At 38.8% G+C, this 144,179-nt stretch overlaps 1 protein-coding gene across 2 annotated transcripts; it reads left to right on the forward strand.

Annotated features, from left to right (window-relative positions):
• Positions 1-4,428: 4,428 nt before the first annotated feature.
• Positions 4,429-60,142, forward strand: LOC149171366 (H/ACA ribonucleoprotein complex subunit 2-like protein). Of its 2 annotated transcripts, none has more exons than XM_089424052.1 (4): positions 4,429-4,813; positions 4,909-4,972; positions 59,436-59,541; positions 59,629-60,142. In XM_089424052.1, the coding sequence occupies exons 1-4, from the start codon at positions 4,681-4,683 to the stop codon at positions 59,788-59,790; spliced, it is 465 nt and encodes a 154-aa protein (XP_089280178.1). In that variant the 5' UTR covers positions 4,429-4,680; the 3' UTR covers positions 59,791-60,142. The 2 variants fall into 2 exon arrangements, with proteins under 2 accessions (XP_089280178.1, XP_089280177.1); XM_089424051.1 differs by having other exon boundaries at positions 4,437-4,813; positions 4,903-4,972.
• The last annotated feature ends 84,037 nt before the right edge of the window (positions 60,143-144,179 follow it).

Consider the following 144,179-nt stretch of genomic DNA (forward strand, 5'->3'; position numbering starts at 1 on the left):
ACATAATACAAAAGCAATGAAAGCAATCTTGAATGGGCTACTTGATTCTATGAAGGCCAATTTTGGAAAATGTTCATCAACAAAAGGCATATGGGATAAACTTCATGATCTTCACTCAAAAGGAGTGTTGAAAATGGTCTCTACACAAGAAAATGATGGAAAAAAAGAAGGAAATCCAGAGCCCATTAAGGAAGCTGAAGATAAGCGTGATGACATCAAGGCTAAAGAAGACCTAGAAGACGAAGAGAATGAAAAATATTTTGAAGAAGATCTCCTCACTAGACTTATGGCTGCCATGGAAGAGACTATCAATTTGAAAAAGGAAAACGAGGAAATTAAGAAGAAAGCACTAGTTGGTGACCAAGACCAAATAGGGAAGGAAGTTGACCTTGTCAAGCTTCAAGTACAAGAAAGATATGAAGAGCTCGCCAAGATTTAGGAGGAATTTCATCAAAACAAAAGAAAGCATCATGAAGAAGTCATATCCATGACAAATCAATTAGATAAGGCAAAGAAACAGGAAGATACCTTGTCAAGTCACCTTGAACAAAGGCACAAGAGCTTGAACAAACTTGAAGAAGAGATTGGTCAGTACAAGGTAGAGGTCTCATCTCTCAAATATCAACTAGAAGAAGCAAGAAAGTTAGCACAAGGAGATGAGAAGACAATGGAAGCATTGATAATCATAGGACAGGTTGATGAAGCAAAAAATGAATAAAACACCATGATATGACAACTAAAAGAAAAGGATGAAGAGATTTTCCTCCTAAAAATCAAATGTCATCTCTCTAAAAATCGAAACACATGAAGTAACAAGGATGATGGAAGAAATGAACTAATTATGAAAGATGAAGATTGTGAAAAGTAGAAAGAAGAAATTGTCTTTCTTAAAAAGGAAGTTGACTTGCTAAATAAGAGCTTGAAAAGTTCTCAAACCCTAGATGACATTCTAAGTCATCAGAGGTATCCCCTTGATAAATCAGGTCTTAGCTATGACGGTGAATCCTCAAGCAAGAATGATGCAAATCCTAATGCTTCAAACAACAAGGATGTGAGGAAGCCAGAAAGAAATGTTGATGCTTCCAGTTCCAACAAAGGCAAGAGTCAAGTTGACATTGGAAGAAATCCTACTCCAAGAAGAAATGCAGATGGTGCCAATGATGCAAGAAGCAATAGTTATCATCAAAGGATCCCAAGGAAAAATGACTTCAGAAGTACATCAAAGAAACCTTCTTCTCCCAGGTACCAAAGTATTTTTTTGGTTACGGCTATTTTTGTACAAACTTTGGGCACAACAATGTAAACTTTGAAACGAGAACTGATACTGTTACCCGTTTTGTAGGGATAGCAAAAGAGTGACCTGATTTTGAAAAGGGGGGATGCAAAACACACATATTTTTTTTAGAGCATAGTTTTTGGCACTTTAATTTTTTTTATGTACATTACATTTTAGAATGTTAGTAATATGCACGCTGATTTAAAAAAGTGGTGATTTTGCATCAAACCCTTTTTTTAAAAGACCTATTTTTTTACTTTAAATTTTATAATGTATGAAATGTAAATAATTATTTTCTAAATTTAATAAATTTTGACACTTTAAATTTTTTATGTCAATTTTTTTATTAAAAAAAAACAAATATAAAAATATTAAAAAAAAAGACAAAAAAAACATAAAATGTATATGTGTGTGTGTGTAAACCATAAAAAAAGTTGAAAAAAAAATATAAAATTAAGTAATTAAAAATAGGAAAATTTTAAAAAACATTAAAAAAAAAATTAAAAATAAAAAAACAAACTAGATTAATGAAAAGAAAAAAAGAAAAAGAAAATGCCAATAAAAATCTGAAAAACTATTAAAATCAAGATTAAAAACATTAAAAAAAACAAAAAAAAAAAAAAAAACAAAATATACTTAAAAAAAAAACCAAAAAAACAACTAGAATTTAATATATATATTTAAAAAAAACCAAAAACATTTTAAATTTATGAGACTTAAAAAAAACCATTTAAAAATTAAAAAAAAACATATATTTTCAATTTTTAAAAAATAAAAAACATTTAAAACTTTAAAAAACATATATTTACGATTAAAACTTTAAAAAATATATCTGCACGCAGCTCTGCGATCCAGAGCCACGCCCCCATGGGCGATTGGGCGGTGGCTATCTGATTCCAAGAATCAGATAGCCACCCCCATGGGCGGTCAGGCGGTGGCTATCCGATTCTCGGAATCGGATAACCACCGCCCGACTGCCCGTGGGGGTGGCTATCTAATTCTCGAAATCGGATAGCGACTGCCCAGCCACCCCCACGGGCTGCCTAGCGGTGGCCATATGATTTTGAGAATCAGAAAGCCACCGCCCAACCACCCCCACGGGTGTCTGGCTGGTGGCTATCCGATTCCGAGAATCGGATAGCCACCCTATTCGATTCCGAGAATTGGATAGCCACCCCCACGGGCATCCGGGCGATGGCTATTCGATTGCCACCCCCATGGGTAGTCGGGTGATGGATATTCGATTCTGAGAATTAGATAACCACCCCCACTGACGGTCAGGCGGTGGATATCTGATTCTCAGAATCGGACAACCACCCCCTGACTGCCCTTGAGGTGGATATTCGATTCTTAGAATCGGATGGCCACTGCTCAACCACTCCCAGGGGTGGCTGAGCGGTGCTTATCCGATTCTAAGAATTAGATAACCACCACCTGGCTACCCCCATAGGTGGTTGAGTGGTGGCTATCCGATTCCGAGAATCAAATAGCCACTGCCCAACTGCCCATGGAGGTGGTCAAGAAGTGGTTATTCGATTCTCGGATTCAAATAGCCACTGACCGGCCACTCGTGGGGCCGGTGGCCGATAAAATTGTTTTTTTAAAATAATAAAATATATATATATATATATATATATATATATATATATATATATTCTAAAAAATACAATAAGCATAAAAAATACAATAAGCATATTTAACAAAATTTATTTTTTATTAAAAAAAAAAACAATTTTATCGGCCACCGCCCCCACGAGCGGCCGGGCGGTGGCTATTTGATTTCGAGAATCGAATAGCCACTTCCCGGCCACCCCCACGGGCGGTTGGGCGGTGGTTATCTGATTCTCGGAATCGGATAGCCACCACTCAGCCGTCTGTGGGGGTGGGCGGGTGGTGGTTATCTGATCCTCAGAATTGGATAGCCACCGCTTAGCCACCTCACGGGTGGCTATCTGATTCTCAGAATCAGATAACCACCATCTGCTCACCCCCACAAACGACTGAGTGGTGGCTATCCGATTCTCGGAATCGTAGCCACCGCCCAACCGCCCATGGGGGTGGCCGGGAAGTGACTATTCGATTCTCGGAATCAGAACGGCCGGGCGGTGGCCGATAAAATTGTTTTCTTTTTTAAATAAAATATATATATATATATATATTTTTAATATAATAAACATATTTAACAAAATTTATTTTTTATTAAAAAAAAACAATTTTATCGGCCACTGCCCCCACGAGCGGCAGGGCGGTGGCTATTTGATTCCGAGAATCGAATAGCTACTTCCCGGCCACCCTCACAGGCGGTTGGGCGGTGGCCAGGTGGTGGTTATCTGATTCTCAGAATCGGATAGCCACCACTTGGCCACCCCGCTATCCGATTCTGATAATCAGATAAAAGCCACCCGGCCACCCCCACAGGCGACTGAGTGGTGGCTATCCGATTCCGAGAATTGGATAGCCACTGCTCAACCGCCTGTAGGGGTGGCCGGGAAGTGGCTATTAGATTCTCGGAATCAAATAGCTACCACCCGGCCGCTCGTAAGGGTGGTGGCTGATAAAATTGTTTTTTTTTGTTAAATAAAAAATAAATTTTGTTAAATATGTTTATTATGTATATATATATATTTTAAATATTATTCTAAAAATATCAAATATATATTTAGTTTTTTTTAGTTTTTTAAATAAAATATATTGTTTTTTTTTTTAGTTTTTTAAATAAAATATATTGTTTTTTTATTTGAAAATATATATATTTTTTTAATTGTTTTTCGAGTTTTATTTTATTTTTAATTTCAACATGTTTAAACATACATACACTATCCCATGTAAATTTAAACTAATCATTTAAGAAAACACACATACTCTTAATTATTTATATAATATAAATATATTAATTACAATTAAGAAAATAAATATTAATATATATCTAATCTTTTACATCATTAAAATTAAATTTTGAAAAGCTTTACACAAAATTTTCAAATTTACAAATGAAATTTTAAAATAATACAAATTTTATTTTCCTCAAAATCCATTAACTCAAAATTGAATCCCTTCCTTATTTCTCAAACCTAAAAATAAAAATTTCAAATTAATCCAAATATTTTTTTAACATATATTCGCAAAGTCCAATATGGCCAACTGATTCCCTTCCCGGTATTGTCCATAGCAAAGCTGATTCCCAAACTGTGAAGTCATCGCTTTTAGTTCCCGGGTTTTATCGAATTGTAAAGTTCTCGCTTTAATTTTAGTTCTAGGGTTTTAGCAGGGGAGTGAGCGGCGCCGGCGGATTAAGAAAGCGAAGCAGTGGCCGAATAAACTCCAGTCACACCAAATAGCCACTGTGAGATCTGAAAGTGTCGTTGGGCGCGTTTATTGATTTATCTGACAATAGAAAAATAAAAATGGGGAGCGATGCAGAGATGGAGAAGGAGAAGGCGTCGAAGGAGAAGCGGAAGATGCTGATGTTGTCGCCCATCGCTCGCCCTCTCGCAGGGAAGAAGCTCTGCAAGAGAACCCTCAAGCTCGTTCGACGAGGTTAAATGCCTTCCTCTCTATCATTTCGTTTCGTTTCATTTTAAGTACAAGCCATTTGTATTTATGTTCATGGGGTTCATTGTTTTCAGCTTCAGAGGCTAAGTGTTTGAAGCGCGGAGTCAAAGAAGTGGTGAAGTCCATCAGGCGGGGAAAGAAAGGGTATTTGTCTTCTACACACACTTTCTTGTTCACCCCTCCCTATATTTCCACTTCACTCCTGCTTATATTTCTTTTATTCAGTTGTTCTCCATACCATGTGTGTTCTTCTTTTTAATTATAATTGAAATATAAATTTATATTCATTTAAAGATATGCCTGCACCTAGGCTAGCATGGATTTCATTCTACAGAGTTCGTAGAACTTACAAGACTAAACACATTTAGAGTAATAGCTAGGCTATCATGGATTACGTACTACAGAATGCATAGGACTTACAAGACTAAACACATTTATAGAGTAATAGCTAACAAAAAAACTTTTTCCAATCAGGAACTTTAAGTATTTCTACTAGTGACCTGTCTGACATATTGAGACAAAATATAGATAACTCGAAAAAACATTCAAACTCACACTGCCTTGTTCTTCTTGCCCTTTGTTAGAATGAGGGAAGCTCGGACCCTATCTCTTTAGGATCTCGAATATGATGGATGGTATCATCTTCCAATATCTCTGCTTGAAGCGAGTTCTCAGCGCCATGATCACTGCAGGCAAAGGAAAGAGATTCCATACTCCGAGAGAGAACCAGGGAGCGAAGTCTGTTGCACTTTGTCTCTAGTGAATCAATTCACTGTTTTTGACGTAGAAGAAAGCTCATAATAATAGCATTATTTGTGGCACTGGCCTGTTCAAGCCCAGTGATTTTGTAGGAGATTATCATTTGTGCATTGCCGTTGGCCTGGTTGATGTCTTCATGCCTGCGAAGAACCTGCCTAACCTTCTTTATATCATCATTATCCATAGCTGGCCTGACCACACCTACACAGTCAAAAAATGAACTATATGGGCATAACAAGGCCACTGGCCAAGAAATCAGAGTCATAGTTTCTGAACTGAAATGACAAATATCAGGCCACGAAAAGAAAAAAAACTCCACGATTAATCCATCTTGCCACTGTAGAATGCAATTTTATGAGCATGACTTAGAGAGAAACTCAAAGATAAAAGCCGAGGGACTAGGGCTTGCCTGGCTAGAGTGCAAAGATGAGAGGAAATTACCAACATTGGAAGCCAATCATGACCAGGAACCATAGTCTTCAGACAGCTCTGAACTGGGTTCTGCTCACCAAAAGATTGCTGGATCACTCCAGAAATCACAAATACCTGCCGTTAGAATAATGAAAGCTACTAGGTTCTAGATCCATCAAAACCCAAGCTGGATTGCCAAAGATACACCCCAATGTGGAGTACAAAATTAACATTGTCCCATACTTTGTTAGGAAATTCTTCTCTGTGCTTTGAATTACCATGAATGAGGCCTGCCAAGCCACCCGAGACTGTGGAGCAAGCCACTTAGTGTTGTCTTTCCTCAATTGTGTCCACATGTTGATCAATGATGCTTGCATGTTGGTTGTAGTGCCAATCAATGTCCACTAACAATTAGATCTATGGGATTAAGCAATAGCTTAAATACCAATTTTTATTTAGAATTTCTAAGCTTAAGGAAGAGGAAATCTTTTTTTTGCCTAATGATTTGCCTCCCCATTCAATTCCATCTTGATGTGCTAAAATGAGACCTGGTTGAATTGAGATAGGACTCGATTGAATTGAGAGAAAATATAATTTAATTTGTTCCCCTAGATTGGCTAGAGTAGTTGTTGCTTTCATAATTAATATTGAGTCCCCAAAAACTGACAAAGATACGAAACCTTCATCCTTGGCGATGGAGAGACCATACAAAAATGAATGAGCCTCAAGTAAGTTATTTGAGGCATTCCCAAGCCCCTAGGTTTGTTTACTTTGGGATTGTTAAGACTCCCCCTTACACTTATAACCCTACAGTATGTGTCTAAAGCTTTATTCCATGGTTGATTTTGTTCTTTGACCAAGATGCCATAGAAGTATTTAAATTATAGAGGAGAAACTCAGAGCAATGTATTTTTTTTAATGGAAATTGCCTCAAGAAGCATACCTCAAGGTAGTTATGTTGGGGTTGCACCACATAAGAACAATTATTTTGAAGCTTAGGTGCTGGTATGACTCAAGGTAGTCGGGGCTACACGATATAATACTTTTGTCATTTGTTGAGAAATCTAGGGGCCACTAGATTAGATGTGATTTCTCTTACTTTGAATACTGCTTGTGATATCTTTTTACTTATCTTAATTAGATTCTTCTTCAACTTGATTATTATTGTGTTCTTATTATCAAACAACTACCAAACCATAAAGAAGAATGAGACACAAGATATAGGCGATCAACCAGGGACAAAACCTCTCCAATTGAGAGGAAAACCCAACATAACCTCTTCAGTGATTGAAGTTCAGCAAAATTGTTTGATCTTGGGCCAAGGCCCACCGAAGTTTTCAAAAGTTTTTGGTTGTTGACATGCATGACAAGACCCGAGCCATATTTGTCCTGTGGATCAGATGCACCATCAAGGAAAGCCCATGGAATGTCAGCCCTGATCTGTTCTTCTCTAATGTTCCTAGTTATCTTGACTGGATTTGGTCGGGGGAATTAGAGCATATATAGAGGCAGATTCGACAACAATTGAGGAATGTAAAGGGGACACGTCTTGGAAAATGCTCCGATTTCGCCAACTAAATGCCCCATTAGATGATCAAAGGGAGGTTTCTCATGTTTTCATCTGGGGCAACATTCCACCATCTTTGCCAAACATCCCTTAAATTTGCCCCATTCCATATTTGAGATTTCCCCAAAAGTCTCAAAGTTTCTTCCCAAGTCTTAATGCTGAATGAGCAACTTAAGAAGAGGTGTTGGACTGTTTCTTCCTTGCTTTTGCATAGATTACACCATCCGGGATCCTATTTGTTTCTTTTCTTGCGGTTATCCCATGTAGGAATTTTGTTTCTTAGGATACACCAAAAAAAGAGTCTCGATTTTGCTAGGCTTTTTAATTTCCATAGCGGTTTACACCACCATTCCTGAACACTCCAAGCCCTTCGTACCACAAGGTAGCTGTAACCGAACTTTGGAGAGTATTTGCTTGTAGGAGCATGTACCCATCTAAGCACATCAGGTCGGTCCCTTAATCGGACATTTGTTCGTTGAAGTTATCTAATATAACTCTGCCATTCCTCTTCCCATTGGGGCTCAAGCTGTAGATCCTCTGCTGATTTCCATCTCTGATGCTGTTATGTAAAAAAATTAGTTAATTTTAGGGTTATTATTTAATTTTAATTTTAATTAGACGAAAGGGCACGATCATAAGATCATGCCCTTTCCCAAAGGGTGCCCATGGCGTATATAAGCCAGGCAACCCATTGTAAACAATCATCATGTGTCAGTTAATCAATAATACATATTTATATATATACATTTCTCTGCGTATCAGAAGTTTTTTGTTTCATTTGGTATCATAGTGGTTCGGTTCTTAGGCAGTGCGCTGCATCTCGCTGTGCACAACAATTGACTGAATAGACATGCGTTCCCTAGCGGCAGTGGAAAATATATATATTGACAAAATCGGATTCGTAGCAGTCCTTTTTTCTGGACGTAGGCAGCCTGTGCGTGGGGGCATCGGGTCACCAAGGATCCGCTGTCTGCTTCCGTCTGCGTGAGTGAATTAGCATACAAAACAACAAAGACGTCCGCGAGTTAACAACTGCCACCGTGGAAAACACTGCAATCGTTGTTTGCTGGTAAACAAGAATCTCGTGGCCACAATCGGACAGGAAGGGCCACGGTATTTCTGTGCAGATACGGGTCACGATAGGAGCATCGGACGTGACCTTCGGGTGTACGTGACTCTCCGTATATATATATATATATATATATATATATATATATATATATATATATATAACTTATAACTAAATTAAGTTATATAACTTATATATATAAGTTATATATATATATATTATATATATATATATATATATATATATATATATATATATAAGTTAATTTAATTAATTAAAAAGTTATATATATAAAAGAGTCCAACAATTTTTTTTTGGAAATCCGCCATTGTCATTGTCGACATTGAGCATAAGATAAATAGAAACCATGATGAGGTCAGTAAAAGATTAAATGAATTCCAGATCAAGCTTGGGGAACAAGCTGACGAAATCAAAAATCTTCGTGATACGACAAATCGAATAGAAATAAAGATGGAAAATCAACATGTACAAACAGAAGTAAACATCAGAGAGATCTTAACAATGCTGAAAATTTTGTGTAAAAAGGCGAATTGTACGCCCGAACAACTACTAAAAGAAAATGAAGAGAATCAAGAACACATCTCATCAGATTCAACAAAGTCAATAGACTCTCATGACAAAGTTGAATCCCCAAAAAAACAACGACACCCCACCAAGAAGCGAGTAACACAACCTTTACAAACAAGCAACTCTGGGATAACTTTACCAATCAACACCCTTTTTCGCTCAACCATTAGCAACATACCAGCGAAGGGCAAAAGTCGAGATGCCTAAATTTGATGGAAACGAAAAAAACAATGTTGCATGGATAAATAAAGCATAAGAATACTTTGAGATATATGACATCAATGACGATGACGAAAAGCTCAGGCATGCATCCATGAAAATGGAGGGAGAAGCATATAACTGGTATATGTGGTGGAAAAAGACAACACACGTCATTAGCTGGAGGAAATTTAAAGATTCATTCTTTAAAAGATTCCAAGGTCTAAAGGAAGAAGAGTTCCTTTCAAAACTCATCAAATTACGACAAAAAGGAAGTGTGGACGAATACACTCAAGAATGGGAGACCTTAGTAACACGAGTACCTGGGTTATCAGAATCTCGTCTAATTCAGTCATACATCTCGAGACTCAATACCCATTTACAAGCAGAACTTGAGATGCATGACATTACATCTATAGAAGTAGCAAGACGAAAAGTGAAAACAGCCGAAAAGAAATCCGAACCAATATTTTGGTCAAAAGCGGAAAAAACTTATGCAAGACGAAGGATACCCCAGTATGTGGACTCAAATAATACAAGATATGTTCCACCACATCGTCGTGAAGATGAAAAATCTAATGTGGAAATGCAAAGGATAAAAGAGGGTAAATGTAAACGCTGTGGTGAGAAATGGGACCCCAAACATAGATGTGCTAAAGGAAAAGAACCAAAGAACCTATATAATTGTGAAGCAACCAATGATTCAAACAGTGAAGATTATGACACAGAAGACACAGAATACGCCCCAGAATTCTCACCAGAATTAGATGACAGAAGTATTCCGCAAGTGTCAGTATCAGCTATGACAAGTATATCACAACCTCAGACTTTAAAGTTAAAAGGACACATAAAGAAGAACAATGTAGTGGTTCTCATCGACTCGGGTAGCACACACAATTTTTTAGATGCAACTGTGGCAAGGAGACTCAATATTTTTTCATTTCCCTTACCAAACATGAAAGTGATGGTAGCTAATGGTAAGAAGATTGAAAAGGTAGGGAAATGCCATAAGGTCAATTTGCAGATTCAAGACTTTAATCTAGAGTCTCCATTCTTCACGGTACCGTTAGGAGTAGATGTAGTCTTAGGTATCCAATGGCTACGAACCTTAGGTACTTATGCCGCCAACCATCAAGTACAATTTATTAAATTCAAATGGGGAGGTCAGAAGTACAAACTACACGGATTCCAGGCACTAGAAAATCAAGTTGTATCATCATCTCAGATGATGAAGTTGAGTCGAAAAGGAGCACCTGCTTATGTAGTACAATGTCGCCAATTAGAAGTGTTATCTGCAAATATGACCAGAGAAGAGTCACCAGAGATACAAGATATGATTCGGAAGCATGAAAAAGTATTTCAAGACCTACCTATGAAGATGCCGCCTAATAGGGAAATTGAGCATACAATAGAAGTCAAGGCAGGGTCAGACCCCATCAACATCAAGCCATACCGATATCCACATCTCCAAAAAACGGAAATTGAGAGATTAATCCAAGACCTTTTAAAGTGTGGGACCTTGATCATCTTGGAATATTTGGTCAGCTGGAAGGACTTCCCAAAGAAGATGTTTCTTGGGAGAATGAATCATTCTTCAACAACATTCGTCGTTACTTATGCTTTGAGGACAAAGCATTCTTTCGAGAGGAAGGCAATGTTATGTAAAAAATTAGTTAATTTTAGGGTTATTATTTAATTTTAATTTTAATTAGACGAAAGGGCACGATCATAAGATCATGCCCTTTCCCAAAGGGTGCCCATAGCAGTATATAAGCCAGGCAACTCGTTGTAAACAATCATCATCTGTCAGTTAATCAATAATACATATTTATATATATACATTTCTCTGTGGATCAATAATACATATTTATATATATACATTTCTCTGTTTCAGATGCCATATAGTAGATAAATCTTCCCTTGCAATTTGATTCAGAGAGTGGAACCCTTGGGAATGTAAACAAGCCAAAACCTCCCTTGAGAGAGAAAACCCTTCATTGCATCCCACCCACGGGTCGATTCCTATTTTGAGGTTCTCCCCATTTCCAATGTGCTAGGCCAATCCATCTTCTATTATATTGAAAGAGTCCAAGGTCGCCTTCCATATTGCTGAAACACGGGGAGTCTTTTTGTCAGGTCTTCGCAGCCATTCATCAATGGGAATTGGGTTTATGTATTTCCTAGTGTTCCACGGGGACTCGCCCCCCCCGTTAGGGGTCTAGTTTCCTCGCCCCCCCGCGCTCCGGGGACTTGGGGACGAGTAGGGGTCGTTTCCCCACGCTCCCAAAAATGAGGAAACTCGGGGGGACGTGCCAGGGGGTTGTTTCCCTTTCCTGAGGGGGCGTTTCCGAAAAGGGGGACGAGGGGGGTCGTTTCCCGTCTACATCTTCCACTGCTAACTTTTTGGAGGTTAATAATATGACAGGGTGTAAGATTCCAACATCAAGTCGTATCCTGATCTCACATATGTAGAGCACGTTTTGTTGCAGGATGAAGAAACGGCGCAACCCTGTCACTAATATAATTGTTAATATTTCTAGATACCAGAGTCTCCAAGGTATAAGTACACACACCACCCTTATATTCTTTAAATAACGTTACTCGCATTCCTATATCGCTGGAAAACACCGTATTTTGATCACTCCAAAGATATATACATAAACTCCAGGATGTGTGTATTCATTTGACGAAATGGTGTACGGAATTTTCATATAGAATGTATATACACGTTGGAAGAAAGTGGTTGACTGAAGACGCTCCCTTCTCAACATTATATTTGTATTTTTGATGACTTTATAGATACAACAATTTCTGTCGCTGACTTAATATGTGTCTGGTTTAGCAGAATTGTCGAGATCTCTGGAGATTTTGAAATGAATATAATTATGCTATTAAGTAGCAGTTGTTCTTGAAAGTTTGAAGCAACGCCCGCTCAGACTGCATGGCCTTTAATCCCGTAAGAAGCTAAGGATTTCGAGGGAAGATTGCCGTGGCTTGTGAGAAAAATTGTATTGCTAAGCGGCTCATCCTTAATTTCACACCGTGCTTTATAAAGTTGTTCTTGCAGGTCTAAAAGAAAACATTAGATTTGATTGTTATCGGTAAAATTGGGATTGAATTTTGTAATAGATTGTTTAGTTTATGATGTATGATTATAAATTAGAATTTTAAATTTATATGATATTAGAAATTTAGATAATGATATTCATATCAATGATCATGCTTTGCAGCTTTTCAATTCAAACCCAATTGTCATAGTGGACTCAATTAATAAATTATATTTTATATTTATAAGTTTTTAAGACCCTGACGCTCCCCCACGTTTCCTAAAAAATGGTGGGGAGCTTTTGCATAGGCCGCTCCCGCGCGCCGTGCCCCCTTGTCCCGGAACCTTGGTGGAACATTAGTATTTCCTTTTGACAACTGCCATTCACAAATTCTCCATTGATATTAACCTCCACCTCGATTTTGCTGCTAGTGAGGATGCAAAAAATGAGAGATCTTTTATGCCCCATCCTCCCCATTCCTTTGGTCTAGCAACTTTGTCCCAGGCTACCCATGGCAACACAGAGTCCTCCTTTGTTCCAGCCCAAAGAAAATAGCTACACACTTTCCTGATTCGTGACAGTATGCCTTTTGGGACCCATGTTAGCGCAATCCAGTATACAAGAATGGCTAGAAGGACCGATTTTATCAAAACCAGTCTCCCAGCTCTCGATAGCCATTTATAGCTCCAGTGTTTTATGCGATTTTCAATTTTAGCCAGAAGCCAGTGCCAATCTTGTTTCTTGTAAGTGTTCGGTTTAAGGTGAAAACCCAAATACTTGAAACTATCCTTCATCGCCTTTGCTTCAAATGGGAGAACTGAGGTGATCCTGGTAATTTCGGTCCCTAAGAAACCTTCATGAATCATTGATGATTTATGAGAATTTATACTCATCCCGTTGTTACTAAAAATGGATCAAGGGAGGCTTTTAAGTGTTGAATGTCACTTCTACTTCCATCATTGAATAACAAGATATCATCTACAAATAACAAGTGAGTGATATACAAATTTATAGCTACTTCAATACCTTTAAGCTCGCCTATTCTCTTCGTAGCCAAAATCAACTGACTAAGGCCTTCTGCCGCTAGTAAGAAAAGGAGAGGGGACAGTGGATAACCCTGTCGAAGACCTCTTTGGCTGTGAAAGAAAGGGGAAGCTGCCCCATTGATTAGGACAACAAAACTTACATTTGTTATACATCCCATTATCCAATTTATAAAACCAATACTGAATCCCAGGTGCGTCAACAACATATGGATATAGAGCCAGTTGATTCTGTCATATGCTTTAGATAGATCAATTTTAACTATCACCCCTTTTTTCCTGCTCCGTTTGATACTATGCAATGTCTCCTAAGCAACTCTGATTGCTTCATGAATCTGCCTACCATCGAGGAACCCAAATTGTTCCTTTGAAATATTGCTTGAAAGAATTGGTTTCAGACGAATTGCAATAACTTTAGCTATAATTTTATAGATGCAATTACATAGAGAAATAGGCCTAAACTCCTCAAAAGATGAAGGGTCATCTGTTTAGGAATTAAGGCCAGGAAAGTAGTGTTGAAGGGTTCATAAACAAAGCCTTTATCCCGAGATTCCTCCACCACCCCAGTAAGTTCATCCCCAATAAGTTCAAAAAAGTGTTGAAAGAATTCCACTGTCTAGCCATTAGGCCCTGGACTCTTATCTCTTTGCATAGCTTTTAAGACCCCTTCTACCTCCCCTTTTGACACTGGAGCCATAAGCAAATCATTTTCCTCCTCAATATATCGGGGAAAGAGCTGGGCCACCCGTATCACCTCTGCAATTGAAACCGCTTCAGGAGCTTTGAATAAGTTTTTAAAGTGGTTCCTTCCCATAGTGGCTAGGTCAGTAAAGGAGCTTGCTATGCCCCCTTATGCCCTTTTTAATCCCCATATCGTGTTTGAATTTTTCCTTCCTTTAGCATAATTTTGAAAGAATTTCGAATTTTCATCCCTTGCTGCAAGCCAGATTTCTCTACTTTTGAGTCTCCATTGTTCTTCCATATCATTTAGTATTTTCCTTCTTTCTATCTCCAGTTGTTTGATCTTTTCCCTCTTCTCTTCAGTCTTGTATCCATCCATTTTCGGGCTCTCCATTAAGTCCAGTTCCTCCCCTATCCTGCTTAATTCAGATTCATCCCTAATCTTTTTGGCTTTTGCCCACTCTATCATTTCCTTCTTCATTCTTTTTAGCTTCTCCATAAAAGATTGGGCTAGAGAGGACCCTTGATCACTAGCCAAAGGCCTCCAGGTAGCTTTTACAAGGTTGTTGAAAGAGATCTCTTTGAGCCAAGCAGGGTTGAATTTGAAGGGAGACCCTGGGTTTTGGTTAGTCACTTTCATTTCTAGTAGGATAGGCAGGTGATCCGAGTCTCCTCTTGCTCCAACCCAATAATGGCAGAAGTGTGCTCAGACACGTAATTTTATTAATCAGAAAAAAACAATTACATAATTGATTTTGCAAGAGTTTACACCTGAACAACACAAACACTCTTGCAATGAGCTATTTATAAGCTCCATGTCCTAACTACCTCTAATTATGGATCACTTATTAAATAACAAGTGTCCATTTACAATAAACGCTATAAAAACCAACTAGCTAACAAATCTGCTAAAATAGAACCTAAGATACGACACATTTGGAGAGTCATATCTAGTTACAACAATATGCTAATTCTAAAAGTCCCCATTTAATAATTAAACATTCTAGAATAATAATTATTAATTTAATATCTTAAATTAATAATTTTTTATTCTAATTTTATAACCTATGATAAAATTGTATTTTTGGATCATCTAACATTCCCCCCTATGATCCAAAGATACATTACAACAGATACCAAGTTCATCCTTGAACTTAGTAAATTTTATTCTGCCAAGCGGTTTCGTGAAAATGTCGGAGATCTGATCTTCGGAAGGATAATAAACTGGCTTGAGGACATCTTTGGCAATGAGAGATCTGATATGATGATACTTGGTGTCCACCAGTGTTTTTAAAACCGGAACCGGTGACCGAACCGGTCCACCTAGCTAACCGGTTTACCGACCGGAACCGGTCTAACCGGGACTGGTTTGGTCTAAACGAACCGGTTTTTAAAAAATACATTAAATAATTAATTTTTAATGAAACAAAACTATTTTTAAGATGTAAAACCATGATTCCAAGCCAATAGAGACAAAATATGCAAAGTTTGCTCATTTATATACCATGCAAAGGTGAATATATCAAAATGGCACCGAGTGCAATACATATCATCGACAAAATAGCAAAATACATAAGAAATGAGGCTCTAAATGGCCTATAAAGTCCAAAAACAATGCTGCAAGCTATGAGGCCATTGGCCTACTACAAGTCTACAGTGTACACATGATCAATCATCAAGTCCATCACCACTACTAGACACAGGATCATCATCAGGAGCTACATAGACATCATCTGGTTCAGAGTCTGAGGATGCCTCAGCACAAGTCAGAGTAAGGTCTGAGTTACCTATGTGTTTGAGACTGAGTCGTGAAAGAAGTTCAAAGCCAGATCTCTGTAATATTGTTGTGTAATCTGAACTCTCCTAAAAGGGCCTAATCTAGGCCTTGTTGCAGATATTTTCTAGCAGAACTTGATCAAGATATTTAAAACATATTGATGACACCTTGTTGATGGACTGACGCCAGCAACCTGTGGAATAAAAGGTTCAATCACAAAGCGAAGATGCATGACAAGAATTTATTATACAGGAAAGAAGTAATGAATTAGTCATGAGAATGCAGACCTACAAAAAGATCATTGAAACAAAGCCAGAAATCAAAGTCCAAAACATATTAAAGAAGGCCCGTCGTGAAGTTTACAAACAGATTTTGAATTGCACTGTCAAGTACCTCATTTCTCTTTGAGATTTATTTTGTGCTTTTTTGAAATACAAATCATTTCATAGTTTGAAGGACTCTAAGATCTCCATGCAAAAGACATTACAATGATGGGTAGCTCAGCATCTCATAACTCACAGCCATAAATGAGTCTAACAAAATTATAAGTCTGCAAATGAAAGGTATGCATCATGGCTTGATTTACCCACAGTGACCTTAATCAATATTAAAGATTTTGCTTTGGCATCATTCTTAAAAAATTTCAAGGCTTGGAATAAAAGACATGTATCAAGAGGTTGATTTCACAAGAATATGATCAGTCAGATCATAGAACTGTCAATCTTGTTGAAGATTGGCAGCTTCGGTCAGAATTTCGTTAGCAAATTAATGGAGAAACTTAATATTTATGACTTTGGCCAAGTCAGCCTCGTAGAAGACAAGTTGGCCCCACATTTCTGACCAGCATTGACTATCTTGATTGACTTGTCCATAAACCGGCCGGTTTAGGACAAAACCGGCCGGTTAGCAATAAACCGGCCGGTTTTGACCTAAACCGGCCGGTTTTTACCGGTTAGGTCTATTTTCTGGGCAAATGAGGCTTCTAACCGGGTTTTTTCACCGGTTCTGACCGGTGAGCCTCCCAACCGGCCGGTTAGGCCGGTAACCGGTCAGACCGGAACGGTTTTTAAAACTATGGTGTCCACATGCTTTGTCTTTGAATGAAAAACTGGGTTCTTGGCAAGTTTGATGGCTGACTGGCTGTCAATGAATAATGATGTAGCTTTTGCCTGAGAAATGCCCAAGTCCTGCAAAATTCGGCGCAACCAAACAATTTCACATGCTGCTTCCCATGCTGAAATGTACTCTGCTTCTGCTGAAGAAGTGGCCATTGTAGCTTGTTTCTTACAACTCCAAGATACTGCTGCTGACCCCATGTTCATTAAATAACCTGATGTTGATGCTCGATCATCAATACTCCCAGCAAAGTCGGCATCAGAATATCCACCAAGTACAAAATTTTTAGTCTTTGTGTAAAGAAGACCAAAATCTTTTGTTCCTTGGATATATTGAGGAACTCTTTTGGCTGCATTCCAGTGGCTGTCTCGTGGTTCCTACATAAAACGTGAAAGAATACTGACTGCATAAGATAGATCAGGACGAGTATTTGTCAAATAAATCAAGCTGCCAATCAACTGTCTGTAAGTTGTACTGTCCACCTTTCCCCCCCTTCAAATTTTGAAAGTTTCAAGTTTTGCTCCATGGGGGTAAGAAAGAGCTTGCAATCCTGCATGCCAAATCGCTGAAGAACCTCTGCCGCATACTTACTCTGAGAAATGAAAATATGATGTGGACGTTGGAAGACTTCAACTCCAAGATAGTAGTGAAGTAATCCCAAATCTGTCATCTTAAAACCTGCATGTAACACCTTTTTCACCTGTGCAATATGATCATCATGGTTGCCAGTAATGATCAAATCATCTACATACATAACAAGAATTACCAGATATTTTCCCTGTTGTCGCACATACAAAGTATCATCAGATTCACTTCGTTGAAAACCAACTTTCTTAAGGTAGTCATCCATCTTTGCATACCAAGCTCGGGGAGCTTGTTTTAATCCATATAAAGCCTTAATCAATTTGCAGACTTTATGTTCTTGTCCTTCAATTTCAAAACCTGGCGGTTGGGTCATATACACTTCCTCCTGTAAATCTCCGTTGAGAAAAGCACTTTTCACATCCATTTGATGAACTTTCCATCCTTTCTGAGCGGCCAATGCAAGTGTTAATCTGATGGTGTTCCATTTAGCTGTAGGAGCAAAAGTTTCCTCATAATTAATGCCTTCCTGCTGCGCAAAACCTTTTGCGACAAGTCGAGCTTTATGCTTTTCAAGTTCTCCCTTTTGATTATACTTAATTCTGTAAACCCATTTGCATCCTATGGGTTTAACATTTGCTGGACAATCAACAAGTTTCCAAGTGTTGTTATCAATTACTGCTTGATATTCTTCAACCATAGCCTGTTGCCATTCTTTATGTTTTACTGCTTCTTTGTATGTGGAAGGTTCAGTACAATCATTTGCTATCAAGGCAAAATTGCCTTCACTTCTATGTGCCCTTCTGGTGCCTGTTTTATTCTGTTCATCAGGCTTTACATCTTTCAAAAGTTGAACTGCCCATTTCGGAAGTTGGTGCTCACTTGTTTGCGCTTCTGTAAAGTCCCCATCATTGTAAAGAGGATTAATATAAACTGGTGTTCATCGTTCAGGTGAAGAATGTGGAGAATCACTGTCAGAAGAACTGCTGCTGCTTGGAGATGCGGATGAACTGCTAGAAGACCCAGATGATGTTGTTGATGCAGATGGACTGGATGACTCATCTTCAGAGGAAGGAAAATCAAGTTCATACCAATTTGGTGAAGTTGGTTGACTTTGCATTTTTCCATTTCTTTTACTTCATTTAGTTTCTAACTTGTGAAGAAGATTTTCAATTTCTTCAGCACTCTTACTCTCTGTTTCATCAAAAATGACATCCCTGCTCACTATGAATTTTCCATTGGTCAAAAGACGATACCCTTTCTTCTCATCAGAATAGCCAATCATTGTGCATTTTAAACTTCTTGAGTCAATCTTAGTTCGTTTTTCTTTCGGAACTAAGGCATAACACACTGACCCAAAAACTCTAAGATGTTTAACTCGAGGTTTGAAACCAAACCAAGCTTCATAAGGTGTGATTCCGTCTAAAGAAGCAGTTGGAGATTTGTTTCTTAAGTAGACAACTATATGTATTGCTTTTGCCCAATATGTTGGACTTAACCTCTTGAAAGTTAACATGGATCTCGCCATTCCTAACAAGGTGCAATTCATTCTTTCGACTGCTCCATTTCGCTGTGGAGTGTAAACATTTGTAAGATGTCGTCTTATGCCATTTTCACTACAATAAGTTTTGAATTCATTTGAAGTGAATTCTCCCCCATTATCCGTCCTGAGTGTACCTATCTTTTCTTTGACTTCATTTTCAACAAGTTGGCGAAAAATTTTAAACTTATCAAATGCTTCTGACTTGTTCTTCAAAAAGTAAACCCAAGTCATTCTGCTGAAATCATCAATGAATAGTAAGAAATATTTGCATCCACCAAAGGATGTTTGTAGTGGTCCACAAACATCACTGTGAACTAGTTGTAGCCGCCTGTTTGCACGCCATGAACTTGTTGGAAAACTTTCTCGATTTTGTTTGCCATAAATGCAAGCTTCACATTTTTCATTTTCCCTTTTGAAAGTGGGAAGTCCTTTAACCATTCCTTGTTTCTGCAATTGAGAAAGACTCTCAAAATTCAAATGTCCATATCTTACATGCCATAGTCTTATAGGTGAAATACCTGTAGTCACTGCCCCTGCAAAATCAGAATGCCTTGGAATAACTGTCCCTTTCATCCGTAACAGTTTTCCATCTTCATAACCTGTCATGACTGTTTTCAAGTTCTGTTTGACTGAATTAATCTTGACTAAACCATCTTCCATAATCACCTGATGTCCTGCTTGTCGAATCGTGACTAAAGAGAGCAAATTTTTCTTAAAACTGGGTACATACCATACATTGGAAATCATTTTTTCTCCAATGCCAGGGAGAAAAACTTTTACTACTCCTTTTCCATAAGGAGTATGTTTTGTATCATCAGCAAGAAAAATGGAATTAAGTTGGCAATCTTGAAAATTCCAGAAAAAATCACGTCGACAAGTCATGTGCTGAGTTGCCCCGGAATCCAAGATCCAGGCATCTTCATAGTCACTTCTAAGATGGGATGAAAGTTGTGATGTTGGTGAGGAAGTAAAAACATATTCTGAGTTATCATCATCTTGATCATTTGCAAATTGCGCTGAATGCTGCTGAAACTTGGGAATTTTATTAAGTGAAGTTCGACAATCTTCAACATAATGGCCAACTTTGTTACATCTTCGACACACAATTTGACTTAAGTCTCTTCCTCTTCCTGAAGATTGTCCTCTGCCTCTGCTTTGACTTCTATTTTGAGATTGTCCTCTACCTTGATTATTATATCCTTGTCCTTGAAAATTGCCTCTTCCTTGGTTGTTTCCTCTACCTTGAAAATTATTTCTTCCTCCTCTGTTAAAATTGTTTCCTCTGCTTTGGCTTCGACCTCGATTATGTGCTGCTTGATTCTGATTCCATCTGCCTTTGCCTCGAGAACTGTCTGCTGATGACTTACTAGTGCTGGCCTCTGTGAGAAAAACATCTTCACCAACTTTCTTCTTCTTCCCAAAAGTTTTGTCATGTTGAGTTAACATTTCACAGAGTTCATCAAACTTTAGTTTCTCTAATTTCCCAGTTACTTGTAGAGTCTCCAAAAAATGCGTGTAGGAAGAAGGAAGTCCAACAATTACAATTGTGACCATAAAGCTATCATCAATTGCGGGAAAACCAACATTAATAATTTCTTGCCTAATATTCTTAAGTCTTGAGATATATTCAAGAACATCACCGCCTTCAGTTAATTTTTGTTGTAACAATTTTAGTTGTAGATCGACTTTCTTTGATTCAGGCTGAGTATCAAAGAGGTCTTTAAAAGTTTTCAAAGCAGACCATGCATCTGTAGCATTTTCTATATGGACATACATTTCATCATTCACAGAAGATTTAATAAGAGCTAAGGCTTTAGCATTCTTGATTTCCCATTTTGTTAGTGCAGTTGCATCTGTGGGTTTATTTGGCTTAACATCTCCATCACATATTCCCTGCCATAATTCATTGTAAATGAGTGTGCTTTCGATGAGACGATGCCATGTTTTATAAGATTTGGTGCCTTCAAGTTTGTTGGAATCAGAAAACAAATTAATCAACTTAGACATTGTAGTGTTAAGACTTCACACCACGAATCAAGCTCCAAAAAACTCAAGATGCGCAACACAATAGCAACACACGACGCAAAAAACAAACTATCGGGGCTTGGCCTTGACCCTCGAATAGTCGTCAAAACAGGAGAAAATTGACTGAGCTTTGCACTTGGCTCTAGTCAATTTCTCAAATTTTTACAAGGCAACTTTCAAAATTTGATTTTTACAATGGTGCTTTTGCACAATCTGGTAAAAAAATTACCCCCCCTCAAAGTAAAATTACTTTGAGTTACAATGTGATGATCCCAATTAAAAAATAACTTCTTGAAAACAAATTACCCAACACACCTTATCTCTCCAATTTACAAATTACAAATAAAAATCTCCTTATTACTTCAACAAAAATACAAACCACCTTATTGCTCCAAATATTTACAAAATCCTTATTACTCCAATTACATAAAATTATATAGCGTATCTCACCAAATTACAAATTACAAAAACCTTATCTCTCCAAATTACAAATTATTAAAAAACTTTATAATTCACCTTATTTCCCCTTTACAAAAAACTTTCTTATCCAACTTATCATTACTCTCTTTTCTTTTTTAAAAACCCCCAAAAAAAATAATTTGAATGTTACGTGAACTTTAAAAAGTGAATAAATCTACTTTTAAAGCATATATCAAGCCTTTTTAAAAAAAGCACATCCTAACTCACGCTGGCTTTTAAAAATCCAGGCAGGCTGGCAACGCTGGCTGACAGGCTGGCTTGTTGCTGGTTTCAGCTGGCTTTTAAAAATCCACAAAGGCTGGCAACGCTGGCTGGCAGGCTGGCTTGTTGCTGGTTTCAGCTGGTTTTTAAAAATCCACAAAGGCTGGCAACGCTGGCTGGCAGGCTGGCTTGTTGCTGGTTTCAGCTAGTTTTTAAAAACAATACTGCAAAACAAATCGATTCGCAGAGCCTACACACTGAATTTCAGATCTGTGGAGAGTTTTGTTTGCGCTTCAAAATGGATGGAACAGCACCAAACAAAACGTTATTCTTGATGTTTGTATTGGTGGGTTTGTTAAATGCTTGTATGTCAGCTGAAAGCAGGGATTAGACAGCGACGCTTTCCAGGTACCCACAGGTTACAATGCTCCTCAACAGGTTCATAACACTGAAGACTATGAACTGCAACACATTAAAATTCAAAGAAGCCGTCCAAAATCTCTGCGGCAGAGGAAATGTCGAAGACGGTGCTCAGCATACCACTCACCCTCTTCATAATTCTCTACAACTCTGGCACTGCGATTTGTTTTTGCAAGTCTGACATCTGAATTGTTGATCAAGTTTCGGCCAAGTTGAAACACGCAAATACTACTTTTCGCTTCTGGGTTGTTTCCTCTGTTCTTTCACAACGCTGTTATAGATTTCTTTCTTGAACTGCTCCAGCCAATTACAAAGTCAAAGCTTTACCAGAGCAATGACGCGTTGGGTGAAACCAGAGGTATATCCATTGATGGTAGGAATGAGACTGGACTTAAGGGAAATGATTTTTGGGAGCCTGCAAACTTTTCAGGTAGACTGCTTATGTACTCAACAAAAAATAAACACATGTTGCAAACGGTGTTCCCGTAAATAAATGCCACTGTTGAATAATAAAAATAAAACATGAGTGGGGTATGCCAATTTTGCGGGGCATGGATTCGCTTCTATAAACATAAATCTTCGTATTTCCTACCGCATCTCAAGAATTTACCGAAACAATTCAAACGAATTGAAACATCAGATCCAAGAACCCACGCAAGATTTTAAATTGTCCGTCACCAGGCCAGAAATCGCAGTACAAAACTCTTATTTCTTCCGAATGGGCTGTTCAATCATTAATAAAATTTTGTTCCTATTAATCAAAGGAAAAAAATTGGACAAATGCCATACCAATCATTTGCTGATCAATTCAATGGAGTTGAGTTTTCCACGATCTGATAGAGCTGGAATCTCCTCCTCAAATCAACTGCAACATTACTGGAGCTCTGATACCACAATAATGGCAAAAGTGTCCTCAGACACGTAATTTTATTAATCAGAAAAAAAGCAATTACATAATTGATTTTGCAAGAGTTTACACCCGAACAACACAAACACTCTTGCAATGAGCTATTTATAAGCTCCATGTCCTAACTACCTCTAATTATGGATCACTTATTAAATAACAAGTGTCCATTTACAATAAATGCTATAAAAACCAACTAGCTAACAAATATGCTAAAATAGAGCCTAAGATACGACACATTTGGAGAGTCATATCTAGTTACAACAATATGCTAATTCTAAAAGTCTCCATTAAATAATTAAACATTCTAGAATAATAATTATTAATTTAATATCTTAAATTAATAATTATTTTATTCTAATTTTATAACCTATGATAAAATTGTATTTTTGGATCATCTAACACCCAATGTCTAAAGGAGCCATTTCCTCTTTTAGGAGAAAATGGTTCAATCTCTTTTTTGCTACCTTGGCATCCCCCACACGTCTATTCCTCCAAGTAGGTTTGGATTTCAACAGATTTACGTATATGAGCTTGCCAGAGAGAATTTTGTTCATAAAGAAGTCACCAAGGGATCGGTTTGGCCTATAGGAGCCCAGGTTTCTGACAACCCCAATGAGAAATTCAAATACCCCCCCCCCCCTACAACCAAATTTGGATTTTTCATAAAGGATTTGGAGAAGAGGTTATTCTAGAAAATAACCCTATCCTGACACGACCCATAGATATTTAAGAGTAACAATTCTGAGCAGAGTTCTTGTGAATAGACCTCAGCCCCCAACACCAGTTCCGATCCCTAAGAATTTAATAGCTTCACACTACAATCTTTGACTCCCAGAGCTAGACCCCCAGATCTTCCTTTGGCATCAACAATCATAAAAGACCATCCCGGAAGCATTTTATTAAGAGCCATTTTTACATCATCACTAGCTCCCAGAGTTTCTTGGAGCATAATAACATCAGGACAGTAGTTAAGAAACAAAGTTTTTAGTGCTAGTTTTTTAGTGGCACTAGCAAAACCACGACAATTGAAGGACAACACAATCATTTAGACACTCTGGTCGGGGTCTGCGCTGCTCTAAGCACCCCTTGTAAAGATAATTGTTTCCCATCAACAATGTCGATTTTAGCTCTTTGCTGAGCCTTTGAAAGGTTAGACTTTCTTCCTCGAGTCTTTCGGTGCACAAAGGGAGTTTGAGAGTCTCCCAACCTGCCAACAACCCCCAAAGGGATATCCTTCTTTTCTTAAGGGCGAAGGTTATAAAAGGATTTCTCAACAGTGTTCACATGGGAGGAAAAATTCAAAAGGCCTTCAGACTGGGGAGAGTCCAGATTAATAGCCGGAATTGATGTTATAATACGATCCAGGGCATCAGACTCAGATCCAATAGGCAAGTTATCCATAGGGTTAGGCCTGGAAGGACCAGGCCTCGGGATCGAATTGAGCAAAGATTGAAAGGATTCATGTATAGAGGGAAGGGGAAGAGAGACAATACCTGCCGAGCGAGGCTTAGGGTCGATTACTCCCATCTCCTCCCATTCTTCCTGAATTATCTCCTGAGGCTGATCCTGCTCCTACACGAACACATTCTCCATCTGCATTCTCTGGTCTTCCTGAATTTCCATCTGCACTTGTTCACCCTCCTACTGATTCCCCAATTCCTCAGCTTGTGCCATTTCCTCCTCTTCGGCTTGAGGCTGTTCTATAGTTCTTGGGTCTCCTTTGTGTCTTCTTCTCCTTCTGATTCCTAGAGGGTAGTCCCACGCTAAATGACCATATTTATGGCACTTGTGATAGTGGAAGGGAAGCTGCTCATAATCGATGATCTGGGTGTAAGAATATTCTTGATATTGTAGGTGAATTTCCTCAACCAAACCCTCCCTTGGATCCAGCCTTACCAAAATACGAGCCAGGCTCCTGTCCCTTGTTTCCATGAACGACATGTCTGCCTCCAGAAAGGATCCCAAAGTATTTCCTATAGCTCTAAACACCTCCTTCATCCAAAGGTGTGGGGGGAGTCCCGGAAGACGAACCCAAACCAGAATCTCAACCACCTTTTCTATCTGAGCATCGAAGAGAGGATTCCACCTTTTAAACAATATTGGCGCTCTCTCGAAGCACCAATTTCGCCTCATTACCCATTCTAAAGTTTCTCCTTTGCTAAATTTGATCATAAACCATCCCTAGCCAATGTGGTCACTTCGACTTGTTGATCCAGAGCCTCCCTTCATGCTTTAGATATCCACTATGAGATGTAGTTTGTCGAGTTTCTTTTCCCTTTCCCTCTTCCTACCAGAGTTATTTCTGCGACTTCCATGATCTTATCAATCTGAATGTCGACCCCCAGAACCAGATTCAGACATATCGTCTTCCTCTTTATTAACTTCCCTTTCTTCCTTTTCGCCCCTATATTCTGATCCCTCCCTTCTTCCCCTGCCAACGGCTGCTCCTCCCTCTCATCGATTCCTTCTTCAGAGAGTGGCTCTGATCGCGTCTCTGCAACACGCTTCGAGCTGGAAATATCCCGTGATGCTAAGAGTTGCCTCGCCTCTCCTGAATTATGGGTATGCTCACCCACTTCCTGGAACACTAAACCTTGGATCCCTTCTTCTTCGAGAACCAACGGTCCAGGCATGGGACTACTCACCCTGTTTTACCCTTTGAATTCCACCGACACTTCAACTATCTCTTCATAGTGTGCCTGGTAACCTTTTAGCGAGACTTCTCTGTCAACTCCTCTGAATTGGAATTGTCATAGATGTTAAACGACTCACTGGTCTTCTAATTCAAAGGGCTCTTGTATGCAAGGGTTCTGTCTAATCTTTTCCACCTCCCAGCTTTAGATTGCCCTAGATCCGAGACCAGACATGATTTTAATCCCTCATTCCCCCTGATCTTATTGCTGATGACAATATCTTTCAAGCCACCTGAGAAAAGACTAGATACATGGAAATGACTAGGGTTTTTTGTACTTACCAGCTCTTCGCCGACTCATCTGTAGTGTGACCCGTCAAAAACGCCATTGTCCCCTGACTCTCTTGGGATACCTTGTCAGGCTCCCAAACCCCTGCCTTTAAAGCACAAGGTAAACCAACTTCCAGAAACCCTAATCCGCCATCCAGGCTCCAGTCAATCGTCGTGCCTCTCTGCTTCCCTGCTGGAGATCTACCTAGATGAATGACCTTTGCTAAGTTCTGCTGAGTAAGCTCCAAAGTCCAAACCGAAAGAATATCCTCTTGTTTAGGCTCAAGGTCGATGCAATCCCGAGAGTTGACCATTCCTACTGTCACTGTCTGAAGGGTAAAAACCACCACCGATAAAACCTTGCTGTTAACCTCCTTCGATGGGCGCGTGCAACTAAGGGAGATCACAAGAGAAAACAACAACAAAGTTTGAAAACCCCTCCATTGAAACAACCCTTCCCTATAACTCTGTTGCCATGCTACCATTCCCTAGGTCGCTTCCATTTATGCCAGGTATGACCCATACGCTGGTTGGTCTCTGCTACCTACTGCTAGGCGTACAACCCTCCCTGCATGCCATCACCATTCTTAATGATGCCCTCCTGACCTGGATTGTTCGCCATCGCACCAATGTCACATATCAATATCTGAATCCTCACATGTTATAGAGATTTTATGGAGTAGTTCCCCAAAGCAGTGGGTTTAGGACCTAAAGAAATGAATTATTTATTCTAAAGGGTTGAGAGGTTAAAACCCTAAGATCTATAGGTTTCCTAAATGTGCCAAGGGAAAAGGATAAATAGAGGAGAGGCAAAGTAAAGGCTCAATGTGCAAGATATATGTGACTTCTCTTGTGCAAGGTGTGCCCTAGGAGGGCCTAGTTTTTCTCATGGAGGTCGAGATATCCTTGGGAGAAGATTGTGGCTCTTGTTCTATGAGGCCGAGTCAAAGATCGACTGAGGATTGAGGTTTTGGAGGGCTGAGATTAGGCCGAGTTAGCTTAGGGCCTGATCAAGGCCAAGATCTGTCCATGTTGTTGAACCTTGAAGGAGGCTGAATGCCTCAACCTCTATGAATAAAAGATCTATGGAGGGCCGAGGGCAAAGGGTTTCTATGAGTGTGAACAAAAAATAATTAGAAAACCATTCTTGTGCGAGAACAAGCCAAGAAGAAGAGTCTACAAATCTAAAGGAGGACGAATTTTGTCTTGTGAAGGAGGCCGACTATCCTCCAAGTCTTGTTTGCTGACTGTATGGGTCTATGCTAGAAGGAGAAATCGTGGACCAGTTGTTTGTTGTCTAGGCCGAGTTCTATCTTTGTGTTGGAGAGGGTTGAAACCTTAGTTTCTGTTACAAGGAGGGCCGAAGGGCATGTGTAATGGCTGGAAAGGGTCGAAAGGCCTCAGGACCAAACACAAGAGGGCCATAGACCATTTGTGGAGGGCCATAGACCAACTTCAGAGGCCATAGGTAGTAGCTTGAGCGCTGAGAAGCCTAAGAAATCTTTTGGCACAACTCTGAGTAGCCTTATGGCTAAGTGAAAGCCAACAAAGCAAGAAAGGGGCCTTGTTCTTTAGTGTAGATGGTTGCTGATTGTAATATTTGAAGTCTGTCCAGAAAAGGAGCTTTACACAACAATGTATGAGGGTAGATTAAATAGTGGCATTGAAGGACAAAGGTCACTATGTGTTGTCGATATTTTGGAGTTGATTGTACAGTGAATTGAAGGGTCTAATTCAATGTGAGAAGTTGAGTTGATTTGGGTGGATAAATGCAGCGTATTTGACGGATCAAATGCATTGTGAGCAACTGATGGTACAAAGATTAGAAAGGACCCTAATCACTGTGTGACAGAGGCAAAAGATTGCCAGAGGAACAATGGACAAGAGGACCTGGATTGCCTTCAATAAGTAAGTCATGCATTGTCTTTGTATTTTGTGGGCATATTGTTGATCTGAAGAAGCAGATCTCAAGCCCTAATTTTGTATAGTATGTATACTTGCTATACTAGTGATCTGTGTTAGAAAATCAGAAAGGCAGAAATATTTCTCTTATGTTGATAATTACTCGTGATATTCTTGTAGTATTATTATCTTCTCTTTATGCTCTTTTATCTTTGTTTCATCAAGCAATCATCAAAACAAAATGTGAAGATCAACAACACCAGATGTAGGCACTTAGCCAGGGCTAAAACCCCTCTATAGGGGGAAACCCAATCAAACTCTTCAACTAGTAAATCAAATTGAGATAGACCAAGACCTTAGACCCAAAAGACCTTCCTCCACCAAGTCAGCCTTCCAGGATGATTTAGAAAACTCTAGTAGTCTCTTCTTGTCCAACAACTTTAGCTCAACAACAATTCAAAATTTCGACCCCCAACAATCGAAATTTCGGCCCTATTGTAGATCTAGAATTTCAGACTCCCTAGTAACTTCAAAATTTCGCACTTGTGAGAGTCGAGAGAGAAAATTTGACTTCCTTTTGCTTGACAAAACCTTCCTTCTCCTTCACTAAGGTTTTCTTCCTCTTCCTTGAACTTTGCACCCTTTTTCTATCTCCAACTATTGCAAATCGAACTTGTTGTGGATGTGCTCCAAATGAATTGAGTTGCTGCCCTTTTATAGTTGTTTCTACCTCTCTAATTAGGTTGACTTGGTGGAGGAGGCCTAAATGACCTATTTTACATAATTTTTTTTCCTTGATTGACAAAGTCCAAGAAGGGTCTTTTACATTATGACATGTACAAGGACACTTGACATAAACCCTAGAAGCCTACAATTCAGGCTTTGACCTAAGAACCATTAACCCAAGCATGAAACCCATGCCTTAATAAGTCAATTTCTTTTACAATAATTTTTTTCTTTCTTTCTTTTGACAAATACATTACATCATGACTCAAATACAATTACGAAGACCAACACTAGTTACATTTTTCAACACTCCCTCTTAACTAGGGAGGTATTCATAATTACATATATAGAGAGGTACATGGAAGATCTCAAAGTCATATATGCTATGAAGAGTCACAACACACGCAGTGCTATAGATTAGATACCCGACCAATGTACTCTAATCGGGTGGGACTAAGGTGTACTCAGCTTTAGCCACTTTAGGTACCATCAAGCTTTTAAGCTCTAACACCAACCTAGGGATCTAGGTGCGTATCCAAGGTCAAAGCTCCATGATGAACGCCACCCTCCCTACTTCGGGATCTAGACATCAACACATAGGCCAACCAAATGTCTTCCCAAGCATCTTGTTGCCACAAGATGCTTCATCTCTCCTTATCAACTAAATCAGATATATATCCACCACTCCAAGCATGATTCAAATGTTCAATCTTTTTACGGAGAGATCCTTCACAATCACAACCCCCATTAGCAATAAACCTTCAAGTATATATAGAAGTAAACACAAACCTTCAGGGTCATCAATCATCCTGATGCTACTTATATCATCATCAAGCTATCCAAATACTTGTCGGAAGCTTTCTGCTTTTACTTCTTCAGTATCACCAAGTACAACCTTAGTACTTTTCAAGTCTTTTGTTTGCAAATCCAATTGTAGTACTTTCATGCATTCTTCGGTTTCATTCTTTTTTCAAGGTATTCACTATGAATGGCATAATATGCCATCCCTCTAAATTGGGGAGATATGCCTTTTCTTCTATCCAAGCTCCCTCTCAACTTAGGGAGATCAACAACTACCTTCTTTTATTCAACCTTTCAAGGCTTCATGGCATCAAGCTCATTTTGATCATCATCATTCTTATAGCTTCCTTCATCATGCTCATCATTATTGTCATCTTCAATTATGAACATCCTCAACATCTTGAAGACTATGTACCTGCAAAACTTTAATAGCAAGTACAACGAAATACAAATATACAGAAGCATGAAGTCAACTATATCAAAATCATGTCATTATAATGGAAGCATCAAATCATTGAAGCTTTAGACATCAAATACCTAATCCTAGATAGGTTATCAAAGTCATTTTGATCATCATCATTCTTATAGCTTCCTTCATCATGCCCATCATTATTGTCATCTTCAATTATGAACATCCTCAACATCTTGAAGACTATGTACCTGCAAAACTTTAATAGCAAGCACAACGAAATACAAATATACAGAAGCATGAAGTCAACTATATCAAAATCATCTCATTATAATGGAAGCATCAAAACTTTCAAGCTTTAGACGTCAAATACCTAATCCTAGATAGGTTCATAATTAGCAAGGGTCACATCTTTTTACATACTAGACTTCAACTTCTTGCTAGGGTTTTCTCATAAACCCTAGACTCCATCTTTGAGACACAAAGCCTTAGATTCAATCAAATAACAATCCAATCATAGTACTATACATCTAAGATTTCAACAATATGCTTTTAGAATTACATGTTAGAGTCTAATAGGGTTTGTTGCAAACCCTAGATTTTATCATCAAAGATAAATCATATAAATAATTGAAAACAATATCATCATGTCCTAAAATATCAATCTCTACTAGGGTTTTGTTACAAACCTAAGATTTGACAAACTAAAACATGAGTATTGGCGTGCTCGCATATACGTATCTAAGATGCACTTACATTTCATATCAATATCTACTAGGTAAACCCAAGATCAATACATCAAACAATTTTTGACCAGGTTAGGGTTTCGATCAAACAGATGAATATACACTTAGGGTTTCATTCCTAGGATATTACTATAACTATTACAAGGGTTTTGTTTATAAACCCTGATTCACCAAACCCTAAAAATCTAGGGTTTTGTTATATAACTTAGACATTAACAACAAACTCTAAAGGACTAGGGTTTTTATCATGACATTATCAAAACCCTAAACTTCAAAACAATAAGGTTTCATCATATGTTCTAGACTTTATCAACAAACCCTAAGAAATCTAGGGTTTCATAATCAACATTGACATACCCTTAGCATTAAGAGGCTAGGGTTTTACAGTGAACCCTAAAAGTAAGGGTTTCATAAACAAATGACAACATTAATAAGAGATAATATAACAATGATAGATTTAATCTAATGATTAATCACCATAACAAGAATCTTTATGATTCAAAAACCTAGAAATAAAGATGTCAGCTATATAAAACAAATTTCAAATTTCAAATGATCATACCTTTTCTATGAAGAGAACCTTGTAACAAAACTTGTAGTCTAAGACATACCTTGAGTTGTTCTTTAACAAACCTTGTAGGACATCAATTCTTGAAGGGCTTCCTTTGCAACAGAACTTCTTCCATGCTTCAAGTCTATCCTTTGAAGTTTCCTCCATAACTTTTGTGTATTCTACAAGCTCTCCTACCAAGGAAAATATAAAGAAAAGATTATGAGTATGTAATACAAACAAATCTCGATGCGAGGAGGAAACCAAACATAAAAGATGAAACAAATAACAATATAATTATCTTTTGGTAGAGTGGTGAAGGCTCCCTCTTAAATCTATGAGTCCTAAAAATCAAAACATAAAAGAAAACATTGCAAAACTTAAAGTAGATGGATATGCAAGGGATAGTATCCCTAAGAGTCTCTAGCAAATAAGTCTTTGACTTTAGATTCTTCTATCTTGTTCTTCTTTGGTGGAGCTTCATTGTTAATTTTTAACAATGGTATGTTCTATGCTTAACACAATTAATTCAATGTTCCTTTAGCAGCTCAATGCCAATTTCAATTTAGTTTTCCAATGGTAATCACATTAACCATAAATCACATTGACAATAACTGTAGATAGTACATAAAATAAAATGAAAAAGACAAGCCAAGACAAGAGGACACCAGATTTGGCGGGATGCTAGGGAAAAACCCCAATGTAGGGAAAACCCTTTGATCAATTCTTCTTATTATTATATCAAATTTTCAACAAAGAGAGAGAGTACAAAACGTCAAAGTTGATTTGCCAAATCCAAGTCAAAACAACCCTATCAAAACTGCAGTCAAATTCAATCATAATCAGAAAGTCAAAGATGGTCAACACAACAACAAATCTTCCTCTTTGGAGCTCGGTCATACCTAGTCAAACTCGGCCTGATAAGGTGGTCAGAGTTAGCCCAAAACAATCTTGAAAACTGCGGTCAAACTTGGTCAGGTTTGCGGTCAACCTTGCAGTCAGGGCTTCGGTCAAAGTGCCCAGAAATTCTTGGTTCATGTGCCAAACTCTATGATCTGCAAAAAACAAAAATTTCCCACAAAAATTGTAGTCAAAGGATGAGTCAAAGTGCTTGGTCAACGCTGGTTAAACTCTTGCAACTTGCCCTGAACTTCGGCCTTGCAATTTGCCCAGAAAATTCGTTCTTCTGCCACACGTGTGAGAGAGAGAAGATTTGCCCAATAACTGTACGAACCAATGAGAGAAGGAGAGAGAAGAAATGTGTTTGATGATGATGCCAAATGAGGTGAGAGGGAACTTGTATTTATACAAGTCTTTGAGGGTGAAGAGTCACGCCCATTGGGTTTCATGAGCCTACATGATGATGTGGCCGACCTGAATAATTTGCACATTTGTGGGCATTAATTCAAAAACACACTTTTGCTTGTCCAAATTGGATGATCTTTATATCAATTTTGGTCCTCTTGAAAAGAGGAATTTAATGCAATCATCATTTCCATCAAATGAGCTGTCCCAAGGTGGAATTTAGCCCCAGTTGCCAATTTTAACACTCCCTCTCAATTAGGGAGAATTCCACTTGCCAATCCATCCATCATCATCAATCATCATGCCACCTTGTTGTCATGTACCATCTCTAAATCTTATCCCATCTCTGCTTTGCTGAACACTGATATGAATAATGAAGAAGAATCAATTGAGTGTCACAAGAGCTTACCACTCTCCACTGACAAAAGTCAGTCCAGAGGTACAACCTCAATTAGACTTGATCCCAGTTCAAGTTGTTGAACACTATGCATCCTAGACATAGGAAGTGCGGTAATACATGATGCGTCCATCAGTAGTGCATGGTCCCTATCCACTTTTCCCAACTCATTGGCCAGATGAGAGGTACTTCCCATGAGTCCTAGACTACATGGGTAGGATGTATGCTAGGGCATGAGCAGGAGAAGGTGAACCACTCACCCTGCGCATATGCCATAGGAGAAGGTGAACCACTCATCTTCTGCATATGTCAATCATAGGGGAAGATGAACCACTCACCCTACACACATGTCAACCATCATGGGGTACATAGGGGAAGGTGAACCACACACCCTATGGTCGCTCATAGCTCCAAGAAGTACCCCAAGCCCTGGGAGCTCTCAGAGTTCAATGTCCAACTCAAGCAGGACCCTCATGGGAGGTTCTTTCCATGACTCCAAGTTTCTCTTGGAAGGCTAAGAATTTGACCTTCCGTAAGGGCTTTGTGAGGATGCCTACGACTTGCTCATCAGTCTTGATGTGTTGGAGCCTTATTGCACCCCGTTGTACCATATCTTGGATAAAGCGGTACCTGATGTCAATGTGTTTGGAGCGGTCGTGGAACATGTGATTCTCAGAAAGGTGAATCCCACTATGGTTGTCAGAGTATATCACAGTGGTATCCAACACATCCTCAAATATCTCACTAAAGAGCTTCCTCAACCAAACAACTTCACAACAGGCCATACTAGCAACAATGTATTTGGCCTCGACAGTGCTTAAGCAACCGATTTTTGCTTCCCTCTCATCCAAGAAATTGAAATTTGACGCAGACCCTAATGAGAAGCAACATCTAGACGTGCTTTTACGATCCACCACACTGCCAGCCCAGTCAACATCAATATATCCATGTTGCCTCAAATTCTTCGTAGTGTACCTCAGTCCATAGTTGATTGTGCCACAAAGATATCTCAATAGATTCTTAGCAACAATCCAATGTATGTGATGAGGCCAGACCGTAAATTGACTCAACATATTTACATCAAAGCATATGTTCGGACGAGAGTTTACCAAGAACATTAGGGCCCCCACAATTTGTCGATACTCGGAAGGGTTTGCCAATTTAGGCCCAACATCACTTCCATATAGCTTCTTAAAGTTGAGTTCCATTGGAGTATACACAGACTTGCAATCCACCGTCCCACATCTCTCGAGCAACTTCACAATGTATTTTCCTTGAGAAAGGAAAATCTCACCTGGATTTTGCCAGACCTCCAGGCCTAGGAAGTAATGCATCAGATCTAGGTCCTTCATTTTTAATTCAGAAGCCAACTCCCTCTTGCATTGATAAATGCGAGGGTCTGTACCTGTTAGAAAGAGATCATCTACATAAAGGACCAAATTGAGAGGCATGTCCTTTTCAACCTTGAAGTATAGGTTAAGATCAACATCGCTCCTTGTAAATCCCAACTTCATAAGATAGTTATCAATCCTCTCATACCAAGCCCTAGGGGATGGCTTCAACCCATAAAGGGCTTTCTTCAACCTGCATACGTGTGTCCTTCAAACCCCTGAGGTTGTTCCAAGTATATTTCCTGCTTAAGCTAGCCATGCAAGAAAGCAATCTTAACATCCATTTGATGTTGGCTCCATCCTTGAGAGGTAGCGAGAGCAATAACCGATAGGATAGTGGTATATCGGGCAACTAGTGCAAATATCACGTCATAGTCTACTCCTTCCTTTTGAGAGAAGCCTCGAGCAACGAACCTGGCCTTATATTTTTCAGCACTCCCATCCGCTCCATGTTTAATTTTGTATAGCCATTTTGAGGTGACTACTGACTTGTCTTTCAGTCTAGGCACCACATCCCAAACATCATTTTTCACGATAGATTCATATTACTCATTCATCGCATCCTTCCAAACTTGGAATTTTACAGCTTTTTTGAATGTACATGGCTCAGATTGAACGGTAGTACTCATAGCAACTAAGTACCCTTGATACTTGTTCGACTTCTTACTCTTATGAAATGTCCCTCTTGGAGCAATATTTCTTTCAGCATCTTCAAGAGTATCTTTGAGCCACAAAGGTCTTTTTCTCGAGGTAGAGGGATCACCAGGAGGTGGATCAATGGGATCCATGAGGCCTTCAACATCGGGCATAGGCTCATCTGTCGGAGATGCATTGTGCTTTTTTGTAGCATCCTCATTATTCTTCCTTGGAATGGGGAGATCTCTAGCCTTCCCAAGGGCACTGTCTTCATCGAAGGTGACATCATGGCTAACTTCCACATCTCTTTGTCTAGGCACATAGATTCTATATGCCTTTGAATTTTCACTGTAGCCCAGAAATATACCTTTCTTCCCAAACGCTTCTAACTTTTTTCTTTTCTCTTTAGGCACTTGAAAATACACGGGACAACCAAATATTCTAAAATGAGAAACATCAAGTTTCTTACCAGTGAAAACTCTTCAGGTGTCTTGAAATCCAGTGCTTGATGCGGGCTCCAATTTTGAACATACACGACAGTGTTGGCAAATTCTCCCCATAAGAACTTTGGTAGACCTTGATCATGGAGCATGGCACAGGTGACTTCCATGATTGTTTAATTCTTTCTTCAACAACTCCATTTTGCTCAGGAGTGTATGGAACAATTGTCTCTCTGTTAATGCTAGTGTCTCTGCAAAAGTCATTGAATTCATTGGATTCATATTCGATTCCATTGTCGGTCCTCAATATTTTGTTCTTCTTCCCTGTTTGATTTTCCAACAAGGCTTTGAAAGAACGAAACCATTGGAACACTTCATCCTTCTTCTTCAAGAAATATATCCACGTTTTGCCAGAGAAGTCATCCACAAAAATTGCATAGTATAAGTACCCTCCTAATGATGTTACAGGGAACATTCTAGATAGGTTAGAATGGATCAATTGAAGAATATCAGTAGTTTGGCTTTCACTTGAAGGGAATGGTCCCTTTGTAAGTTTCCCAGCTACACAATCTTGACAAACTCCTTCATGATTCATGTTGAACTCGGGCATACTTGTGACCATCTTCCTTACCCCAGGTAAGGACTTCTTCTAACTTGATAAAGACCTTCAACCCTAAATCCAAGTGTAAATGCATCTTTAGGGTTTCTTTGCCAAATACATACCTTTCCATTAATGAATGCTACCTTGAAGCCTTTATCTTCCATCACAGAAATAGACATCAGGTTCTTCTTCAAATCAGGTACATAAAATACTTCTTGTAGCTGAATGGTTTGACCTTGATTTAAGTGAAGAGTGACATCACCTATCCCTTTCACGGGGTAGGTGGCATTGTCTCCAAGTATGATCTCCAAATTAGTTTGCTTTTCAACCAAATTTGAGAGGGCCTCCTTGTACCCATTGAAGTGCCTTGGGCTCCACTATTTATCAACTAATGATCCAAAGTATCCGGAGGAGAGGCAGTAGATAGAGCGGAAATAAGATAAAATTCCTTTTGTTTTTCTACAACATTACTTTCCTCATACCTGGAATTTCTTGTCCTTTTGGGAGGTCGACCATTTCCATATCAAGCAGCGGGAGCATTCCTCTTTTCTTTATTGTTGAACCTTTTGTTCCTAAGATTGCGATTGCCTTTGAAATTGTTGTGGTTGTTGTCATCATCCCTTAGAGAATTCTTCTTGTGAGGACACCCTCTAGCATAGTGGCCGAACTTGTTACAATTGTAGCACCTTCCTTTTCTTCCTTCTTTGAATCCTTGCTTGAACCTTTGACCTTGTCTCCTTGGACCAACATTATTCTTCCTCTTAGCATGAGCAGAGAAAGAAGTAGGTTCATTTCCATTTTAAGGTTTGTCTCTCTCCATCGTCTTCGTCTCTTCTTGATAGCCAATAAATCATCGAAACTAGGAATCCTGTCATTGTTGAGAATGGTTTTGTTAAACACATCCCATGCTCTTGAAAGACAAGTGCAATGAGAGTGAGCTCCTAGTCAATAATAACTTCTCCAGTAGATAGAAGGTCATCCTGAATTTGTGTGATCCTCACGGAGTAGGATTGGATAGACTCCCCTTTATTCATTTTGATGTCCTTCAACTTGTTCTTGAGAAAGAGGATTTGATTTGCATAGTTTACTTTGAACATCCTAATCAGTTTATCATACATCTCCTTAGATGTTCCCTAATCAGAAATACAGGCAATCAAATGCTTTTGAATGGAGTCTATGATAATCCTTTTAGCTTTGACCTCACCTTTCTTGTACTTCGTCTTTGCAGCAGCAGGTGCATTTGAAGGAGGCTCCACCACTCTTCCCTGTGCATAGTCCATGGCATCATGCTTTTCTAAAGTTACATCCCAATTCATCTTCCATGCATGATAGTCAGATTTGCTCTTGAGCTTATCCTCATATTTGAAGTAAGATGTAGTAGCCATTGAAGCTAGTCCAATAGTCTTGTATAACAACTCTCCCTTAGTGATTGCTTTTCTCTCTCTTGCTTGGGCTTTGTCTTCACTTGAGCTCTGATACCATGTTAATTTCAATTAACAATGGTATGTTCTATGCTTAGCACAATTACTTCACTGTTCCTTTAGCAACCCTATGACAATTTCAATTTAGTTTTCCAATAACAATCACATTAACCATAAATCACATTGACAGTAATTGTAGATAGAACATAAAATAAAATGCAAAAGACAAGCCAAGACAAGAGGACACTAGATTTGGCAGATGCCAAGGAAAAACTCCAATGTGGGGAAAACCCTTTGATCAATTCTTCTTATTATTATATCAAAATGTTCAACAGAGAGAGAGAGTACAAAAGGTCAAAGTTGACTTGCCAAATCCAAGTCAAAACAACCCTGTCAAATTTGCATTCAACTGCAGTCAAATTCAGCCCTAACTAGAAAGTCAAAGATGGTCAATGCAACAACAAATCTTCCTCTTTGTAGCTCGGTCATGCCTAGTTAAACTCAAGCTGATAAGGTGGCCAAAGTCAACCCAAAATAATCTTGGAAATTGCGGTCAAACTTGGTCAAGTTTGCAATCAACCCTGTAGTCAATCTTGCGGTCAAAGTACCTAGAAATTCTTGGTTCTTGTGCCAAACTATATGGCCTTTCTAAAACGAAATTTTCCCACAGAAATCACAGTCAATGAGTCAAAGTGCTCGGTCAACGCTTGCCAAACTCTTGCAACAGTCCTGAAATTCGGCCTTGCAATTTGCCTAGAAAATTCGTCCTTCTACGACACGTGTGAGAGAGAGAGAGAAGATCTGCCTCATAGTTGCATGAACCATTGAGAGAAGGAGAGAGAAGAAATGTGTGTGGTGATGATGCCAACTCGGGTGAGAGGGCACTTGTATTTATACAAGTTGTTGAAGGTGAAGAGTCACGTCCATTGGGCTTCATGAGCCTACATGATGATGTGGCCGACCTAAACAATTTGCACATGTGTGGGCATAAATTCAAAAACACACTTTTGCTTGTCCAAATTGGATGATCTTTATATCAATTTTGGCCCTCTCGAAAAGAGGAATTTGATGCAATCATCATCTCCATTAAATGAATTGTCCCAAGGTTGAATTTGGCCTTAGTTGCCAATTTTAACATTCATTAACAACATTCACATGTTCTCTTTCTCTCTTCTTGTTCCTTGGATTTTCAAGACAATGACTTTTGCAATGGCCCATCTTATGACAATTGTAGCATTCAATCTTGGATAGGTCAACTTTCTTCCTAGGTCTTTTAAGCTTCTTGAATACACCCTTCTTCTTATGTTGAGCAGTGTAGGCATTTGAAATGTTGTCTTTTTCATCCTCTTTGTTATTTACTAATGAGATGTGAGCTTCTTCTTGATTGCATGCATTCCACATTTGTTTAAAGGTTGGAGTATCTTTCCAAGTATTGATCCCTGATGCAAAAGAGCTCCAAGATTTTGGTAGACCTAGTAGTGCAACAATCATGAGTTCTTTCTTTGGTACAACTTGATCTATAGCTTGGAGTTCATCTCTTATCCTAGAGATCCTTACAAAATATGATGAAACAGTATCATCTTTCGTCATCTTAATTGTTCTTAGTTCATTCTTGAGAATAGCTATCTGTCCAATATTCTTGAAGGTTAACAACTCGGAGAGGGCTTCATATATTTATTGAGCGAAATCTATATTGGATATGTATGGGATTAGATTGTCCTTCACTCCATCTACTATCAGATTCATGGCCAAGATGTCGGTTTCCTTGAATTTCTCCTTTCCTGCATCATCTGTAGGTTTCTTAACTTTTCCTTGAACAAGATCCAAAACTTTATGCTTAGCAAGAATAAGATCTATCCTCTTCTTCCATGCCCTGTAGTTGGAGGCTCCTTCTAGCTTGTTTTTTGTCTTCATTGAGGTTGTCATAGTCTCTATAGATAGTAGGCTTCTCTTCTTATATGATCCTTTCCTTAATGACCTTTTTTTGTTCTTTCCTCCTTAACTCTTCTTTCAGTTGACTTGCAAGCAGCCTTTTCCTGCCTTTTTCTTCCTTCTTCACCTTAGCTCTCATATGATGTTAGAAAATCAGAAAGACAGAAAGATTTTCCTTATGCTGATAATTACTTGTGATATTCTTGTAGTTTTATAATCTTCTCTTTATGTTTTTCTTTTATCTTTGTTTCATCAAGAAATCATCAAAACAAAACATGAAGATCAATGACACCAGATGTAGGCATTTAGCCAGGGTTAAAACCCCTCTACAGGGGAAAACCCAATCAAACTCTTCCACTAGTAAATCAAATTGAGATAGACCAAGACCTTATACCCAAAAGACCTTCCTCCACCAAGTTAGCCTTCCAAGATGATTCAACAAACTCCAGTAGTCTCTTCTTGTCCAACAACTTTAGCCCAACAACAATTCAGAATTTCGACCCCCAACAACCAAAATTTTGGCCCTATTGCAGATCTAGAATTTCAGCCTCCCCAACAACTTCAGAATTTTGCACGTGTGAGAGTAGAGAGAGAAAATTCGACTTCCTTTTGCTTGACAAAGCCTTCCTTCTCCTCTCTAGGGTTTTCTTCCTCTTCCTTGAACTTCGCACCCTTTTTCTGTCTCCAACTATTGCAGATCAAACTTGTTGTGGATGTACTCCAAATGAGTCGAGTTGCTGCCCTTTTATAGTGGTTTCTGCCTCTCTAATTAGGCCGACTTGTCCAGGTTGAGGCCGACTTGGTGGAGGAGGCCTAAATGACCTATTTTACATAAAAATAAATTTATTTCTTGATTGACAAAGCCCAAGAAGGGTCTTTTACATTATGACATGGACAAGGACACTTGACATAAACCCTAGAAGCCTACAATGGAGGCTTTGACCTAAGAACCATTGACCCAAGCATGAAACCCATGCTTTAATAAGTCAATTTCTTTTATAATAAAATTTCTTTTTCTTTCTTTTGACAAATACATTACATCATGACTCAAATACAATTATGAAGACCGACACTAGTTACATTTTTCAACAATCTGAAGGGCCATGATCCTTTGTACGGGAGCCTCGTGATTATTTTATTGATGGACTAATAAAAAATTTGAGCTTTGGGCTCAATATCTTTGTGTACTTTATTGACCTTATTGAAGTAGATTTCCGCTGTGCAAAGTGATCATAAGTTGGGGGTTCCTAGTGTGTTTGTGTGCTTGGTTCGCCTCAAACTAGATCTAGGGCATAAGGAAAATTCAACAAAAACTTCCTTCAGTGGAATAAACTTTCGATCATCACCATTCCCTGTAGTTGCACAAGGGGATTAGAAACATGCATGTGCTATATTATTGTTTGGTGATATATATATATATATACACACCATTGGTTTTTGGAGTATTGCGATTGAGAAGCATTGAAGGTCTCATCGATGTTGGCAATCATTTTGTGCTGATTCATATAACTTAAGTCACCTGAATTTCCCCTCGTGTCACGAATTCTTTGCGTCAGACACGATACCATGATGACGCGGGTTTGACTCGTGTTCGAGGTGAGAGGCACGAGTTTGACTTGTGTTGGGCATGTGCCAAAACTGTGTCCCAATTTTGTGACACGTGTCTGCCGAAAATCAAACCCACGTGATTTGGTTTTGGGCCAATTTCCCTCATGTGTGTTTGCTGTTTTGGAGCTGTAGGAGTGTGTGGATGATCAACAGAGGAAGATGAGTTTTAGAGGAGATTCAAGGTGCAGGAATTTTTTTTAGTTTTTTTATAGCAGTCTGCCAGTCCGTATTTGTTTACATGCATAGCCTTACAACGGTCCATTTTTTTTATATTCACAACAATCATGGTTCAATCAAGGGCAACATGAAAGATGCAAAAGAAAGGGAGGAATGAACCCCCTCTTTCAATTTCGTCAGGGTTTGCTAGTATTCCATTTGTTGGAAGTGGGGCTGCAACAACAATGCCAAATGTTAAGAGAAACATCCTTCTAGCAAGACAACAGGCTCAAGAATATTTTGATTTTGATGACTTAATGAGAAAGTTGCAGTTTATGGTTAATTTCTTGTATTTGTCAATTTATCATCATTGATCTAGTAGTAAGTACTAGACTACTAGTTGTATCATTGATGAATCATGATTGTATGTATAATGTATAATTGAATTTGTATCATCATCATGTACATGTTTTAGTTTCTAAATTGAATGAGAATCTTTGTAATATCTATTAATTTTTTAATACTTGTCTCGCTGCGTTACACACACATATAATGTGTCCTCCGTGTCATGTTCCATGTTCAGGGGGGTCGCTGTGTCATGTGTTAGATGCTCGTATTTTTGTTTCCTTCATGTGTTGTGTTCTTGTGTCATGTGATTGAACATATAACATTGTTGGGTGACAGAATGCTGCCATTAAGTGTCCTTCCATCCAAGATACAAATTTGTGAGATAACTAACTTCGAATATTGATATTCAATGAATGCCTCAATTTAGAGCACATGAATATTCTTACCTCATGCATTGTTCGCAACTCAAAATTTGTTTGAGCCATTGCATTGTTCCCAATAGGCTTGAATATATACAGGGAATCTAGTGGCATGACCACGTTGCAGATTTGTTACAAGTGGACATCACATATAGGGTTTGCTTGCCAAAGTGTTAATTTTAGGTATGTTCTATGCTAGAGCAATTTATTTCAATTTTAGGTATAGAAGATTATTTGGCATCCCAAAGTGTTAATTTTAGGTATGTTCTATGCTAGAGCAATTTATTTCAATTTTCACAGTTAGCTCAATACCTTTTCCAGATTAGCAATCACATCAACATTAAAGTAAATTGCAGATAGAACATAAATATAAATCGCAGAAGACAAGCCAAGACAAGAGGACACACGATGTGGCACTAGCCAAGGACAAACCCCAATGTGCGGAAACCCTTGATCAATTCTTCTTATATGTTCTTCAATAGTTCAGCAGAGAGAGAGAGAGAGAGTACGTTTATAACAAAAGTCAACACTTTGACTTATCTAGATAAGAGCATAGATCATCTTTAAGAAGATGATACATGAGATCAGTTGAAGACATGTTGCTTCAATTGATTCTCCAAGGTGACTCCTTCACCTATCATTGCGTTGCATTTCGTCATCATGCTGCACCTCACCGCGTTGCACCATGCTGCATCCATCATCACTATGCTACATCTCTTCACACTTCATTAATCATGACTGTACCCATCAGTGTACTGCATTATGTGCCATTGCTGCACCATGTTGCCATCTTGACCTATGTGTTGGCTGCACCTTGCTTGCTTGTTGTCCCTAGCATGCTTGTTGTCCTTAGCATGCTTGTTGTTGCATGCTAGTTGTCCCTTCCATGCTAGCTGTAACATTGCATGCTTGGTGTATTTGCTGCTAAGTACCATACAACTGTCCCAATGTTAGTTAGCTTTCCCTTGTATGCTGCTCTCTTTCAGAGACAGATGTTCCGACAGTTCTTGGCAGTTTCGGCTGTTCCCTGCAGTTTTGGCAGTTTCGGTTGTTCCCGACAGTTTCGACTGTTTCGGCTGTTCCCGACAGTTCCAATAGTGTCGGCGTTTTCGGCTTTTCCGGAAGTTCCGGCAATTCTCGCTTTTCTAGCTTTTCTGACAATTCCGGCTTTTCCGACAATTTCGGCTTTTTCGGCCTTTTCGACAATTCTGGCAGTTATGGCTTTTTCGGCAGTTCTGGCAATTCCAGCGTTTTCGACAGTTCCGGCTTTTTTGGCAGTTTCAACTTTTCCGGCTTTTTCGGCAGTTGCGGCTTTTCCGGCTTTTCTGACAGTTCTGGCAGTTACGACTTTTTCTGCAGTTCTGGTAGTTCCGGTTTTTTCGGCAGTTCTGGTAGTTCCGGTTTTTTCGGCAGTTCTGGCTTTTCCAGCGGTTTCGGCAGTTTCGGCTTTTTCGGCTTTTCCGGCTTTTGCAGCAGTTCCAACTTTTTCGGATTTTTCGGCAGTTCCGGCTTTTCCGGATTTTCCGGCAGTTTTGGCTTTTTCGGCAGTTTCGGGAGTTCCGGCTTTTCCGGCAGTTCCGACTTTTCCGGTAGTTCCGACTTTCTGCTCTCTGGATCAGAGCAGCGTTATCCCTTAGGATCTCTCCTCCTACTAAAACCCAAAGACAAGTAGAGAGAGGAAGAGATCCCAAGTGTGTTGAAATGACTTGAAGACCACCTCTATTTATACTAAAATGTTGAGCACATGTGGGGTTTATTTGGTTGCTCGCCGACTTTGACGAATTGTTTTATAACACAAATAAATTCATAACTCCATGAGTAATTATCGGAATCGGATGATCTTTAGATCAATCCTACACCTCTTGATGAGAGGGATCCAAGAAAAATATCAGCTGCCATAAATAAGATGACTCACATGGAGTTTGGCCCTAGTTGCCAATTTTAACACTCCCTCTCAACTAGGGAGAACTCCATCCGCTGATTCATATGTCCAACGGCACTATCTCTGCCATCGGTGCCCTACACTGCTCTGCTCTGTTCTGCTGAAGCATGACGAAGAAGAATTGATTGAGAATGTCTCATATCACTCTCTACTGACCCGAAGTCAGTTTCATCTGAAGAGAGTGTGTCACATCACTGTTACTGACCCGAAGTCAGTTTCATTTGAAGAGAGTGTGTCACATCTCTATTACTGACTCGAAGTCAGTTTCATTGATCCCGGATCAATGGAGGTCATCCTAGCATAGGGAGTACGGTAGATACAACGATCCATCGATAGAACAACTATGGTCCCTATCCTCATTTCCTTGCTCATTGATCAGATGAGTTGTACTTCCCATGAGTCCCAGACTACATGGGTAGGATGCCTCGACAGGAGAACGAATCATCATGTCGACAGGAGAACGAATCATCCTGTCCCACAGGAGAACAAATCATTCTATTCCACAGTCGCCACGGAGAACGAATCATCCTGACCCACGGAGAACGAATCATCCTGTTCCACAGTCGCCACGGAGAACGAATCATCTTGGCCCATAGGAGAACGAATCATCCTGTTCCACAGTCGCCACGGAGAACGAATCATCCTGGCCCACAGGAGAACGAATCATCCTGTTCCACAATTGAGAACGAATCATCTTGGCCCACAGGAGAACGAATCATCTTGTTCAATAGTCGCCACGGAGAACGAATCCTCCTGGCCCACAGGAGAACGAATCATCCTGTTCCATAGTCGCCACGAAGAACAAATCATCTTGGCGCACAGGAGAACGAACCATTCTGTTCCACAGTCGCCACGGAGAACGAATCATCCTGGCCCATAGGAGAATGAATCATCCTGTTCATAGCGCACCATCATGGGAGGGTGAGTCGCCGTGTGGTCGTATGTTGCTCCAGTAAGTACCCCAAGCTCCCCAGAGCTCCCACAACTCAATGCATGCAACATGCAGGACCCTTATAAGCAGGTCTCTCAATGACTCCAAGTTGTTCGGGAAAGTCACAGATTTGACCTTTCCTCGGGGCTTTGACAAAATGTCAGCGACCTGTACATCAGTGTCAATGCGATGGAGCCTCCTTGCTCATCGACTTACCATATCCCAGATAAGGCAATATCTGATGTATATCTGCTGGAGCAATTATTGAATACGGGATTCCTTAATAATCGAATCCCACCTCTGGTTGTCACAGAGAATCACACTGGTATTCATCATGTGTACAAACAACTTACTTAAGAGCTTCTGCAACATGCAGCTTCACACGAGATCATACTCGTAGCTATGTATTCAGTCTCGACGGTGCTTATAGCAACTGACTTTTGCTTCTTGCTTATCTGTGATATCGAAGCAGAATCCAAAGAGAACCGGCACTGAGAAGTGCTCTAGTGATCCTCCACACTACCTGCCCACTCAGCATTCGAATAATCACGCAGTTTCATATTTCCGGCAGTGTATCTCAATCCATGAGAGATTGTGCCCTGAAGATATCTCAAAAGATTCTTGGCACCAATCCAGTGAGGCTCAACCAAATATGAGCTCACCATGCTAACTGCACAACATATGTCTGGACGGAAGTTCACCAAGAGCATCAACGCAAATGAGTTTATGAATCTTAGAGGCATTTCCCATATCTGGTCCGACATCACTACCATATAACTTCTGAAAGTTAAGATCCTCGAGGTAGTCACAGGCTTGCATTTTATCATTCCGCATTCGGAATCCAACTCCCTCTTACTTCTGCAAATGAGAGGGTCTGCACCCGTCATAAATAGGTCGTCGTCATAAGGTGCCGGTATGAGAGGTCTATCATCCACAACCTTCGGGTAATGGTTTGGATCGGTTTCACTCCTAGTGAATCTCAACTTCATCTGATAGTTATCAATCCTCTCATACTATGCCCGGGGAGTTTTGCTTCAAGCCATAGAGGGCTTTCTTCCACCTGCATACGTGAGATTCCTAATCATCAATCTCAAACCCCTCGGGTTGTTCCAAACCTATGGACCTGCTACATGAGGGGAATGGTCCCCTTGTAATATTTTCCTTCGGTACATCTCAGACATTTACTTTCATGCTCTTTTTGAATTTAGGCATCCCTGTCACCATCTAACTCACAGACCTTCGGTGCTATGTGTCAATGGACATGGTCCCCAGTGGATTTCCTGCAACTTGATACAACCCTGAACTCAAAAACATCTTTTAAAATTCTATTTTCAAACACGTACCTTTCCATCGATGAGTGCCACCCTGAAACCTTTGACTTCCATTGCTAAAATGGACACCAAGTTCTTCTTGCGATCAGGTACATTAAAGATATTCTGTAAATGAATTGAGTTACCCTCATTGAATTGAGGGATAACATTCCCTACACCCTTTCCAGGATAGGTGGCATTGGCTCCAAGTATAATCCCACGATTGTTTGCATTTCTACCAAATTAGAGAGTGCACCCATCTATTCGATGAAGTGCCTTGAAGCACTACAATCAATAAGCCAGACTCCCAAAGAATTTGAAGGAGAGGGCCAATACAAGATAACACTTCTTTATCTTATCAGAAACAACATTTGATTCCTCATACCTGAGGTTCCTTGCTTTTTTTGAAAAAGTCGACCATTTCCTTGATGACCCGCATTACCTGTCATTCCTTTGATCATTGAAGATGTCCTTGGAATGTTTGTTATCTTCCTCAAGAGATGTGTCTCTGCCATTGACACTCCTTCGCATAACGATCGAACTTATTGCAACCAAGGCATTTGCTTTTCCTTCCACCCTTAGATCCGAACTTGCCAATGAAGTGATCTTTAGGTAGGCCATCAGAAACTTCTGCTGCGCCATTCTGATAATATTCTCTGCTTCGACTTCACCCTCGGTGAATTTTGAAGAGGGATGAGGAATCCATTGATCCTTTTGTCCTTTCCAAATTGTCTTCGGTGATTGCTCTTTCACTCTTGCTTGGGCATTGTCTTCACCTCAGCTCTGATACCATGTTAATTTTAGGTATGTTCTATGCTAGAGCAATTTATTTCAATTTTCACAGTTAGCTCAATACCTTTTCCAGATTAGCAATCACATCAACAATAAAGTAAACTGCAGATAGAACATAAATATAAATCGCAAAAGACAATCCAAGACAAGAGGACACAGGATGTGGCGCTAGCCAGGGACAAACCCCAATGTGGGGAAACCCTTGTTCGATTCTTCTTATATGTTCTTCAATAGTTCAATAGAGAGAGAGAGTACGTTTACAACAGAAGTCAACACTTTGACTTATCTAGATAAGAGCATAGATCATCTCTAAGAAGATGATACATGAGATCAGTTGAAGACATGTTGCTTCAACTGATTCGCCAAGGTGACTCCTTCACCTATCATTTTGTTGCATTTCGTCATCATGTTGCACCTCACCGCACTGCACCATGCTACACCCATCATCACTATGCTGCATCTCGTCACGCTTCATTAATCATGACTGTACCCATCACTGTACTGCATTATGTGCCATTGCTGCACCATGTTGCCATCTTGACCTATGTGTTGGCTGCGCCTTGCTTGCTTGTTGTCCCTAGCATGCTTGTTGTCCTTAGCATGCTTGTTGTTGCATGCTAGTTGTAACATTGCATGCTTGGTGTATTTGCTGCTAAGTACCATACAACTGTCCCAATGTTAGTTAGTTGTCCCTTGCATGCTGCTCTCTTTCGGAGACAGATGCTCCGACTGTTTCGGCAGTTTTGGTTGTTTCGGGTAGTTCTGGGAGTTTTGGCTATTCTTGGTAGTTCCGTCTGTTCCCGATAGTTCCAGAAGCTTCGACTTTTCTAGCAGTTTCGGCTTTTTCGTCAGTTCCGGCTTTTCCGGCTTTTTCGGCAGTTCCGGATTTTCTGGCAGTTCTGGTAGTTCTGACTTTTCCGGCAGTTCTGGTAGTTCCGGCTTTTCTGGCAGTGTCGGCTTTTCCAGTAGTTCTGGCAATTTTGGCTTTTTTATGCTTTTTCGGCAGTTCTGGCTTTTCCGGTAGTTCCAGCTTTTCTGGCAGTTCCGGCTTTTTTGGCAGTTATGGCTTTTTTGACAGTTCTGGCAGTGTCGGCTTTTCCGGCAGTTCCGGCTTTTCCGGCAGTTCCGACTTTTCCGACAGTTTCGGCTTTTCCTGCAGTTCTGGCTTTTCCGGCTTTTCCGAAAGTTCCAGCTTTCTGCCCTCTGGATCAGGGCAATGTTATCCCTTAGGATCTCTCCTCCTACCAAAACCCAAAGACAAGTAGAGAGAGGAAGAGATCCCAAGTGTGTGTTGAAATGACTTGAAGACCACCTCTATTTATACTTAAAACATTGACACGTGGGGTTTATTTGGTTGCTGGCCAACCTTGACGAATTATTTTATAACACAAATATATTCATAACTCCATGAATACTTGTCGGAATCGGATGATATTTAGATCAATCCTACACCTCTCGATGAGAGGGATTCAAGAAAAATATCAGCTGTCATAAATAAGATGACCCACATGGAGTTTGGCCCTAGTTGCCAATTTTAACACAAAGCCTATAGAGTGAACCACTAGAAACAGAACTGTATATGGCCAAAACCATATTAATGAGTGGGCTGCTCCATTGTTGAGAATTAGTCTTGGTTTTCCATAACACTCAAATCAGCTAAATATTGAAAACCTTATGCAAACAGAGGACTTTGATAGCCATTGAGTTTTAGAACAATAATAGCTTCCTCTTATATTACTATTAGCTCTTGAAATAGAGCATTTTATATATGAATGAACAAAAGTCTTGAAGCCCATAACTTCAACTCAAAGACTTGATTGGGCATAGTGGATAGCAAGCTCTATAGAGTTAGAGTTAGAGAACTAATTGTCATTGTGTTGTTAGCTAGTGGTTGTGTACATGTTACACTAAAGAATAGCGGGCCATTGATTGGCATATTGTAAGCCTTACAACCATAAGAAGAATAGAGAGATAGAGTCCAAAAGTTAACTTTCGCATAGTATTCGTGTTGGTGAAGCAAGTGGGCTACAAGTCCTTTGTTTAAGGATCACAAGATATCAGAGCAGTTGAATCCTTGACCGTGACATAATTTCCAGAACATTGCAGACCTCAACATGGGTAAAGGAAGCAAAGAGAGGTTGGAATACTTAAGGGCCATCAATGCTTAGCTTCAAGAAGAGAACCAGCACTTGAAGAAACGTGTCCAGCTGTTCAACCAGAGGATGGTAGAGGTGGAGAAGAATTTTGAGACCTCTGCGAAATTGTTGCTATTGCTAAAGAAGAGATTTGATGAATGCTAAGAATCCCTGATTGTAGTTATGGCAAGGGTGGAGTCTGACTTGTACACTTTGGAGAGAGAGTTATCTAGATGGATAACATGTAGGAGGAGAGGCACACTCAGATGAAGACTCAACTGCAAAGAGATTTGGCAAAGGAGGCGACCTTGGCAAAGCTCCAAGCAACTATCCAAGAGCACTAAGAAGCAAGATCAGCTTCCATTGCCACTGCTGAAGCCAACACTATGATTGAGAGTTGGTAAGCTCACCTTGACAGTTTTGAGGAGCACTTGGGTGATTTTGAAAAGCATACCAAAGTATTGGTTCCAAACTGTTAAGGAATATGGGGTACGAAAGATAAAGGCTAGGAAAGAGAAGACAAGGCATCCTAAGCCCCATTGTAGCTGCATAGAGGGTCAAGCATGAAGGCCTAGGTTTCAATGGCAGAGGGGAAAAGTCTATGACCATCAATACCACTTTTGTGAAGGCAAAGGACATGACAAAGTTGGCCTGTTCATCAAAAGAAAGAGTAGCAGTAGATAAGTTGGCAACCTCAATCTTCTTGCGACGGATTTCAAAAGGGCAAACAATGAAGAAAGTGCAAAGATGTAGCCTGTTTTAGCACGAACAAGCCAATTAGCTGGGACAAGAAGGAGAAGATGATTGAGAGGCCTGCATCAAACAAGACATTCCTTGTTTTCTATTGCTGCAAAAGGAAAGGCCATAATGTTGCTAGTTGTTGTTACTCAGAGGCTTGCTCTTTCTATGGAAAGAAAGGCCATTGTGAGGTATCTTGTTGGGAGAAGCAAGCTACATGCCGTAACCTGGATTACTTTTAGAGGAGGAATAGCAATAAGACTTCCCCGTACTAACAGTGAATTCAGAGGAACACTGGGAGGAGTATGTCAGGCAACCCCTTGTAGAAGCACCAAGAACTTTTTCTACCATTGCAAATTGAGTGAACATTGGGAAGCCAAGTGTTGGTGATGTCATCTACAGCTTCACCCTATAAATGCATATCCAAGAGAAGAGTGTGGAAAGTGAGGCCTAATAGAGTTAAGTACTTTGCTATATCTCAAACTAAGGAGAAGCAATCTGGAAAGTGATAGCACACAAGAAGTTTGTATCACCATTAAAGAGGATAGCTGGTTGGCGCTAACAACTAAGAATGCACCATTCCAATTGCTACCCACAATCTCCAAACTAAGTTTTCCTTCTTGAAGATGTGCCAAAGACTGGGGCATGAAGGTCAATGACCTTGGGGGTGGGTCCCTGAGAACTCCATAATGTGCTTGTAAATAGGTGTAGGCACCAAAGAGTTGTTTCCATGCCAGGAAGCAATTAACCCTAGCAGGAGAACACAATCCACACTTCCCTTGTGGATTTTTAATGTGATGGGATATCATGTTGGGGTCACATGGAACATAGACCATCATTCGACTTGGCTTCATTCACGACCAAGTTGGACCATCTCTAAGTCAGAGAGAGACGGGAATGAATGCTAATTATAGAGTTCAAATCTGTAGATTGTTTAGAGCTAAGAGTCAGTTAGCAGAGACATCTACCTTTTGGGAACAAGCGAACCAACTACTAGAGCCATAGTGATAGCTAGAACCAAGGCCTGTAGCTAGAGCCAGAGCCAAAGTTAGAGCTGTAGCCATAGCCAGATTAAAAGCTATGTTCCAAATAAGGAGATGGAAGGTACATTGGTCCATATTAGTTTCCTTTGAGCTTTTGGAGGTAAAAATAACTTCTCAATGGGGAGGTGTGATCATAAATGGATCCGAACTCTCAAATTGTTGTAAGACGGTCCCTGCAAGCCAATTCGACAATTTATGAATGTCAGACAAACTATGGAAAACAATGCAATGGAAAAGGTGATTAAGAAAAAAAGAGAATAAAATGAAAATAAAAAATAAAATAAGAGAGAATAGGCTGAGGAATGTTGTAAGACTTGTTCCCTGCAAGCCAATTCGACAATTTATGAATGTTAGACAAACTATGGAAAACAATGCAATGGAAAAGGTGATTAAGAAAAGAAGAGAATAAAATGAAAATATAAAATAAAATAAGAGAGAATAGGCTGACGAATGGAAAATGAAAGGTTAGCCTGTTTTGGGCTCGGATAAAAGTATAAAGATAGGTCAAGATAGAGAAGTTCATACACACTAACAACTGAGCTATTGAGTGAGAGAGAGAATGAGAGAGGCAAATCTGGGTAGCAATCAGCAGTCCATATAAGTGCTATACAGTTCTAAAAAAGTGCATATGACAGGTCCAAACAGTCATATGATCAGGTCGTACAGGATGACCAGCAGACCGTACAACAATTTTCTGCCATTTCTGGTTTTTCCAGTAGGCTGCTCTACCTATCAAGCAGCTTGTACAAGCTCAATTTGGTGTGATTTCAGTCACTATGTAGCTGCTGGGTTTAAGCAGCTTGTGGAGGTTTACTTGTAACTTTTTCAAAGGAATGAAACGCTGAGTTTGAAGAAGTACTTACCTGTGTATGTGTGGGATTCATTTTATGCTTCTCCTATTTGATTTCCAGCTATCCTGTGATTGATGCTATGATTTGAATTTAATTTCAGCATTAACTAAATTCAACAATTACTTGCGTATTTGAGATCACAAGGACTTTAGTTACCGAGGCTTGAATTTTTGACATATATAACTAACATTACATTTCCCTTGAGTTTTCTTAGAGTGATTTCAAGGGCTGCAATATGGTCAATGGTTGAGTACTTAGGCTGAAAACCTGCTCGAAGAGCCCTGATCCTGTTTTCTTCTGCTCACTCATCTTTTTCTCTAGAATGGTGCTGAATAGCTTGGTAATGAGGCCACTCACCATAGAGGTTCTATAATTTATTGCAATGTATATGTTGCCCCCTATGTGAATATGTATGATCTTGCTAATTATTGAAAAATGTGTAATTAGGTTCGTTCTTCATAAATACGAAATGTACTTTTGATTCTTGTATTTTGTAAAATGAAAGAAAAATTATTATTGTTATTTTTGGAGCATGGGTTTCATGCTCAAGGTCTTTTATTTTAGAGGTCAAGCACCCATTGAGTGTTTCTAGGGTTTGTCCTAGGTCAAGAACTCAAAAGAGTCGTTGTCATAAGTTGAAGACACCATTGGGCACATTGTAACTTGTAAAGAAAATTATTTTTGTAATTAAAAGTGTCAAAATACCCTTCAAGACCAAGTCAACCTATTTTGAGGATCTTTGTCTACCTAAGGTGGGAACTCGACCTCCTAGAGACAATTCATTCTCTCATCAAGCAAGCGAAGGAGAAGAAGAAAGAGGCTAGCAAAGAAGGAGAAGGAGAAGGATAAAGTGTTTGGGCTATTTTCTCTTCACACCTGCGAAGAAAGGAAGCTAGGGTTTTTTCCACTGGGTTAAGGTTTTGCTGCTGCAGGATTGAACTTGGAAAGGAAGCAAAAAGAAGGTCGAATTAGGTTGTCCTCAAGCCCTAGAAGAAGGAAAAAGTCAAGCGAAGGTCTGAAGAAGCCTTGAAAGCCCTATAAGCTCACACGTGTGGAACTTATTTTGCTAGGAGGGTCGAAAATTCAGACTTGTAGTAGAGGCCAAAATTTTGTTTCTGGGGTCGAAGTTGTGTTGTTCTAAGAGATTTGACTGGGTTTGACTTGGACAAAAGGAAGCACATCATCAAGGACGCTGGACTTGGTCTTGGAAGGATATTGGTCTTGGTCTAGAGGTCTTGGAATTCGTCAATTGAAGAATCTATAAGAATCGAAGAGATTTATGGGTTTTCCTCTTAGGTGGAGAGGTTTTGGCCCTGGCTTGTAGCCTATATCTTGTGTTCTTGTGAACTATTGTTCTTCTTGTTTTGGTAGCTGCTTGATGATAGGAACAAACATAATAATAAGAGAAGAAGTTAATAAGAAAAGGTAAAAAGATATCACAAGCAGTTATCAAGTAAAGAGAAATTATCCTAACTATTGCCCTATAGATTTCTCAACATGGAATCACAACTAAGGTTGGCTAAGGGCATAATGAAGATCTCTACTACACTGAAGAAGTTCCTAAAGAAATTTACAAAGGTGGCAAGTCAACTTCAAGAAGGGCATCAAAGAAGTATGGGATCTCCTATTTTCTTCTAAGAGCGAAGTGACCAAGACATCTACAAAGGATGAAGGACTATTCTCAGCACTCACTTGTACATTTCAAGATGAGAATATTTGGGTGATTGACAGTGGAGCATCAAGACATATGATTGGTCAACACAAGCAATTAAAGACATTATCAAAAGGAAATTCCTCTTACTCCATAGAGCTTGGTGACAATAAAAGCTACCCTGTGAGAGGAATTGGATCAACTTCACTTAAGTTGGAGAATGGAGGAAACATTCATCTCAACAATATCTTATTCGTTCCAGGTTTGCACAAGAATTTACTTTCCATTTGATGTCTAGAAGACAAGGGTGATAAAGTTGCTTTCATTGATGGAATGGTTGTAGTATGGGGTAAAAACTCAAACATAGAAGATGCAAGAATGTTTGGGTTCCGTGAAGGAAGACTTTACAGATCCCCTCGCTCAAGCTTTTGGTTCACATTGAAGTTAGCCCATGTGAACTTTGGCATAGAAGATTTGGTCATCTTCACTACAAAATCTTACCAACCCTAAATTCAATAGTGAATGGCATCCCCGAACTAAAAGAAGATCATGAAGGAGTATGCAAGGGATGTGCATTGGGTAAGAACACCAAGAGACCATTTGGAAGCAATGCTTCAAGGTCAAAAGAAATCTTGGATCTTATTCATTTTGATGTCTGTGGTCCTATGACTCCAAAGTCACTTGGAGGTCATCTATATTATGTCACATTCATAAATGACCATTCAAGGAAAACTTGGGTTTACTTAATGAAATCCAAGGATGAAGTATTTATCAAATTTCAAGAATTCAAAGCTGAAGTAGAGAACCTTACAAAAAGGAGAATCAAGATATTAAGGTTTGATAATGGAGGAGAATACACATCCAAGGAAATTATAGCCTTTTGTAAGGAGTTTGACATTAAGAGGGAGCTGATAGTCCCTTATAATCCTGAGTAAAATGGAGTTCCAGAACGAAAGAATTGTTCCATTGAAGAAAGTGTAAAAGCTATGCTACATGATCAAGATTTGCTGAAATTTATGTGGGGTGAAGCTATGAAGGCAACTTTATACATACAAAACCGAAGTCCGCACATGTCACTAGATAACATGACTCCTGAAGAAGCATTCGTTGGGAAGAAACCAAGCGTGGATCATCTCTGAATTTTTGGTTGTCATGTCTATATTCATATACCAAAGGACAAGAGAAAGAATTTGGATCCATCAGGCATGAAGGGAACATTTGTTGCCCATAGGAATTCTTCTAAGGCCTATAAGATCTACCTAAAAGGAGGACACTGAATAAAAGTTAGTCGAGATGTGATATTTGATGAAAGTATTGCATTGAAGAAATCAAAGGATCTGCCTATGGACTCTGATGATGAAGAACTTCCTTTATTTGAAGAGGAAGTTACTAGGGAGGAAGAAGAATCAAAACATGAAGATGAAGGTCTCAGTGAACCTATACAACCTATGGTAATCCCTGAGATTAGAAAGATATCTAACTGGTTGAAATCTACACTATTAGATGCAGAGGGTCATGGAGCAACTAAAGGCACATTTAGAGAAAGCAAGAAGCCCAAAAGATATTCAGGGTATGCAACATATATGACAAAGTTAATAGAAGCAGAGCCATCCACCTTTGAAGAAGTTGTCAATCATCAAGAATGGAAAGATGCCATGAATGAAGAATATCAATTGATAATGAAGAATGGGGTATGGGAGATCGTACCTAGGCCTGAAGACAAGTCTGTGGTAACTTCCAAGTGGCTTTACAAGATTAAACATGCGGTAGATGGAAGTATTGACAAGTATAAGGCAAGATTTGTGGCTAGGGGCTTCTCTCAACAAGAAGGCATCGATTATGAAGAGACATTTGCTCCAACAACAAGGTATACAACTATACGCTCACTGGTCTCTTTGGTAGCATCGATGGGATGGAATATACATCAAATGGATGTCAAGATTGCATTCTTGAATGGCACAATTGATGAAGAAGTCTATATAGAGGAACCCTTGGGATTTGAAGTCAAAGATAGAGAGGTTTATGTTTGCAGGTTGAAGAAGACATTATATGTTTGTAAGCAAGCACCAAGGGCATGGTATGCTAGGATGGATGTATACCTACAAATATTGGGCTTCACAAAGTGTTTTGTTGATCCGAATCTCTACATTAAGGTTGTGAAAGATGAGCCTATGATTATTCTTCTGTATGTGGATGATCTTCTCTTGATAGGTGTATAAGGTCGAATCCAAGAATGTAAGAAGTAGCTAGCAACAAAATTCGATATGAAGAATCTTGGGCTGATGCACTACTATTTGGGACTAGAAGTCTGGCAGGGACCTGATGAGATCTATCTAGGTCAAGGGAAGTATGTGATCGAGATGTTGAAGAGGTTTGACATGATGGATTGCAAACCAATGACAACCCTGATGATCACAAACTTGAAAAGACTAAGGAGTTCCGAATCAAGCCCAATGGATCCAACCAAGTATAGACAATTGATTGGCTCACTGATGTACTTGGTGAATACTCAACCAAACATGTTTTGCAGTAAATGTTCTCAGTCAGTTCCAAGTTGAGTCGAAGCATGATCATTGGATAGCAGCTAAGCACATTTTGAGATATCTGCAAGGTACAATCCACTACTGCCTGGAATATGAAAGGAGGAATGATGTCCACTTGATTGGATATACAAATTCCGACTGGGGAAGCAGTGAGCAGGATGAAAGGAACACTACAAGAGGATGTTTTAGTTTGGGATCTTCCATGGTCTCGTGGATGAGCAAAAAGCAAGAATCAGTTGCTTTGAGTAGTGCTGAGGCTGAATATATTGCAACTTGTGAAGTAAGTAGAGAAGCTGTCTGGTTGAGGAAGCTGCTATTCGACTTATTTGAAGGACCAATGGACCCTACAGTGATACATTGTGACAACACCAGCTGTATAAGGTTGTCTGAAGACCCAATGTTTCATGGAAAGACAAAGCATGTAAACAACAAGTATCACTACATTCAGAAGCTAGTACAAGATGGTATGTTGCAACTACAATGTTATCTCCACCGATAAGCAAATAACTGACATATTGACAAAATCGCTTCCCAATAAGAAGCTTGTATATTTGAGAGACAAGCTTGGTTTGGTTGATATATCCTCCCTAGTTGAGAGGGAGAAATAGACACATCATTCTTGTCTTCACTTGGGAATACAAAATGGGGGATTGGGTAAACATCTGTCATCTGATACTCTTTGAGGATGAGGTAGGGCATCCAAGATAAGAGTAGTCGAGGATCGATATTCTTTGAGGACTAGCTATCCATGATAAGAATAGTCCAAGGACATACTCTATGAACACCCGGGTGGGATATGTGCCTTGAGAGACAATGATGATGGTGTCTATAAATCATTGGTCCCGCTAGCATTGTGCTCTGATCTTGTGGAGAGATAGTGCTGTTAGTCAAGGCCTTGCTATGCGATAATGTTGGTCGTTATGATACTAAATAGATGGGTTACCAATCCGACTCTTATGAGATCTCTTCAGATTGAGAATGTCCATGTACCATTTATGAATACCTCCCTAGTTAAGAGGGAGTGTTGAAAAATGTGTAATTAGGTTCGGTCTTCATAAATATGAAATGTACTTTTGTTTCTTGTATTTTGTAAAATGAAAGAAAATTATTATTGCTATTTTTGGAGCATGGGTTTCATGCTCAAGGTCTTTTATTTTAGAGGTAAAGCACCCATTGAGTGCTTCTAGGGTTTGTCCTAGGTCAAGAAGTCAAAAGAGTCATTGCCATAAGTTGAAGACCCCATCGGGCACATTGTAACTTGTAAAAAAAATAATTTTTGTAATTAAAAGTGTCAAAATACCCTTCAAGACCAAGTCGGCCTGCCAGTTAAGAAGATGACGTATTTTGAGGATCTCCGTCCACCTTGGAAGCCTATATATAGGAGGGAACTCGACCTCCTAGAGACATAATTCATTCTCTCATCAAGCAAGCGAAGGGGAAGAAGAAAGAGGCTAGCAAAGAAGGAGAAGGACACGAATCAAGTGTTTGGGCTATTTTCTCTTCACACGTGCGAGGAAAGGAAGCTAAGGTTTCTGCTACTGGGTTACGGTTTTGCTGCTGCAAGATCAAACTTGGAAAGGAATCAAAAGAAGGTCGAATTAGGTCATCCTCAAGCCCTAGAAGAAGGAAAAATTCAAGCAAAGGTCTGAAGAAGCCTTGGAAGCCCTAAATAAGCTCACACGTGTGGAAGTTGCGGCTGCTAGGAGGCCCAAAATTTTTAGACCTGCAGTAGAGGTTGAAATTTTGTTGCTGTGGTCGAAGTTGTGCTGCTAGAAGAGATTTGACTGGGTTAGACTTGGACAAAAGGAAGCACATCATCAAGGAGGCTGGACTTGGTCTTGGAAGGGTATTGGTCATGTTCTAGAGGTCTTGGAATTCGTCAATTGAAGAGTCTATAAGAAGAGAAGAGATTTACGGGTTTTCCTCTCAGGTGGAGAGGTTTTGGCCTTGGCTTGCAGCCTATATCCTGTTTTCTTTTTACTGTTGTTCTTCTTGTTTTGGTGGCTGTTTGATGATAAGAACAAACATAATAATAAGAAAAGAAGCTAACAAGTAAGAAAAGGTAAAAAGATATCACAAACAGTTATCAAGTAAAGATAAATTGTCCTAACTATTTCCCTATAGATTTCTCAGCACTAACCTCTCATTTCAGATGAACCTGTGCCATATTGCTTGATTGATTAAATTCTTGAGAAGCTCATAAAAAGGTGTGCCTCCCCATTTGACTGTTTCAGCTATCAATCAATGGGGATTGTGTGCCTTTCTATTGGTAAGATGCTTTTTATCTACCTCCACACCATTTTTTGAATTAACTTAACTCCTTTCATAGAAAATGTTTTGTTGGATTCTTTTCCAAGTGTCTTTCTCGTAGAGATTTTGTCATTTCCTAGAGTTTGGCTTTGTATATATTAGAGATGAAAGAGGGGCAAAGTAGAGGGCAACTCTGAAATTTTATCTTATCCTTTATTCACTTCAAGACAAAATTTGTCTATTGACATCAATACATTAAGAAAATATTAAAAAGAATTCAACACATATATGATATTTGTCAAATGTGTATTGTCATCAATAGAATAAGATCAAAAAATACTACAACACAATATATGATATTTTAAGATGGGACATGTGAGGGGATTCTGGAAGCTTCATTCCAATCTTGAAGCCCTTCCTCTGATAAATTGTTCTCTATTGTGCTAATGAACAGTCCATTACACAGGTCTGTTAAATTTTGCAAGTGCATCTACTTGTTCCGATAAAATGTGATGTACCATTGCAAATCAAAAGATCAAAACAGCTGCTGATGATAGTAAATGCTTACCCATCACTATGATGCCTCCTATTATCTATATTAGCTGAAACCCTAGATCAACTCTATCTTATCTATATTATGTTCTTCCATCTAGATGGGATCCTTACCCTTTCTTGTAATCCACCTGTGTGAGCATCAGTCCTTCTGTTCATAAAATTTGTGAAATATCCTTTTCTAAATGCATAGAAGGATCAACATGGGATATTTTTGGCATTATATATATTAGAGGCTGAAGTGGAGTGAAGTAGAGAGCAGCTTTGTAAAATTGTCTTTTCCTTTATTCACTTAAAGCCATAAAATTCCATTTACATAAACACAGTAAGAAAGAATTAGAAAGAATACGATAAAATATATGACATTTTAGAACGTGCTGCATGGCATCTCCTAACTCTAATTAGTTCATTCCCCAAATCAATTTCTCTTTTATCTATCCTTTGAAACTCCCCTTCCTTTTGGGAAGGAAGGGCAGGAGAGAACCAAAAGTAAATATCTGTTCCTATAATGGGAAATTCCTTTGCTAATCTATTGCAATATGAATTTTGTTGCTTGATTACTTGAGGAAGGATTTAGAAGTGAAAAATGTTAATTTGTTAAATTTCATTGTCTGCTTATTATTTTTCTTCCTTTTTGGTGATATTTTATTTAGACTGGAAAGTTATGTCGAGGGTCTTGTAAATTCTAATGTTTTGTCCTTGCAGATTTTGTGTTATTGCTGGGAACATCTCACCAATTGATGTAATCACACATGTACCTATTTTGTGTGAAGAAGCCGACATTCCATATATATATGTTCCATCAAAAGAGGTATGTGGTATGAGCATCTACGATACCTATTATGTCTGCTTATTTTATTTTCCATATGATAATAATTTTGGTATATTTTTTCTATAGGATCTTGCGGGTGCAGGAGCCACTAAGAGGCCAACATGTTGTGTTTTAGTGCTTACAAGTCCTACTAAAGGTAGCCTTAGTGAGGAGGAAGATAAAAAATTGAAAGAGGACTACAGTGAAGTGGTGAAGGAAGTGCGGGAGCTGGCGACACCTTTCTTCTAACAAAAGTTGGTGCACTGATGGTTCTATCAGCTTCATTTGTAAATCACCCTGGCCCTTCTTAATTTGAAGTGGAACTGATGGTAATATAAGTAGTTAGTTGGCATGTGAAGTGCTTGGTGCTAAAGGTGTTGCCAGATTATTGCAAATGCTCTGAGCACCAAAGGGTAATTGTGTTCTATACAATTTTGCTATGCCTTGCAACATTTGGGGTTGCATAGTTTGTCAACTACAGTTGTAGTGAAGTGAATTTTTGGGATTGGTATCCTTCTCCTTTTTTAACATGGAGCAATTATTTAATGTTGAATGCTTTCGATCATAGTTTACTAATAAAATAGTTTGGAAATTTTTCTTATCTCCCTTATGATAACTAAATTCATTTCTGTGTTTGCACTCAATGCCAATATTAATGCCTTGAATTGTTCAAGGTATCATTATTTCATTAGTGTCATCAATTTGCAAAATTTTGAGTTAAGAAACCTAAATTGCTTCCCTTCATGACAATCTTAGTTCCACATTTCCATGAAATAGTTGAATCATTGACACAACCAAAATCGAGAATTCAGATTAGAGAGGATTTTGGTCTGCGATTGAACTTGCCTCTGAAATTGGTTCCATTAGGACAAAACCATCTGGGAATCATTGTTGATTAACAAAGGTAATTCTTGTCAGATGAGAGTTACGTCCAACCATGAGCAAAATCAGCATTTAAAAATTAAAGCACATAATAGAGCCAATTATTAAGAAATGACACCCTAAACCACAACACAAACACACACATACCAATTGACTTGGGCTATACCACAATACAAGAAAGATGGTGCTATATTCTTTTACTTTGGTGATTATATATCGGGAGCCTTTTTCTGTTAGAGGGTTTAGGTGTGTAGTTCACTGCTGTATGATTTTTTGGAGGGTGAGCAAACGAATTTCTAACAGAGATTTATCATTCTCGCATGGGTGGGATTGGAGACTTCTATTATTCCAGGGATATTTTTCCACTGTAAATTTGTTTCTGTTAGAAATGTCCATATTTCTGATTTTTGAATTCAATTTCCAGATTTAAGAATTCAATTTCAAGATGATCTTGCTTTTTTTTTTTTTTCTCATTTGCTACTCATGGAGGAACAGGTGTTGGTAAATGGTAGCAATGTAAGCAGAGGTGGAGGATGTGATGAATATAAAATATTGTAGCTGTGGTGGGGCTGTAGATGAATTACTCATCAAATTTCCTTCGTGGAAGGACGTGGAAAGGCAAACAGAAAAACAAAAGGGAAAAGGAGGCTCCTGCAAATTAAGCACACATTGGAAGAATATTTAGACTAGGAAGTTCAAGATTAACATTCTAGTGTAAAAAGTCCATCTCATGAATAGGTGTTGGCCATGGGAGAAATGCAAGCAGAGGTGGAGGATTTGATGAAAATTTGAGCTGTGTTGGGGTGTTAGATGAATTTTTAATCGATTTTCCTTGGTGGAAGAACTGTGGAGATGCAAACATAAAACAAAAGGGAAAACTAGGGTTCAAGGACACATTTCATAAGAATCTTTAGACTAGAAAGTTGGATAAGGTTTGAATTGAAAATTGCACTCAACAGAAAGCATGAGTATGTGGTCCATCTATGCAATAAATGCAGAAAGTACAATAGCTATAAAAAAGGCAACTAGCAGCAGGACTAAAAAAACCTAAACTATCTATAATTATTGAAAAGGCTTGAAAGTGGCAAACAATATGGTCATTGGGCAAGTTGTTTAACAGGCAGAAAAGAGTAAAAGGCAAATAGTAAGGTTTCCAGTATTCTTTATGGTAATGGCATGTAATTTAATGTGCTCTCTCCTTATTTGCTTAACATGGCATTAACAGTTAGAAGATCTGCTTTTATTGATCTAGAAGAGCTCTTGGAAGAAATTTCACATTTCATTATTGTGAGAGGAGCAACGTTGTTAGGATCCCTATTTGTTCAAATTTGGGCAGCTGTGGTTTATCCAACATTTCTGTTCACGGAATAAACTTGCACTCATGCCTGAATTTGCTTGTAGCGAGCTGGACATTGGTAGTGAGCTTGACCTTGGATAAAAGGGCGGGGTGTTAATGCGAGCACTAATTCAATTATGGGGTTGATTTAAAGAAGTCACAGTTTTGACCTTGGAAAAAAGATGGGATGTTAATCAAGCACTAATTTTCACTGTGGGGGGTTGAGTTTAAGTTTTATGTTGCAATGTTATAGGTTGTTAAGAACATTCTCTCAAAAAGTTGTAATTTAGACCACAAAAAGAAAAAAAGTGCTGCTATAGGTGTCACTTTTTGATGCTAGGGTTGAATTTAAGGTTTTTGTTGGCGATATTATAAGGTTGTTAAAACCATGGCTGCAAATGCTGATAATTTTAACACTGAAGATAAATAAAAAATGTTACCAATAATATACTTTCTTTCATTTAAGAGGCTGATTTTGGTGCTTTTGACAAAAAAAATATGGCATTTTAAAGGTAGGGTTCTTGTTTTGGGTTCATATTTGACGTCATGTCAGTGATTGTGTTATCAATGCTACTAAGTCAACTTGTTTATTTGTTTTGGTAAAAAATATTTGTAATTAAGTGCTACAATACACCTTTTATGTTCCCCAAAAATTCCAACTTTAGATTTCTTTTAGAAGTGCTATCAAAATTATATTTATTTTGTACTTGGCAAGAACAATTTTAGAGTCGCGGATATTTTTTTGGACTTGTATAAAATTTTAAAAATGGATTTGATGAGTAAAGGGCTCATAATTTAAAAAGAGTAACTATAATATTTAACAATGGATTTGATGAGTAAAGGGCTCATAATTTAAAAAGAGTAACTACTTCCTGTGGTTCGTTATCCCTAGTTTCCCTTCTATATGCTTCGAGTGTTTTCTATCATCCCCTTTATTTTGTAGTTGGCAAGAACAATTTTAGAGTCGCGTATATTTTTTTGGACTTGTATAATATTTAACAATGGATTTGATGAGTAAAGGGCTCATAATTTAAAAAGAGTAACTACTTCATGTGGTTCGTTATCCCTAGTTTCTCTATATGCTTATGGTGTTTTCTATCATCCCCTTTCTCTTATAATAACATGATTAAAAAAATGTCATGGTTTTATATTGGGTGGGGGAGGAGTGTGACACTGGTAGCATCTCTTTTTGATTTAGGAGTTGATTCAAAGATTTTTCTGGTAACATTATTGATTGTCAAGGCCATGGGTCTCAAAGAAGTTGTAGTTTGTAATTTAGATCCTGAAAAGAAAAAGGGTGTTGGTGTCATTTTCGATTCTAGGGTTGAATTTAAGGTTTTTGTTAGCAATATTACAAGGTTGTTAAAGTCCTAATTGCAGAAGGTAGCAATTTTAACTTTGGAAAAAAAATAGTGCTACCAATAGCGTCACTTCCAATTGAGAGGAGGTTTTTGGTGTTTCAGACAAAAAAACATAGCATTTTAAAGTTAGAGTTCTTGTTTTGGGGTCATATTTCATGTCAAGTTAGTGATTGCGTTATCAAAGTTACCAATTCAAATTGTTTATTTGTTTTGGTACAAAATATTTGTAATTAATTAATGCAGTATACCCTTTATGGTCCCCAAAGATTTCCTTGCTCTTCCCAACCCTAGACTTCTTTTAGAAGTGCCATCAAAATTACATTTATTCTATACTTGACAAGAACATTTCTAGAGTTGCATAAATTTTTGAACTTGCCTAATATTTAACTGTGAATTTGACTAGTAAAAGGGCTCATAATTTAAAAAGATTAACTACATGTGGTCCACTATCCCTATTTTCCCATCTATATGCTTTTGGTGTTGTTCTTTTGATTCTTGCCCATATTTTATCCTTTCACCATGATTTATCTTCAAAGACCCTTCTAGTCCTTGCTGCCCATAAATCCCAAAGGATGAGATTTGATGATAAGATCTATATTTGCATGAGGATTTTGATTTTGATTTTTTGTTGTTGTTGTTATAATGTAGTTTCCTTCATTCTCTAAAGGTTTGTTCCACTTTAGAATGAATAAATATTGTTTTTGCCGAAGAGGCTGTAAATGTTATGTGCTTTGCCATTGTTACTAATATTTGAGGATGGTGTGATCGGAGACTTTTTTTTATTATCTTTTGAATGAAGCATGCAACTTGATAGTCCAAGTATCCTGTTTTCCTTGAAGGAAATGCAGATTGATTTTTTTCTCTAATTGATGGGCAAGAAAATGTAGTTACCTTAGATATGGTTGTGGGGACTTGACACCAAATTCTAGATAGGAAGTTTCCATGATGCTTGGGAGTAGCCATGTTTCACAAAATAGATTCTTTCCATTTGGACTTCAATAAAGCTTGTCCTTAAATCTCTTTGTTCTCTAAGAGTTTCTCTTTGGATATCACTACTGTCTTCCTCTTCACAATCCTCTAGTTCCTTTCACGAGACAAATTTTAGGTAATGGATGTTTCCTTCTAGCCGAAATCCTTGCTAGTTATGCTTATCTTAATCCATTAGTATTTTATTGTATTGTTTGTTTGTTCTTTCCTCTCTCTCTCTCTATATATATTATTTATTTTTATTTTTATTTTTTTTAATTTTTTTTTTTTCAAGTTGAGTTCAAGATTCGGATGTTTTTAAGTTGTGGGTGTCCATTTGATGCATCATTTTAGAAATTTTGCAGCACTGTTTTCATAGATGCTCGAAAACATAAATCTACTGATCTCTATGCTTTGAAGCATATTGTTCCATATATTTGATCCTCAGATTTTATTCTAAAGGGTGATTGGTGCCTAAAGGAATCTCTAGCATAGTTATATATTCAAGGCTCTATCTACAATTTTGAATTTTCTAATGCCAACATTTTCAACCCACACTAGTTGCACAAACATTTTCCATGATAGCAAATGCCATATCTTATCATTTTGTTATTTTCTCCATAGAAAGTTTTTAAGAATACTTGATATTCATAAAGAGCAGTGGGAAAGTAGCAATGTGATTGGACTTGTATTAAAGTAGAGGTTGGGTTTCAAACCCTCCTAGTGGGTGCAGATGAGGCCAGGGTTACTATTGCATGATTTCATTGGCATAGAAATTCCTCTCAGCTTTAGTAAAGGACAATGGTATGCAACATTGGCCAACATTTTTAAAGAACTGGCTTAGATGGGGCCAACAAAATAAATTAATGATCCTTCCAGTGATGGAAATATAACTACGTTCTTGCAAATGAGCTTATTTGTAACTGGAACCCAATGTATTGCCTTTTGTATGGGTTCAGAATGATTGAATCTCAAATACATTGTTGGAAATTTAGATATTTGGAAGTCAAAAGATCCTACAATACTTCTTTTGAGTCCATGGTTAACATTTATGGAGTAAAATGATTCCACTCAAGTAACTTCTAGGCCCAATGCTTCTTTAGAAATGCCTTTTCTTCTCTAATGTTGGTTTCTCTTGCTAGCAAAGTCACCATCCACAAACTCAACATGACTACGAGCATGGGTATTGGAAGCTATCTTTAAATCTTTCATTCAATCAAAATATCTTGCATTGACTAGATCTCTCCTTAGGGCTTTGGCTAGGATGATAAAGAGGAAAGGAAAGAGGACATCCCTGTCACAACCTTTAGATGAGGTGAAATATTTTGGAAGTGCTCCATTGGTAAGGATTGGATAAAGTGTGGGATTTGATTCATATTTTATATAGTTTTCAAAAGTCTCTGCTAAGCTATATACATTACATGCATACCCCGATGACTGTTATCCTAGAAAAATAATTTCTTGGTAAAATTCAAACTCTAATAACATTGTTTTAAAATCCATAAATTAAAAAAGTGATGTATCACAATCACAACAACATGAATATAACCATGAAACTTTAAATATATGCAATGCAAATGCTCATAAGCATACACAACATTAAGAGATAGATAACTATTAAATAACACAATGTAATATAAATACATAGAGAACACAAAAAAGACTTATCTTTTAATGAAAGATCCATCAACTAAATATAAACATCAGATGTTCCACCTGATTGTAGGCTTTGTTGCACATTCACTCTCTACAATAAGCCACCCTTGGGTTGAGGCTACAACTCCACAAGGATGGATGCCCAAGTCAGCTCTATCATTGCACATTCACTCTCTACAATAAGCCACCCTTGGGTTGAGGCTACAACTCCACAAGGATGGATGCCCAAGTCAGCGCTATCACTCACAAATAATTATCTCACAATCTTCTTTGTTCACACAAATACACAGTAAACATCATTGTCACAATTACTTAACTAGTCCCATGACAATCTCAACTCCTAGCTCTCTTTCCCTTTTAGCTTGCACGACCCAATGAAATTAATTCCTTTGTCTACAATGTAGTCCTTCATATTACTTTATTTCCATCCAGGGCTCTGGTGCTATTGGTTAGGTAATCTCAATGTTTGAAGCTTTAGAGACTCACAACCATGGAAAAATTCACTAGCAATGCCAATTCATTTATGCACATAGGTTGTAATATATCATGTATTAAAACAACCATTAACAATGGTTCTCTTCAATTAACGAAAACACCAATAATGAATGAGAATAATGAGTGATGAACCCCCAAACCACCAAAAAAGTAAGGTTAAATATGCATGCTTTCATTGTGCCACATGGCTTCCCCAAGAAGCTCACATGCCCACATTTTTTTCAATTAAATCAAATATAGGTAAATAAAATATAAATAAAATGGTCTAGCCTTTCTAGCTACCCCACTCTCATAGGATCACATCCCCTTATAACTCTTGTATTTGTTTGTTTGTAGTTGGTGTATTTTATTAATGATATTCAAAACCATTACATAGGTAGGCATTTCGTCCTTTCAATATGTACAAATATACATGATTAAACTAGGGTTTTACCCATGATATTACATTCCGCTCCTAATTTCAAGAATGTCTTCGGTGCTCAACACCATATATATATATCAAAATTTCAAAATAAATGTGTATGCATTCTATATAGCATCTTCACATTGTCATGTTGCTTCTTCAAGGTCGTAGCATGTTCATTGGACCTTTACATTCCTTACGACTTTGTTTTGGAGCACCCAAACCTTGCTATCCATTATACACATTGGTCGTACCTGGAAGTCTCCTTATGGTTCCACCTCAATCATAGTGCAATCAACGACATGGTTAAGATAATATATATACTTTTTTGACGAAGACACATGAAACACATTGTACATTTTTATGGAAGTAGAGAATGCAAGTATGTATGCAACTGGTCCCATTGTGTCCAATCTCTTAAGTGAACCACATAACTAGATTTCCAACTTGGTACAACTTTCCAATTTCAACGATCCTTTATTTGGCTTCACTTTCAAAACATATGCTTGCCCACTTTAAATTTTCTAGCTGTCCCACTCTTATCTACATAGTTAATTTTCTTGTCTCAAGTTGCTTTCAAATTTTGCTTAATTTTAACCATTTGCTCTTCCATATTGAGCAACTCTAGCCCAAGTAATACTCTATTAGTGGGGTTGTCCCAATTCATTGGAGTATTACATTTTATGCCATATAAAACTTCAAATGAATTAAATTTTGACAAAGCTTGATATCCATTATTATAGGCAAACTCAACTAAGTGCAGATAATATTCTCACTTAAATGGCTTATCCATCACATCCATTCTCAATATGTCTTCAATTATTTGGTTGAGTCTCTCTATCTACCCATTTGTTTGTGGATGATATATTATGCTAAATTTTAGATTTGTACCAAATCCTTTAAATAATCCCCTCCAAAAGATTGAAGTAAACTTTGGATCCCTGTTTGAAACAATGACATTTGGTAATCTATAATCTAACAATTTCTTTCATGTAGATTTATGCAATGTTAGTTTCCTTTTGAATGAGTTTTATTGGAACAAAATGAACAACGTTTGTCAATTTATCCACTACCACCATTATTGAATCATGTTTCCTGATAGTATTGGGTGATTTGGTTATAAAACCAATGGTTACAACCTCTCATTTCCACTTTGGTATTGACAATGAATGTTGAAACCTAGATAGGCAACTATGCTTAGCTTTCACTCTTTTGACATTCCATGCATCTGGCAATGTACTTAGTCACATCCTTTTTTATTCCTGACGAAAATAATTGACTTCTCATGGTTGCAATTGTTTTCTAATAACAATGGTGTCATGTGGATGGAACATTACACATTTCTTTCATAATTATTTTCCTCAATTCTTTAGAGTTAAGAACATATACTTTATTTTTATGTAGAAGTATACTATCTTTTTGTAGCTTGCGTTTTGTAAATTTCTATTGCACTTCATCTTGCTATAAACTCTCTTTTATTTGTAGGTAGTACTAATTTGTAGCAATAACCTCTAAAATTTTGATTTTTAAATATTAAGTATGCACACTAATATTTGTATCATGTATAATATGTATGTTCTCACTGAGTGCATCCATTATTTTGTTCTCCTTCCCTTTGATGTGTTTGATTTCAAAATCATATTCACTCAACAATTCCAACCATCTTGTTTTTCTAGCATTTAAAATTCGTTGTTTGAATAAATATTTCAGACCACTATGGTCTATATTCAATTCAAATTTATTTTCCATTAAATAATGTCTCTACATTTTCAATGTGTGTACTATGGCAACAAGTTCGAAAACATGCGTGGCATATTTTTTTTCATGCTTTTTCGATTTCCTTGACTCATAATTAATGCCATGTCCATTTGAGTAAGTAATAGTCTAAGTCTTTCCTTGCATGCATTTGTACATACTATAAAAACTTGATATGGATTTACAATTTGAATATTGGTGCACGTGTAAGTAAATCCTTCAATAATTGAAAAATCTCTTCACAATCTGATGTCCATATAAATTTAGTTCCCTTTTTTGTAAATAATTGATGGGATGAAGAATATTTGAAAAACCTATTATAAAATTCCTATAGTATTTAGTCAATTCGATGAAAGATTTTACTTTTGAAATATTCTTTGGTGCTATGCATCCATCAATGGCTTCAATATTCTTTGCATACACTGCTATTCCTTCCTTTGAAATGATGTGCCCCAAATAGTGAATTTTCTCTTGGTGAAAAGATCACTTAGCTTGACATATAGTTGGTGCTCCTTTAATACTTGTAGCACTAATGTCAAATGATACTCATGCTCTTCATATATCTTGGAATAAATAAGTATGTCATCCAAGAGTACAATAACAAACTTGTCTAAATCATTTTTGAATATACCATTCATTTCAAAGCACATAAAGACAAAAGGTGTTGGTTCAAAAGACACCAATACAAACTCACAATGCCCATGCCTTGTTCCAAAAATTGTCTTATTTATATATTCTTCTTTGATTCTCACATGGTGATACCTTGATATCAAGTCTATATTTGAAAATATCTTTGCTCCTCTTAGTTGATCAAATAGGTCATCAATTTTTGGTGTAGGATATTTATTTTTCATCGTGCTTATTTAGAACTTCAAAGTCAATACACAACTGCAATGTTTTATAATTTTTCTACAAAAACAATTGGTGCTTCTTAAGGTGAAACACTTGGATGTATGTAACATTTATTCAAAAACTCTTGTAGCTACACTTGTAATAATTTTAATTTTGGTGAACTCATTCTATTAGGGATTTTTTGATACTAGAGTAGTTCTTGGCATCAAACCATTGTAGAAATCCATATCCCTCTTTGGTGGAAACCTAATATCTATCCAATTACATCTTCAAAATCTCTCGCAAAACTGAAAAATATTCAAGACTTCGCTCCTTGGTCTTCTCTAGCTCCTCTATATGTATTGCATATAGTTGACACTCATTTCTTAAACTCCCTTTCTAACTGTAAGGTTGGAATCTTCCTTACAGAAATGGATCTCATAATTCCTTATACAATGTGTTTCTTTCCTCCTCCATCAAGACATGTAAATGTCTTGTTATTGCATTCTAGGATTTCATGATTCTTGTCCAACCAATCCATTTTAATTAGGATATCATAAAATTCCAACGAATGATATTCAAATATGCAATTGTGTTCACTCCATTCAAATTTATGGGACAACTTCTAACTATCTCATTGATCCTTTTCTTGGTTCTAGTGGCTAGATGAACCAAGCATGATATTTAAAACTTGCTTTTCATCAAATGAAATATTTTCTAGATTTCATCAAAGTAAATCTATCCACTACTTTATGAACAATCTAACTATGGATTTGTCCTAATTAATTAAAATAACAACAAACTGATTTCTAATTTTACCTCCCACCTCAATCATATGGAATAGATGCTATGCCTATCAATCCTCCAAGGATGCATATATCCTTGGAATAGTTTTCCCATGTATTCCATTGTTGTAGTCTCTTTGGTGTTGTGTAAAGTCCTCAGTTTGTCATCTCTGTATAAATGGTCTCGTTACATCCTTAACATTTGAGTGGTGGTTTTCCTCTTTTTCCCAATGAATCTCCCATTTAGTATTAATCTTGAGCATGCTGATTTTGATGATATATTTTAGGACTATTTATTTTGAAAGTTGGCTTGAAACCCTTCACTAATACACATGGGTGGAAAATCCGACAACGAAATTTGATAGTATGGGTAAATCGGAAAAATTGTTAGAGGTTATATATATATATGTTTTCAAATCCTGATGGTCGTCGGATATCCGACATAATTTATTTTATTGTCGAATATTTGACGTTAGTTTGACAACGTTGAATATCCGACGAATGCCAGAGTGTCGTCGGATAACGGTGAATTCTACCATTAATGGATTTTTTGCATTCGACAACATCTAATATCAGACCATTTTACGTCGGAAATTTGATGATACACACACACACACACACACACACACCACTAATATCATATAAATTCGACATAGTTGCTGTACTTGAGACAATTTTGAAAGGTTCTAGGCCTATTTTGAGGTTAATTTTTGAAGAAAATCATCACTGTAAGTTTGGTGAGGAAAAATGTCACATAACATTCGTCAAGGAGGCCAAGGAGATGTGGAATTAACATGGAGGGATTTGAAGGATAAAAAATGTTATTGTCCTTGTAAAGATATAAGGGCTTGAAGATAAGGAGACTTCTAATAACAATGACTAAAAAACATTGTAGAGAGTATGGACACACTGAAGGCAAGCATGAATATAATCCATTAGTAAGTTATTCATTATATGTATTTGTATTATAGATTGTTTTTGTAAATGTTTATATGTATATTGTATTTTAGATTGTATGTATTTGTATTTTCTTCATATTGTAAATGTTTATATTCTTTTGGGAAATATTTGACCTATGTTGTCATCTTGATGTGGAAAAATATTATTTGATTATGCTTCTCTTCTCCCTCCTCCACTTGGGAGCCTTGTTGATGTGTGCTTATGGTTGTTGAATATTGTCATCCATTTCTTCATCTTCTTCATTTGAAGAAGGCAGATCTGAAAATCGCTATCCCTTTGGCTTTTGTGATCTTTTCTTTGTACTTTTTTTTTTCTCTTGAGGGCATGAGTTTTGTAGGTGCCCTGTCTGATGGTAGATCTGACACCTAAATGCAACATTTTCAAATTCTAGCCACTATGTCCACTTGAAATCTTGATGAGTTAAATGGATACGATCTAGTAGGAATTTTCTTAGGTCTATCTCCATGCAGATGCAGGAAAAAGTGAATATACCTCTGTCCATTATTTCTCAATCAAACTTGATGGTGCCAAAAAGGAAGCGAAAGATTGTACAACCTTACCCATACCGACATCTTTGTAACCACCATTGTTATGACATCAAAAGACGGAAACCATGGAGTGATGAAGAGACCCGCCCTTCCCCAAAACCATGGTTCTTCATTGACGACATAGTCCAGATTTGTTTGATTGTTGAATTGAACCACAAAAACTACCTTTGCACACATGTAGATATCACAATTTTTAGTTCAATTGAGGTAGACCCATTGATGTAGATCTTTAGACTTGGGCCAAAAGCCATTGAATTGGCATATTAGAGCTCTAACTTGGAGAACAGTGAAAATCGCACTCACTTTTGTTAATTTTACTAACAAATCTGGTGTTTTCTCTACCTTCTCAAATAGGTAATGCCTTGAGATAGTTTGATTTGGCATTTGTGTGGCAACTTACCGCTCACTAAATACTAAAAAGAACTTGGACCATTAACCACTGAAATTGTTCTTGGTGGAATGCTCAATCCTGGGGCTCCACCCCGCAACCTCAAATTTCTGATAATGAATGAATCCCGAACAATGCCATATTCATGCAATTGAAAGGAATCTTGTAAAGCTTTCCCCACATAGATCATATTTATAATGTATGGTTTGTTTATAATTCAATAAGCTATCTTTAATATTGGTTAAGTGTTATGAATCACAAGAGATTTAAGAATTAAGTCTCTAGGGTGTTTACTTAATATTTGATATTATAGAACTAACTAAATGTTTAAAGAAAAGAGTGTTAAAAGCACATTGATTTTTTGATCATTATGAAAAAGAGAGAAAACACGAAGATGTAATGGCTCTTATACTCTTAGAAGATGGTTAGGAAATTTTTTCTAAAGTCAACCAGGGTTAAAACTAACTAGCCAAATAAAAGTTTTAGGTAGTGTTATAAAAAAAGTCAAAAGTTCTAATTGAACCTACAATATGTTAATTTATTATAGTTGATTCATGTGGAAAATAAGGAAAAAGGGTAGACAAGAAGTACTTATCACCTAGTTCAACCTAGGAAATGCTCAATCATAACCTAGATTTTTTTTTTGGGAAAACTATAAATGATTTGGGTAAAACATGTAAGCTTTCCAACTAAAATTTTAGTAGAAAAAGGATGTTACAACCAATATAAAATGAGTTTCTTGTATTAAAATTACCCCCAAATTTTAAATTTACATTTCACTTTGATTTTCTTCAATTTAGTGATAATTTATGAGAGGGGATACAAATTTATGTGTGGTGTTTTTTTTAAATGCAAAGACTATGGATTTTTATATTTTATGAAATGTTGAAGGACCTAGTTAGCTCTAGTTTCATTATCCAAAAATTTCAAAAATAACAATATGAAATTCTAGAAAGAAATCTTTAACAATTTCCCATAGTTTAGAATTCCACAAGAGAACCAAATTTAGTACCCTAAAACTGTAAATTATTAAAAAAACTCCTAGAATCATCATAGTCCTCCTTTCCTTTTATGATAAAATTGTTAGATTTGCTGGATAACTATGAGTGAGTCACCAACAAATGTTACCTTTTATGCCTTTTCTTGTGCTAGTAATCTAATTCCATGCTATAGAGCCTAGAACTTGGCTTGGTTGTTGGTGGCTTCCCCTAGACCCTGGGAAAATTTCAACTCTTTTTTTTTTTTGTTGAGGCAGTGGATAACCCCTACAACTATTGAGAAATGTAACTAGTGTCAGTCTTCATAATTTCTATTTGAGTCAAAAGAATATATATTTATAATTATTTATTTATTTATTGATTTGTTAAAGCATAGATTTCATGCTTGGGTCAATGGTCAATAGGTCAAGCCTCCATTGAAGGACTTTAGGATTTTCTTTTGAGTTAAATTAAAAATGTTAGAAACCCTATTGGGTTTATAAGTTTCAAAATATAGAAATTTATTTTTCCTTGTCACATCCTCCTCCATCAAGTCACCTTGCAAGTCAGCCTAAAATTAATCCTCTACAAGTCGGCTTCTAAAATTATTCATGTTGGCTGAACTACATGAGCAATCAACTATTTATAACGAAGTGAACTTGACCAAATGAAGAACAAGTCAAGGAATTCAGATGATTATAGAACAATGAAGAAAAGAGTATTGTAGGAAAACAAAGTTTGGGCTATGAATGTATTTTAGATCATTTATAGGACAACAAAGGATTGGGTAAATACAAGACTGAGGTATCACTTCATTACAAGACTGAAGTATTGACTACAGGTATGAGGTATCATTGTAGGAACATAGTACAAGACTGAAGACTAAAGTATTAATTACAAAACCGAGACTCTTTGTGACTACTGGATAGAGACTATAATTGACTACAAGACCAAAACCTGGTATAGCTACAAGATTAATATTTGGTATAGCTACTGGACCGAGGACCTATATGACTACAAGAATCACGCATGACAAGACTTCTGTGTGACTACGAGAATGGAGTTCCACATGATGACATGAATAAGACTTCATATAACTACAATGTTAAGATGACTACTACTACAGGACTGAAGTATAAGAAAGCCAAGATGATCTACTTGTCATTAACATATGAAGAAATGGACCAACAGATGTGTGCTAGGCTAAGTTGATGGATGGAAGGTTTTTGGTCTAGGTGTCAAGAGTCTTGGTTGTCCCATTTTGATTTGAATCTACTGATGGAAGAGTTCTTGATTGGGTTTTCCCCTACCTAGGGTTTTTCCATGACTATGTGCCTATATCTCATGTTCCCTTTTTGTTCGTGATCTTCATGGATTAGCATTAGTCTTAATGATAAGAACATAACAAATTGAAAGAATATATAATAAGTAAAACATCATAAGATAATGTCATAATAGAAGAGAAATCAAGTTAAATACACGATGTCCTAGATTTATCAACAACCACTCCTACCACCCTAAATTTATGAGTGATGTTATGTTCCTAACCATAATTTATTTCACCCATTAAAGAAACTCTTTCTCATTTTTTAAGGAAAAAAGTATGGGACACAAGCCTTGCACTTTGTGTTTCAAAATGATTTAGGTGACAATGAAAATTTGAAACCCAAATGATATAGAGTGAAGAATTCTCTATATAAAGTCTCTTTTTGTGATAAGTAAAAGGTATCATTTGTTGTTGTAGAAATAGATCAAAATTTGCAGCTGCTAATGAATTCATATTGAAAACAATAGACACAAATTTTTCTACTCAATATGTGGAAGGGAAAACATATAATAGAAACACATGTGATCATTCAATCACAATGAACACATTATTTTTATTGGGGAACCTAATTGGGAAAAAAACCCTTCTTTGTTTATATTATATCAGATGAGAAAATTGATATATTACAATGACAACGTCAATCCTTGAAGCTCAACGTAAGCTGCAATAATGATCTCCTTCTCCTGAGTTTTCTCTGGCAAATACTTGACCAAATCCAGTTCTCCTGCGTCTCCTATTTCCTTACACAATGCCTGAGGAAATTAGCTCCTAAAGAATAGGAAAAGATCCTGTTTTCTTGCGTAATTCCTAAGAGAAAATCCTCACCTACTACATGCAAACACTATACACTCACTAATATATAATAATGATTACATTGATTCCTTTTTCCTCCACTCAGCTAGGCAATTCAAATTGCATGCATGACTAGGGATATTTTTAGTAAATTCACTGGTTAATTGAGATATCAGTGAGTTAAAAACAATTACAACTACTCAACTAAAATCCTACTGACTCTATTCATGACTAGAGCTCGAATAACTGAGTTTCACGAACTATAACTCCATTAGATTGCTAGATCTTAACAATCAACCCATGCACAACTCTACTTCTTGTCCAAAAACTCGAATTGTCCGACTTAAATAAGTGACTTGGCCATGTCACTTTTGCTAAATGCAACTCAAGTCATCCTGTTGATGTGGAAATTTGAATTTCTCCATTTGACTAAGGCACAAGTCAAATGAAGCCTTTTCTTGCTACAATTTAACACTCCCTCTTAGCAAGAAAAGGGTTATGAACAACCACAATCCTGCTCTTGTGGAAATTGAACTTGCCTCTTGAAAAAGCCTTTGTCAAGATGTCTGCATCCTGCTCCTCTATCAGAATGTACTGTAACATGACAATCCTCCTCTGCACACAATCTCTTTGGTGATGGTACCTGATGTATATATGCTTGGACCTATCATGAAACAATGGATTTTTAGAGAGTTTTATACAACTATGATTGTCATAGTGGATCAATGTAGGCCCCATCCCTTGACTGAAGAGACAAAATAGGATCTTCCTCATCAAAATAGCCTCGCATGCTGCTTGAATGACAACCATATACTCAAAATATATTGAGCTGAGTGCTGCAAATCTCTATTTCCTGTTGTACCAAGAAATTTCTGTTGACCCAACACTGAAGATTGTTCCCAATGTACTCTTACTATTTGAGGGACTCCCTGACCAATATACATATGTGAAGCCTTGGATCTTCACTCCATCAGTATGCCTGTACCATAAACCAAAATCTATTGTGCCTCTAAGGTATTTAAGAACATGTTTTGCTACTTTCTAGGGAAGCTTGATAAGCTCCACCATAAACTGACTAAGTTGATTAACTGCAAAACAAATATCGGGCCTTGCATTCACCAAGTACGTCAAGGACCGCAACAACTGTCTGTAGATAAAGGCATATACTGCCTCTACTATAGAAGAATCCTCTTTACTCTAGTTAGTAGCTAGAGGAGTGTCCATGGGCTTGCAATCCTGCATACAAAATCTCTAAAGGATTTTAGAGGTGTACTTCCCTAACCAACAAACAAATCTCCATCTCTCTGCCACACCTCCAAGCTAAGGAGGTAGTGAATCAAACCCATATCCTTCATCTCAAACTATCTTGCAAGGTCCTCCTTGCAAGAATGGATCAATCTCTCATCTCTTATCAGTATCAAATCATCTACATATATGACTAAGATGAGCAGACAACTATCTACCATAATGTAGTAGAGATTGGCATCTACTTCACTCTTAGTGAAGCCCAATCCGCTGAGATAAGAATCTATGCAAGTGTACCAAGCACAAGGTGCTTGCTTGAGACCATATAGGGCTCTCCTAAGTCTAAACACATGTTACTCCCTATCAAATGTCTCAAACCCCTCAGGATACTAAATGTATATCTCTTCCTCAACCACTCCATTGAGGAAGGCATTCTTGAAATCCATTTGGTGGATCTTCCACCCCATTTGTGATGCCAATGAAAGCATGGTACTGATAGATAAGTATCTTTCCAAACGGGAAAATGTCTCCTCATAATCAATCCCCTCCACCCGTGAGAATCCTTTAGCCACAAATCTAGCCTTGTACTTCTCAACACTGCCATCAACTGCATGTTTCACCTTATTCACCCACACAGAATCAATAATAGACTTATCCTCAAGTTTGGGCACAACCTCCAAAACATTATTATTCATCATGGAGTCATAATCCTTCATCATGGCATCTACCCACACTTGCTAGGAAAGTATGTCTTCAAAATAATATGGCTCATAATCTATCAATTCTGACATGAGTGCAATATATCTGGTATATCTATCTGGTGATGTCATCTGTTTGTGCAAGGAACTAGGAGCTCCAAAATGCTCCTCAACTTCCTACACTACCTTGGTTTCCTTCCTGGTTCTCTTCCTCCCTTCTCTGGAAGGCTATGTGTGACTGGGTGCTTCCACTCGACCTTTCTTTGCTCTTCCAGATGTGGCTTCTCCACAACATCTTGTGGATATGAATGAGGCTCCTATTTTGGAGCTAGAAGCTCCTCCTCTGGTGGTATCCTCAAATATCTCTCTATAGAACTCCTAATGGATTTCTCCTCATCAAATCTTAGACCCCTCCTCATAATAGTAATCCTAAGTGAGGGAATGTACACTTGGTAAATCTGAGTTGTCTCTGTGTATCCTACTGATCCAAATTTAAATAGGAACACAACAAATTACAAAGATAACCATAAATACATAGATGCAACAGAAATAAAACTTCATTTCATTAATATAAAACACTGAAATATGCTTACAAATAGAAATGGAAATAAACTAGCCCAGGTGATGGTAGCTTATCTCTGAGGAGAGATGTGGTGGCTACATGCCTCTAAACTCTTACAATGAGGCTCGAAGGCCTATTTATCAATGGAAAAACCTAAACATCTAAAAACCTAACCCTAGGAGATGAAGCGCCAAACTATGGGTCCCGTTTTGGGTAAATTGGTACATCAACTTCCCGGGGTCGTAACTTTGGCATATGATCTCCGTTTGATGCGCACAATACCTCATTAGAAAGATCTATCCGAGGAATACAACTTTGGGATGAGAAACATCGGTCCATGGACCCATGTTGCTCCCAATTTTCCCAAAAAAAGTTGTTTAGGGCCTCAAAACGGCTCCGGAAGTTCAGGACTCGAAAAACTGCTAAAAATAGTAAACAGTGCTACAATTAAGGAAACTGAAAAACTGAAAGAAACAATGGTGGGGGTCCAAGTGGAATTAGTGGGTGGCCAGAAATATCCACCTAGATCATTCCTCCCCCCTTAGGAAGCAATGGTCCCCATTGCGTTGAGTTCCTCCATGAGATGAGGAAACTTCTATTGAACTTGGTCCCTGGTGAGCCACTTGCCTTGGTGAAGGAGTTGGCCTGCTTTGACAACTCGATACAGTTGGATCTTCTATTGGCGAGTGTGCTTGATCTACGTGTCCATGATCCAATCAGTTTCATCTTGTTACATGTAATCTGGATTTAACTCTATTGGTGTGAGCTGTTCTACAATGTTGGATGTGTCTAGTAATGTTGGAAAGTATGGTCGAAGGCGGTCCACATTGAACACTAGGGGCATGCGAAGGAATGGGGGAATGCTGAGCTCAAATGCATTGTCTCCCACAGCTTTGGTAATGTTGTAAGGACCATAGCGTAGTGGTCTGAGTTTTCGATAGGCTCCGATAAGGTGTTCCTTTTGCAAATGCAACCAAACTTTGTCGCCCACCTGAAACTTGTGTGGCACCCGATGTTGATCATGTCACTACTTGTACTTGGCATTTGATTTCTCCAGAATGTTGTGGACCTACTAGTGGATATGTTGGATGTGCTCAATGAAGTTGTTTTCCTAATCTCTTTTGGAGTGGACATGAGCCGAATCTGCCTGAGTAGCTGCAAATGGCATGGCCACATCAATGGGACATAGTGGCTGGAATCCCAAGCCCACCTAAAAAGGGTTGTGGCTAGTCGAGATGTGGGGAGCCTGGTTATAGCTGTGCTGAACATATGGGAGGCTCTCATCCCATGTGCATGAATTATTTGAATTGTACATATGCAGAATTTGTATGATCATCCTGTTGACAACCTCTGTCTGGCCATCAATTTGGGGATGGAAGGCTGTGGACTTAGTGAGTTTGGTGTCCAACATCGACCAGATACTGGACCAAAATGTACTAAGGAACTTGCTGTCCTGATCTGAGATGATAGACTGTGGGATCCTAAAGTGTACCCACACTCGTTCAAAGAAGAGTTTAGCAGTGGCTTCTGCTGTGATATTCTTCTTACAGGACACCATAATGGCCATCTTCGAGAACTTGTCGAAGACCACAAAAACACAGTCATTTCCATGCTTAGTAGAAGGAAGGCCCGACATGTAATCCATGGAGATGGATTCCCAAGGTCGACTAGGGGTAGGCAACATAGTATAGAGGCCTTGCTTCTTGATGGTCGGTTTGGAAATGGCGCAGGCAGTGCATGATTTGATGTACTTCTCAACATACTATCGGAGATTCGGCCAATAGAAATACTTCTGTAGTATTGCCACCATTTTCTCGACCTTGAAATGCCCAGCAGCCCCACTGTAGTGTGCTTCCCAAATCATCTTGTCACGCTCACTTGAAGGAACACAAAGGTGACCCAGGTGGCATAACAGAGCATCCTGGAGGTGAAAATATGGAACATGCTGACCCTCAAAGAGTGTCTGTTATGTGTGGCCAAATTCTGGGTCGCTTTTATAGAGAAGTGGCCAATCATAAGTCTTGTGCCCACAAGAGTGAGCACGGTGGTTAATGCCATGATCGGTGGGTGACTGAGGCAATCTGCAACATTATTGGTGCTTCCCTTCTTATACTTGATATTCAAATGGAATTGTTGCAGGTATATGGACCACTTCTGATGGTGATCATTCTGCAACTTCCCTTGGGTGTGTATGAACTGTAGGGGCTGGTGGTCTGTGTGGATGACCATTTCCTTCCCCAAAATGTAATGCTTCCATTGTCTGCATGCTTGCACAATGGAATACATCCCTTTGTCATAAGTGGGATACTTCCGGACTGTGTCTGAAAGTGTCTCACTATGATATGCCACTGGATGACCGTGTTGAGTAAGGACTGCCCCAATAACATAGTAAGAGGCATTTGTCTCGATCTCAAATGGCTGTTGCAAGTCTAGTAATGCGAACACTGGTGCCGAGCAGAGGCGATGTTTCAACTCTATGAATGCCTTCTGTTGAGATTTAGACCAAAAGAATTTTTCTTTCACTCCTCCCTTGGTGACTTGATTCAAGGACCAAGTGATATGAGAAAATCCCAACACGAACCTGCGGTAGAAGTTGGCAAGACCCAGAAAGCTGCGGAGCTCTGTCAGAGTGGTTGGAGATGGCCAATCTCGAATGACTTGGATCTTGGATGGATCCACATGCACCCCCCATTCATCAATAATGTATCCGAGATACTGAACTTGGGTCATGCCAAAAGTGAATTTCTCCAAATTGGCACATAACTTCTGTTGCCTTATTGTTTGGAGAACTTGTCGGATGTGGTGGAGGTACTATTCCCAACTCTGGCTGAAGATCAGGATGTCATCCAAGTATACCACTATAAATGAGTTGGTGAATGGCTGCAAGATGTCATCCATTAACCTCACGAAGGTTGCAGGAGAATAAGTTAACCCGAAAGGCATAACCAACCATTCGAAAAGACCCTCCTTGGCTTTGAAGGTAGTCTTCCACACATCGAAGGGTTCGATTGGTACCTGGTGATATCCTGACTTCAAATTGATCTTGTTGAGATATTTTTCCCCCTTCAGTTGGTCTAGAAGGTCATCAATATGTGGGATCAAGTACCTATTCTGGACAGTGATCTTGTTCAACACGTGATAGTCAATACAGAGTCTCTGAGTCCAATCCTTCTCCTGTACCAACATGATCGGGCTTCCACAGGGCGATGAACTCGGTTGGATGTGACATTTCTACAACAAATCTTGAATCTTCCTCTTGATTTCATCGTTCTCCAGAATGGAACGCCGATAGATTGGTCCATTGGGCAGCAACGCACATGGGGTCAGATCGATGGAGTACTTGACTTGACAGTGCAAAGGAACGCCTGCGGGGGAGGTAACGATGTCCTCGTACTCCTCCACAACCTTGTCCATCTGTAGTTTTCGTGCAGAGGGGCCCTGTATGGAGGTCGTGGCCACCATCTTCTTCTTTCCTTGAGGGCGTATCATCAGGAAAACAAATTTCCCAGTTTTGTAAATGAGCTTACTGCATTTTTTTGCAGTAACCAAAGAGATGGCGGTAGGTGGTGCTACCTCAGGTATCCTGTACAACTTATTTCCAAAAGTAACAATAACAGCACGAGGCCTTGACTCATACACAACATGTCGCTTCCATAAGTATGGTTGGCCTAATAATACATCACAAACATAAAGGGGAGCAACATCACACAATACCTCATCCTTGAAGGGCTTGATGTTGTATGTAAGGTGACACTGCTGGCTCATGTGAAGATCCTGTCCTTGGTGAAGCCACTTGATGGTGTACGACTGTGGATGTGCTGTGATCGATAAACCCTGCTGCTTCATGACCTCTGCCAAAATGAGGTTCTTTTGGCTCCCGCTGTCGACAATGAATTGTAGTGGGGAGCCCTTTACCCACATCTGGAGTGGAAGAAGCACTCCTCCTCCTATAGATCTTCCGGTTCCTCCTTATGGATCTTCATGGTGTAAACAATGGCGTTGGGCTTCGCATCGATAATCTGATTCCCTTTGTCATTCCCCTTATTGGGTTCTGAATTAAAGTCGGAACATGCATCTAATTTCGAAGACTTTAGCTTGACCACCAGTGACTGCTTGGCCTGACACTCACTTGTGTTGTGAGTGGAGCTCTTATGGAACTCACACCACTTTCCCATGTCCTTCTTCGGCTTTGCAGTGTTTTTCTTTGCTTGCGGCTTTGGCGGGTTGTCCTGGGCCACCCCGCCTTGGCTTTGTCCTTTGTTCAGTGGTTTGGGGGTACCTTTCCCTTGCTTCGGATTTGCAGATCCAAAGTCTCGCTTCTTCTGTTTAAACTTCTGCTCAATCTTGATAGTGTATCGGTATGTCGTGCTGAGCGTGGAGATGTCCAGGAACTCCATCTTTTCCTGGATGTAGCTGTGTAGACGACCGTGGTATTTGAGTACCAAATGCATCTCAAATCCTTGATACCCAACCATTGGTAAACTCTGACATGTCTTGGTCCCTTCCCTGCCGCAATGTGGTCCACTTTATGTATTTATCCTCATACCTTCTGACAGGGTAGTACTGCTCCTTGATGGCATTTCGGAATGAATTCCAAGTGGGTGTGGCTGAAAACAGTGAGGCCGTACTTTCATCCTTCTGCTCATAGTAGGTTTCCCACCAGTCCTTGACATGTGGGGCGACTTTGAGAAGAGCGAAAGTAATCTTTTCCCGACTGGAAAAACCTTGAATAGTAAAATACCCTTCTAGCAGATTTAACCATTTATCTAGAGCGTCTGCATCTATCTAACCCTCAAATATGGGAACGTCAAAGTTAATTTGTACCTTAAAGGGTGTGGCGCTTCTAGAGTAGTTGCTGGAAGTAGATGTGTCGCCCCTGGGCAGCCACTGAAGGATTTGGGCAAAGTTGTGCATCATCGCGTTCCTTTATCGCACGAGGGCCTCTTCAAGCAAGATTTTGATAGGATCTCCTGCCCCCTTGTATTTATTTACATACGCCATGGGAGGTCGTCGGGATTTGCGAGGCTGGTCTTGCAAAGGTTCGACCAGTTCAAGCCCTAACTCCTTATATGCCGACCTCGTTGGGGACATGCAAAGAAAAATAGAGAAAGAGCAGACCGTTTTGATACCACTGATCCAGATTTAAATAGGAACACAACAAATTACAGAGATAAACATAAATACAAAGTTGCAGCAAAAATAATACTTCATTTCATTAATGTAAAATACTGAAATATGCTTACAGTGAGAAATGGAAATAAACTAGCTCGAGCAATGGTAGCTTATCTTTGAGGAGATATGTGGCTTCTACATGCCTCTGAACTCTTACAATGAGGCTTGAAGGCCTATTTATCAATGGAAAACCCTAAACATCCAAAAACCTAACCCTAGGAGATGAAGCGCCAAACTATGGACCCCGTTTTGGGTAAATTGGTACATCAACTTCTCGAGGTCGTAACTTTGGCATACGATCTCCGTTTGACGCACACAATACCTCGTTAGTGAGATCTATCCGAGGACTAAATTTTTGGGATGAGAAACATCAATCCATGGAGCCATGTTGCTCCTAGTTTTCCCAAAAAACTTCGTTTAGGGCCTCAAAACAGCTTCGGAAGTTCAGGACCCGAAAAACTGCTAAAAATAGTAAACTGTGCTACAATTAAGGAAACTGAAAAACTGAAAGAAACAATGGTGGGGGTCCAAGTGGAATTAGTGGGTGACCACCAATATTCACCTATATCACCTACAAAGATTCCCCTCTCTACAGTTGGTTCCAATTTTTTCCTGCTATCCTTGGAGATTGACAATAGACCATGGATCCAAAAATGTGAAAGTGGAAGAAATATGGCTTCCTCCAAAAGAAAGCCTCATCAGGTGTAATCATTCCAAGAATTTTGTGAGGGCTCCTATACTAGAAATAAACAACTGTATTGCATGCTTCTGCCCACAGGAATAGTGGAAATCCCTGGTCATGCAACATTGCTCTAGCATCTCCTAAAATGATTATAATTTTCCTTGTTGCAACCCCATTTTGCTGTGGGTTGCGGGGTGAAACCAACTCCCTTCTAATACCCTCCTTGGCACATAACTCTTTGAAGGCATTAGACACAAACTCTCCTCTATTATCACTTCTCAGGGATTTAATGTTATTTATAGTCTCATTTTCAACTAAGGCTTTAAAGTCAACAAACTTTGAATAAATCTTATCTTTCTTCTTCATAAAATAGATCCAAAATTTGTGGGAAAAATAATCTACGAATATCACATAAAACCTGTGCTTTTCATGAGACTGTAGCAAATGGTCCACATACATCTAAGTGAACTCGCTCCATGATGGCTTCAACTCTGCTATCTCGACCCTGGAAGGAGGATTTAACATATTTTCCAAGAGTGCGTCCCTTGCACACATCATGTTGATCAAGGGTGCATTTTGGAAGTCTAATGGTGATATGCTACATTATTTTCAAAGCTCCTTGGTGTAGGTATCCCATGCGTCTATGTTAGATATCTCCAACATCTTGGCCTTGAAAATGTTTTGCCTTGCTTCTCAATGCAACATATGAATCCACCTCTAGCTTGTAGAGATTTTTAAATTGAACACCAATTTGTTTTACTTGTCTAATAGCAACATGCTTCAGATAAGCTTTCTATTTACTAAAAACCACATCATATCCTCAATCTTCAAGTAAAACGACAAAAAATAATTTTTTCTTTAGACTAGGCACATACATTACGTTATGTAGGTGAAGATGGGAGTCTGGCTCCCTCTTAAGTGTGATATTGCTAATCCATTTGGTACTATATCTCCCATCATCTACAAGTTCTATGTGTAATTGTAGGTCCTTCTCCTCTAGGATGCTGAAGAACTCCTTATTTCCTATCATATGAAATGAAGCACCAGAATCTAAGTACCATACACTGCCTCATACAATACTTTCCATGCATGCAATGAGGGTGGAATCCAACTTTAATTGTGATGTGAGAGGATATCATTTTGCTACTCCTACGCGATTCTTACTAGATTTCTTTTGTGGACGCTTGATTGCATAGTGTCCATACTCATGGTAGTGATAGAATTTACATTTGCGGAGGTCTTTCTTCTTGCCATGGTTCTGGATGGATTCTGCCTTGCCTTAGGCATTCTTTCCCTTTGCCTTCTTTCCGTTTCTTTCTAAATCAAAGTTTTCTTCCTCGTCAGTTTTGGATGTGACACCATCTCTGGTGTTTCTTCTAATCTCCTCCTACACCAAGTCAAACCAAAGTCTCTCCCAATCTGGGAGCTTGTATCTACCATTACTTGAATCTTGATAGATTTTCCAAGACTTTGGTAGAACAAGGAGTTCTAAGCTCATAGTTCAGATGATGGCACATTCTATCATACTCGTCCAAGTTCATCTCTGACATGAGTGAATCTAGTTAGGTATTGAATAACAATTTCATTTTTTCCCATTTTAATGTTCCTAAGCTTATCTCTCAATGCCAATTTCCTAGCATCACTAATGCTTTGGAACATATCTGTGAGGGTTTTCCACATTTATAATGGAGTCTCATTTCCATGCAAATTTGAAACCACACAATCTATAACACCCACCAAAATAATCCTCCTGGATTTTGTTGTGTCTTTCTTCCACTGAGCTAATTGTTGCGCATCTGATGCTGTTGGTTTTGGAATATCATTTTGTGTGTAATCCAATACTCCATTGTCATCCAACACAACTTCCATCTTATCTTTCCAGGCACAAAAAATTGAGGTTCCCTCTAATGCATACTCAAGCCTCAATCCATTGAAAGACATTGTTCCTGCACTGAAGAAGATCTGCACCACAAAACTATGCTATTCAAAATTTCTTGAGAGATTGATTAGGAACCTGATTTCTATGTAGTTTTCAATAACTTTGATACCATGTAGAAATAAATCGAAATTTGCAGCTACTAATGAATTCAGACTGAAAACAACAAACACAAATTTATTCTACTTAATTTGCGAAAGGGAAAACATACAATAGAAACACATGCAATAATTCAATCACAATGAGCACAATATTTTTATTGGGGAACCCAACTGGAAAAAATCCCTCCTCTGTTTCTATTATATTAGATGAGAAAATTGATCTATTACAACGACAACTTCAATCCTTGAAGCTCAACCTGCACTGTAATACTGATCTCCTTCTCCTGAGTCTGCTATGGTAAATACTTAGCCAAATATAGGCCTCTTTCTCCTCCTATTTCCTTGTGAAATTCCAGAGAAAATTAACTCCTAAATAATAGGAAAATCTCCTATTTTCTTGTGAAATTCCCAAGAGAAAAGCCTCGCCTACTACATGCAAACACTATACACTCACTAGTATATAATAATGATTACATTAATGCCTATTCCCTCTACTCAACTAGGCAATTCGAATTGCATGCATGACTAAGGCTATTTTTAGTAAATTAACTAGTTAAATAAGAGATCATTGAGTTAACAACAATTAAAACTACTCAACTGAAATCCTATTGACTATATTCATGACTAGAGCTTAGATAACTGAGTTTCATTAACTATAACTCCACTAGATTGCTAGATCTTAGCAATCAACCCATGCACAACTCTACTTCTTTCCCACAAACTCAAATTGACTGACTTAACTAAGTGACTCGGGCATGTCACTCCTGCTAACTACAATTCAAATCATCCTGCTAATGTGGAAATTTGAATTTCTCCATTTGACTAAGGCACAAGTCAAATGAATCCGTTTCTTGCTACAATTTAATAGTTGTAAATTGTGAGAGAACTTGAAGTAATATCAAAGCTATAATAGTTCTAGGAAAATGATAGATTAATGAAATGTTTGATAAATCATTAATGGTTATTTTTTCCAAATTTATCTTACTTATTATCACTCATACAAGGTAGAGAATTCCATTTTGGATATCCTTTGAAGTAGGCACACTGTTTTTATTCTATAACATTCACCTACCGCTAAGTACAAAGGAGTGCATTTTGGACATTTTGATCAAATCAACCAAGTGGTAAAAAAGAAATAACACCCCATTTTGTGTAGAAGTACATATTGACCCTATGCCTCAGTAAAAAAGGGTTTCTTATGAAAAATATCTTTAGTGGGTTCCCTACCACTTACCTAAAGCAAAAATGGGATCTTATCTGATTTTCTTACATAGGTTATTGATTTCAAAGTTTATAAGTGAAAGCATATGATGCAAATACAAAATAAAATACAACTAATAAGTTAGATCAACAAACGCATTGTTTCCTTGATTTTGATAAGCTAACCTAAACAATATGAGACCTACCTATTTGGGAGAAATGATGGAAAATATAGGAAATTAGGCATAAAAGGGTATAGAAAGAATAATTAGAGACAAACAAAAGACCAAAGGATAAGGAATAAGAAAGAATTATCTTCCTCTTGTACGTTCCTAGACCCATATAGCAACCAACTAATTTTATTAGTAACATTCATTGTGAGAATACCTTTCATATAAGATTAAAAGTCAACATCCTTTTTAGAAATATTTTTTTTTAATTAAAAAAGGATTAAAAAGGTAGTATAAGATCCACCATCCACTTGTCATAATCAAATATTTGAGAAGAGCTGGGGGTAAAATACATTTTGTGTCCTTCCCCCTCTCATTCTCTTGTTTTATGGAAGCCATTATGAACAATACTATAGCATTTACCTTGAGGTTTTCCTGCTTGAACTTAATCTGTATTGCCTGGATTCATTGGTATTATTGTTTGAGTCTTGTACTTTAAGTACATTTGTAAATGTGATGGAATGAAAAGGGTTTTATGATTGTAAAATGATCGTTCCTAAATTTTTTTCAACATAATCTTAAACATCTTGCTAAATTGCACAAGCTTCATGATCGTATTGATTTGTTGTAATTGTTTCTTTCTCTCACCCAAGTTCATGGTTGCTCGATATTGAATACCAACTCCTAAGTACATCTGAACCTTGGATGGCTAATAACCTATTAATCCATATGGCCTTAGCCCTTGAGCCCTTATAAAACCCTAAACCATTAAGTACCCCTATCCTTGACCCCTAATTATCCCATCTTAAACCATAACTCCTAACACTCAAACCATTGATACGTTATCCCCTAAGCCCTCAATTCTCAACCTCTTGTAAAGTTAAATTGCGGTTCCCAAGTTGGGCCTTGGAAATTTACCATCCTTTTAAAACTTCTGGTATCCAAGTGAAATCATGGAAGAATATGAAATTATAATGATGAATGCAAAATAATATCAATATGTTTTTTATTATGGTTGTGACTATATATCTCAAAAAGTGTCTCTCTTCCTACATGTCAAGAACAATAATATCTTTCCTATATATTTTCAACATATTCTTAAATATCTTGATAAATTGCACAAACATCATCAGTGATTTGTTGTCTTTGCTTCTCGCTCTCACCTAAGTTGTTTCTTTCCCCTATATTATATTTGTAAACGGTTGTATCATTTAAATACTTTCTATATATACTAATATATATTTATTGATTGTAATTGTATAGTATGTGCCCCCTGGGGCTCTGTTTGATGAGGAAAAAGTGGTTTTAGTACAAGTGCTCGTTCAAGAACATGGAGCGAATATTGAGGATCAATCTAATGATCCTATGGAAGAAGATAATCATGATGATAACACAGTTGAAGAAGATGGGACAAATAGATTAATCTAGGAGACATTTAATAATGTTAGAATGGATGATGATGGAAACTGGTATGATGGTGCTTATGATATACCTATACTTGACAGGGCAAGTCAAACTCTTTCTAGAGGCTCAAAAAGATCTCTTCTCTTCGTTGTATTGCTATTGGTCAACTTAAAAGTGGTGAATGGTTTGTCAAATACATGAGTGACACAACTCCTAAGGTATATAATATGTTTTATGACATTTAGTACAACATGATAAAACAATTAATTTTTCTTTTGTTTTTAATGTTAGTACATTGATCATCATTTAATTTGTAACACTTGGATGCAATATATACGATTAATATTTTTTACATTATCCAGTGCTACCAATTTTTTATGCTGTATATTGTTAGGTGAATTTCTGTTACCACCCTTAAATGTTTTACCTCGTATGTACCTATATTTACATGCCATTATGAAATATATTGGAATGGAGTATCAAGCTATTCATGCATGTCATAATGATGATATTTTATATTAAAAAGAACATACATTGAAAGAAAAATTCCCAAAATGTGATGAGAGTATATATCAAACTAAAAAAGTAAAAAAATAGGTGCCTCACAAGGTTCTTCGTTATATTCCCATAATTCCACGCTTGCGACAATTTTTCAGGTGCAAAAGCATAACACAATTTATGGATTACCATGCAACGAAAAGAAGTGAAGATGGTGTTCATCAATCGCCTATAGATGGATATGCATTTAGGAATATAGAGGAAAGTTGGAAAAGCTTAAAGAAGAACCTCGTAATCTTATGCTTTCATCAGTGGCTGACGGTGTCAATCCATTTGGAGAGCTCATATTTACTTACTTGGTGTGGCTAATTTTTTTTTATCAACAATAAAATTCCTCCATGGATGTCGATAAAGAGGGATGACATAATGTTGAAAATGATTGTTCTAGGTATTAATTTGCTTAGAATATATATATATATATATATATATATATTTTTTTTTTTTTACACAATAACATCTCATTTGTCTTGTTTGTTTCATAATTATGTCTTATATTTTTTTGTTTACTCATATATGTTCAATTATGTCTTATATATTTTTTATTTACTCATATATGTAGTAATTATGTATTGTATGTTCAATCAATTAGGTAAGCACCAAGTCAAAGATATGAATGAATATATTGATCCTCTTATCAGTGAGTTAGTGGACTTATGAACGATATCACTATGTATGATATCTCTAGGCAAGTATATGCACAAAGGGAATTTGAATTCCATGCCATGCTTGTATGGACAATTCAAAATGCCCCATGGCTAAAACATTTATGTGGTATGTTATAAGATTACCCTACACTTTAATAGTGTTTAATTTTGTGAAGTTAATTTCATGTATGTTTCTTAGACAATCCCTTCATTGTACATACATAAAATAATTGATATACAAATTATTCAATCTCTTGCAAGTATTCAAACAAAGGGTAAATTTGTTTGTCCAATTTTTTGTCCTAAGATGATATCTGATCATTCAAGAAGCTTAGGAAAGGAGGTGTTTGATGAGTATAGGCACTTCCTTTCTAAGAACCATAGGTATCGAAGTACCGAAAAACATATTTTCAATGGGAAATAAGAGATTTGATTAATACCATGGAGAATGACACCTCATGCATGGAAGTGACAATATAATAGAGTCTCTCAAGGTATGGACCAAATCGTTTATGTATCAATATACATGATATGTTTGGATTATTTTATATTTTTAATTCATTTTCTTCACTGTACTAATTAACATGTATTGTTTTCATTATATCTTTAATTAATATTCACCTTGTAGGTCATCAAGGCATTAATAATAGGGCACTTCCACAAGGAATGAAAACTTATCCCCAAGCAATTCAATAGACTCCCCTACTATGAGCACCTAGAAATTGCTCATTTGTTTGATACAATGCACATCAAGAAGAATGTAACAAAGACCTTCTGGTGAATCTTAGATGGAAGGAGAGATAACGAAAAGATTGTCAAGCTTTGTAATGGCATTAAGGATACTAATCATGCAATTCAAGGTGAAATTCATTCAAATAGAGATGGAGACGACTAAAATATAAGCTCCCTTCCATGGTTATTGTAGAAAAACAAAGCAAGGATGTTAAAAAGGTGATTGAAAAAATTAAATTTCCAACTAGATTTTCTTCAAACATAAAGAATATCCTAATAAAGAAAGGTGAATTAGGTGGGGTAAAAAATCATGATTGGAATACGTTCATTAAGGTAATTATTTTGGCATATGTTGGATTGATGGGCCCTGACCCAGGTTTAAAGTTAGCTGCTCCAACCAACAAAACCCTAATTACTAGCCTTTTTGGCAACAACCTGTGTAGCGCAGGCTGTAGTCTCACCCGAAGTAGTGTTGGGGGATGATAGAACCAGGTTTCTGCATCCAGAGGTCTGTGTGACGGGTTCCTATGGCTTATAGGGCTTAGTTCTATCTTTGTGCACCCTAACCCTTCTGAAAGAGATAATTGTAGTAATTCACATAAACATAATCTATACCTTTGCGAAGGTCTTTAAACCTTCATAACATGACTAAATCATAATGATCTGCTACTTTCATGCACAATATAAGTATTCATTCATATAATTTCAGACATATAGTGAAAGTATAGAAACTGCAGAAGTGAATACAGATACACAAATGCACAATTTATGGATCAAAACTGTCTTTATTAGATGTATTATTTCAAGTACAGACTCTTCTTCCCTGCACACTCAGTTGTAGGGGCCCACTCACTCAGCCTGCGGACTTACCAAGGTCTCTGTGCACTCAACTGTAGGAGCCTTCCCCTTCGCCTAAGTACAGGAAACTGACTTTCCTGCCTTAGCTTACTTGCCCATACAATGATCTTCTATCAATTGAGTTACCTCCTAGATTTGCTATGACTCTTCTATATATAGCCTTTTATTTTACAATACCATGGTCCGCAGACCATGGGCGGGTCTCAAAACTCCCTATCTCCTAACAGCCTAAGGGACTAAAGCCCCTTTGACTCTTATTATCTTCACGCTCTACTTCCACTAATCACAGATAGCTTACAATTATACAAAAAGTAAGTACCAAAACTTGACCCCAGGGAACCCTTTTCCAACAGGCCCCCAACACAATTTCATGACTCATCCTCAAGTCACTCGGCTGGTGCTTCGATCTTTGCTTAAGGTTCGTGGAACTCCAACTTCAAAATCTGCAGGGTTATTTGCAGATTTAATGGCAACTCATCCCTTCGGGATGGTCTCCTTATCCTCTGACAAGCATCGCATGCCCTGCAATGCACCTTCGAGTCTATATGCATTGTTGGCCACCAAAGTCCTATGTGCAAGATATTTTGTGGCATTTCTCTGCCGACATAGTGTCCTGCTGTTACTCCTGCATACGCTTCTTCCAAAATGCTTAGCCGTTCATACTCTGGGACATATCTACGTAGTATCTCATCAAAGCCCATTTTGTATAAGTGTCCAATGATCACAGAGAAGTTAGCCATGTAGACCACCAATTCCTTCTTGTGCTGTGTCAAATATCCTTTCGGGGCTATTCCTGTAGACAAAAATTGAATTATATATGCAAAGTGATTGTCTGTGACACAATCAAAAAAGAGATGCGCGTCAGGCAACCCTTCTTCCAAGCTTGTAGGCTCATCACCAGTCTTAATCTTGGATAGGTGATCAAGACCATCATTCAGGCATCCAGGCTTCACGATTACCTCAAAATCATACTTCTGGAATAACAACAACCATCTGCAAATATTCCCCCCCAACACAGACTTATTGACCAAGTATTTTATAGTAGAATGGTCTATATACATTTTGCAGTGTGCACCTAACATATAGTGCCAAAATTTCTGTAGCACGTACACCATCGCTAGCCATTTGAGCTATGTAGTAAAGTAGTTCTTTTCTACCTTTGATAATTTCCTACTCGCAAATGCTATAAAATGATCGATATCTCCTTCACTTGGTTGGGTTAGCACCACACCTAGCGCCATACAGGATGCGTTCACATGAACATGAAACTCCTTTTTCCAATCCAAGAACTAATTTGGATTTAAATAGGAATGCAAAAAATTACAGATATAACCATAAATATAGAGATGTAGCAGAAATAACACTTCATTTCATTAATATCAAATACCAAAGTATTCTTACAAACATAATGGAAATAAGACTAGCTCAGGCAATGGTAGCTTATCTCTGAAAAGAGATGTGGCAGTTACATGCCTCTAAACTGAGTTACAACGAGGCTCAAGGGCCTTTTTATTATTGAATAATAAGAGAAAACCCTAAACAACCAAAACCCTAACCCGAGGAGATGTAACACCAAGAGTTTATGGGCCCCGTTGGGGTTAGTTGGGCAGCTAACTTCCCAGGGTCATAACTTGGTCATATTATCTCTGTTTGAAGCATATGATACCTCATCAGAAAGATCTCATCGATTGCTATATTTCCAAAAAAACGTCATTTAGGGCCTCAAAACGGCTACGAAAGTTCAGCACCCGAAAAACTACCAAAAATAGTAAACGGTGATACAATTAAGGAAACTAAAAAACTGAAAGAAACAATGGTGAGGGTCCAAGTGGAATAGGCGGCAGCCACAAATATCCACCTAGATTAGTCGTCACCCCTTAGGAAGCAATGGTCCCCATTGCATTGAGTTCCTCCATGAGATGAGGAAACTTTTGCTGAACTTGGTCCCTAGTGAGCCATTTTCCTTGGTGAAGGAGTTGACCTGCTTTGAAAACTCAATATCGCTGTATCCTCTATTACGGAGTGTTCTTGATATGTGTCTCCATGATCTGATCAATTGTGGCATGTTCCATGCAGTCCGAGTTGAGCTCTATTGGTGTGAGCTATTCTGCAACGTCAGAGGTGTCCAATAATGGCAAATAGTATGGCCGAAGGTAATCTACATTGAACACTGGATGAAATCCAAGGAATGGGGGAGTGCTGTGCTCCAAAGCATTGTTTCCCATGACCATGGTAATGGTGTAAGGACCATATCAGAGTGGTCTGAGCTTTCGATCTGCTCTTGTAAGGCATTCTGAGGGGTTCTTCGAGCAAGATTTTGATAGGATCTCTTGCCCCCTCGTCTTTCTTTTCATCTGCCATGGGAGGCCGTCAGGATTTGTGAGGCTGGTATTACAAAGGTTCAACTAGTTCAAGCCTTAACTCATTATATCCAAACCTCGTTGGGGACATGCAAAGAAAAACAGAGAAAGAGCAGACCGATCTGATACCACTGATCCAGATTAAAACAGGAACACAACAAATTATAGATATAACCATAAATATGGAGATGCAATAGAAATAAAACTTCATTTCATTAATATCAAATACTGAAATATGCTTACAAACAGAATGGAAATAAGACTATCTCGGGCGATGGTAGCTTATCTCTGAGAAGAGATGTGGCAACTACATGCCTCTAAACTGAGTTACAATGAGGCTCAAGGTCTTTTTATTATTGAACAATAAGACGAAGCCCTAAACAACCAAAACCCTAACCCGAGGAGATGTAGCACCAAGAGTTTATGGGCCCCGTTGGGGTTAGTTGGGCAACCAACTTCCCAGGGTCGTATTATCTCCGTTTGACGCATATGATACCTCATTGAAAAGATATATCCGAGGACTAAAATGCTCGATGCAATTTCCATAGAAATAATTGATTGCTATTTTTCCAAAAAAACGTCATTTAGGGCCTCAAAACGACTCTCAAAGTTCAGGACCCGAAAAACTGCAAAAAATAGTAAACTATTCTACAATTAAGGAAACTGAAAAACTTCAAGAAACAATGGTGAGGGTCCAAGTGGAATAGGCGGGTGGCCAATAATATCCACCTGGATCAAGAACACCAGAATGGGCACGGTGACCATTTTTTCCTTCAAAATGTCTAAACTTCTTTGGCAATCTTCGTCCCAACAGAATGTTGCATCCTTCTTCAACAATCTTTCCATTGGCACCATTATTTGTGCACACAACTTGATAAAGTTGCTATAATATCCAGTATGACCCAAAATTGCATGCAATTGTTTTACGTTCTTTGGGGCCTCCAAATTAACAATGACATCTATCTTGGCAGGGTCTACCATCAATCCCTGCTTGCAAGCCACATGACCCAACAATATTCCATAAGGTACACAGAAGATGCACTTTTTCAGGTTAAGGGTGATCTAATTTCTTTGACAGGTATCCGACATGAGGCGTAGACTAGAAACATGGAACTTTACCAACCCAAATAGGGTCCAATCATCAAAGTAGACTTCTAAGAATTTATGGATAAATTCCTTAAAATCTGCAATTACTACTCTCGAAAAGATCGCAGGTGCATTCTTCAGCCCAAAAGGAATTACCGTGTATTGAAAAAAACTCCATTCTGTCGCGAAGGTGGTCTTGCTGCGATCCTCTGGCATGATCTTGATATGATGGTATCTTGAGAATCCATCGGTGAATGAGTAGGATTCCTGCCCTCCAACATTCTGCAACAATTCATCTGTAAATGGTGCCGGGAATGGTTCATGGATGCACACATCATACAACTTTCACAGGTCTACGCATATGCGAATTTCATCCTGCTTCTTTTCCTGTATTACAATGGGACCCACCCAATCTGATTCCTCCACAAGTTTAATGATCCCTGCCTCCTGTTGGAAATACTTGGCGGGGGGGGGGGTGAATCAATATTTCTTTTTAATTGTTCTTGTTATTACCAATATATATATATATATATAAGTTGTATTGATTTTGTTGCATTGTTTGTGTTAATAAAATCTATATATATATATCGATATATAGATATATATCTATATATCTATCTATCTATATATATATATATATATATATATATAATATATATATCTATATATATATATATAATATCTATATAATATATATCTATATATATATATATATATCTATATATATATATATATATCTATATATATATATATCTATATATATATATATCTATATATATATATATATATATATATATATATATATATATATCTATATATCTATATATCTATCCAACTTGGACTTCAGTGAGGCTCCAACCTCCAGAGCACCAACTCTATCTTGCAATAGTTCTGCACTTAGGAGCACCAACTCCAAAGGATTTCAATCATGTTCAGTTCTGAGGCTCCAACCTCTTGGGCTCCAACCCAAACCTGGTATAAACTATTTTGCTGCAGTTCTCTATTCTGCTGAGCTTCTCCTTCACTCTTGCTCTCCTACTTCTCCTGCCTTTTCTACCTCTACTGCCTCTGTTGCCTCTCACATAGATTATCCACGACAACCACTCATCTCTCCTTGTTTATTCTATTTTTATGTATTCTTGATGCCTCTGACTGTTTGTTTTTCGCCTTCCACTGGCACTTCGGCTTCTTCCACGCTTGCTTCAACTTCCTCTGTGCTGGCTTGAACTCTATCTTCCCTCTTCTCTATTGATTTGGCTTTTCAGTTTCCTCTGCGCTGGCTTTCCATTCAGCTTCCCGATTTTCGGTCTGTGTGTGTTGAAACTGTAACACTGCCCCGTTTTTCCAATGATAACAGGCATCCATAGAAGCTATTTTGTTTAATGGACATGCCACGTCCTAATCTCAATCAAAATCGGCGTTAGTTCAGCCTCCTGAACTATCAGGAGCATTTCTTAAAGCATTTTTGCCTTCAAACCGCACACAAGGCCAATATTCAATTACTCAGGAAATATGAGAAAAACCAGCGAAATTGTTAAAGAGGCAGACTTCAAATTTAATTCACCTGAGTCTATAACTGCATCGGGTCCACAGTGTAATCACAATCAGCAGTCGCGCTCATGACATCGCTGATGGTCAATGGCCGATTCTCCATTGGACGTGATATTATATTAAGCCCATCTATAATGTTGCATCGGGTCTGGTCTTGCAATCGCAATCGACACTTGCCCTTGGCGGAGGTTCGATGCGATATCGCTAATCACTATCAGCGATTGCAATGGGTCGCTTAACATGTTGTAACTTCCGCTCCCGAAGTGCCGATGCGATATACGTCGGCAATCACAAATCACAAAGGTTCAGGGCTCGACGTTAACGTAGACCACTCGCTTATAGTGATGCGATAATATGTGCCGGACCCGATAGGGCTCAACACTCCCGTGCATAAAATTTCAAGTCCACTTTCCCAAATCCGCTAAGTGTTTAGCGTGATTTCTCTATGTAAAAGGCATTTAGTGATAAACAAGTAAATACACAGGGGTGATGCTATATGGGTTCTACGGGCCCGATAGCGTTAACACTTCCGCCTCCGATAGTGTAAATGCATATATAAACTCTGCCTTTGTGCTCCGATAGTGTATTTGCATATATGTATGGTTTTATGCAGTTGATAATGTATATAGCCCTGTCTATATATGTTTTTATGAGTTTTGGCCTCCGATATATGAGTTTGTGGCATATATTGCTCCCTATAGTGTAAATGCATCCATATATATGATATATGCTCCCGATAGTGTATTCCTTTGGCATTCTTTCTCCTTTAATAGCTCCCGATAGTGTAATCTGTGGCATATATGGCTCCCGATGGCTCATTTGCATGCATATGACCCTTTTGTGGCATACATTGCTCCGATAGCTCCCGATAGCTCTCTCTGCTTCCTCCATTGCTCCGATGGCTTTGTTTTCTTCCTCCGATGGCTCTGTTTGCTTCCTTTGGCTCCTCGAATATTGCCATATTGACATTAATGAAAATCTATTTCAACATCTCCCCCTTTTTTATTGATGGCATAATTCTTCTACTCTCCCCCTTTGCCATCAATGGCAAAGTAATGCATACGAACTCCCCCTGTCGAACTGCTCCCCCTGTAGAACTGCTCCCCCTGTCCTACAACATCTTTATGAGTGAACTTGAGTGATGCTAAAGAGATAACCCCCATCTTTTGACGCAGATGTTCAAATGCCTCTCTAGGAAGAGGTTTTGTGAAAATATCAGCTATTTGCTCCTTAGTACTGATATATTCCAAGACGATGTTTTGTTCAGCTACTTGTTCACGAAGGAAATGATACTTGATTGGTATGTGTTTGGTCCTTGAGTGCATCACTGGATTTTTTCTGACACTGATAGCACTTGTGTTGTCACAATAGATGGTAATCTGTTTATTTGTACCTATGTTGACATCTTTTAGAGCTTCCTTCATCCATAGTATTTGAGTACAACAGTTTGCTGCAGCTAGATACTTGGCTTCGGTTGTGGATAATGATATGGATGACTATTTTTTGCTGAGCCAGGATACTAAACAGTCTCCTAGAAAGAACGCATTTCCACTAGTACTTTTCCGATCATCTACACTTCCAGCCCAATCAGCATCGGTGTATGGAGTTATAGTCAGTGTTGAGCTCTTAGGGTACCAAAGACCGAAATCAGAAGTTCCTTTCAAATATTTGAGAATTCTTTTTACAACTAACAAATGGGATTGTTTAGGGGTAGATTGAAACCTTCCCACCATTCCTACTGCCTGCATTATGTTGGGTCTTGTAGCAGTTAAGTACAGAAGGGATCCAATTATTGACTTGTAATGAGTTGCATCTACTGGAGGGGAGTCATCATCTTTTCTTAATTTGCAGTTTGTGGTCATAGGTGCGCTCATGGGTGCACAATCCTCCATTCCATATCTTTTAAGCATGTCTTTTAGATATTTGGCTTGAGATATACACAATCCTGCTCTGGTTTGAGATACTTGAAGTCCAAGGAAGTGAGATATCTCTCCTAACATTGACATCTCGAACTCTTTTGACATGTTTTGAGAAAATTCTTGGCTCATTTCATCATTATTGCTAGCAAAAATTAGATCATTGACATAAACAAGAGTAACTAGTAACTTACCTTCATCTATCTTTATGTATAGATTACTTCCAACCACTCCCTTTTTGAACCCTTGTTGTTGTAGATAGTGATCCAATCTTGCATACCAAGCTCTAGGAGCTTGTTTCAACCCATATAAAGCCTTTTTCAACTTATAGACTAAGTCCTTTCATTCTGTTAGATCAAACTTGTTAGTGTCAGTCTTTGAAACCTTCCACCAGTGATCAAACATGCTTTTACAAAGTGGTCTTAGGGTGTCAAAGTCAAATTTTGTCATTTCAGTGAGTCTTCAAGTAAAATTTAGTCACTAAGTATTAGGTCTAGGATTTGTTTTCACTCCTTTCAAAGTTTTCCAAGTGTCGATACATGTCACCATTCGACTAAGTGTACCATCATTCAAAAAGTTGTCGTCTTTTAGTTTCCAATGGGTCATTTTACACCTTGTTTGTGCTTCAATTGTGCTTAGGTAAGGCACATTTCCCTCTCCTAGGGTTTTTGTTTCTGAGAAATAAAAAATGAATTTGGAAAAAGTGAGAGAGTTTTTTGTCCACAATAGGCCAAGGAAGAAAAAACTCCACTTTTTACACAGGTGTCATCGTTTTAGAGAAATGTCAAAAATACAGTTGCCTCAGGAGAGTTAATGCACCTTTGGAGTGACCTTGGGAAAATCAATATTTCTCCTAGCCTGGTTGGCCAAATGACTTGCTTGATGAGTCAAATGATAGCTAGACAGAAAGAGATTTCCAATGAGCTATCATGAGCTCAATTTGGAGTTGAGTAAGACCTTCAAAAGTTGACTGCAACAACACTCTGCATTTTGGCAGCCTCATTCTGCACATTTTGACCAGTCTTGGGAGATTGGACTTTTGATAGGGAAAATGAACTCCAAATTGGAAAATTCAAGATGTTCTGGAAAGTAGACTCAATAATATTTCCAACAAGCTATCACATGCCCAATTTGGACACCAGGAAGGCCTCCAAACTTGGGTCTGAAGCGGCGCTTCACATAGGACAGTGGTGTTGCGCATAGGATAAATTTTGTAACACAGGAATTTGGCATAAGTGCGCAACACCACCGGCGCTGTGCTTTTGATGGAGACACTTTTTGAAATAATGGCTTGCATATATAGATTTAGCATGATGATAACATCAATTCCTGAAATTTTTAGCAATTTTGGAGCAAATCTTGGTCACCTAAAGGTCAAAAAACCATCAAAAAATGCCATCTCTGCCTCTTTTTGGACACACAGGAAGCAGTCTTGGGAGATTCCACTTTTGAGGGGGGAAATGACCTCAAAATGAAAACATTCAAGATGTTCTAGAAGCTAGACAGGAATACCTTTCCAACTAGATATCTTGGGCTCAATTTGGTCAAGGGGAAGGCCTCCAAAGCTAGGTCTGAAGTGGCGCTGCACATAGGATAAATTTTGCCAGTTTTGCTCAAAAATCAAAATTTCGCCGAGTTTTTCTACAAGTTGAATTTTTAATTCATCTTGGATGAATTTATGATTGTAAATGATTCTATGCATTGTAAATTTAATTGCAAAATGACCTTAGAGGGTAGATTCATTATTTTGAGGTGGTTGAGGGGTAAATGAATCAGTTTCCATGGTTATAGAGGCAAGTTGTTCCACTACCTATATTCCTATTCCTAGTTTAGAAATGGTTGAAACCACCCCTCTTCTCATAGATTCTACCCCTGATGGATAGCATAGGTGGTTTGATGTCTATATTATGTATTTTTTCAGTCATTAGCAAAGTTTGGACTCTCTTAGATGCCTTGAGCTACATTGTACATCTCTACAGCAGTTTGGAAAGGAAATAAACCAGGATTTGCAGCTATTTTTGTGGGATTCTTGTGGTAATGTGTTTTTGCATTGTTTCTCCTTATGTCATTAGTTTTTATCATGTGTTATGTGTGCCAAAATCTAATTCATTCTTCTAAACTAAATGAAATCAAGATAGATAGGTAGAATACATTGGTAACAGTGCTCTGCCTTGGGAATACATTTAGTTTTTTGATGTTTTTAGCTGTCTGAAGAGGACTCATGATCCTTGCATGCCCTCCTCAGCTCCTCACCAGTATTAGACCTACCATCTCACTCAATTCCAAGTGCCAAAACACCTACCTACCTCGCCCCACAGAACACCCTGCAATTCTGACTTGATTTCCCGGACCCAAAGCTGCCTGCTCCATTTGATCCAGCAACAAAACCTTCAAAATCAACCAAAAAACCCTAGAGCTACTATACCTAGCCTAAAATCCATTTTTGATTCAGTCATCTCAAACTAATATTGACAAGGAGACAGCCTTCTCTCGACCTGGTAGGGCTAGCTACCAGGTTAAGCGTGGTTTGTGGTTACCCTAGAATTGCCTCCCTTCAGCCTGAGGTCAATCTAGGCCTAACAAAACCCTTTTGGTTGCTCCATGTAGACTTCTTCCTTGATTTCCCCATTTAGAAATGCTGATTTTACGTCCATTTGATATATTTTGAATCCTTTTGAGCAAGCAAATGCCAAGAACATCCTCATAGCTTCCATACGATCTACAGGTGCAAATGTTTCTTCAAAGTCAATTCCTTCAATTTGTGAATAGCCTTTGCAAACAAGACTTGCCTTGTTTTTGATAACTTGTCCATCTTCATTCATTTTATTTTTGAATACCCACTTGGTTCCTATTATGTTTTTGTCCTTTGTACGAGGTACCAGCTCCCATGTTTCGAACTTCTCAATTTGAGACATTTCTTCTTCCATGGCCTTTACCCAATGAGGATCCTTACTTTCTTGTGCAAATGTTTTTGGTTCTATCATGGATATAAGAGAAATAACGTTTCTCTTTGGTGTAAATATCATCCTTCTTCGAGTTTGCATCCCTTCATCTCTATTGCCAATAATCTTCTCTTCTGGATGATATTTTGGAGAAACTCCATCTTTGAAGGGGTATGAGGTGGTTATTTTTCCTCTTATTCTTCTTGATCTATTTCTTCTTCTTTAGGTTCTTCTTCTTCAATGAGAAAATCATCTTCATGTTCTTCAATTTCTTTTTCTGGAAGGTCTTCATCAATCTTTACATCAATGCTTTCCACTATTTTCTTTAGTCGAAAATTGTAGCACTTGTAGGCTTTGCTCTGTGTAGAGTATCCAAGAAATATCCCTTCATCAACCCGAGAATCAAACTTTCCTGGTGAGCCATCATTGATTTTTATGAAGCACTTGTTTCGAAAGATCTTGAAGTACTTTAATGAAGCAGGTCTTCCTTTCCATAATTCATAAGGAGTTTTTTCACAATTTGGTCTTAATTGAGTCCAATTCAAGGTATAGACAGCTGTCCCAACTGCTTCTCTCCAGAATTTTGGCTGCAAGTCTGCTGCTAATAACATTGTTCTTGCCATTTCTTGAACTATCTGGTTTCTTATTTCAACTACCCCATTTTTATGGGATGTTCTGGTAGCAGATAATTCCCTTTTAATTCCATGAATATTACAGAACTCATTAAACTCTTTTGATGTGAATTCTCCCCCTCTATCTTTCTCCTTGGAGTACCTGATTTCTAGTTGGTCCACACAAATCAGCATGGATGATCTCCAAGGGCTTTGATGTAGAGAGCTCCTTGGTCTTGTGGCTGGTTCTGGTTTGCTTTCCATGTTGACATGGACCACATACTCCTTGATTTGGTTTAAATAGCCTTGGGATGTCTCATACATCTCTAATCTTGCTGATATTGATAAGATTTTCGAAGATTGTATGTCCAAGTTGCTTGTGCCACAACCAAATTTCATCTGTCTGACTTAGGCAGTATTTATTTTCTTGAATCTTGTTCAGAATGTAAATGTTGTCTGGTGTTCTAACCCCTTTTCCTTATTTCATAGTCTTTGGTGCTGAAGACAACCTTATGTCCTTGATCACAGATTTGGCTGACACTCAGGAGGTTGTGTTTGAGCCTGTCTACTAGTAGAGCATCTTGAGCTTTTCCTTTTCCATTGATAAGAGTAACAATTCCTTTTCCCACAATTCTGCCAGATCCATTTCCAAAGGACACATTTCCTTCCTTTTTTCTCAATGAGACAAACTTCCTTTTGTCCCTTGTCATGTGTCTGGAGCACCCACTATCCACAAACCAATGATTTTCATTATTTTGAGCATATAGAGCCAGGCCGCATTTATCCATGTTGGGTTTCTCACTACTCACTTTTCTTCCTTTGAGTGGGAAGTTTTGTTCAAAGTGTCCATTATTGTAGCATAATGAGCAAATCAGATCAAATTTGGTCAAGGGATCAAACGAATTGAAGGTTTTGATTTGTCCCTGCCTTTTGGGGGCATATGGTTTGATTATTTGATCCTTTAGCTTTGGTGTTTCACTTCTGCGAGCCATGCAATGTCTGGCTTGATGACCAAAATTTTTACAGTGAAAACAATGTCCAAGAAAGATAGTTTTGTACCTATTGTAGTAGCCACGGTTTGAGTCAATTTCCTTCCTTGGAATTACTCCCGCTTCATTCTTTGGATTTGAGATGGGCCTTTGATGGAACACTGGTTTGTATTTGCTGTAGTATCCATGATTCGAATCCACATTCTTCTTTGGTGTTATTCTCTCTTCATTCTTTGGATTTGGGATACGCCTTTGATGACATAATTTTTCTTCTCTTGGGTTGCTGGAAAGTGCATTGGCATAGTTTTTCACACTGTTCTTAGTGCTTGATGATTCTCCTTTAAAGCTTATTCCAGACTTGTCATGTTGAGGTTTTTGACTTTTTAGGATAGTCTCAAGTATTTGAGGGCTTTTCCAACCCTATTTGACTTGCTCCAATTCCTTCCTAGGAGATACAATTTTGGCTACACGTTCTTCGCAAGTCTCTTCTTTTTATTTTAGATTTGTTTCCAAAAGATCTTCTCTTCTTCTTGTTTCCTCATTTTCTACCTTGAGAGAAATGATTTTATTCCGTAATTTCTCATTTTCTTCAATGGCACTTATTAACAATTCATCTACATTTCCTTCTAGCCCTGAGTCATCTTCATTTGTGAATGCCATGAATAATGTTTCTTGGCTTTCATCATGGTCACTTTCCTCATTTGATTTCCTTTTGATGACTACAAATTCATCCTCATTAGACTCATCTTGCTTAGAGAAGAAGTTCTTCTTATTGAACCCTTTCTTTTTGTGTGCCATTCTTTTAGAATTTCCTTCATCATCACTATCATGTTTATGAGGACATTTTGCAGCATAATGACCTATTTTTCCACATTTGAAATAGATAAGAGGGTACTTACCTTTTAGCTTAGATCCTCTCTTCAACTTTCATACAAATTGAGCCAATTCGGATTCCACATCGGATTCATCACTACAATCATTCCTTTCTTTCCCCTTCTTTGATTTTGAAGCCTTGAATGCTGCATCTTTGGAGCTTGGGCCACCTTTCCTCATCTCATAGGCAATGAGGATTCCATGGATTTCATCCATCTTGAGAGTATCTAGATCCTTTGCTTCTTCTATGGCGCTTATTTTGGAGTCGAATATGTTTGGAAGAGATCTTAATACCTTTTGAACGATGGTACTTTCTTCAATATTTTCGTCCAATCCTTCAATGGAGTTGACCACTTCAGCTACTCAGAGGAAGTATGATGAAATATCTTCTTCATATTCCATCTTCAGACTTTCAAATTGCCATCTATGAGTTTGAAGCTTTGCCTTCTTGAATTTTGAGTCTCCTTCATATAGTCCAACTAGATTCTCCCACATTTCTTTGGCAGAGTTACAATTCATGACTTTTTTGAACTCGAAATCAGTGATTCCACTAGTGATGGAGTTCAAGGCTTTTGCATTTGTAATGTAGGCTTTCCTCTCACCTTGATCTGTTGGAAGAGTGGGAGGAATTTGGTACTCATTTTGAACGAAATGCCAGAGTTCAGGTCCAAGGGACATTAAATAGTAGGTCATTCTCTTTTTCCAGAAACCAAAATTAGTGCTACTGAATAGAGGAGGTATTCCTGATGCTTCGTGATTTGTCATCATGGCTATGAATCCTTCTTCAAGCTGTTAGGCTAATATGAAGAATCTTGCTCTGATACCAATTGTTGGAAATACTAAGGGGGGGGGTGAATCAATATTTCTTTTTAATTGTTCTTGTTATTACCAAAACACACACACACACACACACACACACACACACATATATATATATATATATATATATATATATATATACATACATACATACATACATACATACATACATACATACATACATACATATATATATATATATATATATATATATATATATATATATATATATATAACTGGTTACAATTAGTTGCCAAGCTCCAACTTGGACTTCAGTGAGGCTCCAACCTCCAGAGCACCAACTCTGTCTTGCAATAGTTCTGCACTTAGGAGCACCAACTCCCAAGGATTTCAATCTTGTTCAGTTCTGAGGCTCCAACCTCTTGGGCTCTAACCCAAACCTAGTATAAACTATTTTGCTGCAGTTCTCTGTTCTGCTGAGCTTCTCCTTCACTCCTGTTATCCTGCTTTTGCTGCCTCTACTACCTCTCACATAGATTATCCACGACAACCACTCATTTCTCCTTGTTTTTTCTATTTTTATGTATTCCTGATGCCTTTGACTGTTCATTTTTCGCCTTCCACTGGCTCTTTGGCATCTTCCACGCTTGCTTCAACTTCCTCTACGGTGGCTTAACCTTTGGCTTCCCTCTTCTCCATTTATTTGTCTTTTCAGTTTCCCCCGCACTGGCTTTCCATTCAGCTTCCTAGCTTTTCGGTCGCTGTGTGTTAAAACTGTAACACTGACCTGTTTTTCCAATGATAACAAGCATCCACAGAGGCTATTTTGTTTAACGGACATGCCACGTCCTAATCGCAATCGCAATCGGCGTTAGTTCAGCCTCCTGAACTATCAGGAGCGTTTCTTAAAGAATTTTTTCCTTCAAATTGCGCGCAAGGCCAATATTCAATTACACAGGAAATATGAGAAAATCCGGCGAAACTTTTAAAGAGGCGAACTTCAAATTTAATTCACTTGAGTCTATAACTGCATCGGTTCCGCAGTGTAATCGCAATCAGCAGTCACACTCATGACATCGTTGATGGCTAATGGTTGATTCTCCACTGGACGCACTATTATATTAAGCCCATCTATAATGTTGCATTGGGTCCGGTTTTGCAATCGCAATCAGCGCTTGCCCTTGGCGGAGGTCTGATGCGATATCGCTAATCGCTATCGGTGATTGCAATGGGCCGCTTAACACATTGTAACTTCCACTCCCGAAGTGCCGATGCTATATACGTCAGCAATCGCAAATCGCAAAGGTTCAGGGCTCGACGTTAACGTATACCACTCGCTTAGAGCAATTTGATAACATGTGCCGGACCCGATAGGGCTCAACACTCCTGTGCATAAAATTTCAAGTCCACTTTCATGAATCTGCTAAGTGTTTAGCATGATTTCTCTGTGTAAAAGGCATTCGGCAATAAAAAAGTATATACACAGGGGTGATGCTATATGGGTTCTACGGGCCCAATGGCGTTAACACTTCCGCCTCCGATAGTGTAAATGCATATATAAACTCTGCTTTCCGCTCCGATAGTGTATTTGCATATATGTATGGTTTTATGCCGCTGATAGTGTATATAGCCTTGCCTATATATGTTTTATGAGTTTTGGCCTCCAATATATGAGTTTGTGGCATATATGGCCCCCTATAGTGTAAATTCATCCATATATATGATATATGCTCCCGCTAGTGTATTCCTTTGGCATTCTTGCTCCTTTAATAGCTCCCGATAGTGTAATATGTGGCATATATGGCTCCCGATAGCTCATTTGCATGCATATGACCCTTTTGTGGCATACATTGCTCTGATAGCTCCCGATAGCTCTGTCTACTTCCTCCATTGCTCCAATGGCTCTGTTTGCTTCCTCTGGCTCCTCGAATATTGCCATATTGACATCAATGACAATCTATGTCAACACCTCCAACATTTTATCCAACTCCTTGCAAACCTTTTCCTTATATTTGGGATTTAATCTTTAGGGGCGCTGCTTTACAAGCTTCACGTTTGGCTTCAAAGTAATCTTCATAATGCCAAAATCCCCTACTATCCCCTTCAGATCTGAGAACTTGGTGGGAAACAAGTCCTAGTATTCGCGCAACAGTTCTGCGACCTTATCAATTGTATCTTCATCCCAATAGTCACCTATCTTAGCAAACTTCGACTGTGCATCCGACCCAATATTTACCTTCTTAGTCTTTAAAGATTCTGATATGTCAGGGATTGCTACTTTGGGTCCCTCGACCTCGCGTTGTCCTTCAGACTCAAGAATATTGATGTTTCTAGGGCCGTCTTCACCGTCTTCTGCAGTAACATTATAACATTCTAGCGCATGGTGCAGCTGGGTATTCCAATCTGGCTGTACCCATGCTACCTGTTCCTTAGGTACTTTAAATATTGCATCTTTGATCTCTTGGATCACCTCATCAATACAATCAAAGCCATATTCAAATCTGAATGTCAATAGGAAAATTTCCTTCAGGATATCCAATTTAGCTGTCCCATGTCGCAGCTTTATTTCCATATACCAGTTCATTGGGGTGCTATCCAAAGTGTGACAAAAGATGTGAACCCATTCCGGTTGCGGTTCCTCTCCCCATGCCTTAGTTTGTCATGCCAAATGTTCATGTCGCAACTCTATTTCCAAATACCAGTTCATTGGGGTGCTATCCAAAGTGTGACAAAAGATGTGAACCCATTCCGGTTGTGGTTCCTCTCCCCATGCCTTAGTTTGTTGTGCCAAATGTTCATGTGGATCATCCTTCCCGGTGTATTTCTCTGTCATACGGGTATTAGCATACCCAAACCTTAACTTCATCATTTTCCTGTATTCCTTCCAATCAACGAAGCTGTCCTTATGCATACCCCACCAATGGGTAGGTGTAGCTCGAAGTGCCAAATCTAGCACTTGGAACCGATGCTCTTCTGGCACATCCCTTTCAAATTTGTCCAAAAATAAATTAACATCTTCTAAACCATCATAATAAGGCAATTTTCGTACCTTAGTAGATATGCAACAAAGCGATTTTTTCAACATGTTACAGTGCAGTGAGGAGACTTCATGTAATCGGTTCTGCCAATGCTCAATCTCTTCATCAGAATCTGAAGTGTAGGAACTATCCCTATCCCATGTGATCCATCCATCCACTGTAGGGTTGATCCAGTCCTCATCGCGTGTAGTGATCTTATAAATATGATCAATATCATCCTCCTCCTCATAATCGCGGACCAGTTCGGTATATCATGCACCTTCAGTTGGATCCAATGGAACAATGACTCAAAGCTCCTTTCTTTTGAACATCATTCTATGCTTTTTGATATTAATAATTGCATCCATATCAAAGGCCCAATTAATTCCTGATAGCGCAAGGTAAGGGTTACTATCGTCAACTATTTCAATCACTTCAAACTCAGCTAGGGCGCTTTCTCCTTCAATATCTACCATGACCCATACAGGTACCCCATAGGAATGATCTTTTGCTGGTTTTCCATACGTAGTTGGATAGGAGACCATTGTAGCGCATGCCTCCCCATTCTTTCCCATGTTTTCTTTGGCAGAACATTCACATCAAATCCTAGATCGAGAATTACTTGGTCCATCTCATACTCCCCAATTTGCGCAGTTAGTCTCATCTCACGACCTATTCGCTTCTTACTTTTTCCCACTTTGCATACTATGCGCTATTCTAGAGGAGTTTTAATCTTACCTGTACAATTATCAATCAAATCTTGTAGCCCTTCTATCGCCCTTCTATCCCGTAAAATCTTCATACAAGTCTTCAAAAATTCTGCTAACAATGAAGGGTATACATCTTGTGCACTATTTTTTCTTCCATAATTCTCATGAGTTCCTGATGTAGAGGCTTCTGTAAAGCTCTTTTTGGCTTCCATAAAGGTTTCCTTTGTGTGGCTTAGGTCGAACCAAACTTCCTTCTCAGCAACCTTGCGTACCCATTGTTTAGCCTCTGGCTGCTTTCCCTTATTTTCTCCTGTGGCTATATCGCTTTGTGTCATGATATTGATGCTAGTCTCCTCTTTGCGAGGCTCCGCTCTCATCATTTGGATATTCTGCGTAGCTGTTTGAGCCTCCTTTTCTTGCATATTTGCTATAAGTACGAGGCAATCTTCTATGACGTGGTCAAACTGCCAACAATACTGACAGGAGGGGTGCATCGGATTCTGACAGTCATGTGCAAAATGACCTGCCTCTCCACAATTGTAACAAATAACCTATCTGCGACCCCTTCCAGCTCCTCCTCCTCACCCTCTTCCTCGGCCTTGGAATCCTCCACATGCTGCACCCGCGTCCTAATCCCGAGGCAATTTTCTGCATGCATCCTATAGGTAGGGGTCCACTCAATCATCAGTTCATAGCTTCGATGATTGCACTCATATGCCCAACCGATTTACAGAAAGTGCAAAACAACTATTGCGGAGTTTGCACAAACTTCTGCAGGAGATGACAATTATCAGTCACATGTTTCCCAGAGATTTGATAGATACCACACCATAAGGAAACTCCTGTACACAACACAATGGTATTTTCTGGCTTCAGGGGGATAGGACCTCCCCCAATAAGGTAATTCTGATAGATTGGGAAATGGTCCTTATCATGGCCATGGCCTTTACACTTCAGGCACTAAACTTCCGCACACACCTCAGGCTAGACTTCCTTTCCCTTCTTAAGGGTCTGTAAATCCATGTGTAGGCTGGCTAGTTGAGATTGAATCTGTTGTACCCCCAAATGCATATCCTACACAGGTGAAACCTACAATCTCATGGCAATCTCCAAGGCTTCAGCATGTGTTCCTATTTTCTGTTGCGACAGTGGTAATCTCAAATGAGGTAGGAGTGAAGCAATTTACTGGTCTCTATGTTGATTAGCTGTGATTCTCACGTTAGTCTCCTCAATGAGACACTTCAATCATATCAAAATCCCACGTAGACTCATTTACCCTCTGCTGAATCTCTTTGAATTTTGTTACCGACTCGACTTGTGATTTTTGTTTCTTAAATTCATTGTTCAACGCTTGTTGGGTTTCTAGCATAGTCGTGTTGGGTTTACTTGAGCAAAAATTGATATACAAACTCAACACTCTATCCTGTAACGCTGTGAATAGCTGCAATTTCTTCATATCATCATTAGTTATCTATTATGCCTCCCATACAACATCTGCGATGAACCAAAATTGTTCGAGGTCTTTAGTGCCCAAACCCTTAAATACATGCATCTTCATTGTGTTTTCCATGTTAAATGATGGAGGTGGAGGTAGAGGTGGAGGCGAAGGTGTATGTGTGTGGGGTGGAGGTGGAGTGGATGGGTGAGGTATCCCTGTGATACCCTAGCTTACAATCTGCAGTGCACTTTGTGATGTCCTTAGAATACTACCTTCGTCGTCACTATCAGATGATCATAATAGTAGAATATATTCAGAGCCTGAATCTATATTCCTTCTAAATTCTCTCCCACTTCGCGTAGTCTTAAACATCAATTCAAAGGCATAACCCACTTTTCACACAATAACATCTTAATCCAGGTCTTCAGGGATTTCAGGTACTTACCTCTCAGTCCCTTGAAAAACCTACACTCTGCTTCACTATAACTGGTGGATGTATCGATCATGAACTCAGTAATGAATCCTCCCAGAAGACTATTGATCGAGTGATCGACAACTCGCGCATTTTTTTTTTTTATGAAGCCTCCAAGTGCTTCACTAGTTTTGGAGTCCACACAATAGGGTCGTCAAGCTTCCATGTACCCTGACTATCTGCCAATTTGGACAGCCACTCGTGAAATTCACAGGGGAAAGAGAAGAAGAATATCTCGTGTTCGTTTGTGAATAGGTATCTATTCAACCACTCTTCCTTCAACAGGCGTGGATTCCTGTTCTCTTGAGCTGCAAACACATGCAATTTCTTATCTATCCAATTTTAAATTTCTTTCTTAGTGGGGCACCACTTATCACACATTCCTTAGATAGACACTAGTCCCGGCAACGAAACCATTTGTTGGCTTGATGGGCCCTGACCTAGGTTCAAATTTAGCTGCACCAACCAAAAAAACCCTGACTGCTGGCCCTTTCGGAAACAACCTGCGTAGCACAGGCTTTAGTCTCACTCGAAGCAGTATTGGGGGATGACAGAACTGGGTTTTTGCTTCCAAAGGTATGTGTGATGGGTTCCTAAGACTTTTAGGGCTTAGTTCTATCTTCGTGCACCCTACCCTTCCGAAACAGATAATTACAATAATTCACACAAACATAATCTATACCTTTGCGAAGGTCTTTAAACCTTCATAACATGACTAAATCATATTGATCTTCTACTTTCATGCACAAGATAAGAATTCATTCATATCATTTCAGACATAGAGTAAAAATACAAAAACTTCAAAAGTAAATATAGATACACAGAAGCAAAATTTATGGATCACAACTGTCTTTATTAGATGTATTCTTTCAAGTACAAACTCTTCTTCCCTGTGCACTCAACTGCAGGGGCCCGCGCACTCAGCCTGCGACTTACCAAGGTCTCCGCGTACTCAGCCTGCGACTTACCAAGGTCTCCGCATACTCAGCCTGTGAGTTACCAAGGTCTTCGCGCACTTAGCTACAGGATCCTTCCCCTTCGCCTAAGTATAGTAAACAAACTTTCCTGCCTTAACTTACTTGCCCATACAATGATCTTCTATAAATTTAGTTACCTCCTAGACTCGCTATGACTCTTGTATATATAGGCTTTGCTTTTACAATACCATGGTCCGTGGACCATGGGCGGGTCTCAAAACCCCCTATCTCCTAACAACCTAAGGGACTAAAGCCCCTTTGACTCTTATTACCTTCGCGCTCTGCTTCCACAAATCACGAAGACTTCACAATTATACAAAAAGTAAGTACCAAAACTTGACCCTAGGGGACCCTATTCCAACAATGTATATATTTGTACATTGGTGAAAAATCTTGTTAGCATTTTTTTTCTACTAATTTGGGAATAAATAATGATTGATCATTATTTTGGTAACAATATGTTCTACCTCTATCCCTCCAATAAAAAAATTGACAACAATCTCAAACATGTTATATATGATCTTAGAAAACACATGAGGTAAGTGGAGATTTATGTGCAAAGTCTAATTTTTTCAATAATTTGTTGTACAACTTATATTTGGCTGCATGTGTTTTAATTGTCATGTACTATATACATTTTTGTCGAAACCTGTGATTTGCTTGCTTCATATGTAGATGGTTGTCATATGAAGAAATCGATAAAGAAGATATAAAGTATTGGAGGAAAGAAATTTCTCTTCAATTGTGTGAAATGAAAAAGTATCTACCTTCGACATTTTTCAATGCAAAAGAACACTACCTCATACACCAAGTCGAGGAGATTGAAAAGTGTGGATGTGTACACACAAGATGAATGTGGATGGTTGAGAGGCACTTGAGATCATTGAAGGCTTTGGTAAGACAAAGAGCACGTCTTGAGGGTTCTATGGTAGAGGGATATATGGTATCATGGTTTATATTAGCCAATATAGTCTTGCAATAGGAAAAAGTATTAATATGTTGGATCACATTTGGGATGTCAACTCCATGAACAAATTTTAAGGGGAGCACCTATTGGGGAAAGGTATAATGAGGAAAGTGAGATGTAAGTAGATAGTGGATATTTATAGTACATTTGATTATTTATATATATATATATATATATATATATATATATATTTTCCCATGGAAAAAGCATAACTTTCTATTAATTATAAAAAGTTACATAAGTAGATGCACATAGTGCATTCCCAAGCTGCACCACTAAAAAATCTAGTGCCCATAAAATTAGAGCCAAAAAAACTAAAAACCAAAAAATAAAAAATAAAAAATAAAGTTGGGTCTAAGAAAAAAGTCTTAGTCACCCTTTTCTCCCTTTCTTCTTTTCTACTTGTTAGCATCCTCCTTGAACATCAATGGTTGTTACAATAATTAGTTGGTCCTCGTATGTTTTCCTCAGATGTTCCTTATCTGAGTTTGTACTCCAAGATGTATAAGGACGTTTGAATCCTGTTATCACCTTGTACTTCGACATTTCTTGGCCTGAGTGACCTTCTACTCTTGGATTTTGCAAAACTGATCCCCTTGTTCCGTGCTGACTCAATTCTTCGTTCGTTGAAGATGTCTGTGGATTTGGGATTTCCTTGGTGATGGGGGGTCCCAAGTCCTCCTCTTCATCTTCTTCGTCAGGTTGTGGTGTTGGGAAATGAATCCATTTTCCTCCTGGGATCTTTCTTTGCCAAAGGACATGTGGTTTGTATATGTCCAGTTTGTAGGAAGAGATGACATCTAAATGCAGTGTTCTCATAATATAAGAACTGGGTCCAACTCTAGTTGTTGTGTGTCAAAAGGATACAATCATGTAGTCCTTTACTCAGGTCTACCTCAACACATATCCTGGAAAAAATATAAATTTCTTCTTCAAATCGTTATGTATCCATCTTGATATATCTCCCCAACATGTTTCCAATTCCTTCCAATACTTTTGGGAGCCAGAAGTGAAGGGGTAAGTTATTCAATCTTACTCAAACTAGTATTTTGGAGACCATCATTGTATTAGCATCAAAATATGGGAACCATGGGGTCATAAATAATCCCATGTTTCCCCAGAACCAAGGACCCTCATGTAAAACCTGATCTCTGATCTCTGATGATTCAAATTTTACTATGAAGAAATCCTTTGAGCATAAGTGAATCTCATAGTTTACTGTCTAGTTCATAAAGATCCATTGAAAAAGATCCACATGTTTTGGCCAGAAACTGTTGAACCTACATATGATTTCTTGGGATTGATATGTTGTACAAATATTATTGATCTCTGCCAGATCTACTATCATTTTTGGAATATCATTCATATACTCTACAATATAGGGACCAAGAATATTGAGGGTTTGTTTAGGTTTACCTAATGTTGTAGCCTTTCCTTTGAGGGCATCTTTGAATGACTTAGATCCATTAGTTTGTCCTTTGGTTAACCTTGGGCCCTTGGGGATACTAGATCTTGCCGAAACCCCCCACAACCTTAGTTTAATTATGATCGAGGATTTTTGTTCTATGCCGTAGTATTGTAATCGCCTTTGGTCTTGCATGGATCTGCTCGCATAGATTAGGTTTTTCAGTTCCATTGGGATACTAGATTTTTTTTATAAATCGCCAATTTCAGATCTATTACTAGTGAATCCCTTTGAATCCATAGGATGATCAATATTCCTATTGGGGTTTGTGCAAAAGTTTGGAAATACCTTCTCCCAATAGATAGATCTACCATATCTGGGCTTCCAGAGTAGAAAAAAGTCGAAGAACCCTTCCATTTGATGTAAAACGTTTCTGCCTGGGGGATCAGCTTCCCCTTCCCTATCTCGTCCTTGATCATATATGCATGCTTTGTTCCTTGTGAAAATATGATACCCTAGCCTCCATGGGGTTTGAGAAAACTGATAAATATCATATTGCTGCAAGAAAAAAGGTCAATGAGGCCTTCATTCGCAAGGATTTTCAACAACATGTGGCTGATCAGTCCCACGATTACAAGCCGATTCCCATCAGGATCTATGGCCACCATATTTACGATCCTTGACAAGCCAACTACATCAAAACTGATCAGATGACCTGCATCTCCTCATCTCTTGATCCATCATATTGGAGTTCCAAATCAGCGAAGGGGGAGGACAACTCGGGGAAGAATAGAGGAAGGGAAAGGCAAGAAGCCATATGAGCGGAAATGCCATTGAGGGTGCCACATAGGGCATAGATCAATGCCCGCTATTCCATATCACAGTGGGGAAAGAGGTATCCATCTATGCCATAGATAGGATGGGAGCCCGTTTTTTCCGTGACAACAAATGGAATTATTATCCCCCATGGCAGAACCCGCTTCTCCTGTACCTTTGCCTTGCTTGGGAACCTCAATACGCTCGTCCTCACAACTATCTCCATAGTAATTCTCATTAATATTAATATATATATATATATATATATATATATTATATTCTATTTTATTTTAGCACACTCGGTCGAGAATGGGATGCAATACATTTGTACATTGCAAAAAATCTTGATTGAACGAAGGTATGGATTGAATGATGCAAACAAGCTAATAATGGTAGGTTATCATGGCATGGTGTGTCTACATTGGTCGAAGAAGCTGAACGTAGTGGATATACCAATATTACATAGAAGGAAATTGATTTAGCATATTGTTTAAAAGAATATCAGGCGACCATATTCACCCACACTAAGTTTTTTTACAATTATATTGATGCATACGATGTGTTTTTTTCTTAATTTGAAAAATTTCCAAGTATAAATATGTTTATAAATTGACAATGCATTTTTTTATGTGTTTGGCACATTGCAGTTGAAACACCACAATAAAATGTGGTGCAATGGCCACAAATTTTGCATCAAAAGGTTGGATGAAAAGATGAAAATTTCTGATAGTGGGATAACTGTAGTATTTTAGGTTATCAATGTTGCCTCTAGAGGTGACATACATCCTCAAGTCTCTGACAATCAATACTATGGGTATCTACATGATATATTTGAGTGTGGCTTTAAATCCTTCAAATTATTTTTGTTCTATGTCAAATGGTTCAGGCTATAAATCCATGAACCTTGATAGAACTATTATTGAGCATGCTAACGGATTTACCATGGTTAATACAAGGAATGTTGAGCTAGGATCAAAGCCTATGTTCTTCCAATCCAATGAAAATGGGTATATTACATAGAGGTTCCACGTAAAGTGGGCTGGTCATATGTTAGATATGATCTAAGAGGAAGACTGATAAAGTATAATGTAGTAGAATAAAATGAAATTGAAGAAGAAGATGATGTAGAGGAGTAGGGGGTTCATTTGTTAGATGAAGACATTGAAGAAGTTCAAGGATATGTTAATCGAGACAATGTTAATTTGGATGAACTAGAAGATATTGATGATGTGTTATATGAAGAACTTGAAGAAGTCAAGCCAAATGTGGAAGAGCATGTTCCAGATGATGATATCGACGATGGAGATGATACTGATATGGAAAAACCTTTGAACATGAATTATGACTTGGATGGTATAGATGATGAGTTGGATGAGGAATAATATTAATGATATCAAAATGTTGAAATGTACGAGATATGTATTTATATGTTTTCAGTTGGTTTGTTCTCTTTCGTTCACGTTAATTTTTTTCCTAGTTTTTATGTTTGATTGTTACCGTGTTTCTTTCAAATATATTATAGTATATAGATTGGGTATTGGGTAATTGAGGGTGATGTGAGGGCGGGACAGGACAAATTATCTTCCACCTTCATGTGATTGGTCTTGTTCCACCAAATTAAATGACTAAACTGTAACAACACCGGGTTAAAATTTCATGTAATAAAGTTAATAAAGGAAAAATAAGACTAAGGTCATGGGACACTTATTCCAAGCTAAATGTTGAGAGAAACGTCTTAATGGGAATCAATTTTTGTTTATTATGGCTAAGGAAATTGGCAAAGGCATTGTAAAAGGATTTGGAAAGGCAAAGTGACAATTATTGGCATTTATTTATGAAAATAAAGGAAAATAAGAGAAAAGGGAGATGAAAGGTCACAGGTTTGCATGGGGAGGAAATTGAAGGAAAATAGAGGAAAAATGAAGAAATTAGAGGCCTAAATGATATAATGCTTATGAGGATCAGGTCACATCTTTTTTTTTTTTTTATCAGTTTGGATTTGAAGTTAAGGTGAGAGAGGAGAAGAGCACCAAGAGGAGAAAGCAAACAAGAAATCAAAGGAAGGCAAATAAAAGCAAGGAAAAACAAAAGAAAGCAAGGATCAAGCAAGGAAAATTTGGATCAAGCGGCTACAATGGGATTGATTTGCAGGTATCGAGTTGCATGTATGATTTTATTACTAGTTTTGGCATGCATGGTACATGGATGTGTGTATTTTGTTCTCTTGCTGTCATTGACATGGGTTTTTCTAGGTGTGACACTGGTTTCAACCTTGCGTTTCCAATTCCTGGAAAGCCATGGTGTGATGGGATTCATTCTTGGTTGAGATTTGGATTTTTGGAAGGTTTTGGACCCGGGTGAGGTGGTCTTAGAAAAATCCCAAGGGTTGGGGATGGAAATGGTTTTCTCTGGGAAGCCCTCAACAAGTGGGTGGAGATAGGAAAATTCCTCAAGGGATGGTGAAGGAATTATGAGGCATCCAAGCTTGTTTTGGTTTTGTGATTTCAGGACCAATTTAAGTCAGATCATGGTAGTGTGAGGGTGGAGGTGGTTTAACCTCTGGATTCCCTTGGTTGTTTATGTCTTGATTTGTCTCATGAGAACCCACATTCATGCTTGGAATATGGAACATGGGTGATTGGATGAAAGAAATATTTGGTTCAACCTAATCTATGGTCGGGTGGTACGTGGAAGTCCCTGATTTGGTTGGATTTTGCATCATTTAATGAGAGATATTTATCTATGGAAATATATGAAGCATGTTTACTAGTTAATATGATGATTTGATGGTTGTTATTCCATGGTTACTATGATTATTATTTGTTGGTTATAAGCATGAATTTGTTATACACTCTAGATATGGTTTGTTCATGAATTGATATGTATTTGGTTGGTTGATGAATGCATGAGCTAACAAATTTTATTGAAGCTATAAATAGATGGAATTAGACCTTATTGGTGAATCTCATATAAGTTTCAGGCCCCTATGTTCAGATATGCATTCATGACCTGTAGATTTCATGTCCACCATATGTTTGATGAAATGACTTTCATGGTTAGGCCTGGTTAAGTCAAGTTATTGATTAGGTTTTGTAGGAATGTCTTTGTCTTGATGTTATATATCATTCTTGAAAGTCTCATTAAGTTTTGGGCAGTGGTTGGGATTTAGGCCCTGAAAAGGTGGCACTCATTATGGGGTCACATGCTTAAAACTCACAATTCTGGGTTGCAGTTGCTACCTTCTAGGCTTATGTATGCGACTAGAGGCCTACAATTGCATGGAGGCCTTTTCATGCATGTAACTTGGGGCCCATATAACTAAAAAGGCAAGTTAGATCAGGGTTTGGGAACCTAGACTGGTTTTTTAGCTCCTGGGGGTCCTGTAACTCATGAGGGAGGTTAGTAAAGTTTTAGTTTATCAACTCCACTTCCTTAATGAAGCTATGAGGTTGTGTCATGTCATAGTATCCCTCATCTAATGTTTACCATGGCAGGCTAGTTAATGTGGGTAAATGTGGGAGGGGTGGTTATAGATTGGTATTAGAGTGGGTTTCATTCTCTTTGGGTGATATATGATACCATATTGGTATTAGAGCATGGCTCAAACACTTGGACCAGATGGGCTAGATGCATGTTGTTGTGTATTGATTGTCATGTTTTTGGTTATCATGCATGAGATCATTGCATGCAACTAGATTTTTCATGCATGATGTCGATACATTGATATGATTACGTATATACATGTATCGTGCTAATTTTGACTAACTTTGTAGATGAGATAGCTTCCCATAAATGTCATTGAGGTATGATTTTGATTATGGTATATATTTTGTTTATCTAACATGGCATGTTTTTAGGAAGAATATGATCATATATGATGAGAAAAATGGTGGACTACAGTTCACACGACTCTCCTTATAGATCAATTGAGAAACAAGGAGATGAGTATTCTACCGATATAACAGATACATTTAGGAGTTTGAGGGCATCGATCAGAAGTTGCAAGGAAGACAATGAAAAGTTTATTGAGGTTTAGGAAAGACTTGCAAGGGCTCAAGAAAATAAAGAAGAGGTCAATGCAATGATCCTCTAGAGTTTGTTAGACTTGCAAAGACAGGGATAATTAAGGATTAGTCAAGAAAAAGAAGAGAAGACTAATGTTGAATATGGTAGCAAGTCTTGGTCATGGTACAAGTTGGATAGAGGGGACACAGTCAGAGGTTGAAGATCATTGGATGCACCTGACATGAGGACTAGTATGCATGATTTTTATTCTAGTTCCTCATCTAGGAGGCATCATCACCATCATCACCACCATCATCCTTATAGGAGGAGTGAGTATTTTCCAGAGGAGTTCAAGAAAGTCAAGACTCCTACTTTTGATGGAGAGATGAAGAAGTCAAATGATGTAGAGGCATGGTTTCTTGGGATGAAGAAATTATTTAGATTGCATAACTATTCAGAGAACATGAAAGCAAAAATAACTACCTTCAGCCTTAAAGGGAAAGTAGATATTTGGTGGGAATATGTGAATAATGTTAGAGGCATTCGAGAAGAAGAGTTGGTTTGGGATGAGTTCGAGAGACTCTTCAAGAAGAAGTACCTATCTGAAATATATTACAATGACAAAGCTAAGGATTTTTATGAGATACAGATGGGTTCTATGAAAAATGTTGAATATACTAGTAGATTACTAAGCTGTTGAGGTATGTGCCTTTCCTCAATGATGAAAAAGCAAAGATTCAAAGGTTCATCAGTGGGTTGCCAACAACATATAGAGACCAGATTGAGTTTGATGAACCTAGATCTTGAAGGAATCCATAAGGAAATTGAAGCATTGTTATGAATAATAAACGTGTAAATTTGAGCCTAAGTGTTATTTGAGGGGGAATGACAAATATAAAGGGAAGTAGCCACCAAAGCGAGGAAGAGCTCAGGATGCAGGTGAGAAAGAAAATGTTGCTCCTTACAAGAAGCATAATGAAACTAAGAAGGGACATGAACCTCAACCTAGAGAGTAGCAGAATAGAGGTGATGGTAGGGGACCATTGTAGTGATGGATTTGTGGCAAAGATCATCACAAGAAGGATTTCCCATTGTACCAGGGTGGCAGGCCTCAGATCTATAGTGCTCAGGATGCGCAAACAGTTGGGGATGTTTTCCGTAGAATTCCTCGAATTTATGCGGCTGTGGACAACAAGCAGGCAAATCACCGAGCATCCATTATTGAGATGGATTGTAAGCTTTGTGATTGAGTTGTTTCTATTTTGGTTGGCCCTAGTTTCAATTATAGTTATCTTAATCCTAACCTGGTGGATAAGTGTGGTTTGAGAAAATAAGTTCATGCAAAGTCTTGCTTGGTGCAGTTGGCTATAGGTACTAAGAAGACAATTCATCATTGGGTAAGAGCTTGTGCATTTGAGATGAATGGTATGCCTACATCAACACATATAAATGTGATTAGATTGGGATCATATAGTATGATTTTGGGTATGGATTAGCTGTACCTCCATAGGACCAAAGTAGATTGTTATGACAAGGCTATTGAGTGCCTAGATGATAATGGGAAAAACATAATCTTGCAGGGAAAGAATAAGCCTACATCGGTGAGGATGGTTACAACTATGCAAGAAGAGCGCAGTCACAGGAAAGGGTGTGTGTTATTTGCGGTGCATGTTTCCATTAAAAAATGTAAGGATGTTAAGGATGCAAATGTCCTCAATAGGTACCCTATCTTGCAACAGTTTCAGGATGTATTTCCAACATAGATTTTAGAGTTTTCTCCCCACAGGGAAGTGGACTTTTCTATTGGGTTGGTACCAGGAGAAACACCAACATCAAAGGAACCATACTAGATGAGCACTCCATATTTGGTGGAATTGAAGTTGCAATTGAAGGAAATGTTTGATAAGGGATACATTAGACCAAGTTTATTACCTTGGGGTGCACCAATATTGTTCGTGAAGAAGAAGGATGGTACTATCAGATTGTGCATTGATTATAAGTATATGAACAAGGTGACGATCAAGAACAAGTATCCATTTCCAAGGATTGATGACTTGTTTGATCAGTTGAAGGGAGAAACAATGTTCTCAAAGATTGATCTGAGATTAGGATACCATCAGGTGCACATCAAAGAAGATGATATCTACAAGATTGCTTTCCGGACCATGTATGGTCATTATGAGTTTGTTGTGGTTCCTTTTGGTTTGAATAATGCTTCAGATACTTTCATGTACTTGATGAGCAATGTGTTGTGTCCTTACTTGGACAAGTTTGTGATAGTATTAATTGATGATATATTGATATATTCTAAGAATGAGGAAGAGCATATAGAACACCTGGAAATAATGTTAAAATTGTTGAGAGAGAATAAGTTGTATGCCAAGCTTAATAAATGCAACTTCTTTCAGACAAAGGTACATTACTTTGGACATGTTGTTTCCAAGGAAGGTATTGCACTAGACCCGAAAATATTAGAGCTATCATGGAATGAGCCTCCCCTAGGAATGTGGATGAAGTCAGATCATTCATGGGGCTAGTAGGTTACTACAAGAGGTTCATCAGGAACTTCTCACAGATTTCCTAACCTATTACATTATTATAGAAGAAAGGAAAGAAATTTGAATGGACAAAGGAATGTGCAACTAGTTTTGAGCATTTGAAATAGTTGCTTACAAATGCTCGAGTTCTAAATATTGCAAATCCAGATAAAGAGTTCGTGGTGTTTAGAAATTCTTGCAAGAGAGGAATTGGTGGATTCGTGATGCAAAGGGACAGGTAGTGTGCTATGAGTCAAGGAAACTAAATGAGCATGAACAAAACTATGTGACTCATGATCTTGAGTTGGTATCTATTATTCATGCCTTGAAGATGTTGGGGAATTATCTTTTTGGCAAGATATTTACTTTGATCAGTGAGCGTAATGGACTGAGGTATCTATTTGACCAACCTAATCTAAATGCCACATAAGCTAGATGGTTTTCTACCCTTAGTGAGTTTGACTTTGAGATCAGACACATTAAGGGAAGGAGAATAGGATTGCAAATGCTCTCAGTAGGAGAGTGCAGGTAAACCATGTTGCAACTGTGATCTCTTATGGGATATATTTGCAGGAGTGGGTCTTGCAGGCAGGGCAACATGATGACAGGTATCAACATCTTAAGCACATGTTATTGATTTATGTAGCTTACGAGGAACTCTAAGCCCTAGGGTTCTGGATTTGGAGGAAAAAGCGCCACAAGGGTCACTCATGGGCTTGGACTCTAAGTATGGGGTTTTTCACCAAAATGTGTTTTTGGAATTTCTGGGAGCACATTTATGAATGTGATGGCATGAGACGATAGAGGGAAGAAAGGAGAATCCAACACTTTGAGAATCGTTGAATTCTGAGTTGTAGAAGTGGAGAAATGAATCTTTGAAGTTGACAAATAATTATTTGGTGTTCAAGTCATGTAGGCTTGAAGTAAATTCTTCCAAAAGACATGTCTCTTCTTAAATTCGTTAAGCCCCTCATTTATGTATAAATAGAGGGTGATTTGATGTCATTTTATCATCCATTTACGCAACAAACGCACAAGAAAAGGAGCTCGGATTTTCTGCCCTAACCGTAACAAGAAGGAAGAGACAACAAGGTGACTTGGAGGATGTTTTTGGGTCATTTTGTGGAGGCCAAGGTTCTATTTTGAAGGCTGAAGCTATTCTTGGAGGCCAAAGGGAGACAACTATTTTAGGGCCATTTGGAGGAGTGTAGACCCTTGGAAGGGCTACGACAACCAAGAGGAGGCTTGTTGTAGCAAGCCACAAAAAAAAGGAGGAAGGTTGAAGTTGTTAGTGAGGGATAGACTGCCAAAACATTTCAGCGTAGGGTCTCCTCCCCTCTTAGAAGGGAAGCCACAGTAAAGAAGGGCACTTATGGGATATTGAATAGGTTGGGTGCCCTAACTAGTCTAGAATTGAAGTAGCCTAAGTACCCTAAAACAGTGAGTTGGTGCATGGTTATTGGAGTAGCTTTTGGTGTTTGTTGGGTAAAAAAGTCACCAGTTTGGATCATTTGTTGCTGCAGCTTGTTGGTGCCGCATGGACGAACTTCCGTGGTGGTGAAGGGTCCATCCTAGGAGCATAATCGATAGTGTAGTATTGGGTGCCATTGATCTGGTGGAGGGAAGTGTGTTGGCTACCCAAAGTAGCCCTAGATGAGCTATATTGAAGTGATGAAGAGGAGCTAAAGGCTGGGTGAATATTGGCACCGAGGTGCAGTACCTTGTTAGACAAAGGTGACTACTAGCCTGGTAGATTCGAGCTCGGGAAGTGGCCAGCCTAGAGAGAAGATTGATCAGCCTGTGTACATGCTACAAAAGTGATGTGTAACAGTTTTAGGTGGCAGCCCTCCTGGAGTCTCGATGTGTTGTCCTTTGAAGGACTAAAGGGCAGCTAGTGAGCAGTATAGGAGCGAAGGACCGACAAGGAAAGATACAACATTGAAGCTGCAACAAATTTTGTCATTGTATCTTGTATACCAAAGGCTGTTGTATTATTTAGATTTGGTTTAATATAACAAATATTGGGGTTGTACATTATTGTACAATTTTGTTAAAAATTGTGTATACTCATGCATATGTGATTTACTGCTTTATATTTTCGTTGGGAAAAGTAGTTTATGGTTGAGATTCTTGGTTTGGTAGCGTTAGTGATTTTAAGAATCTAAGCTAGACCTAAGGTCATGGAAATTAAACATGGTATCATAGCGTGTCTGAGCTACTTTGGAAGTCAGTGAATTAGAGTTGTGCACAACAAAGTATAATGTGAGAGGGAGTTGGTCACATTTTAAGTGAAGGGATCACTACATTGTTGAAGTTGTAGATAGGTCTCTGGTATGAGGACATGTTGGAGGGGTTGTCCTACTATACTCCTTGGAAGGAGGGGATCAAGTTGGTCTTGTAGGTCAACAAGATCTTGGAGTTCATTGAGAAAGAGATCAAGAATCCAACCAACCCTAAGGAGCTGGAAATATATGAATATTTGGATGCGATGGTGAGATTGATCATCCTAGATGGTGTGAAGGATTCCATAATACCTCATTTTTCTGGGAAGAAAAATTCACATGAGATGTGGATGGATCTTCAGAATTTATTCCAGAATAAGAACGAGAACCGGGTATTGGTATTGGAGGATAAGTTGAAGTCCACCAAGATGATAAAGGGTGAAAGCGTGACCTTGTATCTAACGAGATTTTCTTAGGTCAAAGATGATCTTGTTGCCATCAGTGTGAATATATCACATGGATATATGGTAAGGATTTCCTTGAAAGGGTTCACCAATGAATGGAAGCCCTTCATCAAATAAATCATTGCCAATTTGCCAGATTGGGATAGGCTGTGGGATGACTTCATTCAGAAAGAGTTGTGAGATGAGGATCTTCATCCAAAGAAGGAGTCTTTCGATGATGACGTGTCACTTGCAGCACGAATAAAGGGTGAGAAAAAGAAGGACTTGAGTAAATTCAAGTGTTTCAAATGTGGCGAGATGGGTCATTATTTGTTGAGATGTCCAATGAAGAAGAAGGGAGATGATGAGAAGATGAAAGGAAAGTAGGTCACCTGTGTTGCCACTTCAATTGAGATAGATGATCTCACTAATAGATTGGAAGAGGAGGAATTTATCAATGAGGATGGATGGTATGTGGAAGTGGTACGACAAAGCATATGACAGGGTCACAGGAGGCTTTTGAGACTCTAGCTGAATGGGACTCAAAGTTGCACATGGTGTTGGGCGACAAGAGTCAGTTGGAGAATTGAAGATTGGGTGTTGTGCTATTCAGAATGGAGACGGGTCCAGGATGTACTGTTTATACCAACACTCAAATATAGCATGATTTTCGTCTCGATGATCGAGAGTAAGGGGTTTGAGGTCTTGTTCTAGGATGGGAAGGCAAGAATCATGCCTAGAGGCTCTAGCTCCCTTGGTATCGTAGTTGAAGTTAGAGAGCATGGTCTCTACAGGTTGACGAGCAAGCCTGTGGATCATGGAAAGAAACAGGTGGGGTAGGTATAGGTTCTAGAGAAGCAGGAGAAAGTGCATGCTTCAGAGGAGTAGGTACAAGTTCCTGAGACGAAGGCACACCTTCCTAAGAAGGTCTAGGTTCCAGAGACTCAAAGGGAGTCTACTTCGAGAGGGAGCTTGCAAATTAAGAAGGAGAATCTAACGTCCAAGAAGAGCACGTGGTTAATGGGGAGAAAGGGTGTTCCTACAACTGATAAGAAGGAATCATGGAGAGAGTGGAATACATTACGAGATAAGAAGAAGAAGCAGGGTGCTTCCAATGGTGAGAGTGACACTTCCGAGAAGGGCGTAGTTCACCGTACATGGAATGCTAAGATTGTGACCGCCAAGAGTTGGGCAAGTTTTGCGAGCAGTGATGATGATGACGAGTTAATTCCTAGACTTGGAAGTAATTCCCTTGCTAAGAGGGAGTGTTGATTTATGTAGCTTGGGAGGTAATCCAAGCCTTAGGGTTCAAGGTTTGGAGGACAAAGTTCCTGTTGACGGTGCTGGACCCGCCAACATGTCAAGGGGATCTCCATAATAAGAATTCCTAATTAGAACTCAGACCGTTTGGTGTAGGAGTCCCAGTAGTGGGTCATAAGGTAATGCCTTGACCGTGATGTCAAACAGAGGCAAGTGAGATAACTCTATTAGTAGCGAGGGTGTGACTGATGCAGTGAGTCAAGGAAGGTGTATGAGAGGTTCTAACACTTCGAAGGGAGAAAGACGTGAAGGTGAGTTCCAGGTTGAAAGGGATAAGTCCCAACTCAGATAAGAATACACAACACAAAAAGACATGCACAGCTTCCAGCGAAGCAGTCACTCGGACTAGGAACACACAACTCACGTATAAGTACAAGACGAGTGCGACGATTTTTACAGCAAGGTTCATGTGAAAGGTCCATTTGATGTCCGGCAGAGCAGTCGACATGAATGGTGACAACATTAACAACATATACAACAAATTAACAACAAGATTCATATAATTTCATGTGAATCAGTCCATACACATGTACATAAGTTAAACAACATTTATCATTAAAGCAACCAGAGCAGTCTAACTACAATAACAACATATGCATGAAAATGTGCTGGCTCTTATTATATAAAGAAGTGTAAGTCTCAATCATACAATACGTCCATGTAAACCTGCTAGCCCCATCAGTGGAATGTTACAGCCACATCCGTCTGCTCCTCCAAAGAGATGTACTAGCTCTGTGCAGTGGAGAATCCAAGGCACATTACAATACTGTCCAAACCTTCTTCAAGATAGTCTTAGTAGAAGATTGGTTGACCAAAAGCCTATATAATGAGTTATGAGGGACTATTTATAGCAAAGGGTGGGGTGATCCTTGACATTACCCTTTGTGGCGGTTCAACTACCCTCATGAATCTTCTCCTACTCTATGATTGTTACATCCAACCATTGACACTTGACTTACACTTTACATGACTCAACATTACAATGCACATGTACTCATGGGAGACAACATGGATTGAACAAGCCTTGCAAGACATCACTGGCACTTGGTCTACTGTGATGAGACCAACTCTTTAACATGCTTGTGATGGTGAAGGTGGTGAGATGATGCCAATATTGGTCATCTGTGATGGTGTGCATGCACCTCATGGTGACATCTTGTTGAAGCGAACTCTTGCCTCCATTGCAACTGGTGCATTGGTTCAGCCCCTTCATCCAACTCGTCTGCTAACATGCGCATGGTCTTCTTGGGTACGGTTGAACCAGAAACACATTGATACATAATTTCCATGCTGATCTTCAAGTGTGTGCTAGTGGTCATGCGCATCAACTTGCTGAAGTACATGCTCAGCCCCAATTGGACTTGCTTCTTGTCTTCACCTTGGTGAGTGTGTTGAATGGGTTGGATTGCATGCGTGCGCTCAATGATATGCATGTTGCTGAATCCCTTGCATGCAATCAACAACACTGCTCACCATTTCTACTCTGTATCAGCTGCTGGGATGGATCCTTAACTTGTACTGGCGCAGTTTCATCCGTGAGTGCATGTTGCACCCACTGCTATTCCTGTTCTTGTTGCAACTCATTCGTATGCCTATGCAACTTCATGTTCTTCCTGATTTGCTGCTTCAGCACATGCAACTCCTTCTTTGTTGCATATTCTGCCTTCGCACGACCTTCATGTTGCACCTTTACCTCATAGCTCGAGTCTCAAAAGTTTCTTTCATTTCAGTGGATCTGCTTGATCTTGCAACTTTGTTCTGCCTCTGTGTTGTCAACAACCTTCCTCTTAAATTCGCAGCGTTCACTGCATTTGATTCATTTGGTTGATGCATTCAGCTTCTTTTCATGACGCTCCTCACTATGATGCTGCTGCTTGATGTCCTTGTCTACGAACAACTTGATGTCTTCGTGAGTAGGCAAGCTCATAGACACTTGATCGACTGCATCTCCAGGTGTGCTCTGAACAATGTCTTTGACTATAATCTCTTGGAAACCATTGTACCTGTACTGCTAAGAGGAAGATGAACACCAGGATACCTGGAGACATGGAAACACTGGAAAGTAATCTATCATTTGAAAACCAAAATGAACATGAGAACTGACTTGCAACATACCTGGGTGCAAGATCATAAAGGTTGCACAATTTTGGCTGAGAGGTTGGGAGACCGATTGCCAAGATTACACAAGGCATAGTCTAGGCTGTTAGGAGACTGGATGACTGCTAGAACTGTGTAATGCATAGTCTAGACTGGCTATTAACTGATGGGATTGCACAATGCACAATTCCAGTTAGGAAGGACTATTGGCCTAGGGAAAAATTTGCGCAATTTCTTGGGCCAAGCAGCTACTGTCCTCCAGAAATGCGTAAAACAGTCCTGGAGGCCAATGTTTGGTAGGAATGCACAAATCTGGAGAGGAAGGTGAGCCTTCCTTCCCCAGATTGCGTAATGTGGCCTTGGTGAAGGTAGAGTCCAGGCCAAGGTTTGCCCGACTCACTGACGGGCAACTGAAGCAACTAAGACAGTAAATGCATAACGACACTAAGTGATAGCAGAAGTTATTGACAGTGCATGCAAAACATGAATGAAAGATTCAACAAACAGATCAACATGCATGTGGGTGACGCAGTTCGCCGGTTGGGCGAAAGTCGTGCAAAAAAATTTCATGCATCCGACAGTGTGAGATAGCAACAAAAAATGAAACAAAGCTAGGACAAGTTAGTATATTTGTAAAGGACAGCAAGCGTTCAAAGAAATCAAGCAAACAATACTCCCACAAGTGAAAACACAAAAAGTGACAGAAATTCAAAACAAGGCATGGGAAGTGGGCTTACCCCAAAACATCTGAGCTGAATGTGTTGACTGCTCCTAGATGTGATGTGAGATGTCATATCTACAAGGTTGATGTGAGGAATGAGCTCTGTAGCATCTGGTTGATGAGTTTTGATAACATTGAGGTTGTGACGCGCATGCCACGAATCTAGAGGAAGCGACACTTGGTGGGAGGTTTCAGAATTTCTCCTTGCATGTAACCTACAACTACTAAACGTAGATCCTTGAAACAAGGGATTCTTTTGCACGCTTCCTTGGGAGAAGTAGCCTCGTCATGCAAGTTTATTTTTCTTAGTCCCGGATGGAATCGGTCAACTCAGCTGCACATGCAAGAGACTGCTCGAAAGCTGGAGAAAAATGCTCATTTCTGGCTGGGAGCTGGGCTGGCTGCCCAGGAGATTTGTGCAATTTTTGGTAGAGTAGCTGTCTGTTGCCCAAATTTACGTAAATTCTGGGCTGAGCAGCCTTGCCGGGGAAATTTTCACAAATCATGCTGGGATTGTTGGCAGTCAGGATTGCACAATCCTGGAGCCTAGCAGGCTGCCAGAGAGGATTGTGCAATTTCTAGAGGGAAGGCTGGTTTCCCTCCAAAAATGTGCAATTTTCAAGGGGAAGTTGCTCAGCCTGTAGCTGGACCAAGTTCGAGTGAAAAACTTGTGAGGGGAATGGATCAAGTTGGGACCGACAGGCTGCCTTTGTGCAAGAAAGACACTGAAGCTTGTGAACTTGATGAAGCAAGGCAAGCTGCAGTGAAGGTTGGAAGGGAGGATCCAAAATGAGGCTAAGGAAAAATTTTGGAGGGTGGTTGGAGCCACTACAACACTTGGCGACACATTGACAGAACTCCAGCTCTCTGAATGGACCTTGTTCGTGAAAAGCAAGTCTAACACCTCTGGAAGTATTGTTCAGTTTTCATCTCATCTTGGTTTCACACTAACTTGATTGTAAGATGTAGCATCTGCCAAACCTTTGGTCGATTGATACACATTCCAAGCCAAGGAAACACAATTGTTTCGATTTGGGTTGAAGGGTATATAGGTGCACAAGTAGTATAGTCGTCAAAGTCTTAGTTTCATCTTTGGTGTTGCTCCACTGCTAGCAGGTTTGGACAATACCCCAGTGGAGCCACATAGGAACACAAGCATGGCTCCAATGCCATCGAGCCTGGTTAGTACCTGGCGGAGTTACTTGCATCACCTTCCTATGCGGGAAGCCATTATCTTCTTTCGCCTTATTCATTTTTCATTTTTGACTTTTCATTTTTTCGTTTTTTCACTGTGCATAGAACTTATTCCTTTCAGAGGTGGAAGAGGGATCCCGACTTATTGAGAACAAAAGAGGTTGTTCTAGCAGAGAAGTAGTTTATTGTATCTCTGACGTGCCTGTTAAGGTTTCCCCCCTTACCTTACTCTACTTGATTGAGCTAATAAGGGTTAACCCAAAAACAATTGACTAGAGAAGGTGACACTAGTTAGCGCACAAGCGTTGTGCTTATATCAATGTTCAATTCGAATAGTACGTATTTTCCTTCGACGTATCATGGAATAAAAGTAATAAGCTCATCATACAAAGGCAAGATGACAAATAACCAAGTAGTGATAGCTGTAAAAGCCCTCTTATACTTTACCTAGCTCGCTTCAAGAGTCATACATGGTTTCATGCAAAACTAACCTATGAAAGAAACAAGCGAACGAACTAACAATCAACACAACAAAGCAAGAGCAGATAAAAAATGAAAGCGAAGCAAGTAAACAAACAAGCAAACAAAGCAAGTAAGAAAACAAGCATGCAAGAAAACAACTGAAAGAAAACACTACTCCTACTCCTACACTAATGGTACATGGGCCTGATCACATGAAGTCATACTTCCAATGTAGCCACCGACACATTAGTAGACCCATGTTGGTGAAGGCTTGGTCCACAACAACCCAATTATGTGAACCAACAAGCAATAAAGATATAACAATGAAGACAACCACACTTCATGATTCTCAGTGTCCACAAGACATAATTGAGTGCATGTGCATGATGGGCAGTCCGTGGACTTAGCATGGCGTTGTGTGACACTACGTGCAACTTTGAAGCATAAGCACACTCTTGACAGTGACATGAAAGCAAACGAAAGAAACAAATATAACTTGCGTCGCGCACGAGTGCTTGCATTGTAAGACTCCTCCAATGCATGAGCAATGGGATCGTGTAGTTCGAGTGGAGGAAGTAAAATTAGATTTTTAGATTTATCTTGAGTGCATACAGATGAGTGATGAGGAACCTTGAGTGTTTGAACAATTTCCTGATTGGAAGTGACACCAACCTCAGGATAGTGAGGGCTTGACATAACCATTCGCTTAGGTTGAAGTTCCTAGACGATTTGTGGGGTTTCGACTTCATTGACAGATGGATCTTCGTAGACCAGTGGTTTAGACATATTAACAACGAGTGAATCAACATCATGATCAAATGATGAGGTGAAGAGATCATGACAAACAAGATCAGAAAATCCAGGATGTTGGTTGGCATCCTCATGGTTTGATGAATCACACAAAGGGGTAGATGAGGAGGAAGGATGTTCACCATCTGCATTTCCAGAAAAAGCAGATGAAAAATCAAGTGGATTTCCAATGAATAATTGGTCCTCTCCGTTGTTGGATGATGGGCTAACATACGATGTGTCCTGCGAAAGATCAACAATGGGTGCATCTGTGGATGAAGACACACATGCAAAATCATGGATGGCAGGTTCACCAACGATGTTAGGAAAGAATGGAGGGGGATCGAATGAAATGGAGTCATCCTTTGACGAGTGTTGATGCTCAAGCTCTCACTCATACTCTTCATGAATGATAGTGCATGTTGGTTGTGCAACACCAACTCCGTTAGTGTTTGTTCCTCGTTCACAACAAGTGAAGAGTACGGAATGAACGAACACAAGAAAGCATCATCCGAAGGAACACCTGGGTGGGAAGACAGAGGTCATAGAAAAGAATGCATATGAGGACTCGAAGGGACTCACAACCAACTCTACGCAAAAAATTGAGTAAAGTGATGTTGGGAGAGTATGAAGGATGAACAGGTGCGTGAGCATGATCCTCAACATCTCTGGGCAGTGGTGGAGCTGTTTAATAAGAGGAAGGCAGACAGTCAGTTGAGACAGTGCCTGTTTCCACATGAGATTGCGCAGATCCATCAACAAAGAATGTTTAGTGAGGCAGAATCTCAAACTTTCTCTTGGGATGGGCAAATTTCTTAAGGCAGTACTCGAACCGATCCCAAAAATAAGCAAATTTCATCTAGCTCCTCGGAGCTTGAAATTGCAAGTTACGGAAGTGATGCCAAAAATTAATAATAGATTAATGTGGAGCCCTCTGCTACTGTATCAGTTTTCGGTCAAGATGGTCTTGATCAAAATTATAGAATGTGTCTTCAATAAGACCAAATAAGTGCTCAAATGAGGGCACGGTGTCAGCCGGTAGGCTGAGCATCCAAAGAAATGGAGATTCGCGAAGTGTGTATGCAAGCAACAAACCAAAATTTTCATCAGAAAACTCATCTCCCTCATGAGTCATGGAAAGAAAGTTATGTAAGTGATCAGGCCAGGCCACTTCGCATTCACCATCATACGTGTGAGTGGAAAAGAGATCGAAAATCTTCCCCGAGATGGAGACATCTTCACGATTCGAAAAACACCTCGGGGGAAGAAGAGTGCAAGAATCCATGAAATATATGCAAAGGTTCAAAACTGGATGAGAGGACACAACTTGTCATCAAGCTCTCCTTCTTCCGCCAAAAATGTTGACGGTGATGGACCTGCCAACATGTCAGGGGATCTCCCCGGTAAGAAGTCCCAATTAGACCTCAACTGTTTGATGTAGGAGTCCCAACAGTGGATCGTAAGGTAATGCATTGACCTCGATGTCACATAGAGGCAAGTAAGATAACTCGGTCAGTAGCCAGGGTGTGACTGAAGTAGTGAGTCAAGGAAGGTGTATGAGAGGTTCTAACACTTCGAAGGGAGAAGGACGTGAAGGTGAGTTCCAGGGTGAAATGGATCAGTCCCAACTCAGCTAGGAACACACAACAAAAAAGGACATGCACATCTTCCAGCAGAGCAGTCACTCAGATATGGAAATCACATCATACAAGGTAAGATAACACATACAACACTCATGGATCAGTCCAAGATAAGTGCGATGATTATTACAGAAAGGTTCATATGAAAGGTCTGTTTGATGTCCCACACAACAGTTGACACAGATGGTGACAAAATTAACAACATATATAACACATTAACAACAAGATTCATATAATTTCATGTGAATAAGTCCATACACAAGTACATAAGTTAAACAACATATATCATTAAGGCAACTAGAGCAGTCCAACTACAATAACAACATATGCATGAAAATGTGCTGGATCTTATTTTATAAAGAAGTGTAAGTCTCAATCATACAATACATCCATGTAAACCTGCTAGCCCCATCAGTGGAATGTTACAGCCACATCCGCCTGCTCCTCCTAAGAGATGTACTAGCTCCGTGTAGTGGAGAAGCCAAGGCGCGTTACAATACTATCCAAGCCTTCTTCAAGATAGTCTTAGTAGATGCTTGGCTGACCAAAAGCCTATACAGTGAGTTATGAGGGACTATTTATAGCAAAGGGTGGGGTGACCCTTGACATTCTCCTTTGTGACAGTTCAACTACCCTCATGACTCTACACCTCATCTGTGACTGTTACATCCAACCATTGACACTTGACTTACACTTGACATGACTCAACATTACAATGCACATGTACTCATGTGAGACAACATGGCTTGAACAAGCCTTGCAAGACATCACTGGCACTCGGTCTGCTGTGATGAGACCAACTCTTTGACATTCTTGTGATGGTGAAGGTGGTGAGCAGATGCCAAGCTTGGTCATCTGTGATGGTGTGCATGCACCTCATGGTGACATCTTGCTAAAGAGAACTCTTGTGTTTGTTGCAACCGGTGCATTGGTTCATGTAGGTTTTAACCATGTACAGAAATTACCTGCATACGAATTCTAAAACACAGAAAAATAAACAATGCGAGAGCATAACACATAAAACACATATACACAGAGATTTTCCCACTGGATCCCAAAACCGGGACTACCAGCTTGATTTTTCATTATGTTCCTTTCAATGTTACAATACATATTTATACATGCCAAAGCATTCAATACCATGGACCGAAAACCATCGCGTCCAAAAAAAAGTGCAAAAATCATGCACAAAACCATAGGTGGGTCTGCCCAACCTAACATAGGGTCTAAAACCAAAATTTTCCAGGGCTCGCCCCAGACCCTATAAAGTGGGGTTACGGGTGCCCTTCAAACCCCCTATTAACTACGTGGAAAGAATATAACACAACTAAACATTCTCCCACTTGTTGTTTTCTTTCCACCGGGGGCCACAAGAGAGCTTAGTCATTTTCCCATCCCTGAAATGCCCATTGTTTCTCTACACCAAGAGAACTTCTCAGAGCTCACAGATTTTGTCAACGCATCTGTAGTATTTTTCAAAGTGTCCACCTTTACCAACAACACCTTTTTGTCTTCTATCATATCCCTCACAAAGTGATACTGAACATCAATGTGCTTTGTCTTTGAATGATATGCAGGGTTCTTTGCCAAGAAAATTGCACTTTGGCTGTCACAGTCTATCCTTATAGCCTCTTGTACTAACCCCATACTTGAACACAATCTTTGCAACCAAATTGCTTCCTTGCTTGCATGAGTGGCATCCATGTATTCTGCCTCTATAGTTGATAGTTCCACTACAAATTGTTTCTTACTCATCCAACTGACTGCACCTCCAAATAGGTTAAACACATACCCACTTGTAGATCTTCTCTGATCCAGATCTCCAGCCCAGTCTGCATCAACAAAGCCACGAATATCCAACACTCTGTCCAATCCTGGTCTTCCTTGGTAGCACAGACCATAATCACTAATGCCACGCAAATACCTGAAAACCTACTTCACTGCTATCCAATGCTCTTTTCCTGGTTTTGACATAAACCTACTCAATACTGCCATTGCATGTGCAATGTCTGGTCTAGTACAGACCATTGAATACATCAGGCTACCGATTGCACTTGCATATGGAACACGAGACATGTCCTCTTCCTCTTCTTGTGTCTCGGGACATTGTTCAGTAGATAATCTCACACCTACAGGAATAGGAACCTTGATCGGATTACTATCCTGCATATTAAACCTCTGCAGTATTGTCTCAACATACTTCCTTTGGTTTAACCAGAGCTTCCTCTTTGCCCTATCTCTTTTAATTTACATGCCCAAAATATAGTTTGTAGCACCAAGATCTTTCATGTCGAATTTGCAGGACAATTGGGTTTTCAAATCCTGGATAATTTCTTTGTCATTTCCAACCAGCAACATATCATCCACATACAAGACCAGATAAATAACACGGTCACTAATTAATTAAAATACACACAATGATCTGCTTTGCTTCTGGTGAAGCCAAGTCCCCATATAAATGTATCAAATTTATGATGCCACATCCTTGGTGACTGTTTTAACCCATACAAAGACTTCTTTAACTTTCATACTAGTTCTTTCTTACCCTTCACCGCAAATCCTTTAGGTTGTTTCATGTAGATTTCCTCTTCCAGATCCTCGTGAAGAAATGTTGTCTTCACATCCATCTGTTCTACCTCAAAATCAAAAGCAGTAGCAATAGATAAAAATAATCTAATAGAAGTTACCTTGGCAACATGAGAAAAAATATCACCAAAATCAATTCCCGACACCAGGGAATAACCTTTTGCTACCAACCGAGCTTTGTATTTCTCCACTTTTCCTTCTGCATTTGTCTTCTTTTTGAACACCCATTTGCTGCCAATGGGTTTCCTTCCAACCGGAAACTCCACCAGATACCAAGCCTCATTTTTTGCAAAGATGCCATTTCATCAACCATGGCCTCTTTCCAGAGTTTTCCATCCTCTGAATCCACTGCTTCCTTCACAGTTCTAGGATCATCATCAGTAATAGATAAAGCAAAATTTGAACAGAAAGTAGATGGACTATACCTTTCTGGCTGCCTTGTTTCTCGAACTGATCTTCTTACACCCGAAGTTTGTGGCTCTTCAACTTTTGATTCCTCCTCTGCTGTAGAGTCTGATTATTCCTCCTTTAGCTCAAACTCTATGTTCTTAGGTTCTTTTTGTTGGAATTCATGTTTAATAATATCTTTCACCTCTCTTAACACCACATCTCGGCTGTACACAACCTTCCCTGTGACTAGGTTCCAAAGCTTATAACCCTTTAAACCATCCTTATACCTAATAAATATGCACTTTTCAGATTTACTATACAACTTGGTTCGTTTCCCCTTTGGAAAATTTACATATGCATCACATCCAAATACCCTCAGATGTGAAAGAGAGGGTTTCTTACCAGTCCGTACCTCTAGTGGAGTCTTATCCTCCAACGTTGATGAAGGTGACCTGTTGACTAGGTAACATGCAGTATGTTAGGCCCCTATACCACTAGTGTAACCCCTTATTGTTATTAGTATAACCCACTTATTATATTGTTGTACCCATGTAGTGCCAATATTGTTACTATTGTGCCCCATAGAAGCCCACTATTGTTATTATTGTGACCTTACATTATTATTGTTATGTCGGCTCCGATTATGTTATGACCCCTTAGACTCCTATATATAGAAAGGAGGTCTTTTCATTTGTATCATCCAAGAATTGTTCATTTATGTAATGTAAAGGAGGTTTCCCCCTCGAAGAGGCTGAATTCTAAGGCATTGATCTCTCTTTTCTATCTTTTCTTGAGACGGTTTCATAACATTTGGTATCAGAGCTTTGGATTCTAGGGTTTTGCTGCTCCAAACAGGTCATCATGGCATTTTCTCTATAACTTTTTTTCTGTGACATTTCAGAAGTCACAAAAAACCCCATTTGAGAAGAAATCACGCTGAACCTCGGGTCCGAATTTTAGAGATTTTTGCGCTATATTTGCGGAGATATGATTTGAGGAAGTTCGTCTTTTTGCAGACTCCTAAATTACATTCCAAACAGGTGACTTGGGGAAAATCGTCATAACTTTCTCTCTTGGGATCATATTGAAACTTCGTAAGAAGGTATAGAAAGAGGACGGACTGTAGTTTTTTGTATATATTTTTCAGATCCAAAGGTCAAAACAGTGACATGTGGCACTTCATACAAGTTCGCTCTTCTGGAAAGGTCTATAATCAGGTCATCTTGGGAGATTGTGCATAACTCTTTCTTAGAGAATCCAATTTGGATCAGACTGGTGGCATTGGAAAGAGGACACCGAGGGCTACTACAGGTCGCAATTTTAGAACTTAAAGATCTGAAAGTACAGAGTTATAGTCGTTTCAAGGTCGAGCTCCTACAATCAAGAAAAAGCAAGATGAGGAAGTTTGGTGGCAAGTATTAGGTAAATTGGATACTTCAGATTGAGAAATATTTTGATCTACATGGTGTACAACTGTTACAAAAGGTATGTATTGCATCTTCATATTTGGAACCAGATCAATTTTTATGGTACGAAGGGCTTTTTTCTCGTAAAAAACTTGTTACGTGGTCAATTTTCACGGAGGAAATGATAGCACATTATGAGGATACAAAGAGCAACACCTTCTTTAGAGCAACACCACAACAATTGGAAAGAGTAAAAGGGCTTTGTGACATAGTGGAAAGAAAAATTATGGAAACCAGGAAGCGTACCCCTCACAACTATAAAGATGGAAGTGTTGTTTCTCCTAGCCTTCCACAACCTACGAGGGTTACACCACAACAATTGGAAGAAAAAAGAGAAAAAGGGCTTTGTTACAATTGTGATAGAAAATGCACTAAAGGTCATAAGTGTGCTGAGAAGTAATTATTTTACATCGAATATGAAGAGGAGGAAGAAAAGGATAAAGAAACATCAAAAGAAGAAGATATACGCCAAGACCCTACCCCAGAGAAAGAAGAAATGAATCAGACCATATCTTGTAAAGCATTGGAAAGAATTACCACTCCTCAAACTCCCAAGATAGAAGGACATATCAAGAAGAAAAATGTTCAAGAAGTGAAAGATCACATTAAGCATCAAGAAATGAATCCGACCATATCTTGTAAAGGATTGGAAGAAATTACCACTCCTCAAACTCTAGAGATAGAGGGACATATCAAGAAGAAAAAGGTTCAAGCAGTGAAAGATCACATCGAGCATCAACAACAAGTTCTCCAACTTTTAAAGGATAACACCACTTCGGTGCAAAATCAAACGAAACAACAGGTAGATAAACATTGTAGTGAATTTTTTTTTGATGTAGGTGATTGGGTATTTTTACTGCTACATCTCAAGCAAGCTATTTATGAGAAGGAAATGTTGGCAATACTACATGCACTTAAAAAATGGCGACCTTACCGAATGGGAAGACTCTTCAAGGATGAGGATGTGGAAGTATTGTTTTGTTCTATTTATATTATCCAACCAGATTGGATAAACGAAGCAAGGGATGAATGGAAGAAGGATGAAGAAGTATGGCCAGTTATTCAAAAGTTGCAAAATATCCCAATTCAAACAATATTGCCACAAATTGAAGAGGAAGGAAAAATCATATTGGAACCTGGAGCAATCATAGAAACAAGAACCCGACAGCTACGAAATCGATCAATTTCAGAGTATCTCATCAAGTGGAAGAACTTACCCGCTGAAGATTCCACATGGGAGGACAAGAATTTCATACAGAAGCATCAAGAACTACTCAAGCGTTGAGGACAACACTTTTTTAAGGGGAGGGGCATGTTAGGCCCCTATACTACTAGTGTAACCCCTTATTGTTATTAGTATAACCCACTTATTATATTGTTGTACCCATGTAGTGCCCATATTGTTACTATTGTGCCCCATAGAAGCCCACTATTGTTATTATTGTGACCTTACATTATTATTGTTATGTCGGCTCCGATTATGTTATCACCCATTAGACTCCTATATATAGAAAGGAGGTCTTTTCATTTGTATCATCCAAGAATTGTTCATTTATGTAATGTAAAGGAGGTTTCCCCCTTGAAGAGGCTGAATTCTAAGGCGTTTATCTCTCTTTTCTATCTTTTCTTGAGCTGGCTTCATAACATAGTATCCACCGCCTCTGCCTAGAATTCCTGTCATAACCCGACACCACTAAGCATGCTTCTTGCCCTTTCCATCAACGTCTTATTCATTCTTTCTGCAACTCCATTTTGCTGAGGTGTATATGGAGTATTCTTCTGCCGTGATATACCACACTTCTTACAGAATTCTTCAAATTCCTTATTGCAAAACTCTCCACCGTTATCTGTCCTCAACACCTTTATCTTCTTCTCTGTCTAGTTTTCCACTAGAGCCTTAAATTCTTTAAACCTGTCAAAGACTTCAGATTTATTCTTAAGGAAATATATCCATGTATTCCTTGAGAAGTCATCTATAAATGATACATAGTACATAGACTTACCCAGTGATGGCACCTTCACAGGTCCAAACACGTCACTGTGCACAAGTTCTAATATTTGTTTCGCCCTCTTACTACCAGATGGGAAACTCACCTGATTTTGCTTCCCATATACACAATTTTCACAGAAATCAAAATCCAAAGAGCTATTACTCATACCTTCTACCATACCTTTACCATGAAGTATTCGAAGGCCATTTTCTCCAATATGTCCAAGCCTTTGATGCCACAACATGGTCTTCTCTCCAGAGACCACTAGATTTTCTGCTCCACTTTCAGGAACCACAGAACTATTGCACCCATCAATAACAGTGCTACCTTACAGTTTATACAGAGTTCCAATCCGAACTCCTTGCATCAATACCAGTGCTCCTCAAACCATCTTGCAGGTATCCTTCTCAAACACTATTTTTACACCTGCATCATCCAGCTTGCTAACAAAAATAAGATTTCTGGCTAATGCAGGAATATGTAGAAAACCTGGAAGCGTTCTAACCCTTCCACCTTGCAACTTCAACTTTACTTTTCCGTGACCAATGATTCTAGCCTTCCTGTCATCCCCCAAGAAGACATCACCACCATCATATTTCTCATACTCGCAGAACCACTCTCTATGGGGAGTGAAGTGAAAGGATGCACCTGAGTCAATCTACGATGCCTCATGATCTACAAGTGTACTTGAAGAAGCCAAGTACACATCCTCACCTTCATCTGAGGTGGTTTTCGCCTCTGCAGAAGGAGCCTCATTAGATCCCTTTCCTTTGTCAGGAGCTTTAGATTTACAGTCCCTTTTGTAGTGCCCTTCCTTTCCACATTTCCAGCACACCACCTTTACAGGTTTTCCTGGACATTCTCCCTTTAGATTTAGATCTCCCACTCGATGACTTATTTTTGTTTTTGTTCTGGGTCTGCCCTCGTACAGACAAGGCATCACCATTTTGGCTCTCCATATTTTTCCGTCTCATCTCCTCCGTCAGCAAGGATGAGACTATTTCATCAAAATGCAAGGCAGTTGCATTGCTACCTATTGCAATAACCAGACTATCCCACGAATCTGGTAGAGAACACAACAAACTGATGCACTTATCTTCATATAAAATTTTAATATCAATAGATGCTAATTGACTTACCACAGTATTAAATGCATTCAGATGCTCTGTCACCGAGTCTCCATCTTTCATCCTTAGGTTATACATCTTTTTCCGCAGGAATAGTTTATTCACCAGAGACTTAGATTGGTACAAAGTCCCTAACTTGTCCCACAAAGCCTTCGCCGTAGCTTCCCCTGATACATTCAGCAATACTGAATCTGAGACACACAATCGTATTGTGCTCTTTGCCTTCCGATCCAACTTCTTCCATTCTTCATCGGACACTCCCGTTGGTTTAGTACCTGGATCTACTGCGATCCACTGGTCTTTATCCACCAACAGATCCTCCATCTTGAGTTTCCACAGCTCAAAACTCTGACCATTAAATTTCTCGATCTCTATCTTTCCACTACTCGCCATCTTCTTTCACCACCAGAATCGATCTCGCAGATCTCCCACTGAACAGGGTCTACCAGAGGCCCGAGTGAAACCCCTCAGTAAAAAAGGCGTCCCCTTGAAGCCAAAACAACTCTGATACCAAATGTAGGTTTTAACCTCGTACAGAAATTACCTGCATACGAATTCTAAAACACAGAAAAATAACAATGCGAGAGCATAACACATAAAACACATATACATAGAGATTTTCCCACTGGATCCCAAAACTGGGACTACCAGCTTGATTTTTCATTATGTTCCTTTCAATGTTACTATACATATTTATACATGCTGAAGCATCCAATACCATGGACCGAAAACCATTGCGTCCAAAAAACATGTGCGAAAATCATGCACAAAACCATAGGTGGGTCCGCCCAACCTAACATAGGGTCCAAAACCAAAATTTTCCAGGTTGCTGCCCCGGACTCCATAAAGTGGGGTTACGGGTGCCCTTCAAACCCCCTGTTAACTACATGGAAAGAATATAACACAACCCAATAGTTCAGCCCCTTCACCCAACTCGTCTACTAACATGCGCATGGTCTGTATGGTTGAACCGGTAACACACTGATGCATAATGTCCATGCTAATATTCAAGTGTGTACTGGTGGTCATGCACATCAACTTTCAAATTACATTCTCAGCCCTAGTTGGACTTGCTTCTTGTCTTTGCCTTGATTAGTGTATTGAATGGGTTGGATTGCATGCATGTGCTCAATGACATGCATGCTGCTGAATCCATTTCATGTGATCAACAACACTTCTCAACGTGCCTGCTCTGTGTTGGTTGTTGGGATGGATCCTTAACTTGTACGGGCGCAATTTCATCCGTGAGTGTATGTTGCGCCTACTGCTATTCCTATTCCTATTGCAACTCATTCGTTTATCTGTGCAACTTCATGTTCTTCTTGAGTTGCTGCTTTAGCACATGCAACTCCTTCTTTGTTGCATCTTTTGCCTTCACATGACTTTCATGTCGCACCGTCACCTCATAGCCTGAGTCTCCAAAGTTTCTTTCATTATTAGTGGATTTGCTTGATCTTTCAACTTTGTTCTGCCTCTGTGTTGTCAACAACCTTCCTCTTGTATTCGCTACGTTTGTTGCATTCGGTATGATGCCTTCAACTTCTTTTCATGATGCTGCTCACTGTGATGCTGCTGCTTGATGTCCTTGTCTATGAACAACTTGATGTCTTCGTGAGTAGGCAATATCATAGACACTTGATCAACTGCATCTCCAGGCATGCTCTGAAAGGTGTCTTCGACTCTGATCTCTTAGAAACCATTGTACCTGTATTGCTGAGAGGCAGATGAAAACCTGGGATACCTGGAGACATGGAAACACTCATGGCAAGAAATCTGTTAGTCAAAAACCAAAATGAATGTGAGAACTGACTTGCAACATACCTGGGTGCATGATCATGAAGGTTACGCAATTTCGGCCGAGAGGTCGGGAGACTAATTGCCAAGACTGCACAAGGCATAGTCTGGGTTGTTAGGAGATTGGATGACTGTTGGAACTGCGCAATGCATTGTCCAGATTGCCTGTTGACTGCTGGGATTGTGCAATGCACAATTACAGCTGGGAAGGACTACTGGCCTATGGACATATTTGCGCAATTTCTTGGGCCAAGCAGCCACTATCCTCCAGAAATGCACAAAAAAGTCTTGGAGGCTAGTGCTGGGCAGGAATGCGTAAATTTGTTTAGGAAGTTGAGCCTTCCTTCCCCAGATTGCGCAATGCAACATTGGTGAAGGCAGAGTCCAGGGCAAGGTTGGCCTGACTTGCTGACGAGCAACTGAAAGCAACTAAGATAGTATATGTATGGAAACACTAAGTGATAGCAAAAGTGATTGATAGTGCATGCAAAACATGAATGGAAGATTCAAAAACAAATCAACATGCATGTGGGTGAGGTAGTTCGCCGGTTGGGCGAATGTCCGTACAAAACAATTTCATGCCTGCGACAGCATGAGATTGCAATGAAAACTCAAACAAAGCCAAGAAAAGCTAGTATATATGGGTTACACAAAAATATCGTCACCATGATTATTTGCAGTCAGTATGGGTCTATCATCACTTGTACTGTCCTCCTAAGCAAGTCTTAGACCTCAGCTCTTCAAATCAAGCTTTGGAAATGAGAGAAAGACATTAAAAATCAATATAACTCTGGTTCCGCACTTTCTCTCATGGTCACCTGCGGTCCCGCACCTTCTGTGTACAAAAACTGCAGACCTGCCCGCTCTCTCCCTAACGGTGTAGGTGCATACCCCTATGAAAGTCAAAAGGCGCAAGTTTTATCTTAAAAAACTCACTTTGGTTTAATTATAGAAGTTTCTAGAAGGAATTTTGACGTGGATTGTTCGCTCTGAGGTGGTTCATGCATCCCAAAAGAGAAGGAGCTAATCCCTTGATGAGAGGAGCTATCCCTTTGAAGGAGGGCTTTATCCCTTTGAAGGAGGACCTAGTAACCTCCCTCCATTGCACTATAAATATAGGCATTGGGCTGGTTGCTAGGGAGGTTAAAAGCTGAACATTTTTGAGGGTAAATGCTGGTGAAATCAAGACTTCCTAGTTGAGCTTAAGAGGATAGATCACACATCTTTTTGGCTTTATTGGGGAGTGAGTGAAACTTGTCAAAGTAGAAGAGACTTCTTGCTGGACCCTGGGAGGAGCTTGTATAGCGTCAAGGCAAAGGTTGTAAAGTTCCTCTTATTTTGAATTAATACAATCAAACTCATTTTTCTCAACAAGTATCTTATGTTATTTGTTTCATGGACTCTTTGACTTTCATGTTAAATATGTTTTATGCAATTGGCTTTTCAGGTGCTATTTAATTTGTTTGCCTTGTTTGTGTTTGCATATTCGCGAAAAGGAGCTCACTTGGATCAAAGGAGCGAGGGCATCCACAAGCTTGCGTTGGACCTAAGGTAGGCCCTAAAAACACTTGTTTGCTATTTGTTAAACAAAACATATTTAGAGAAAGATAGTGTCTGGTTGGTTTGCTTGTCATTAGGTCTTCTTTAGATTCTAGGAAGGTCTATCTTGTCCGCAAGGTCGACCTATTCCGTGTGACAAAATGGCGACTTCGCTAGGGAATTGATTTCTTTCCTTGTTTTTACTTTGACCTGAGAAACTCTATTTTTGTTTCTGTTTTTGGCTTGTTATGTGTAAAAGTGGGTAGAGTTTGTAGATCCAGGGTTATTTTTCATTTTTCATAGCTTTGGGAGAGGACCGCACCCTCGCCGTTTAACACAGTGCATACCTACCTGCAGCTTGGCTTTTAGCACAGAGCGGGACCGCACCTGTGCCAACTGTGGGCCTACAGACCCTATCAAAATTTTGAAAACCCTAAGATTTCCTTTGTTAGTTAGCTTAGTTTGTCTTTAGAAATTGTTGTCCACTGCCCAGACCTGCGTATAACTTGTCAGAAGCTTTCCTTAGATTGATTTCGTTAGTGTTAGGGTTTTAGGTGAAATTCCTAGGAGTTTTGCTTGTTGGGTTTGTTTTCATTTTGGTTGTGTAGTGGCTCTGAGCTTAGAAGCTGTAGGGACTTCAGATCACCTTAGTGTCTACCAGCTTTCTTATGAGTCTGACCATTTATGAAATCTCCCCTTGTTTGAGGAATCCGCTTTAAGTTTTCTCTTTACAAAACTTCGAAAAGCTTGTACTTGAAAGTTTGGATTTTCATTTTCAAAAAGAAAACAAAATTGGTTGTTCTTGACTTATTTGTGATTCTGCATAAATTGGTCCTTAGCTTACATCTAGCTAAGTAAAACATCCTTAAAAAGACTTTTAGTAGGCTTTGACTTCAAATAGGTTTTTATAATTTGTAGATCTCAAAGTTAGTCATTTTCATTAGTTTTGAGTGTTTTTTAAAAAAAATATAAAAATCTCTTTTGAAAACAAAAAGTTTGTTTTTTGTAGTGATTGAGTGCTTTGAAACGAAAAAGGGAAATTTTTGTGAAATAACTAGTTGTCTCGTTTTGAGTGCTTTGGAAAGGAAAAGCTCTTCTTTTAATTTGTTTAATTGAGAAAGATTTGTGTTTACAAAGTATTTGCATTCTCAAACTCTTTCTTAGTTTAGAAGTTCATCGAAGAGAAAAAGATTGTTTAGATCATCTTAGGTGCATTTTTAGTGATTTTGAGTCGAGTCTTCATACCACGAGTTTCATCTCCGCACCTTTGGACTTAAAAAAAACCACTAAAATTAACGCTTAAAGTAAAATTCACCTAGTAACATTTTTATTTCTAGGGCTCTGATACACCAAATTAGCTTAGGCTAGTGTCTTGGAGTAGGATAGTAATTAACTCTCCAAGACAGTAAAAACAAACAAGTAGCTATATCTTGTGGTAGGGAAGAAATCCAATTGTTGCATTTATGCTCTGGGAAAGCTCCTCTTAAAGGAGAAGCACGAGATCCTGTCCGAACCAGTGTGGGAATCAATCCTTCCTCATTGGGAACGACGCCAGATATTCATGTATTAAAAACAGTAAACCTCGGATTAACCATTGTTGAGGAGCCCGAGGTCACTTGTTGGTAAACCTTGGATTATGTCAAGGAGCCTTCAAGGGGATTGAGCTTGCTACTTTGCCCTTGCGTGCGTATCGGATCGTAGACTGTTCCCCCAGGTGTATTTGTCTCAGTTGGTAACCTTAGTGGCCATATTCTTTAGGATTCTTCCTAAGGTGACAGTGGTGGGAAGATCCCATTGTACTTGGAGCAGACGTCGGCTAGACTCACTTGGATTTTCTGGGGGGTTCACTTCACTCGAGACGGTTAAGTGGAGGAACTTGTGCCAGTCTATTCATTAAGCAGGTTGCCGGGGTAACTATTCCAACCGCCATTTCTGTATTGAACTCTGCGACGTTGGATTTCATCACCAACTAGTGTTTTCA

The sequence above is a fragment of the Pinus tabuliformis genome, chromosome 4_2, assembly GCF_031772625.1.
Source record: "Pinus tabuliformis cultivar Carrire ecotype Pingquan chromosome 4_2, CPIR1, whole genome shotgun sequence".
In the NCBI taxonomy this organism is placed as follows: domain Eukaryota; kingdom Viridiplantae; phylum Streptophyta; class Pinopsida; order Pinales; family Pinaceae; genus Pinus; species Pinus tabuliformis.

Bases quoted from the DNA above. Each gene is read 5' to 3' on its own strand.
- LOC149171366 (XM_089424051.1), top strand. From the start codon at position 4,681: ATGGGGAGCGATGCAGAGATGGAGAAGGAGAAGGCGTCGAAGGAGAAG. The intron at 4,814-4,902 runs GTTAAATGCCTT...CATTGTTTTCAG, and splicing joins CCTCAAGCTCGTTCGACGAG to CTTCAGAGGCTAAGTGTTTG. The intron at 59,542-59,628 runs GTATGTGGTATG...TTTTTTCTATAG, and splicing joins TATATGTTCCATCAAAAGAG to GATCTTGCGGGTGCAGGAGC.